The 131,121-nt window shown below is 42.7% G+C and overlaps 2 protein-coding genes across 3 annotated transcripts; one reads left to right on the forward strand and one right to left on the reverse strand.

Annotated features, from left to right (window-relative positions):
- The first annotated feature begins 2,435 nt into the window (after positions 1-2,435).
- Positions 2,436-116,095, forward strand: raver2 (ribonucleoprotein, PTB-binding 2). 2 transcript variants are annotated; one of them, XM_079575590.1, is made up of 16 exons: positions 2,436-2,801; positions 26,467-26,533; positions 56,917-57,224; positions 59,182-59,346; positions 75,456-75,647; positions 87,932-88,052; positions 90,804-90,886; positions 90,959-91,057; positions 91,685-91,796; positions 95,247-95,461; positions 97,046-97,154; positions 98,385-98,563; positions 100,793-100,900; positions 100,989-101,090; positions 102,562-102,780; positions 115,485-116,095. In XM_079575590.1, exons 1-16 carry the CDS (start codon positions 2,529-2,531, stop codon positions 115,623-115,625), a joined length of 2,493 nt encoding a protein of 830 aa, XP_079431716.1. In that variant the 5' UTR covers positions 2,436-2,528; the 3' UTR covers positions 115,626-116,095. The 2 variants fall into 2 exon arrangements, with proteins under 2 accessions (XP_079431716.1, XP_079431717.1); XM_079575591.1 differs by having other exon boundaries at positions 90,959-91,048.
- LOC306977259 (ciliary microtubule associated protein 1B-like) lies at positions 82,772-83,636 on the reverse strand (the record flags this gene model as incomplete). The annotated part of the gene is made up of 1 exon (XM_079575465.1): positions 82,772-83,636. The coding sequence occupies exon 1, from the start codon at positions 83,546-83,548 to the stop codon at positions 82,772-82,774; it is 777 nt and encodes a 258-aa protein (XP_079431591.1). The 5' UTR covers positions 83,549-83,636.
- Positions 116,096-131,121: the final 15,026 nt, after the last annotated feature.

A 131,121-nucleotide genomic window follows, 5' to 3' on the forward strand; every position in this document is an offset into this window, starting at 1 on the left:
CAATATTTACATGATGCCACAGAACAAACAAGCAATAGCCTTCAATCAAAAGCAGAATACTAGTAACTACAGTATGCTGTATAGTATTAAGTCCTTATTCAACTATGTAGCCATTCAAAGTGTTTTAAAGTGATGAATGCCTTGAAGGGGTGGGCCATATCGTATCGCACATCGTTATTGCGATATAATTTATTGATATCATTGTAATTTTTCGCTGTGGACTTGATAAAATTTCATCTCCATCAGAGGACACAGGTTTCAGGTGCTTGAGTAGATCATATATGTGAGGAAACAAGTATCGCGCGAAAAAAAGAATGAAATATCTTTGCATTAATCTTTCCAATAGGCTGGAATTTTGAAGTAATTTGACCGTTGTCAATTATATCGTGAAATATAACCTTTATCGTGATATTTCATTTTTATATCACGATAGAGATTTTAGGCCATATCGCCTTTTTAAGGATTCCACAGGTTTACTCCACATACCGATCCACAAAAGCTTTGAAAACTGCCTCCACTACAAACATTTTTTTTTGTAATGGAGGCAGTTTGAGAACGGAAATGATCAAATAAAGCCTGGTGCCTGTGCCGCTTTATGACATCAACATATGGGGACTGATGACGAGATGGACTAGATACGCAGACTGGACTTCTCAAACATTAATGAGTGTGTTTTTGTCTATTGAGAAACAGCACCATGTCTTAAGACTCAAAAAAGCCAGTTTAGCATAATAACAGGCCCATTACTAACAGGATGGTGTGTAGTTTGCACCAGAGGGACAGAAAGAACAAATTAATTGTTCTCTCATGGAAATGTTGTTTAGCACTTAAGCAGAGTGATTCATGCGTCTCCAAATTCAGCCTGTTCTGGTGACAAGCCAGTCCCAGTGTCGTCTCCGAGACCGCAGACCAGCCATTCATGTCTCCCATATGTCAGCACACGCACTAAGCACTTGGGCATGAAAGTCTTACTGTTTGCTAATTATCATCATCCGTTATTAGACTCAGAAATGGTTGCAGTGCATTTCTAATAAACAATACTCTCCACTTATTCAGACTTTGGAGGACCAGCACATTGTGGTCAAGGTTACCTGCTCTTCACCACATCCATGAAGGCAGTAAAACACCTTTGTCAAAAAGGTAAGATGAAAATATCCATCCACACCATTCATTTGGAATTCTCCTGTTGCAGTCGTACATGTTTTTATTTACGTTGTAAAAAACAATACGTTGTAGAATCAAGGAAGGTTATAAAGTCTTTGGTAAATTGGCAAGACTGAATCTATCAGGCCTAAGTATTTACCCTGGGGCAGATGGGACACTATCTTTAGACAATGAACATTTGAACAATTGTCATTACATTGCCTTACAGTTACACGGCTCCAGCCACTTGGCAATGGTAGTTCATCTTCACCCACTGACAACTGTGATTGTCAGGAAGGAATGCCAGGAAACGCTTCACGCAGATGGTGAGGGAAGGAACATGGCGCTTGGAGAGACGAGGCTGGTTTCTCTGTTTCCTTCAGGCCCAAATGTAATGTAATGGCACTCTAAACATTTCCTAAGTGGGATGATGCGCGCTTGTTGACATGCACCGCTGAGTGAATACATGCTAAATGTGAGTGTACGTAGTGTGTGTGCAGAAGAGCCTTATTGAAGCCTGCAGAAGCTTCCTCAGTATTGTGAAGACTCGGCAGGGAGCACTGTTCCTCTTGTGTTTGCCAGGAGCATCTTTCCACCCACGGCGAGCGGGCAGGCTGGGCTGGCTGCGAGGCTGGCATTCATTGGACCTCTTGGTAAAGAGAAAAAAAAGGCACGTTGCCATTCATGGCTACACTGAGCACAGAACAGAAAAGCTCTGGTTGTGACACACATTCTCTGTTGAATGCCTTTCTGTGTTTACCAAAGAAAGAAATAGCTGCCATTTTTAAATGAGTGAATTACTTCATTATACTAAAACTATATTTAATTCATTTGGTTGGCCATGCTAACAATCATCCATATGATTTATTGTGACTTAAGTCAAGTCAATTATGAAGCCTTCATACATCACGCCCGTCTCACGGTTCGTTGGTGTGATTGATAAATCACTGGCTTCTTTACAGGCAGCAGACAGCTGGGGTCGCCAAGAGTCCGAGGTGAAGCTGCGCACGAGCCAAACCAAACGTGCCCGTTTATGACTGGGCAATAGAGCTGCTTGCGACTGTATATCGACCCCTCAGTAGGTCTCACTTGGTCAGTAAATAAACGGAGCGCAGAGGAAACGGATTCAAAACAACTGATAGTTAAATTCCACGGCGCCAGTCTCAATTACTGCGCACTGGGTAAAAAAAAACACTTTCTTCACAGATCAAACAGATTGGCAAATAAGAACTGACGCCTATTGTGCGTTTTCCCCTGCCTTGACACGAATCATGAGTTTTGTCGATGATAGTTTACTCTTCGGCAGACTTCTTCTGAACAGACACCTCCTACCTGCTCGCTCTGCCTCTCTCTCCTCATCTCACACTTTCCCCTCAGATACCAAGATGGCGGCAGCCTCATCCATCCAGCCGCCGAGTGTACACTCCTCTGTAGCCCGGGAGAGCGCACTACTTACCCCGGGGATGGACAGCCCTGAGAGCCGGCGGCAGGACGATGAGGAAGCGCCGGCACAGCCCTCGGAGACCGGGGCGAGCCTCCGCGAGCTGCCGGACCTGGAGCCAGAGGAGATCGAGAAGAGACTGGCCAAAACGCGCCAAGAGCTGAGCAACAGGAGGAAAATTCTCATTAAGAACCTTCCACCTGACACCACCAACCAGGTACAACTCACTGATGGGCGCGAGACAAGTAGTGTCCGTGTGGGGAAAGAGTTTGAGCAACAACATCCGCGTCGCCGCACTTTTTACGCGTCTGGCGCGCAGCCGTGCACTTTACTCGGACTGTCCAGCAGCACTTTCCCCACACTTTATTTAACGGTTTGCTATTAGAGCGGGGGGTTATTTTGTATTTGCCTCGACTTACCAGTGGAACTATGGTTTACAGAGCAATTTACGGGCAGTGCGTGTTGTGACAGTCGGGTCGCTTGTGGAGTGCTGACAGGTCTCTTGATGCTCTTGAGGAATTGAAACCAAACACTCTCGACGCTATTGAATAAAGTTCAGCTGTGCAGGATGTGCAGTGTAAATCATAAATAAAATACTGTTAAATGTATTATTATATATTGCATCAAGCCCTTCACCCAGACCTACAGACTAAAATGATGCAATTGATTTTGTTTAGTTTAAAACCTTTTTGCTGTTGCCCAATGACACGATTGGTCCCTCTGCCTTTCTGAGAGTGCACCTGTTACTTTAGCATGTCTGTGTTTGTGATCACTCAGTTGGAAAAGCATGATTTTTATCTAGTTCAATCAGAGCGATCTCCTCTGACAGTGTTAAACTATAAGAAGAAGAAGAAGAAGAAGATCTTTATTTATATAGCGCCTTTCACAGAAATATAGTCACAAAGCGCTTCACATGAGACAGTTGTACATTCTCTCCATACTCGGTAAAGCCACAACCTTGAGTGTTGTTTCAACGGAAGAATACGATCCATTTCTGTCTCTTGTGTTTATTCTGCCGTGCGACCTCAAACTAGAGTGACTTCATTGTTTTACCATTAGGATCTATTTAATTCCTCCTCGTTAGTGCCATTCATCACTGCTGTCAGCTGTGAGCCTTTATGAAGCTGTGCGCGAAGAAGAAGAAGCAGGAGAAAGAAGGCGCTGGGTCCTCCAGGCTTGTAACACCAAATGCTCTTAGTCAGAGGCAGGCTGCCAAGGCGAACCAGCAGTCTGCATACCGCTCGTGGGTTATATGAGAAGCATAAAGCCAAATAGAGGCTGTGTGAAGTAGTGCGACTCTGTGGTGTGTGCAAGAGACTTATAGGGCAGAATATGATCAAAGTCACTTGAATCAGGGGGGAACAAAACAAATATGGGACATCTGCTCCTGGGTTTGTCGAGAGTGTGATCCGCGGAGTGCCCCTGGGCAGTTCACAGCCAGCCAGTCGTAAATCAGATCTCTGAAAAAGGGCACATTTCATTTGAAGCGCTTGTCTCTTGGATCCTTATCCCTGTTAGTGGAAGAGCAATGTTTACTTAGAGGCCAGATGTGGAGATCCTAGAGCCGGTTTCACAGAATGCAAAGAACTGCGAATTGTGTGGGTGGTACTTGTAATTTTGTGAAATTATTTTTTTTAAAGAGATGTTTGCAGCTTCTCTGGATGCCACATATATATATATGCAACGGAGACTACAAACAGTGATGCCCATTTCTACAGCAACTGTGGTGGATCTGGCACATCATTTCTTTCTAACAGCACATTTAGTCATTTTTGATGAAAACACAGATTGCTCAAATGTAATGTATAACTGTACTGATGAGGAGTAGCAAAATACTGGAATTGTTGTGATTGCAATATTCAAAATAGTCGTGTATCTCAAAGTCCTTCTATTGAGCATCCCTAATGCAAGTCGTCAGCTGGAAGTTAAATGCTTGAAAAACCACATTAAAGTCAGCTCTATAAACAGATCGATGAGCATTACAGCAAATGTTTTCCCGGTATCGGTGCGGGGCAGTGTGGACTTGGAGGCGGTGGAGCTTCTTGTTTTGAGCGCAGGATTCCAGTGTTATTCATAGAGCGGCTTGTTGACATTACAGCATCTTCTTCCCTCAGCTTATAGATTTATGGAGTTGGAAAGTCCTCATCACTGTCTTATATAACCCCCGGTGATGGAGCGAACAACACCCGGGCGACTCCTTCTCCCCATTCCCCTCATACCCAGTGGCCCATTAGCGACCGCTGTATGGCAGAGTGGATATGTGCCGGGTCCGCGGTGCACTGTGTCAGATATATGGCTCTGTTGACAGTCCTCATCTCAGGGACGGAGAAGGGGGGCGGGGAGAGCCACGCAGAACACTGCTGCCAAGAGGAACGCTGTGAGGAGAGGAGATGGGGAAAGTCATCAAGTTTAAGTCAAATTAGACACCATGTTTTATTTGTAAGAGAGCAGAAGAGGGAATTTCATTGTCCCGCTCGACCAAACAAAAGTGTGTGTTTTTTTTGGTCAAGCCTTTAGCTTTGATTACAGTTCATTGTGGCATTGTTTCAATTAGCCTCTGCAATTTCAAAAGACTCAGTGTTGCATTAATTTTTCAAAACTATCTTGTATCGTTGATGGGAGAGTTTGACCAATGCGCAAAGCCTCCTCCAGCACATACCAAAGATTCTCTGTGGGGACAAGATCTGGCCTCTTTGGCGGCTGATCCATTTGTGAAATATCATTTGATGTCTGATGCTCCCTGAACCACTCTTTTGACAGTGAGTTTATGAATCCTGACATTGTCATCTTGGAATATGCCCATGCCATCAGGGAAGAAGAAATCCATTGATCATGGATTAACATGGTCATTCAGCATGTTCAGGTAGTCAGCTGATCTCATTCTTAAGGCACGTAGAACAGAACACTTGTCAGCCAGTGTTGGCATAATTATCTTTAGCATGTTTAAAGCAGTACTAAATAGCTCATGCCCCTAGAGGCCATAAGCGCCACTGCAGGTGTCGTAGCATGTTGTTTTCTTACTAATTATCTGTGAGAGTAAATGCTACGCTGACAGAAAGACAAAGGGAGAGAGGGATATTGTACATCCAATGACACAAAGGAGATCTTTTTTTTCACTCAAACTTGGCTGCAAATACTGTTAAAATGGCGCTAGCCTGCAGTTAGCTTTACCCGTGTATTGGAGCCTCCGACCCGGTGCAGGGAAAATTGGAAAATTGCAATTGTGGCTATCTGGCCTGAGAAGAAGAAGAAGAAGATCTTTATTTATATAGCGCCTTTCACAGACATGGTCACAAAGCGCTTTACATGAGACAATTGTACATTCACTCCATACTCAGTGGTGGTAAACTACGTTTGTAGCTTCAGTTTCCCCTGGGGGAGACTGTCAGAAGCGCTTTCGCGACTACACACGTCTGCGCCAACGGACCCTCTGACACCACCATACATTCACACACATCATTCATCCTGGCCTATTGTGCATGTTTTTAGTGGTAGGGGAAACCGGAGTACCCGGAGGAAACCTACGCAGACACGGGGAGAACATGCAAACTCCACACAGAAAGGCCCCGTGCACGTGGGAATCGAACCCGGACCTTCTAGCTGTGAAGCGAGAGCACTAACCGCTGCGCTACCGTGCCGTGCTGTGCTGAGACACCAGGGGAAGGTGAAAGACCCCCCCCCAATCTCCCCTTTAACACATATTACCCCCAGAGGGACTACGGTAAGGATGTTTTAAGGTAAATAAGTAACTTAGTACTGCTTTAAATAATTACTGTTATGGCCCCATTATGCATTTTTCAGGCTTTTTAATGCACCTTTTGGAATATCAGTATTAAAACATAACATTTTAACACTGGATAGAAAAACAAAAATCCTCAAAATGGTTGCTAACTGATGACCATGAAGGTGTTGGAGTTTGGAAGTCTTTAGACTCTAAGAAGCTCCAAACCCATTGTCAATCAAAGGATCCATATCCTTTTAGGGATTTGCTGGACCTTATAGAATTGAAGGAGATATCCATAAGGATGCAGTCGGGGAAATATAATCCCATGTCAAAGATGTGACGGCCAGTATCTTCATGTGGTTGTTTTTTCATAGCCTTGAACATCTCAAGTGGAAGCATCAACTTCTTTTTATTGGTTCAGTTTATAAGATTTCACATTTCGAGCAAGAGGAGAGAATCTTTTCAGACACGTTACAATAGTATGTTGAAGGCCATGCACATTTTTTGCACACATTGCTACAGAAGATGGCACAGTGTCGTGGAGGTTTTCTCGGGTGCAATGTTTTTGAATAATTCATTTCCTTAAGACGACCCGGCATGTGTGAGGTGTGTACTACCTGGTGGTGTTTGCGTACCTGGAGTAAACACATTCAAATGCGAGCTCGGAGCGGTGTGTGCAGCAGCTGACAGCTCTCTTTTACATGCGGCGAGTTTGTCAGCAGCAGATGTTCAAGAAGTGCTCCTGACACTGGCCGAAGCGCTTTACCTCTCCCTCACCTCACCTTCACAACGCCAGGCCACATGCTATTGTTGTTGCGGCATAGTAACTGCGCCAGTTTCCCCCCGGGGCTTAAATGGCCCATGATACGCTACTCAAAATGATCCGTTTTAGCGCTTTCAGCCTTGTTATAACATTCACCCCTCATCGAAACCATATCTGGAATGATCTGCAGTTTCATTTGCACAATTTTGAGTAGTTGTGTTTCCATGCTTGAGTAAAAATACATCTTTAGTTTTTATCTTGTTCAAATGAGTTAGTTAGAGAAAGTTGTTTGTATAACTACAGTTCAAAACAAGTTCTGGGGGGAATTTTTTTATTGACACATACAGTATCATAATTTACACTACAAGAAATGCCAAGGCTGGGGCGTCCACAGGGGTTTAAAAGGCCTGAAGCCTGCTGCTTTCACCCACACTCGTCGAAACGCTGTCACATTATTTTTGCAATCCTCGGTTTATACTGTTATCAATTACCGCCTGTTATGGTCCTGCGGCCTAAATATCTAGTTATTTATCTTTCCTATGAAGCAATATTGTTGTATTGCTTTTCCATTTCCTTCTAATAATTGCAAGCTCACAAGTAGGAAGCAGTACTTTGCGCCTGACTGTGCCTTTACATAATCCTTATGGCAGAGTCAGTGTGAACAGCATGACTCCATCCATTTCCCCCTTAGTCACAGCTATATTTCCATAAATTATTTCCCCCCCCCACATATTACCTACAATGAACAATGGGATCTGTCTTTATGTCAGACTGTCAAATCTTAGAAACAAAAATGTCAACTCCCGCGCGTGTTACGGAGTGTCTATTCATCAGGTAAAGTGCACTGTCACTTTTCCTCCATTAACCTGCCATAAGTCTTCCAAGCGGAGCACACAGTAGTGTAGAGCTAAAGCAAAAACCATCTCGTATAATGCGTCTTTATGAAAATCCATTTCCGGGTGCGTTTGTCGTGCTAATATCCACTGCTAATACGGACGACTCCCAACATTTCCACAGCCTCTCGACTCAGCGCCACAAGAGTAGTCTTCGGTTCCATAATGTATGAGCAGAAACCATCCGGGGTCCATTTAGCCCCACCGTCGGAGAGCTACTTTGCCCACACATACATTAGCTGTGCCTGTGCTGCTTCGCCAACGTTAACACTGGTTGTATGACAAACACTCCTCCTTTTGTCTTGTTTTTCTCATGGGTAGTCCTGGCTCTCACGACAAATTGTATAGACCTATATAGGGCTGGGCGCCGGAAGAGTCCTTTTTTTCGATACCTATACTAAAATATTATTCATAAGACACTATCAAGTAGATTTATAATGTTAATTTATTCCTTTTCCTTTCATTTCATTTACATACATACATGTCATTTGTTTGAGGTGAAACAACCAAGAATCTCCCTTTAACGACAAAAGGGCGGGAAAACGCTTTTTTTTTACACATTTTTTTCCTAACTTTTCCATATTTTTTCCCCAAATTTTTCTATGCATTTTTTTCCCCAATTTCCCCAACATTTTTTTTATTTTTTTTTTATCCTCCCCCCAGTTTTTTTTTTTTCATTTTCCCCAAATTTCCACTATTTTTTCAACTTGTCTTTCACTTTTTTTTAATTTTTTTATTTGATGATACCTGCTTTCTATACCTTATGTTTTTCTATACCAGTAGGATCTAAATCTTTTCACTTACCACACTGGTATAGTTTAACCGTACCCAGCCCTAGAGCTATAAAACATGAACTCATTTTAGCTGCTATATTGGTTTGTGCAAGTGGGGGGGAAAATGTGACCTCCATTTTTGAGCTTTCAAACCGTGATCGACTCGGGAGCTACTTAAATTTTGAACAATTAGCTTTCTAAACGCTACTAAGGAATTCTGAGTGGCCCCGATTTTTCATGAGCACGTTTCACAACTTCACAACAAGTGGAGCTTTTCTGTCCCTCTAATGCTAACAACACCGACTGCTAAGTGCATCAGCTCTACCTCCCGATTTTTGATGAAATAAAAACAAAAAAAACAAAAATGCTTTTATTAGATGCAGAGTGCCCTGTTTTTTAACCAAAGTTTGATGATTTCACATTACACTCAGGACAGATTTCACTCCACTAATCGAGGAATGTCCAAGTGCAATCAATGCTTCATTCAAGAAAATTTGGAGCTTCAAAATAGACTTAAAAACATTATTTTGGTTGCCTCAGCATTTTTTACCTTTTATAATTTGAAAATCTGTAAAAAATAAATGGTAATGAGGAAATGCAGGCGAAAGAGCTGGTGAAAATCTTGACTCCCCCAGCTGGCAGCTCTAGGAACAATAATAATAACTTCTTAAGTAACTTCCAGGTTGGAAATGGCGTGGTTATCAATTTCAGCAGTGCAGGATAAACACACTTCGAAGAAGAAGAAGAAGAAGAAGAAGAAGAAGAAGAAGAAGAAGAAGAAGAAGAAGAAGAAGAAGAAGAAGAAGCGCCTTTCACAGACATGGTCACAAAGCGCTTTACGTGAGACAATTGTACATTCACTCCATACTCGGTGGTGGTAAACTACGTTTGCAGCTTCAGTTTCCCCTGGGGGAGACTGACACACATCTGCACACATCTGCGCCTACGAGGGAGAAACGTTAAAATGTGGTTTCGTAGTCCCTCTGGGGGTGATACAAGTGTTAATTTGATGATTGGGGGGTCTTTCATCTCCCCCTGGTGTCTCTGGCCAGAAAACCACAATTGCAACTTGACTGCCATCGGACCGGAGCCACCAATGCACACTAATAGAATCACGAAGAAGAAGCAAACAGGCTAACAGGCAAAGCTAACTGTGGGCTAGCGTCACTTTAAACAGTATTTACAGCCAAGTTTGAGTGACCATAAATATTTCCATTGTGTAATTGGATGTACAATATCCCTCTCTCCCTTTGTCTTTTCTGTCAGCGTAGTATCTACTCTCACAGACAATTAATGAGTAAAGAAATCGCAACTTGCTACAACACCTGCAGTTGCGCTTATTGCTGCTAGGGGCAAGAGTTCCTTAGTACTGCTTTAAATCTCAAAAAGGTTGATTTTGAATGATATGTACATTTTAAGGTTTAGCTACATCGCCCACCCCCACACGCATCTCCATTTATCTAGGCTTCAGACTGGCACAAAATATATTTATCGCGAGCCAGTATGCTGCACCGATTCTTTGTTTTTTAACCTTGTATTCCGGAGATTTCTGATTAATATTAATAAAAATGTAAATGCGTGATGTGTCTGACAGTGTGGGTAGGTCAGGAGGAGCGGCTGGCCCAGCGGGAGATCCTTGTCCAATCTGATCCTTATAGCTCGGGGGCTGTGTTCCCGGTCTGATGGAGGGAGAGCTGGTGGTGGGGGCGGCGCCATCAAAACAATGACAGCCAAACCAGGACTGACTTGGGGCTAGCCACCTGCTTCCTCCACTGACCACATCTATATTTTATCTTTGGCACCGTCCAGATAGATTTAAAAAAAAAAGAGAAGAAAAAAAAGAAGCTAAAGGTCGATTCGAAGTTTTGAGGTGACTCGGGCAGCGCTCAAATGTGTGCATTATTTGCTTTCATTTGTTATCTAGAAATGATTTGCTCCCACACATTTAAATTCGTTTTTTCAAGGTAAGTTAGGCAATATTTTTCGTCCCCTTTGGGAAATTTGTCCTCTGTATTTGACCTTTTCCTTCAGTGCTCCAGACCTTGAGATACGTTTAGCCGGGAATAAGAATGATTTGAAGATCATTGTTGCTATTTCGGAAATGTGTTCCTCTCAAACCCTTGGTGCAAATTAAATAAAACCTCAATATATTGTATAGGAGATGGAAAGATTAACAACTTTCCAATATTGTAGGCTGATTGCTGGGGAACGACTTAAAGTTAAAGAAATGTCCTCAAGATTTCATGCAATAAACACTTCCTACCAACTATTTGAGATTAAAAAGGGCAGCTTTATCAACTAAATGTAAAAGTACTTAACTTTATTCAATTCCTCGTTGCTGCTCGTGTGTTTGCTAATTTACGGGGATCAGACATCGCTCCCTGGAAAACACGCCCGTTCATCTCGAGTGGGTAATGGTTGTGTTAAAATGTCAGTACTTGAGCCTCACAGCCAGAGCGCCTTTGGAGACGCTGCGTGCTGATTGATGGGTTGCACAGATGTACTGATGATGACGGATTCTCACTTGTGGGTGTCACCCCGCTCCACGCATCACATCGTCCCATCTGCGTCCCGCCACAAAAACAAGAGCGGGGCGGACATTTCAGTAAGAGCACGTACTGGATACAGTTCCATAGCAACTAGTTTAATATCGGCATTTATGGAGGATTTGTGGAGATAACCCAGATGCATGAGTGCAAGAGTGAAAGGGAAGGAGAAAGAGAGGCTGAGGAGGCTGATGATTCTGCTGATGCGTTAGGGGATATGGGGCAAAGAGGGGAGAATGATGATTGGCTCTTTGGGTGATTGGTTGTAGCAGGCTGTGATTGGCTGGCTTGTTTGTAAATCATTCTCTTTTAGAAGTATGGAACATTTTCTCAAAGATTTGACATCAAGTACCACTTAATAACAAATTGAGCTCTTTGTGTTATCACGAGATCTAAACCAGGTCTATGTCAGACCAGAACCAGTTCTAAAATAGGGCAATACCATGTCAAAAGCATTTCTGAATCAGGACTAATCTAAATGAGAACAAGTCATAGAAAATGGTCTCATACAAAGTCCAGAAACGCAGAGGAGCCACGTATAGCAACACACACCCACAGATTAAGACATGCTCTATTCCAGGGGTGCTCAAACTTTTTGTCTCCGAGGGCCAAAATGAAGAAGTGCTTAAGGGTCGCGGGCCAAACACGGCGATGTCAGCGTGAGACACATATAACTGCAAATAATAGTAGTTACTGTATTTTCTTTTTTGGTATACATTTGCCTCTAATTCTATCTATGCAAATAGTATGTTACAAAAGCCAAGTTTTAGTATAACAAAATCAATTATTGTAGCAATATAGTGCAACAACACCACCTGTACCTGCACTACCTACAGTGACTTTACCTCATTCATTTCTTTAAGTCAAAGAAAATGCCATAGTGCCATAGTGAAAGTGTTAGTTGAGAATAAATTATTTTATGTCATACATGTCAACGACCTTTGCAATAAAATTTGGAAAAAGTTGGGTAGTAGCTCTATGACTGACAAATACCAAGACACCAGAACAGTGTTTCCTTAACTTTGCGAAAGGAGTGAAACAGCGCCCCCAATTTGACGCTGGTGGCTAAAAAGTGTACTGCATCTATATGTGCCATTGAGAATGAATGGGAGAGAGTTAGTATTAACCAGATGCAGCGCCAAAGTAGGCGCTGCATCTGGCGGGCCAACCTAATTGTTCCAGCGGGCCAAATTTGGCCCGCTGGAACAATTAGGTTGGCCTTTGGGAACCCCAGCTCTATTCCCTGGCATTTACATACCCCTAATCTAAAGATAGTTGTTTCACATACAGGTCTGTCTGTGAATTAAGTTTGGCAAATGAATCCCTTCTGTAGGTGTTCCCCTATGTCCGTTTCTCCCCACTAAATTAGTCATGTAACATTATGTCCTGCTTTTTCTGTTATGACTTTGTGCAGTCGTCGCTTGGAACCAGGGAGGCCATCACTAGTCGAGAAGCATTCAGAAAAAGGAATGACAGCACGGCCGCGATGTGCGCACTTCCCTGTGTTTATGCTGATCTGGTCGCTTTGGGAGAGAGGATGTTTTTTAAGAGGCCCCACTGGCAGGCATTTGATGGGCCAGTGATCCGTACAACGCCCGGTCTCAGCCACCTGTCACGAGCACGCACACAGCTCAGCGGCACACAAAGGGGTGTGACTGCACTGTGTAGAGGTATTACAAAAAGCAAAGTTCAGTAGCACAATGTCAGCGTGATATAAAGGCAGCATATAGAGTAAACGGCCACAACATGAACAGATTTTTTCAAAAGTACCTATTTAGAGGATTCATTCAGATGATATGACACACTAACCCAGCGCTGGCAAAGGGGAGCCATGGCCTTTTTGTAACTTTTTCACATTTTGTGTTGAGAAAAACAAACGTAAGACAAATAAGCCTCACATTGTTTGGAATTTGACATTATATACAGTAGTAGCATGCCGATTTAATCTTTTATTTAATCTCTTGAGCTTCTCACCGCATTCATGTAGATCGCTTAAATGCATACCTGGATTTGGGATTGGAAGGGGAGTTCGATGATCTTCTCAGCTGCTCTCACTAAATCACGTCCTGCCTAGAGAAGCATCCCCTTCTGAACAGTTAAAATGCTCGGACCGAGGGACTTCGGAATATGTACCTCGAAGCAACTGCCGACAAAACACCCCATAAAGAGCCTTTTCCATAGTGTCTCTTTTAATTAAACACCCGGCTAAATGCTAGAGATTCCTCAAACCGCCTGCTGTCCAGAACGGCACCTTTCTCAGCCGTGACATCCGGCTGAACTCGCATTGTTGTTAAGCTCCTCCACGCTCGTACGCTAATTCCCTCCTCACGCCGCGCCAGCGTCAGACCTCCAAAACCGTGATTGCGCAGTCTTATGTGCTATGCAAATGCCGTCAAAACAAGCAGAAAGCCGGATTCTCTCCTCGGCCTTTTCTGCCGCAAAGGTATCGGTCCATCAGTAGGTCAAGGGCGCAGTTAAGGCAGTAAGGAGGCCATGCGCGCCGTGCTCGTCCCCTAATCCCTCTTCCCTCCGCCTTGGCTTCAACAGGCTAAGACCAGAGTACGTCTCCCAAAGCGACTACGTGTGTTTGAGCCGCCGTGAAAGTAAAAATAACTTTGTGTGGCACAGATGAATGAGCAGGTGTTGGGGTAAACACTTCAGTCATTACACGTATATTAACATAATCAGCAGTTAAATAATGCATGCGCAATCATCTCACCCAGCAGTGGCTTTCCTATATAATTGTTTTAACGTGACATTTTTGCGTTACAAGTTTGCGCTGCGTTGTGCCGTCTAGAGTTGGAAGAATATGTGATGTTTGTGTGGTCGGTGGCGGCCATTGTTGCTGTTAGTCAAGTAGCTTAACTGCGCTGATTGTGGCTGAATGGTGGAATGTAAAAGTGCTCTGGTTGTCTTGAAGGTCACAATATAAATCCAGGACATAATTCTGTGCGTGCTTTTGTGGCCGGAGTTTGGAACTCACTCCTGCGCTTCAGGGCTGGAGCTTTGTGGATTTTTAGAACATATTTTTGTGGTGTTGCCCAATCCTTCGTGTCCAGATTGCTCTGATTTGTTTGAACCACGTCACACAAGTGGAGCCTGACACGTAGCAGTTTTTTGATATTTGCCGACAACATGCACTATTAGGAATACTTGTTAACAACAGGATGGTGGTGATGATGCAAAGTATGCTACAAGCTATACACAAAACAAAAATATAAGTTCATCAAGTTTATAATAGTAATTTATATTTATTATTTGGATTTTTTATTTATCTACCTTGTCTGTGTTTGGGCAAAGCTGATGGCTTCTTCAATCAGAGCCAAGTAGTCAGCTGTTCACAAACCATTCCAGATTGATAATACGGCGCTAATGCACTGTGAGGTCTTACTTTTGACAGGTTACTTAATACAGTAGCACTTTGTATTAACTACTGTAAATGTTCTAATATAGGCTGGGGCCTTTATTTACTCAAGGGCATCTAGGACCAGGCCTTTATTGGAACCAGGCAACAATTAGAGACAGGCCTTTATTTCTATTTGAGTCAAACGGACGACCAGGAAAATGAGGAAAAACGAGATTTGTGTCCATTTGCGCCTAAAATATTAGTTTCATTTATTAATTAACATTTCAAACCCTCTCCCAGCGGCTGGAACATTGACGCCTTTTATTTTGTCGGGACAACAGGAAGTGTTTCACAGCAACGAAACAAGAGGAGACTCTCGCGCTGATCGGAGGAGTTATTTTGAGGCTTGGGACTGACCTGCACACGGAGCAGCTGGACGTGCTTTGAAGACGCGATGGTGACTTTATTAAAACCCTGGAGGGTCACACAACATTTGTTGCCCTGTTTCCAAATAAAGTCACAGGAGGTTTGAAAAGTGGCTAAATCTGTGTCAAAGTTACGCTCGGCCTGGGTTCCCATTTGTTTACTTCCTGCACGTGAGTTTTCATTTACACGAGTATGAGACAAATTTCTAACATGGGGAATATTTCTACTGCTATAGTTTCTAATAAAAGCCCCGGCCTGTTTTAGAGACCGGCTTTAATTTGCCTCCGCCAGCCGCGAACCCGGCCTCTGTTAGAGACCCGGCCGCTAATGGAATACAGGCCAGTATTAGAGACTTTACGGTATACGTTATTTAGCCTTAATAAATGATGAGTGAACAGTTAATTCATCATGAACAATTCATTAGTTAAGTCTGACTGACACTTATTAACTACTTAACTACTCCAGTTAATGCCTAACTTATAAGGAATAGTTCTTCACATACTTGACTTATTCATTGTTATTCATTGTAAATAATTATTAAATGTGTTAGTCACACTTAACTAATGAATTAACTATTTACTCATCATTTATTAATAGGCTAAATAAGGTGTAGTTATTATAAAGTGTCACCCTAAATACCATCTTAATAGTTATTAGGTGTTTTATTCATGAACAAGTATAAATTAAGTTTAAGTAATTAAGTAAATTACAGAAATGAATTAAGTAAAGAATATTTTTTGTCCCTTTTATCTTACAATTGCAAACATTTCCTCTGTACCAGCAGTAGTCGCTTTCGCTTACAACAGCACCTGTCAGGTTTTGTGCTGTATCAGTGTTTGCCCTTAAACCTACACCAACCGAGCTTAATCTTAATCTGACACCGCTGCTGAAGTAAGTGACTGCTCTAACATGTTAAAAGTCACTAAAATCATCTTTTTGCAGACACTAAATCATTCACGGACGTTTGAAGCTGAATGTTTAGATATCGGTTTATATAATCTTTATTGTCATTGCAGCTAATGATACTTTTAAATCATTCATTTTAAACCACTGTTAACCATTCACCAAAAACCCATAGAAAATGTAAATGTGATGTTTTTGTTTTATTGCAAATTTGTCTTTGTAATCTGTCAGTCATCTATCAGCTGTTTGCATCCTGCATCTTATTGAGTAAATTCAACAAAAGTGTGGTTGAATTCAGTTCATTTATTCTCATAAATTTAAATTATGTAGGCGTAATCCACGTTTGAGGGAGTCAATGGTAAAACCACCTGCTCCGTTTCTTCTCCGGTTCTTGGCCCAAAGCGTTGACCATCTCGTGCAGCCGCTCATTCCTCTTCAGCGCTGTTTTGAGATCCAGAGTCTCCTTCAGCCTTCGCCTTCTCTTCCTGAAGCTCAGACATGGCTTGTTTGTGGGAGGCTTTTTGTTGCACTGCTTCATGCTCTACTTGTTCGATTTCCTTCATCAAGGTTTGTTTTTCAGATTCCTTTTCACAAAGTTTGTCTACAAAGTTTTTCAAGAGAGAGGTTTTCTCCACCTCCCAGTTTGTGGATGCCTGAACTGCCTCCTCTTTCAGTTCTTTCATCAGTTTCTTCAGCAGCTGAATCTGCTCAACCATTTGGGCTTTCTGCTCAGCCTCTTTTTTCAAGTGACAGCCAAGCACAATGGTTTTGTTTCTTACCGTGGCCAATTCCACCTCTCGTTTTGCAGGCTTGATTGTCTGTCTCATTCTTTTGTAGCGCACTTTTGAGCTCATCTATCTGCTTAAGAGTGTCTGTTTTTTCCCCACTCTTGTGAGTTTTGACCTGCAGTGACAGGCACCTTTCCTTTGAGAAACCTCATTCTTCAAGGCCTCTATTTCTGCAATCTTGTCCATAATCTGGGTTTCAAAATCAAACGTCTCTTTTGTGAATGACGCCTTCTCCTTTTCAGAGTCTTTGTTTCCTCCATTTCTTCTTGCAGCACTTTCATTTCTCTGCTCTGTTGGTCCATTTCATTGGTGTGCACTTCTTTAAAAGCATCAGTTTCACCCTGGAGACCACTCTTCACCATGCCATGCTCCTGGAGAAGCCGGTTTAGTTGTATATTGAACCATATGGATTGAAACTCCTGACAACTCTTGAGGTCCTCCATACCCTTCAGCAGGACTTCTTCTCTTGCTTTAGCTTGGGATGCCATGTCAAGCTTCTGCTCTCTGTCTTAGTAGTGAGACTGATTTGAGACTTGTTTTTTTTGTGTGTGTGTGTGTGTGTGTTTTGTTGCTGCAGCCTGGTACAGCATTTCAAGTTTCAGGTTTACCAGCATAATGCCCCGCTCATCATCGGCTTTCTGTCATAAGTTGGCTTCTGTTGGCTTCAAGGCAAGCTGAAAGACACTTGGTAGTTAGGATTCTAATGGGACTTCAAACCTCCCAAGAACGGCTTAAGAGGCTCCAAAGAGTTTTGTTTTTTCTAAATGTCGCTATGACCCATGTGACAACACTGGGGTAGGTGAAATATTTTTTAACCACCTATAGCTCCAGAGCCTGTCAATCAAGCTCTGGAGCTCTATGGAGGCCCCGCCCGCCCCGCGAGCGCAGGGCTTCCCGCCTTTTTGCCCTTTTTAAGCCGCTAGCAGCCATGTAATTTTCAGAGAGGATTCGGGACCATTACCATCAATCCCCATGGTCCCGAATCCTGGGTCCTCTGAGTGGGTCCTCTGAATGGGACCCACTCATCTGTATTATATTATATCTATGAATTATACATATATGGAAGTTGAAGGGTTGCTATGCCAACACAATTCAGAACAGCAATATAAATATTGTGTATTGCATTTTTGGCAACTTTTGACATTCAGTGATTAGGAGAAAGAGTTTTAAGGGGTTGAGTTATTTTAGTAATACTTTTATTTTTGAAGGGCTTCACAATTTGGTAAAATAAAATCACCTACATGTAGTTTTTCTGACAGTATTGTGATAAGATTAAGAAGGTCAGAGCCTTTCTGCTGGCAGTGCCCATAGCTCCTTTACAGGGCATCCTCCAGAAAGCATTGATGTGAGCTCCGACGTAGAAGTCAACCCTTCTGATCATGAGCCACATACCTCCAAGCACTCCTTTGCTGAAGCCAAAGGCACACATAAGATTGGATTGCACACAGAGAGCTTTGTGAAATCTGGTAATGCTGAACATTGAAGGTAGGTTCAGCCAAATGTTGCAAAATAATGTATTCCTGAATTACAAAAACTTCAAAAGGAAACAACAACCATCATGTTGACATAAGAATTATAATTATTATGATTATTATACTAATTGATTTACAAAAATATTATATTCAATAACGCTTACTCCCCAACTCCTCTGAAAGCATTCACTCTGATACGATCAGTACAGTGTCTGTGTTGTTATTAAAGAGTCCATCATTTTGTTTGTTTGTGTATGTGTAGCCGTTCATAGTTCAAGGCCTCTTGCTGGGAGTTACTATAGGTAGAACAGCACCACAGGGAGAATTTAATGCTTAGTGGCTCCATACATGCTTCAGTCTATAGCTGCGTTCAACACGCCTCACCTGACAGTGCTACGTGGCCTTTGGGCTGAATGGCTCTCACAGCCAGGTGCACTGTGTAGGAGCCAGGTGAAGGATCTGTGAGGACAGATAAACAAGTAAAATGTCCTGAATTACTGAATGCATACATGGAAGGAGAGGGAGACCATTTAACATATTGCTACAAATTCTGATGTATTGGTATAAAATTGCCGTGTAAATCAAGATAAAAAGATAAACGCGATACTATTGTAACTAAACTGTTTTATTGTCATTGTGAGTGTGTTGTATGCTTGTGTTCTGCTGCTGCAAATCAAATTGCCCTTCGGGATGATCAAGACTCTTTGAACCCTGAACACAGAGACATATGCAGTACACTGGTGTTCGTTCACTTAATGTGATTATGGAGTTCCCAAACACCTAAAACAGGCATGTCAGAACCTGCTAATGTCTGTCATTTTTGTGTAGAAAGGCTTAACTTCATCAACTACATCGCTTCATGATTATATTGATCTTTAAAATAAATACTTAATATACGCAGAAGGCATTGATTTAATTGCTTTGTTATTGCTTCACTATTGGTTAGTCCATTTTATTTGTCATTTGTTCAACACTAAGCTGGAAACAGGGTATTTCTTGTCAAGCACAGAATAAAAGTTTACAAACAACACATGGACACATGGTTTTAATAGGTTTTGTAGACGTTGTGCAAGTTGATGGCCACTGAAGTACAACTTTTTAAATAGAAATAGCTCACTCCAGTGACACGCAGCCACTGGTTTTGTCTGTGTCAGCAACAGCGTTTTGTCCAAAAATGCCTTTGTGCCTTATAAAAAATGGATAATGACTCATTCATAAAGAGTGCAACTAGAACCACGTGTGGCCTGTTTTGCATTCTGATCTGGCCCACAAAACAATTAAGCCTGTTTTTTGTAAAAACTGACTCCAAACTTCGGTGCATTGTGTGCCCAAACTTCACTGCTCTCAGTAATTTCTGTGTATTTACAGGGGTATGCAAGAGTTTGGGCTCCCCTGTAAATTATCATGATTTTCCTTTATAAGTCATTGTGTCTAGACAAACACAGTGATATTTGAGAAGTGAAATAAAGTTTATTTGATTTATGGAAAGTGTGCAAGAATTATTTCAACAAAATGAGGCATGTGCATAAATATAGGCACCCTGCTGGTCATTGCATTGATTTCAATACCTTTAGTACTAATTACTAGAACTCAAACTTGGCTTGGTAACCTCAGTGACCCTTGACCTCCATACATAGGTGAATCCAATCATGAGAAAGGGTTTTAAAGAGGCCAATTGTAAGTGTTTCTCCTCTTTGCATCTTCTCTGAAGAGTGGCAACATGGGAGCCTCTAAACAACTCTCAGATCACCTGAAAACAATGATTGTTCAACATCATGGTTTAGGGGAAGGATCCAGAAAGCCGTCTCAGAGATTTAAGCTCTCTGTTTCAACTGAGGAACATTGTGAGGAATTGGAAATTTCTTATCCAGACAACCAATGGTTTATAAAGGAAAATCATGAAAACTTTTACATACCACTGTATTTGTAAATAATATTCCAGTTTGTTCCCCCCTCCGGCAAGTGTACAATGTGGCCCTCGGTTTACCCATGCCAGAAATATTCTAATTTCATAACTTTAAGAGACTCCTGGCTCAGAAGAAACAAAAGTTTCCAAAAATACTACTGAAAAAACAACAACGCACTCTTTCCAGCTATTTTGCTTCCGATACCGATACGGAGGTTTGACTATCTGCTGATAACCATTAACCCACACCCAAAGACTTTCTTAAAGTGAAAGTGAATGGTCCTCTTTTCTCCAGTGTGAGATCAAGAAAGTCTTATCTTCTCTTGCAAATGAAATGTACAATAATTTATCAATTATATCTATTCATGAATTCATGTAGAAACATTAAACAAGGATCACTTTTATACACTAAATATCCTTGGGTATATGTTTGGCTATATCAGTTATTCTTTAACAGCTTTTTATAAACTAAAACACAAACACTTGACTGCTCCAGTGGCCAATTTTATTTGATTACTTTAGGTGATTCAGTCATAATCTTTGTCCCAGCCTTGATTAGTTTCCGCTAGCATTAGCACACTGTTGCTAGCCGTGATCAATAATACATTGCGGAGGTTAAAACTAATTTGGCGATTGAATCCTCCTGGTTGTTTTGGTACATTGAGAGCCAAAACGGGTATCGGTTCAGTGTATTTGTAGCCGATATCATCATTTTCTTTTCCAGTAGTCGCTCCAATGTCAGATCCCAGTATCAGGTCGTTGCATCCATATAAAAACACATGATGAAGGTGGATTATTCCAGACTTTTCATCCCATGTGTCAAAATGGCGTCTGTCACATTCCTTATCACATGAATTCTCCCAGGGCACGCTAACAGCGCACCAGAGTGTGCAGTATGTGCCCTTACATGAAAACACAGAGCTGGCCCTGGGCGGCCGTGTGGAGCAGTGAAACTGAGCAGACTTGCTGGAAATGTGAGCTTTGTGCTGCTTTTCAACATGGACTGGATCACAAGAGCTTGGCATAAAGACGGATAAATGCCTGTACTGTACCTCACACACTTTTTTTACCCCTTTGTCAAACACGTTAGAGTGTCCCTTCTTGTTTCTTTTGCTTCATGCATGTTCGAGTAATCCTGCATTCAGTTTATTCAGTCAGTGAAAAAAAACGTTAATCCCGCTCGCTGATGTCATGAGGTACATCTATGTTTGTCCAAATGCCTTTACTACACTTGTTCGGATCGTTTTAACACCCAAATTACCTTCACTGCAAATTGTTTCTTGCTAATAGTTGACAATTATTGTCTTTTTTTCTTTAATCTTTATCAAGCAATCTTCTCTCTCCTTCTGTCTTGCAGAAGGTGAGACCAGGTGCTCACCCCTAAATGACCTTACCTTTATCTGTTTCTCATTTGCATTATTTTAAGCTACAAATCAGCCTCTAACAGAAGAGACTGGTATTGAAAGCACATCTCTTTATGAAACATGCATCGGCTGTATTTGCTTTATCCAGTTTATAGTTCCGGGATCATGTCGGCATAAACAGACCCTTGTTGAATTAGATGTACCACCAACTTGTGCTCAGACAGCTCATATAAAAATGTGCTTGTTGCACTGCCATGCTCTAAGATTACTCTAAGCAGTGGTCAAATTATGATGAAATCTCCTGCAAACGTTGACAATTACCCAAAATATAGACTATTAGCTTTTGGAGGCTATTGTTTACCATTGCATCATGAGGCCTTGAGGCCATGAGGCCTTCAGGCTTCTGTGCTGGTTAGTAACTGAATATATGTATTTGGAATACTCATTTTGAGTAACAATATTTAGGTTCAGTTTCTCTTTAGTTTGAGGGCATTTATTTAGAATACAGTTTCTTAAAATCAAAGGAATACGTCACAGTACTCAATCATTTAATTTCAATTTCATGTTAATAACATTAAGAAGAAAGGAAAGGTGAAAAGTTACGCTCTGCCATTCTGGGCTGTGGGCTTTTGCAAAGTACTTTTTTGCATTCCTCGTTGGTAAAGAAGTTTGTAACAAGCGTCGTCTAAACATCTTCTTCTCTCCGCATTAATATTATCTAAATCAACAGGAAAGTATTTTAAGTATTCAGAATACAATACTGTGATTGGACAAAGTAATGGAATATGTTACTAAATACAGTATTTAGTACTTAGTTCCATAACTAAATTCAATTTCAAAGTATTCTCCCCAACACTGTCAGACCTTGAAATATTGTATAGAGTATATTATGCAACTTCTTGAGCTGCTAACCATGTTGTAATGTCGTATTATCACAAACCAAACTTGTTCTGAACCCGCCGTGCATGTGTTCAGGTACCTACCATTTTTTAAAGTTTCATTTTAACACTGCTTCCCATGAAGAAGTTCGAGACCTATAGGAATGATGCAGGCATAAATTATTGAAAGTTATTCTGCAAAAAATCTTCTCCCACATCTATACACATGTCGGTCACAGTGGCCAGGTCGGCACACGGACAAAACTCTCCATCTCACAGATAAAGCACTTTACCTATCCTTTACCTCTACAAGCCAAACGATCCTTGAAACGATTGTTGTTGAAGAAATGATCAACGGACTCAAGTTGAATCATGCGCCAAGGCCACAATGCAGAACATTCATCCTTTGTTTTGCTGTTGCGTCACTAAAGGAGCTTGAACTAAACTGTCAAAAAATGCAAATAAATCAGACAATGCTCTTTTTGCACGGATTATCGGAATAAAGCATTTGGACCTAACGTAACAGCCGATTTGGATTTGTTTCAAACTTCAATATTTGTGTAAACCCTGAGCGTTCTGCTTGGGGCCTGTGCAGTGTTCGGCCTGGCCCAGGGACCGTCTTGAAGGCTGTTGTGTAGCTATTAAAGCCATTGTTAATTAGAACAGTGCTAAAAAGCGTTGTGGGAATTTCCGTGAACACAGAGGAGCGTCGTACAACAGGAGTGTGACTGGATGTAGTCTGAGGAGAAGCAGAAGCGTGAAACAGACTATTATTTTAATTGCAACATGGTCCGCTCAACAGCTAAATTGTGAAACTATAAAAAGACACGGCGCTTTGGGAAGTAAGTCTAACAATTTACATATTTGGGAAAAAAAACAAACATGAGCTGAGGTAGCTCTTAAGAAATACAGCTTGATTCTCCGTGATTGAAATGGGTCTTCTTTTTGCAGGCAGCTAGCTTCAGATGGACGGCGTAATAATCCATGTAACGCCAGCAGTAGCTCTCTATCCAGTGATTTTTCGAGGGTGAGCGAGCTGACCCTGTGTGTGGGCAGCCGTGCATAGACTTCACCGATATGGAACATGCTCACTTTGTTCGCGAGTGGGCTGGTGCTGTTATGAGAAATCTAACTGGGAATGCACCGGAGAGAGAGGACTTTCGAAATCCACATTTTAGTCACTGCACGGCCATTTCAGCTGCTGTTTTCTGCGGAATCTGTGGCTCGAAAATTGTCGCTTTACTACGTTGTACTTACACTCAGAAAAGATTATTGTGAAATGACGTTATTTTACTTCTCATCTTCCACTTGCTCGTTAAATATGAGTAGGCGCACAGAGATGACCCCCAAGTTTATTTATTTCTTAGTAGTTTTAAATAGGCCATTCAGTGTTAACAAGCGCAGAATAAAAGCGGAAGGCATGCGGTAATTGGATGAAAACAGATTGTCTCCCTGTATAAAAATGCTGATAAACCGGCCAGCAGATTACAAGCGCTTATTTTTAGGCTTTGTAGATACTTTTGCAGAATCGATTTAATGCTGGGTGGTGGAAACGGGGATTTGGGGCAGCTTTAAATTAGGTCCCCGACAGTATAGTTTTGGACTTATAGTTTTGGCACATACACCTCAAATTAATCATGCCATAGAGAAGAATTTGTATTTTTATGAACATTTTCCCAGGAGCTCTGGAGTTGTGTTGTTTCACCACTGTATTTAAGCTCATTATCTCCAGTTACCACATTATTTTGAATGTCACCATGTTATTAACTCGGGTCTGGGAGGAGTTCGGAAAAAGCCATGGAGGAGGAATATCAGTCGGCCTCGAAGAGATTCTGGCAAACCGTCCGGCGCCTCAGGAGGGGGAATCAGCGCTTCACCAACAGTGTTTGCAGTGCGGGTGGGGGGCTGCTGACCTCGACTGGGGATGTGGTCGGTCAATGGAAGGAGTACTTCGAGGATCTCCTCAATCCCACCCTCACGTCTTCCGATGAGGAAGCAGAGGCGAGGGGGGGTCGGAGGGGGGCTCGCCCATCACCCGGGCTGAAGTCACCGAGGTGGTTGGAAAGCTCCATGGTGGCAAGGCTTTGTGGGTGGATGTGATTCGTCCTGAGTACCTTAAATCTCTGAAATGTTGTAGGACTCTCTGCAACATCATGTGGCGGTCGGGGACAGCGCCCCTGGATTGGCCGACCGGGGTGGTGGTCCCCCTCTTTAAGAAGATCGGAGGGTGTGCTCCAATTACAGTAGGGATCACACTCCTCAGTCTCCCCGGTAAGGTCTACTCCGGGGTGCTGGAGAGGAGGATCCGGCCGATAGTTGAACCTCGGTCCAGGAGGAACAATGCGGTTTTCGTCCCGGTTGTGGTACGCTGGACCAGCTCTATACCCTTCATCGGGTGCTCGATGGTTCGTGGGAGTTCGCCCAACTAGTCCACATGTGTTTTGTGGATCTGGAGAAAGCCTTTCGACCGTGTCCCTCGTGGTGCCCTGTGGGGGGTGCTCTGGGAGTATGGGGTCCGGGGCCCTCTGTTAAGGGCTGTCCGTTCCCTGTATGATCGCAGCAGGAGCTTGGTTCATTGCCGGCAGTAAGTCAGACCTGTTCCCGGTGCGTGTTGGTCTCCACAGGGCTGCCCTTTGTCACCGGTTCTGTTCATTACTTTTATGGACAGAATTTCTAGGCGCAGCCAGGGGCCGGAGGGTGTCCGGTTTGGGAGCCTCAGGATCTCATCTCTGCTGTTTGCAGACAATGTTATTCTGTTGGCTTCATCAAACCAGACTTTACTAGAACAATGATGAGAAAACAACAAAAAAGGTGTTATTGCTGAGGGTAGATGAAGCTGTTCTCGAAAGGGCTTATTTTCTGCTAATTTCTACTACTTATTTATTCTCCCACCCCTCTGTTATCTTGATGCCCCTATCCCATTTCCAACCTCAGCAGTAGAAACATCCGCCACCTCAGCCTCTTCATCACCATCAGCATCCCTTAAACGGAAAGACTGAGTATTTAGCCTAGTTGAAAATGGTCGACACTTTGTGGACTTGTGTTGGCATCTCACGGACGTTGCTAACAGCGTGTCATGTCCCTCAACTGCTGATCTTCATATGAAAAACGCTTCCCACAAATCAAATCCCTTCCGTCGTGTAGTGTCAGTGGTTATGTAACTGCGAAGAACCAACGCTAACGGCTTTAACACATTTGGAGTGAGTGAGAGAAAATCTGCTTTGTGATTTTTTGTCTCTGTCTCGGCTAACTTGGCACTTTTTAAAATCCACACCCGCAGCAGTGTTTTGATAAAAGACCTGATGCACTTCGCTTGGAATAAAAAGAATATCCTAATTGTCGTTTTTAATTGCTGTGCTGTGTGTTGACCTGTGATTATGATACATTAAGAGTTTCATCTGAAATGACAGGTTATTTTAAAGCATAATTCCTCATTTCAAGCAAATCACAGATGTAATTTCAGGATATCCATTATTTTGGCAGATGCCATTCGTTTCATTCTCTGTCCGGAGAAAAACATCTGGTGCTGTTGATAGACCAATACAGTTGACAGTGTACCCTACATCGCAAACACCACACACTTTTTATGGACTTCCAAAGATCCATAAAGATGATATTATATTATTATTATATATTATATTAATTATTACAAATAACACTCAAATTTAAAGCATCTGCCCAACAGCTTATAACCAGGATCTCTCCAGAACATTCTTGGACATTCACCCAAGGCACATTTTAGTTTCATGTTCTTCTTAAGGAAAAAATGAAAGCCATTTTAGTTGAAATATGATAATTAGACAAGCCTCTTTGATGCATTAGTAGCTCTCTGTTGCGTTTGTTCCAGAAAAGTACATCATCATGTGAAAAGGTTGGCGAGCCCAGCTTACAGTGTGTAGAAAATACAAGAGCTTTGTATTTCAGGTCGTGTGTGTGTCAGATACTGGAGTGTGTTTGGTTAAAACATACAGTATAATGTGATTAATTATATTTTAGATTAATCGTGAGTTTAATCTTTAATTTTGACAGACCTACTTGTTTGTTGATTAAATTCTCTTCCCCATTCACTGACATCCTTTTCTCTGTCTTTCCCCTTTCAGGAAGTCCATGAAATACTGAAGGAGTATGAGCTGAAGTACTGCTTTGTGGACCGCAACAAAGGCACAGGTACCTCTCCTCAGAACTACTATAATGAGTACACAAGTGCTTGTGTAAACGTTAGTATTGGAAGCGTTCACACACAGACATGACTTTTCTCTATTATTGTTGAGAAATGAATTCAATAAAGAAAGCGAGGCTTTGGACTCCTCTGTGCTTTGATTTTAGAGAGTTACGTTTATAAAGAAAGAGCCTTTTTTCTATACTTCAATACGTTAGATATTGATCAAGTGGACGATAAAAAGCGCTTTTCATTTCACAATACACACACAAAGCATTATCATAATTCAAGTCTTTTCAAAACTTTTCTAACCCTAACACATGTTTCCAATAGGCTACTTTACTCCTATACTAATTATGGAATGATAATACAGTCAGCTCCATTGAAGAATCGCAATATTTTATTGACAAAATTACTATTCTTCCACATATATATTTATTTTCAAGCTTTTTCCAGCAACTATGAGCTCTCGGTGGGGTACATGGTGAACAGTTTGCTATTATGCACTTTGTGGTGTCATTTATTGTGTGCTTTTTCATTATTGCTAAACAATAAGTTTGCCTCAGGCTTTCACATATTCCGCCGTCATTCGAATGTCGTATTATTGTTGTGTTTTTAGATAATTAGTTGATAGAGTAATTACGTGTGTTTTTATGCGCTGGATATACAGCGGCTTTGGAAAGTTTCAGAACTCTAATTTTTTATATTGTCTTGGAATGTGATACGTTTTCAAACAGTTTTTTAACATTCAATGGGTTTAAGTCGCCGCCTCCTAAAAATGCAACCTTCCGAGGGCCACCTCATAATATTTCCAAATACCACTGGGCCTGGGTCAATGTCAAATCAAGTATAAACATAAATGTTCATAAATTGGACTAAATTATGCCCAAACTGGGTGTAACTTAAATGCATACTAAACCATAAAATCCAAATACAAAAATATGATAAAAGCACAGTTTGAAAACCACTGGCCCATGATACCAAAAGGTGTAGCTTCTATTGTTCTTTAAGCCTGAGTGTTGGTTTTAAGCGTTATTTCAGCATCATAAGAGAATAACTTGTAGCATGCGCTTGTTTACAAGGGTCCCTCGAACTGTAAATCAAGAGCAGATTTACAAGATGACCAGAACGCACACAAACAAACGCGCTGCTTATCCCTGGAGCAGACCCCCTGGCCCCAAGTGTCTGTCCCATACCAAAGAAATCCTGCGTGGGCTCTATATTTAGTATGAGAGCGCAGCCAAGCACCTGTAACGTAACGCCTGTAAGCAGCTGAGATATCAAAGCAGCGTCGGCCCGTCCCAAAGGTTAATGGTGTTTCAGAGCAAGTGAGAGCCTGATGAAACACGGCCACTTGCTCTGCCAGCCTCTCCGTGCCACTAATGAGCTGCCACCGTGGCGCTGGGCACAGAGGTGGCCACAGTTAATGAACCCGGCTTTTATTAAATATCTCCATTTCATCGGACTTCATACAAGCTTTACCCTTCTGTCAACAGCGAAGGACACATCAAAGTGAAGTAAATATGCATGAGCCTGGACACTGGGGGTGAAATGGGAGTGTGGAGCAGGAAGTGCGACTGGAGAATTCGTGACGGGCAGAGGTCTTGATGGGGCGGAGGTGGGTTGCAGCACAGTTGGCGAGAGGAGATCAGTTGAGTGCAGAATTCTGGGTGATGACTGGCTGCGATGAAGGTGTGGCTGCGATGCAGATAGGCCGAAGGGAGGGTGCGATTTGCGATGAGGAGATGATTGGAGGAAAGCAGGTGACGCTGTAATGAGTCCACCAGGTTGAATTTACGTCTAGGCTCCATATGATAAACCGCTCGTCTTCAGAGTGAACTTTCAGGCATCGGGAGACGGAAGCAGGTGGTATTGATTCTCGACCCTCCTTTCTGTCTCCACTGATAAGAGCATTAGATCTTGTTGCAGTGCCTTCATTTGGAGAGCGTTGATTGATTCAATAGGATGTATGAGGGCAACAAAGGCAGACAGTACAGTTACGATGCCGGTTGCAGTAAACATAGAGAATTTGATCAGAAAAAAACAGATTCACAGGATTCATATTTGCACACAGCGTAGAGTTTTTCATTTTGGCTAAAAGAATTGTTCACAAATTCAATATAGTATTTTTCTATTGCAATTTGGACACTTTATTTCAGATAAACATGGTTATCTCCCAGTGTTGCATTTGGCGTAACAATCCGCCATGGAAATAAACAAAACCCACTTGGTGTGGATTCTATAATAAAAGTTAAACAGTGTAAAAATGGTTCTGTCCAGCTCTGGCTTTGGATGCACCAGATTGGAAACGTTTACTAGAGACCAAATAAATATTGCAATGAAATCGGACAAATTTCCTCCTGGGCTTCCTCACCCTTTAAATAAACGCCGTAAATGTCAATGTGACGACGGTGTTGAGTGAGTCCGTGGGGGGGTTGTGCTAGAGGAGACACCCCCCCCCCCCCCCCCCCTCTCCTTCATTTAAGAGGTGTGGAGGATTGATTTCCAGCCTCCCCCGGATTATCACCCAGTATCCCAGTGCCGTATGGGGGGCGCATGTCTGACTGTGGCCGGGGCTCTCGCTGGCTTGTCGTTTTGATATTCGAGTTATCGTGAGCGGGGATGGTCACGCCTGTGTTTATGAATCCAGCTGTTTGTCTGCACGCTTTATGAGGGGAGGCTCCGGTCGCATTTGTGTGTTTACACTCCGTGACACTGGACTTGAACTCAGCGGTCACTAGATCAGTTTACGTGACAGCTGGATAACATCAAGTGGCTGTTTACAGGCTGACTCACTCTTTGCACTTCGCCGTGTTAGTGTGTCCAGACAAGCTGCCCCAAAGCCCCATTAGACCTACAGTAGGAGGCTGCATATAGATTCCTTACGATCAAGCCAATCCATCGGGGAAGCTGAAGAGATGGAGAGAAGGTTTTGATGGAAGGTCTCCTCATAAAATGTCTTCACCTCCAAGCCATAATTTGAGTAACCAACCTATAACATTTAGGACCTTCCCTTGAGAAGATCAATTACAAACTGATTTTTAGTGTTGAACGTGGACATGTGAACTTTGTGCTTAAAGGGACTATACAGAGTTTAAAAATGTTTAAATAATGTATTTTCCTCCCCCTACATGTTCCAGCCACATCCTAATGTGTAGAATGAGCTCAGACCTGTTCACCACAACTGCCTCTAAAATCCTGCACTGTCACTCAAAAAGGTGTTAATTCGGGACCGAAGAAGGTGCAGTTACACCTATGACCTGAGATGGCAGTAGTGAGTATAAAATGGCAAACTTGCATCTAGCCCCTTGAAGTATGTACCTAAAACCCGCCATCACTCATTATGACATTTCACATCATTATGAAGCACAAAGGTGATTTGTTACTGCTAGCTGTTAGCATCAGATAGCTAATAGCGATGGTTGCACAGTGGTTTATTTACCACCTCAGATAATATTTGACTTTCCAAGTACATCGAGATTCAAGATCTAATCAGGTCTAAACTGGGTCTAAAATTAATCAGAAACAACAAACTGACATTCCTGTAGCGTAAATCTTTCTCTATCTAAAAATGTAGATGTATTGCCCGAAGAAGCGCAGGACCACAGTTTGAGAACCACTGCTTTAGATGAAGGAAAGAGAAGATCTCCAAACAGTATCTTGGAGCTTCGCAAGTAATGTGTTTTTATTTTCACACCCCTGTTTGAGAAACCCATTACACGGAGGCCCTTCGATTCAGAAAGCCTGGAAACGGATCCGAGTGTTGTATGCACAGATGTGAACCCAGAACGTGCTTTCCACTTTACAATACTACGAAGCTGTTGCTAAAAGTTTTGCAGCTTATTGAACATATTCACTACGCACCACCAATGAAATTAATCTCGAAATAATGTCTTTAATCAAACTTTTAAAGACCCTCTCATTGGTCATTATGTAAGACTGAATTGGTTACTCTAAATTACCCAAAGGAAGAGAATGTGCGAAGGGTCATGTCACATCCATGGAGACTTTTTATCTCATTATTTTAAAATTTAGCCTGCACCATTTCACATTCATTTGGCTGATTTAGATTTTCAGCAGCAGTTAAAGCAGTACTAAGTAACTCTTGCCCCTAGAGGCCATAAGCGCAGCTGCAGGTGGCGTAGCAAGTTGCGCTTTTTTAACTTATTAATTGTCTTGGAGAGTTAATACTACACTGACAGGAAAGGCGAAGGGAGAGAGGGATATTGTGCATCCAATTATACAATGGAAATATTTTTTTTCACTCAAACTTGGCTGTAAATGCTGTTTAAAGTGACGTTAGCCCGCAGTTAGCTTTGCCCGTTAGCATGTTAGCTTCTTCTTCGTGATTCTATTAGAGTGTATTGGTGGCTCCGGTCCGGTGGCAGTCAAGTTGCAAACATGGTTTTCTGGCCAGAGACACCAGGGGGAGATGAAAGACCCCCCAATCATCCCATAAACACTTGTATTACCCCCACAGGGACTACGGAAAGGATTTATTAAGGTAAACATGTTACTTAGTACTGCTTTAATGAAAAAAAAAAGATGCCTTTATACCTAAAGACTCCCCCCCTCTCCATAAGCACCAGCCTCCTGCAACCATCGATATTCAATGTCTCTGTCTGGGTCAACATTTGGAGCCTCACAGAAACCAACGTCTCCCAGGAGCTCATTGTGAACTTTCACCTTTTAGAAACAGGCTCTTAATGCCAGCAGTATCTGTACAGTCCGCTTGGAAACACTGGGAGGAGGAGACGGTCGTCATAATTGATTTGCTTTCGTTTTGTTCCACTGTTGTCTCCGCAGCGTGGCCTCTTTATCGGCGTTAGCGTGCGTCCGTGTCATTCATTCAGAATTACGAACAGGGCGACGTCAGAAACTCCACGCTCTTTTGACTAATGTGGAATCGTCTGCCCGGAGATCAAATTAAATTAAATAAAAACGGAAGCATTGCATTGTGTTTGTCGTGGGATACAGTGAGAAGTGTGTTTTGTGGAATTTTAAGCGGAATTAGGCAAAGCAGGATTTCTGAAATATGAGAGATTGGTTTGATATTGTCTGTCCCCGCCTTTGGGCTCTGTAATAGATTCGGAGTGAATTATTAATCACGTGAAGGAGAGTGATGAAAAGGGAAATGGAAGCAACGATGAGGCTGCTTGATGTTAGAACACGGTTAATGCCATCTGAGTGCCGCTGCAGTATCGGGGGATATTGTGGTTTCAACGTTTGAAATTGTTATCGAGGTGTCTTTTGTTGATTAACAAGCGGTACAAGCCAGTTTGCTCGCAAGTAACTAGGGCGGCAGGCACAAAGAAATCAAAATAGTAGCCGTTTTTATTAGGCCAGTGGTGACAAAACCTTTTGTTCCAAGAATAATCCCCCTGCTCGTGCTGGAGACAGGTCAGACCCTCCCAGTCCAGTCCCTCAAATGTACCGACACTTCAAGCAGAACTAAATAACTTGTTTACCTTAATAAATCCTTTTCATATTCCCTCTGGGGGTAATACAAGTGTTAATGGGATGATTGGGGGGTCTTTCATCTCCCCCTGGTGTCTCTGGCTAGAAAACCACAATTTCAACTTTCCCTGCAACGTGTCGGAGGCGCAATACACACTAATAGAATCACATAGAAGATGCTAACGGGCTAACGGGCAAAGCTAATTGCGGGCTAGCACCACTTAAACAATATTTACAGCTAAGTTAAAGTTAAAATTAATTGAATGTACAATATCCCTCTCTCCCTTTGTCTTTTCTGTCAGCGTAGTATTTACTCTCACGGACAATTAATGAGTAAAAAAAACAAACATGCTACGACACCTGTAGTGGCGCTTGTGGCCTGAGTTACTTAGTACTGCTTTAAATTAAATTGTTTTAAACAGAATTTGGAGTGTTTTCTGTAGATGTTGTCCTTTCTTAGACACATTTGATGACTTTTTTACCATTTCATTTTCTCCCTCTTCTTCACTTGTACAAAACAACCCAGAAAGAAAGAAAGAAAGAAAGAAAGAAAGAAAGAAAGAAAGAAAGAAAGAAAGAAAGAAAGAAAGAAAGAAAGAAAGAAAGAAAGAAAGAAAGAAAGAAAGATAATGGTGATAACAGAACACAATCCCATCATTATTGTTTTGTTTGTCCTAGCTAAAGAGTTCTATTCGACACAATATTATCTTAATATGCTGTATATCTTAAAGCGTTTGTGGATTGTGCCCGTGTCCCCTCTTGAGGTTTTACCCAGTCAATGGGTCATCCTCGGACCGAACATTTCTCATTGTTATCTTCCTAAAACATCAATGCTGGTATTTGAACTGTCCTATGGGGTCATCTCTTGTGTCGCTTTGCTATAAATCACAGATATACTCCAGCTCTCGGGAACCGCGAACCAACGGCATGCTTTTAAATGCACCGACACCTTTTTATAATTAGTGTGAAATGCGCACTTCTTCCCGGAGCCGCTTTCGTGCTTAGTCGGACACAAACATCATTCAGCAGTTTACTAATGTGTTTATTCTGATGCCGAGTTGCTCTTCTGGGAGGCTGCAGTTTGTTTTCATGCGGAGCTTTGTTGTAAATGATTGACTTAAGGGAGAAGTGTTGCAGCCTTTTCACACGCATCAGATTTACTGTACCAGTCAGGTGAACCGGGGTTTTTTCAGATGTGCGTATTGCATCAGTCCGAAACTGACTCAAGATTTGTGCAACTGATAAAGGTTACGCGCTTGACAATGCAATTAAAATAAGAGGAACAGGAGCGATGCAATTTTAGATGTTGCACTGTAATGTCGGAAATAATGTGCGTCTAAGCTTAATACTGTGTAAACTTAGATGTTTTAGTTCTAACTGGTGCCTAAGGGTTATACTGTAAATGCACTGACTGCAAAATGGAAATAATTGTAGCTCGACTTTGTGGGCCGGTCAGATCCGTCAGATCCGACCTGAGAGGGCGTGGTCGACCATGTCGCTGGCAACGTCGCAGCATAAACTCGAAACCTGAAAGTGATAGAGACGTGAAAGGTGATACAGAACTTTGAAACCGTTCTTGATAGACACTTAACCGTTAAAGCTTTCTAATCAGACTAACCTGATATTCCAAGGCCTTACAGAAGCAAAGGCAGGTAACGTGACATGAATGCCTGGATTTGCTTGTACTTTTTGTCAAAAATTAACATTTCTACTGTAGATACAACCTTTATTTTCCTTCCCCTTCTCACTAGGACCACTAAAACATTTTTCCAATGCCTGATACCTTCTCCTCTTCATATTTTACTTACTTTTATTTTGCAGAAAATGCATGTCTGCCTTATTTTGGACTTGTTTTCCTGGTTCTGTCATGTTCATTGCTGTCCTATGAGCCCACTACAGCATAAATATAATGCAAATATCAACTGTCCTCAATACAAAGATGTATAGCACTTTTTAAGGGGATGTTTAATAAGCAATAAAACAAAAATAAACCAGGCGAGACAGTTAAAATATACCCTAAGACCCACAAGTGAAGTCTACAATCATAAATCTTTGGTCTGTTTCAATAATCGGCAAAGATGTTTTGAAATGCAATACATTTTTAGAAAGGGCCACATGAGAAACCTGAATTGTCAGAGCGCCTCATCGATGATAACTTATCATAATTCTGCTCAACTTTCCCCCAAAATGTGAATCGCACTGAATTATATATTTTGAAAAGCTGGCCCAGTTAACGGTAGAATTATCATAATCTGTAAATATGTATAGAAATGTGAAATATGGTTTGTAGGTCAGAAAATAACAACATTGCCTCAGTGAACTTTATTTTAGCTTGTTAATCTCCACAAACACGGAAAAAAGTTGACACAAATGTTATAATACTTTATATTTTTATGGAGAATGAGCCGTGGACCGGATTAATTTGCTTGGCGGGCCGGATCTGGCTCGCGAGCCGTAGTTTTCCCACCTCTTCTATAGGCTATAAGTTACTCCATCTTGACGGGATACATGCTAATGAACTCCAGATAAACTCACACGTTTCATTTCAAATCTACATTTCAAAACCGCTGAAATGCCTGAAACTTGTTGCGCAGTTGGATGCAAATTAGTGGTGTCAGAATTTCTCATGTCTTTGCTCTTTTAATGGGGTCCCATTGTGCTTTTCAATCGGATATCTCATCAAATGATTAGCCTATTGAAAACTGCTGTAGCATAGAAGGATTTACTGTCAATATGAGATTTACTGTTCGTTCATCTGTGAAAGATAGCTATCGATAAAACAAGCTGGGTGTGTTTTACAGTATTATTCGCCTGCTGGTTTAGCGAAGTGTCAAGTAACTTACCTTATCATGACAATGAGACTATCCTTTCTTTTTGTTGCCATACAGATGTATTCGATACCCATCCTGACTCAAAATATCTGTATGCAGAATATATGCTTTTAATGATTTTCCTGTGTATGAAGACGGAAAGTCCATCAAGTAACTATGTACTATGTAAATATCGCCAAACTCGAGTGAAAGTATGTTAACCAAGAACTTCATGTGTATGGGTCTGTAATATCCAACAATGACAGTTTGTTTGCGTATCGAAGTGCCGCATTTCCTTGTAAGTGCATGAGCTGTAACAGATGCAGGTGAAAAAACACTGCATAATTGTGTGGAATCGCGATCGTTTTCTGTAGCATTCGCCATTTTTGTTTCCCTTCAAAATGTCGCGCGCTTGCATTTCTAGTCACGTGACTGGGAGACACGTGTACTGTATATACTGTATTAACGTGTATATAAATGACAATTACTGTCATTTATATGCATTGATTTCGATTGTTTAGTAATTTCAGGTGATTTTAATGTGCATGTGGATGTGACCAACGACAGGCATGCAATAGAACTCGGTGCTGTCCTTGAAATGTTTGGTTTAACTCAGCACGTGAGTGAGGCAACTCACAACAAAGGCCACACTCTAGATCTAGTTATTACAAAAGGTGTTAATATATCAAATGTGAATGTTGTTGATGTTGCTTTGTCTGATCATTTTTGTGTCTTCTTTGACCTGTGTGTTACACCGAAACCAGTGGTCGGGCCTGGAGTTATTCAAGGAAGACACATAAATGATACAACAGGGACACAGTTTATGGAGATGATCAGATTTGAAAATGCCCCATGTTCTAATGTTGATAATCTGTTGGACTCCTACACATCAAGGGTCTTAAATGTTTTGGATACTATTGCTCCTGTCAAGGTTAAAATGGTTAACAATAGGCAAAAGGCACCTTGGAGAAGTGAAGATTCGGTCAGGGCACAGAAAAGGGAGTGCCGAAAAGCCGAACGGAAATGGCGCAAGTCAAAGCTCCAGGTTCATTTTGAGGTTTACAAAGAAGTACTTTGTGTGTTCAACCATATTTTGCGTGGAGCAAGGGAGAAGTACTTCTCTAAAATCATCTCAAACTGCAGAAACAATTCTCGCGTTCTGTTTTCCACAGTAAACAGATTAACTAACCCTCCAGTTTCACTGCCCCTAGAACTAATCTCTACATCTAAGTGTAATGAGTTTGCAATATTTTTCTATGACAAAGTCCAAAGCATTAAAAATGCCATAATCTCCACAACACAAATAGAAACTCTGCCACCAGATAAACACCTTGAGCTGACACATTTCACACCTGTTACTGACAAAACAATCGAAGAGGTTATCTCCGGTCTGAGTTCATGTACATGCTGCCTTGATGAATTACCCACTAAATTTCTGAAGTCTGTGCTGACCAGCTTGTTACCACAACTTGCTCAGTTAGTTAACATCTCACTCGAGACTGGAGCATTTCCAAAGGCCTTGAAAACTGCAGTCATCAAGCCTCTTCTAAAGAAGAGCAGCCTTGATGCCAAGGTAATGAACAACTACCGGCCCATATCAAACCTGCCATTCTTAGGAAAAGTCCTAGAGAAAGTAGTATATCAGCAGCTCACTTACTTTCTCCTGTCTAACAATGTGTTTGATACTTTCCAGTCAGGCTTTAGGCCCCACCACAGCACTGAGACAGCTCTGATCAAGGTGACAAATGATATCCGTATGAACACCAACGCAGGTAAGGTCTCAGTTTTAGTTCTGCTGGACCTGAGCGCTGCCTTTGACACAGTGGACCACGGGATCTTACTTCACAGGTTAGAAAACTGGGTGGGAATCTCTGGTAATGCTCTAAACTGGTTTAAGTCCTATCTCGAGGACAGGACGTACTTTGTTGAAATTGGCAACTGTGTCTCAGACAAAATTGCCATGACCTGTGGAGTCCCCCAGGGGTCAATCTTGGGACCTCTCTTATTCAACATGTACATGCTTCCATTGGGTCAGCTAATAAACAGCAACAACGTGTCGTACCACAACTATGCAGATGACACTCAAATCTACGTGTCACTGACGGCTGGTGAACATGGGCCTGTAGATACACTCTGTCACTGCATCCAACAGATCAGTTTGTGGATGCAAAACAACTTTCTCCAACTAAACTCAGACAAAACTGAGATCATTGTTTTTGGCCCACAGGCACAAAGACAAAGTGTTGTCAGTCACCTTGAGTCTCTCTCTCTAAAACCAAAAAATCAGGTTAGAAATCTTGGAGTAATCATGGACTCAGACCTGAACTTAAACAGCCACATCAAAGCAATAACATCAGCAGCTTTTTACCATCTGAAAAACATTGCTAAGATCAGAGGAATAGTGTCAAAACCAGACTTAGAGAGACTTATCCATGCATTTGTCTCCAGCAGATTAGACTACTGTAACGGCCTACTCACTGGCCTCTCTAAACGAGCTATCAGACAGCTACAGTACATCCAGAACGCTGCTGCTCGAGTCCTGACAAGAACCAGGAAATACGACCATATTAGTCCAGTGCTCCGGTCTCTGCACTGGCTTCCTGTCACTCAGAGAATAGACTTTAAAACAGCTCTGCTTGTGTACAAGTCATTTCATGGTTTAGCTCCAAAGTACATCTCTGACATGTTAGAGCCGTATGAACCATCTCGGGCCCTGAGAACCTCAGGGAGGGGCCTCCTGGTGGTTCCCAGAGTCAATAATAAACACGGTGAGGCTGCGTTTCAGTTTCATGCAGCTAAAATCTGGAACAGTCTTCACGAGGATGTGAGACAGGCCTCAACTCTGACAATGTTCAAATCCAGGCTGAAAACAGTTCTGTTTGCCCGTGTATATAACTGAAAGTATTTTATCTGCACTCTCGTCTTTTACTGTAATTGATTAATTTTATATTGATGTCCAGAGGAGAAGGAGCGACAAAAACAGAGGTTAGGTAACTTACTTTTGAACGAGCAAGAAAAATAGTGCTCAAGACAGAGCGAAATAGTGCTCAAGACAGAGCGAAATAGTGCTCAAGACAGAGCGAAATAGTGCTCAAGACAGAGCGAGTCAAAACAAGACTTAAAAATGGTGCTCAAGACAGAGCGAGTCACAACAAGAATTAAAAATAGAGCTCAAGACAGAGCGAAATAGTGCTCAAGACAGAGCGAGTCCAAACACGACTTAAAAATAGTGCTCAAGACAGAGCGAAATAGTGCTCAAGACAGAGCAAGTCAAAACAAGACTTAAAAATACTGCTCAAGACAGAGCGAAATAGTGCTCAAGACAGAGCGAGTCAAAAAAAGACTTAAAAATAGTGCTCAAGACAGAGCGAATCAAAACAAGACTTAAAAATGCATATAACTGAAAGTATTTTATCTACACTCTTGCCTCTTACTGTAATTGATTAATTCTATGTTGATGTTTTATTGATTGTATTTGTTTTCTTATATTTATGCAACTGTGAAGCACTTTGAATTGCCTTGTGTATGAATTGTGCTCTACAAATAAACTTGCCTTGCCTTGCCTATTTGACCTTTCAGTGACCTAGACGGGTGGTAAACATAGGGCCTGTGCTTTCATCCCGGTGGCCTCTCGGACACTCAAAGACCAATTGTTTTTTGTCTCAAAGGTTATGTATACATTCCATCCAGAAAACCAACCAGAAACCCTAAAGAAACATGGAAAGCAAAGGCACATACAGCTGCTGGGTCACTGAAAGGTCAAATGTGCATGGAAAGTAGTATTAGTAAGTAAGCTGAGTATAGGACCACACATATGTTTATGAATAAAAAATGTAACTGAAACTGGATCAATATAAGGGAAAGGGATTTGATCTTTTGCCACATCGCCGCAGCGTCTTAGGTTTTGTGACGCTCACCCTTTCTACTGCTCTTCTCTGCAGTGGAAATGAGTGAAACCTCTTTCTGCTGGTTCCAAGCCATTGCTGGAACAGAAAGTGCGTCAGAGTGCTCCCTCCTCACGCTGGACTTATTCGGTCATACAGCCGGGGAGTGTTTATAGTATGTCCTTGTGTCTTCCTCTGCACAGACATCCCTGACAATGTCTCCATTTGTGGCTCTGCTTCAGGCTGTTGCTCTGTCTCCTTCAGTAATGATCACGTTCCCTATTATGTTCCTTGTGTAGATGCAACAGGGCCAATAACTGTTTTAATATCGTCCGCATAGTATAGCATGGTCCCCAAATTATACACAACCAAATACAAATCATTATTTTACAATGGTTGAAATTTTTAAACGACAAAGATAGATACAGACGGCATCTCGTCATAGAAGGGGCCGTGGCTTCGCCGAGGGGGAAAATAGAATCTTTAGAGAAACACAATTTTCCACCCTTTTTTGCCATTTTCTGGTGGAATATCAATTTATTTATCACACACAAATAAAGTCCAGTGTAAATCGGGCCCATGTGGATATTTTCTCACAGCAGATTGTTCAGTAGAAGTGAAAAAACGGCAGTTGTAGCAAGCACTAGCTAGCCGTTAGCATTAGCCCGATGCTAACATGTAGCATCAAGTTAGCATTCTCCGTTATTCATGTATTTATGGGCTGTTGAACCACTTTGCTCCTCCCCATGTCTTTGTATCATTATTTAGTAGAAACTATGTTCATATTTCAGCATTTGTTACAGTAGTTTTTGAATAATTAGATAAAATATAGGCCTACATTTTTTCCAAAATTGTTTTCCCCCTTAACTGTTTTCAAAAATGACCATATATGGGTGATTCCAGAGATGCCGTCTGTATCTATTGATGTTCGAGAATGTCGTGAAAGCAACAGGTAGGTGACATTGTTTTCGCCAAGTTATCGTTAATATTGAGGTGACGCAATATCCGTATTGCTCAATCCCACATGCTACAATATCTCAGGAAGTGACGGAGATTTACACTTTATTGTTCACAGAGCCAAAAACAAAAACACATGGCAATTTAAAAAATGTGCAAAAGTTTATAATTGCGTATAAAATGCTCACCACTGTCATAATAGTTATTTTTGAATCATAAATAGCAAATCTTATGGGTAACACATATTTCATCATTTTTCAGCTCTTCTATTCCACACAGCTTCACAAAACAAAGCCTCACCACTTTTTGATCTTTTAACTCCACTGCCTGCTTTCAACCCGCGTCTCCTTCCTTCCTTTCCTCGCCATTAGGACAGAGGAGGCGAGGTGTTTTACCCACAGCTTGTTAGCCTGCTCCGTGGCCCACATTCAAAAAGTTAAGCATCCATCATTATCCGTCTCCATCCGCACATTACTATCGGTGGGATCGCCAGCGCAGGGGAAAATCTCATTATCAAAGTGGATTACGGAGTTGGCCGCAAACCGTTCGTATTAATAACGCCGTTCTGGTGAGGTTTCATTTAAATTACAGGCTACAGTCCAATTTTGATTTGAGTCACCTGTTGACAAAATCTCTTGATAAACGGTGGGGAGGGGTTGGCTGCTCCGCTGCGCCCAGAATAAAATAAATATGCGGAAGGTGCCAAAGTAAGACTGATGGGGGGGCTTGATGTGCCAAAACACGATCAAGTTAGTTTAGAACGATGATGCAACTTTTATGTTGTATATCAATATATAGAAAACGCCAGTTAGTTGTTATAGGGCAAAACAATGGAAATAGAAAGTCATATTTCAAATTTCTATTTATTTTGAAATTGCTTGGAATTAGTATGCTGGAGGCCCCAATACACACTAATAGAATCCCGAAGAAGAAGCTAACAGGCTAACTGGCAAACAGTATTTACAGTATAAACAGTATTTACAGCCAAGTTTGAGTGAAAAAAATGATCTCCGTTGTGTAGTTGGATGTACAATATCCCTCTCTCTCTTTGTCTTTTCTGTCAGCGTAGTACTTACTGTCACAAACAATTAATGAGGAAAAAATGCAACATGCTATGACACCTGCAGTGGCGCTTATGGCCTCTAGGGGCATGAGTTGCTTAGTTCTGCTTTAAATGACAAGAGAGGGAGCTGCGTAAGTTTAAACTGTTTGTAGTGGTCAAAACCCGTTTCTAACATGTTTAACAGGGATAGCTTAAAGGGACTATACATAGTTTAAACATGTTTAAATTAAGTATTTTCCTCCCCCTACATGTTCCAGCCATGTCCTAATGTGTAGAATGAGCCCAGACCTGTTCACCACAACTGCCTCTAAAATCCTGCACTGTCACTCAGAAAGTTGTAACTTCGGGTCCGAAATGCTGTCATGCAAAAGCTTAATATAGAAGTTGCAGCTACACATATGACCTGAGGTGGCAGTAATGAGTATAAAATGGCCAACTTGCATCTAGCCCCTTTAAGAACCACCTTTTATAACTTTCAGGGAAAAAGTGGAGCCATCACTCCCAGCCAGCACTGTGATGTTATACAACACCAACGACAACAGCTAATTTAGCTAAAGACGTCAGCATAACTTCCGCGGTTTCTTTTTTTTCTTTTTCTTTAGCAAATCGCTGCGAGGTTGATGTAAGACATAATGTGCTTCAACTGTCAAAATCGGTATTTAGATTTTGTTTAAAAAAGAAAGAAAGAAAGAAAGAAAAAAAGAGAAAGAAAGAAAGAGAAAGAAAGAAAGAGAAAGAAAGAAAGAAAGAAAGAAAGAGAGAAAGAGAGAAAAAAGAAAAAAGAAAGAAAGAAAGAAAGAAAGAAAGAAAGAAAGAAAGAAAGAAAGAAAGAAAGAAAAAGTTAGATTTAGTGATGGCTTAGTGAGAATGTGCAAAACATGTACGACTGGAAAACAAAAGCCTTATTTGGGGCGAGAAGAAGCTTCTGGGGTTAGTATAGAAAACTGTGCTCAACTTAGCCCATCCATTTGACAATAGTTAAAATCTCTACTATGATGGATGATTCCTGGACGACTGAGAGCCTACATAAATAAAACAAGCAGTAAAAACTGTTGCCCCAACATGAAAAAACCCTTCACATTTAAATGGCCTATTTTCATACCAACTCAAAATGTATGAACCCCCCCCCCAAAAAAAAGTTTAATTTCGGTAAGTCCCATCTTTTTAATATGGGCTATCCCTTACCTCTTGAATATAAAACACATTTGAATACACCATTCATCTCTGAACCCCATCCTTTGCCAGTCATCCCCTTCCAAGGCTCTTCAGACCCACAGATGCACCCATTGCCCGTCCAGCCAGAATATCCCTCCCTCTCGCTCACACACACACACACACAAACGGAGCGGCGTGCCAGCCCGTTTGAAACGCCACCACCGCCATGTTTCAATCAAACCGGCGAAGCGTCGGGCCAAGCCTTGTTGGTTCAGAGGTATGTGTACTCACTCAGCAGCACTGCGGAACCGCGGATCTGCCGGCACAAAGCCCACGGGTTTATCCTGGGAATCCCGGCCCCTCAATGGTCCCCTTTGTGTCTGCGGCCCCCAATGCCCCGTACAGGAGACACAGCCAGGCATCAAGGCAGGCAGGCAGGCAGGCAGGCAGGCGGAGGGGGAGAGGAGCTCAGCCTGCCTGGTGCTTTGTGCGTTACAGTATGTGTGGAATAGACTGGATGGAGCTGAAAATGCCACGCTGCATTATGGGAGCTGTGTTTTGGGGATCAGAGATGTCTGCCTCGTACTTTAGCCTAGATTTACTGTTGGAAAATCTGAGTGGATCCTACACTACACACTTTTTTTTTCTCCACTTCTCTTTCTCTTAAGTGGGGCCATTTTAACGTGTTTATTATTGGTTTACTTCCAACCTATAGTGATCAGCCTTTTCTCCCCCGTGTGTTCTCTTAAGTGACAGCAGTGGGGTCCATGTCTGCTTTTTCTAATTGCTTCCCTGGACAGCAGCTTGTCACTTGTTTTGTTTAGTGTCTCCTGTCTCGTCTCACCCTCCCCGCTCTCTTCCTTTCGCCCTCTCTCGCTCGATCGTTCTCTCTCATCATCCGTCCATCTGTCTGCCTGTGAAATCGGCACCGGCTGCGCAAATGCGGTGCGGCTGTTAGCTGTGATCCCGCAAACACAGCACTCTCGTCGCCCCATTACTGAAGATCTCTCCTCGCGTTTTATTTATTCATATACCGCGCAGTGTCCATACGTTTCTATTGTGGTGCACATCACGCCACACCGAGGAGGAGAAACTTCCCATCCTGAACTTCGTGAGATGAGATTTTGTCTCTCTGCATAGCGGCCGCAATTTCTGTAATGCATTCCTTTTTTTTTTTTTATGATGAACTGCCAAAAATTCAAAATGCCTTGAAAAAGGACAAAGTATCTTACTAAATATCTTATTTGGGACGCTAAGAATTCAGCTCACAAATTGGTCTGCGGGGTTGAAAGAGACTCAGAAGGAGGAACGTGCTAGAAAGTTGCTGAAAGGCTGAAAATGGGAATGATAACACTTTTCTTTGATGGGCCCTCTGGTTATTACTGTAGAGGCGATTGGCAACAATTTGGGCAATTCAAGCAGCGCGACACAGTGGCGTAGTGATTAGCACTATTGCCTTAGCGAGGGTGCAGGGCCAGGTGAGGCCTTTTTATGTAGTTGTGTATGTTCTACAGTGTCTGCTGGACACTCTGGTTTGATCTACCACTAGAAACAAGTACAATAGGGTCCCCTCTGGAGCCAGGACTCTCTCTTCTTCACCCCGTTTTATTCTTAACGGTCGAGATGCTTTTGCGATCTGTGTGCTAAGACAGAACCATCCCTCCAGTTTGGAAACCTTTCACTGGGTCTCATCCAAGCACCGATCCGATACTGGTTATCGGATATCGGGACTGATACTGAAATAAATACGGTTTTGATGCCTAATATCTGATCCTGACTCAATGCCTGTTTGGACTATCACCGTTTTAAAAATACAACTTTCACCAACTTAATCGACATCAACATGGACATGCTGTACCTCACTCTGAAGCTCTGAACTTGGAGAATCACTGTGGTAGTTTTGCATCGCACATACACGTTTTGATTGATATTAATGATGACGGATAACTGATATGTAGCATCTCATTTGCAGGATAAGACAAGACTTTATTGATCTCACAAATTGATGAATTCACTTGACACTTTTTATACATACAACATGCTACTTTTAAGGAAGTCTTTTGGTATTTGTTGGTATCGGATGTCGGTTTATACTCAAACCTCCAGTATCGGTATTGATATCGGAAGCAATAAGTAGTCGCATAGTTTTATTACCCCCTTTGTCACTACCTTCAGTAGAAATCACAAGAATATTTCATTCATCACTTAGCGCTCCTCCATTCATTACGGCAACTGCTCTGCGTGTGTCCAATGAAGTTAATGGATCTCCAGGCACTTCGAGAAATAAACACTGACATCGACATTTAACGATCGCGACGGGTTTACAATTAATTTCCCAATCCTCCGAGCGCGATCATGAACGTTCCCTGTTCACTGCATTTCACCAGCTCCTCCTTTATCCCATGTCATCCATGTGGCCTTTGCGATGGCGATGTTGTTGGTGTTTTGTTTGGCATATAGCATGATACCATTATGTTTCTAATTTTATTTTGATTTATTGTAAGCTAGTAGAGTTTATGTTGTTTCCATGCGATTCCAATATGTTGACATTATTATGATTTTCAGGTTGAAAAATACCTGCTCATATTGGCTGCTGTGTCTTTTGACTACGTCACCTTGAGTCATTTAAGTTCATCGTGTTCTAAAATGAGCATTGGAAACATCTTCCAAATTATATAATGCCGCTGTTGTTTGATGCTACGAATCTTTGCAAAAAGAGGAGATTTCTTAGCGTTCCTTTGGGTCGGGAACAGTTAAATGTAGAGGGTGCCTCCTGTGCAAATGCATATTTTATCCCGTCTGCTTTCCCTGTTACAAAACAATTTCCTCGTAGGATCACAGCTGTGTAACAAAAACATATCAAATATATAACAGCTGAGGCTTGTTCCTGTAAATGGAATATTGGCAGCACATTTAACAGCTATTTAACGAGCTTGTGTTATACAAAATCAACTTTTATTTAGATAATCTAAGCTAGAATCTTATCAAAATTGTTGTTGGAATCCTGCCGTCTGTCTCCCTCGGCCACACTCAAAACGCCAGCCCACACCCTGATACACGTCATACTGGGCATATTTTTCAGTAGATCATTAACCAAATTTTATTTTTGCTCTGCTGCTTTAATCACCAAAGTAAAAGTGCACATTCTGCTGCCATTATGTATAACAAGCAACTGTTTTGTATAACTGAGGATATTTTCCGAGACTCTTACGTTATTTTGAGTCATACAACTTCTAAGGCTAAGCTGTCAAACATAACTGTAAAAGCCTGAATGATGCATAACACAGACTAAATGGAACACTAGGTCGACTAAACAGTAAATTCAAATGCAAAAAAAGCGGAACCGTTTTACTATCTGTTTCAAAAGAAGTGTAAACTCAAATATTTATACTTAAAGAACCCATCTGTGAGCTAGACGAGGCCCTCCCCGTTCACGTATTACCGCTCCGGTTTCTCTTTCCAGGAAGTTGTTGGTTGTGAGTTTATCAATATCCCACACCAGTGCACATCCGAACCACGCGGCAGCCGTCTATACCCTGGCCCTGCTCTTTCGCCGGAGAGCCTCCACCTCAACAATACGTCCGTGATACAAGTGGACATTATAACACCGTCACACAGACACACTGGCAACAAGCGCACTCGTGTCCGGAGGAGTGTGATATTAACGCTTTGAACCGAAACCACGAGATAAGCAGTGGGTTAGAACGGGGCAGCCACAGACGCAGCTGTTTGGTGTCCGCAGATAAAGAGGAAGAAAGAGGAAGCGGGTATTATTAGACGGGCCGCTCTGTTGTCGTTGAAGCCTTTGAGGCGTATTCTCAGCATGTATCGCACGGTTTTCGTTTGGCACGTAGAACCGCACTATATGAGTTTACCAGATTATTGACAACATATTGATGGTGATACAGTAGATGGAACTGTCTCTAATTTAACTTTTACCCGGTCACATGTCACATCACACTATCGCATCCCCCCCTTTGAACACTCGCCTCTCATTCTTCTCCTGGTTTCCCGGAGCAAAGACGTAATCCACGGCATTACATTTTGTGGATATGTTAAATGACGCATCCCATTTAGCGATCGCGCCTCTGAAGGAGCGGGGCACGGCAGCTGAGAGAACAATGCGCGTGTGGGAGTGGGGGAGTGGGCGGCGCGGCGAACACATGCCCAACCATAGATCCACTCTCCCCCTGCCTCTCATCTCCATCAGCGAGTCCCGCTCGCCTTCAAACGCCCACGGACGCATTATCCACGATTTACATTGACATCACTTCATAAACAAATAATGCGTTTGCTTGGTGCGGTGGAGTCTGTGGCAGCCATTGACCGTTTTTCGTCATTGAAATGATCAAAAGTTTGCTCCGGGGTCTTTGCAAGCAGATGACGTTACATAAGTCACAAAGTTCCTGCTTTATCATTCAAGAGATGGAGGATTGTTTATGTGATTTGTAAGTTTCTGCAGTTTCTATCCCCCCCTTAGCTGACAGCTTTAAGAACTCAGCCCGTTTTTATAGTGCAAAGGTCAGAGGATGTTTAGTTTTCTGCCTTTTTGGGCTTTTAACCATGTCATGCCGTCAAAAACATGCCTAGATTTGGCTTCAGTCTGTAAAGTCTGTCCATGAAGCAGCACATTTAAGTGTCTGGAATTAAGAAGCTTTCCATTACCTGACCCATTTTCAACAAATAAATGACTTTAAGATTAAGGTTGAAGATACTCAGTCTTACCCTTAAGTGTTTCCTATAGACGTATAGTTGGGCATTAATTTCGTGACTGGCCCATCGCCTCTTTCCTAATCCATTTTGAGTGTTTTCCTGTTTATTGTGGCTCATTTGCCTGGGAGCCATGCAATTTCACAAATGCAAGATAATGAAATAATGATAGCAGTTGCACCTCTTTCTCTTTGTAATTGTCTCGCTTTCATCCGATTGTATCGCAGAATATCCAGGTGCTGAGGCAACAACAAATCTAGTCCGGTTTGAATGAAGTTTTACCGCAAACAATGGGATTAAATGTCTTACTTATAAAGCTTATAGGTGAGAGTAAAAACCGACATGCTAGTTATTTACTGTCATGAGCGCTACTTTATCTTATCTTACCTGCTGTTGTTACATTTGGAATATTGTTGATATGAAGCAATACCTAGTAATACAAGCGAATTCACAGTAGATCAAGTGTGTCCAAACTATGGCATATACAGCATTTTCAAGTAGGGCTGAATGATATTGAAATAACTTGCAATACGTAATATTTTACAAAACCATTTCAACACGTTTTGTTCCATTCTAGCTGAACACACGTTTTTTTTTAGCAAATTGTGTCAAAACAAGACTTAAAGCAATACTAAGTAACTTGTTTACCTTAACAGATCCTTTTCGTAGTGCCTCTGGGGGTAATACGAGTGATAATGGGATGATTGGAGGGTCTTTCATCTCCCGCTGGTGTCTCTGGCCAGAAAACCACAATTGCAACTTTGCTGCCACCGGACCGGAGCCACCAATACACACTACTCACAGAATCGTGAAAAAGAAGCTAAGAGGCTAACGGGCAAAGCTAACTGCGGGCTAGCACCACTTAAACAGCATTTACAGCCAAGTTTCAGTGAAAATAATTATTTCCATTCCATTTCCCTTCGCCTTTTCCGTCAGCGTAGTATTTACTCTCATGGACAATTCATCACAAAATAGAAAAATGCTACACCTGCAGTTGCGCTTATGGCGTCTAGGGGCAAGAGTTACTTAGTACTGCTTTGAAACACACTACATGAACTGAAACTGAACTTTTACACATGCACAAGTTCAATGCATTGTTAGGTTTTTGTGAGGATGTCAGACTTTAGTGATGTTGGGATATATACTGTGGCATCTTGTGATATGGATATTGCATCACCTAATTTCGCGATACGATATGTTTTGCGATATATAGTGCCGCCCTATATTCAAGTATTTATTGTATTGTAACCCCAGCAACGACTATTCTGCCGTGAGACTGCGCAGACGTGAAGGCTCAGGCTGAATATGCGCTGCCACAGTCAAACATCTGCTAAATCCACTTCCATTTTAATCATTCAATTTGGCCCTTTTCCCAGTATGTGTTGCACTACATGGCCCTTGGTGAAAACCGTTCGGTCATCCCCTGGTATAGAGAGTCCAGGGTATAAAAACAACCAAGGAACATAGTTGGTCTATGTAAGAGATGAAGAAATTTATGTGGACGGTAACAATATCAAAACAGACTTGGTGCGCGATCCTTGGAGTCTAATTCAGAGAGGAGTAAGTGCTGGGTGAGGGAAGCAGAGATTCGATTTGTTACGTTTGGATAATAAACCTGTTGTGTCCTTGGCCTTTCTTTCAACACCACACAAACAAGGAAGGAATAGATTTTGAGATTTATTAGGACAAGGCTCTTTCCACCAGCCGCCAGCATAAACTGAACAACGTTTGGGAAAGACAGGGTAGACGCCTGACATGTACATCTTCAAGCTAAAATAACATATTGTGTTTTCTCCGCATCAGCGTTTTATCTTTGGAAAATTGTCAAACAGCCAAAGGCGCGATGAAGCTGTCAGACATAGTGCACTTTTTGCGGACAGCCTTTCAGATCAAAGCGTCCGAATTTCACGATGAGATCCCTTTCTGGATGTTGTAGTAGATTGTTTCTGTTGCTAGCTAAAGAAAATGAAGTGTTTTGTTTTCCACTATATGCATTTATTCCACAATTAAACTTCCTACCAATAGCAGAAAAAAAACCTTTCAAATATTGTCAAGCTTTATCCGAAAAGCACTCCAATAGAAGCCACACATGTACTGTATTTCTAACCTTTCGCTATTGCCCTATCCGGAACAGTTCACCTCCTCATCACCGACTTCCCCCGACAGAACGAGCGCTTCAGGGCAAAAACGAAACGCTCGCCCCCTGAGCACCATAAGGGCCACCATCCTGGGACAGTCGGGAACTCCCTCGCTTTTAATTAGCTCCTTCATCGGGGAACATTGCAGCCCGCTTGCACCCATACGGGGAATTTCAACACGCCTCTTTAGTTTTTTTTTTTATATCCGCACTTCCCTTTCTCCCAGGGACACAATCGGCACGAGCTAAGCCATAATTAATACACCTATGCCTAATTGCCTATTGTAATTTCTGCCCGCTTTTCTACAGCTCTGACAGAGTTCAAATACTTTATTGTCCATTGAATTGGACTAAATTCTATTCTTTCGAGTACCGCCGTCAGCGCTAGGTGTGGAAGGGAGTTTAAAACAAAAAGGTGTAGGTGCAAAGCCCTAACATTTACCCTGCTTTTAATGATTAAGGCGGCGTACTTAGCAGGTTAAGACCAGATAAGACTTTGGGCTTAGTTTGAGAGATCTATTACGGCGTGTGGGGGAAAGAGTGTTCGATGGTGTTTGTGATAAAAGGACCGAATCTAATTCGCATAAGCTCGGCAGCCTCAGAAAATGTAAACACGGTCATAAAACAAGCATGTTTTTGTTCTACTTCATTAGCTCTCCAATGTGCAGTGTGTATCATGCTCAGATGAAAAAGAATGTCGGTAGATGACCACTTTTTAGTGTTATTTGCTCATTTATTCATTTATGTTCTGCAGTGTGTATAGCGATCTGACGACCTAACTGGCAGTCAAATGTTACATTGTCTTTGCTCTGATATATTTTAAAGCAGCACTGCGGGACATTCCGTGTTATGGGTTTCAACGTCATAGAGCTCAGAACACAAGCAAACGTGCCGGCGTTTAAAGTGCACCTGTAATGATCAGCTAGATACCGATAATGCTGCTACTACTACTAATTACTGTTGGTTATATAAGTAGGTGTTTGGAAGAGAATGGAACGCGTTTTAACATAATCTTTGCCCAACTGTGTAAACAAAGCAAAGCAGCAACGTCTTCATGAGCAGTTTGCAGATCAAGGACGACCCAGGCCATGGGAACGCCTCCAGCTCTAAGCCAGGGGTGTCAAACATATGGCCCGCGGACCTGATCCGGCCCACGAGATGATTTAATCCGGCCCTGTAGAGTGTAAATTTCAGAGTATGTAAAAAAAAAAAAAAAATAAGTAAAAGCCCATTTCTGTGCGGAGTTATGAATTTATGAAGAATAACCTGAATGCTCATTCTAACCACTAAGGGGCATTAAAAAAAAGGAAGGGGAAAAATGTTCTCTATGCGGCCCGCTACTCGCCGTGGGAGCTGAATTTTCGGCCCGCGACCCAAAATGAGTTCGACACCCCTGCTCTTGGCCCAGGTGAAGAAGTGATATCAGTTTGAAACTTTAGCTGTAGATTACCGACATTAAAGGTGCATTACGTAACTTTTTATGTGAAAATATATATATGTATATATTTGTGTGTTTGGTCACCTTTCAGTGACCCAGCGTCTATGTTGTCATGGCACCTTTACTTTCCATCCCAGTGGTCTCTGTGATGCTCCAGGATCAATTGTTTTTAGAGTTTCTGGTGGGCTTTGACTGCTGACAGAAAACCAACCAAACAATTCATGAAAAATGGGAAACTTTTCTGATATTTTTAGGAACAAAATATAAATAGAAAAAGAGGAGACTGAGGATATCTTGTTTAGTTTTTGAATAAGCTAGTCAAAGGTGAAACAATGAGTAAAAAAAAATCACATTTTCTCCTAGTGTTTTGTGGTTCATAGCGCAATAAATCAGGCTAGGAATGAGATATTAAAAAATATCTGTAGGAGCTGCTGAAGTGGAGAAAGTTTTGTAACATCATGTGCATGTACATCTGCCATCTAGTTTGTTTTGTCGCTGCTGTCTCCCAGAAAGGAAATGACCATATTTGGATTACAGCGTTTTGTGGATACCAAACATGTCAATATTTGTGAAGGAACTTCCGTAGCGATGCTCAACAAAACGACCCAACATAAGCATCCGTAAAGCGTAAGTTTGGTCCATTTTTACTCTGAGATGAAAACTAATGATGTTAAAGCAGTACTAAGTAACGTGTTTAGCTTAATAAATCCTTTCCGTAGTCCCTGTGGGGGTAACACAAGTGTTTATGGGATGATTGGAGGGTCTTTCATCTCCCCCGGGTGTCTCTGGCCAGAAAACTTGACTGCCACCGGTCCGGAGAAAGCAATACACACTAATGAAATCACGAAGAAGAAGCTAACATGCTAACGGGCAAAGTTAACTGCGGGCTAACGTCACTTTAAACAGTATTTACAGCCAAGTTTGAGTGAAAAAAAATATTTCCATTGTATAATTGGATGCACAGTAACCCTCTCTCCCTTCGCCTTTCCTGTCGGCGTCGTATTTACTCTCCAAGACAATTAATAAGTTAAAAAATCGTAACTTGCTACGACACCTGCAGTTGTGCTTATGGCCTCTAGGGGGAAGAGTTACTTAGTACTGCTTTAAAGGAGAAAATTAACCAAAAATCTCAACATTGACCTCCGTGTGAAAAAGTTTTCAAATCAAAACAAATCTATTTTACAAGTATGAACTCTAGTAACATACTGCACCTCTGCCGTATCCTGGAGTGAGACCAATAATTAATAAAATGCTCCAAACAACCCATTCCGAACCCAGGCCTTGACAGAATGTCCAACTCCAGTTCTGTGATCTGAGCAGCTAGCAGCCCCAAAATCTACGCCAGCAAAACACAACCCCTGCACATTTCCTCAGGGCAGAGAAATCATAGTTGGATAAACGTCTCGAAATGCCAAAAAGACGGCTCCGTCCAATAAATAGGTGGGAGGCATACGAACACAATACACGGATCGATGGGGATACACAACAGTGGCGGGATGAAAACAATCGCACAAAGGCCGACAGATATAGAGACAGATAGAGGAATGTGCATGGGCATAGATTTCCACTGCTGACCTCAGATCTGCCTACAGACAAACCAAGAACACCTGTGGAGCAGATGCTAGCAACACAATCATTAAAAGCCCTATATTTTCCTCGTGGACACGGCGTATGGGATCAACACCACCGTATCTTTGCCATTTTCAAAAGTTGACCCACGTCGTCGCAGCCGCGGTTGAAGTTCCGGCCGGTCCAGACGCCCCCCCAGCGTAAAGCTTTGAAGTGGGATAAAAGCGTTTGCGAGCAGGTCAGCCAGCGTGGACAGTCCTGCGCCGCAGATGGGTTTGTGTGCCACCCTCTGATCCGCGTTCTGTTCGCCAAATGTTTTACAGCGGAGACGATTTCAGACGGCCAAGTTCATAGTTTTATAGGCTGCAGGAGTTTGAGAGGGAGAGAAAGTGAAAACACGGTCATGAATCTTTTAGCAGTAAAGTGCCCAGGCATTGTTGTTTTTCAGATTCAATGCTACTGTTGAGGGGTGAGCGATATGATGATTAAAAAAATCTGGAAGTTGCATGGCTACCTTCCTAGATAACCAAGGATAATGCACTCTGCAGCCTTCTTTTCATGTTGTTGCAATAAGAGATAAGATCAGACTTTATCAATCTCACAATGGAAAATTTCACTTTTACATCAGTGGTTAAGAAAAAATGTACAATCAAAGAACAGTATATTGTGCACACATGTAGTAGTAAAGAGCAGTATCTTCCATGCAGTGAATCAAAAGCTCAAAATACAGTGCAAAGGGTGGTAGTGCAAAGTTTACAAAGTGTCATAATGGAGATGATTGAAAATACTAACCAGTTACAAGTACTTTTACAGACATTAAAGGTGCACTATGCAACTTAATATGTGAAAAAAAAAGTTCATATTAGTCCGTATTTGACCTTTGGCTGTATGGGTGGTTAGCTTAGCGCCTTTACTTTCCATCCCGGTGACTCCAATGATGCTTCAGGATCAATTTTATTTCAGGTTTTGTAGGATTTCTGGGTAGGTTTTCGGAATGTAATGTGTAAGTAACCATGGATACGGTTCAATCAGCAGTGCTAACCTAAAAAAAAACAATTGATCTTGGAGCGAACCATCCGCTGGGTCACTGAAAGGCCAAATACGCACTTGTATCAACTTTATTTTTTTACATAATAAGCTACATTGTACACCTTTAATCTACCATGCCGTCATCTATTACAGGCAACATAAAGCGACGTGCACATGAGTCAAACTGAAAATCGTAATCTTTTAGGCTTTAAGATCCCCACCCTTAACTCAAGTGCAAGTTTCAGGTCTTTTGAAGAGCTTACATCTAATGTCTATTCATCTTATATCTATATCTATAGCTTCCAACAGTCCTACTATTTTATACTTGAACTTCTTGACAGTGGTTGCAGAGACTCCCAGAGAATAGTCGTGGGATACTACGAACATTTGTCACTTGATTTGATTGATATTTACTGCCTTCTGTGTACTCTGGAATGAAGCCTGACTCCAAATATTAATAAAGCGTGCTGCGGGCCAAGGATGCTGGGGGAGGTAACCAATTAAAACAAACCAAACGTCGATTTTTTGGTACTTCCTGGCAGCCGATGTTGCTTCGGAGTTCTTGCCTGAGTTTTCCGTCTCGTCTGAGTAATCAAGCTTTGGATGTGAAAGAGACACGTTTTTTTTTTTTTTTTTTTTGCACCAGAATCACTTGCCGTTCTGGGCTCCTGGCTGCGATGCTCCCTCTGATGAGCCGCGCAGACACCAGCTGCCAATGCTTTAGATTTCAATCATTTAACAATCACCCCGTAATGCAAGCTCCGGGAAACGCAACTTTTTTTTTTTTTTTTTTTCACATCCATTTCCCGTGAGCAGACTTTCTCTTTGACATTTAGCATTATGTGATGTGCACATGGACTATTAGCGCTCAGTGCAGCCTGGAGCGCTCACGTTGTCAGCAGATGCAGCAGGTCTCCACGGCCGCACACACCTGAGGAGGCTGCAGCTTATGAAGTCATGCACTTGGACCTGCTGTTGTTACCGACTAGGAAAGCTTTTATCATTACGCCTGGTGAAGGAACACTGTGAAGTCAAATTGAACTGCACTGGGATGTTCATTTACTGAAGTCACTCAGTAGTTATAATTAATTTTTGATGGTAATCCAGAGACAATCAATTTGCTGCTGTGTTGTTGGACTCACAATCCAAATTAAAATGCAATTTGACTGTTCCCTTTCAGCTACTTGCAAAGGCTGCAATTGATTAGGTAATATAAAGTCTCTCATCATGTTTAAATGTGCTAACTTGCTTGTTTTCTGAGTTTTCCAAAACCCGAGCAAACAGTCAGAAAGAGCTTCCTTCAAAAATAGATAAGCGGGAGAGTATGATGTGGCATTGAAGATTCTCATCTGCTATAATCCTATTACAAAAGCCTTTAAGTTAATTGAACATCGTTTCACAATTATGCAGGCAAACATTCGTTTTCAGTCTGGCTTCACGCTTTACCTCGGATTACCCTGAAGGAGCCTCTCGGCCTCAGCTCGGAAACAAGCGGAGCAGCTCCAAGCGATGCCGAACATCTGCCGTGTCACGGGTTCACCTCTGTTTCACATTCACTGACATCACGCAGATCACTTCTCATAAACACCCGCGAATCAAACAGAATTTATTTATTCAATAGAATTTATCCGTTCGGGGCCTGCTCTGTGGAAACTCTGCGCAGCCGATGGGAACTTTGATTCACTCCTCCTTCCACATAAATTTAGCACAGTGTAAATCAATGGCCAGTCTCAGGCTTGGCTCCCACCACTTAGCTAATTCGCAGGAAGCAGCGCTCGCCTCTGCAGTTTTTGCATAGCTTTTACTTTGCAACCACTTTGCGAGCAATATATTAAACTGCGCAAGGAAATCATTGTCAGTAATTAGAGTGGCCGGAGCTCCCACTTTCCAAAGAGTTACTGTATTCTGTACGTCGACCACAATGACGCCTGAACTTGCCCCCGATTGAACCAACAGGTCATAGAAGGTCATTGGAACGTAAACCTCATTTAGACACCAGAGGTTCAGAAAATGAAGACACACTGGAGGAGATGGAGAGGCTGAGGCGGTGGATGGTTCTGCTGCTGCTGTAGACAGGATTAAGAGGATTGAGAGGTGTGACCTAACACGACAGGAAGACAAGTTTACCACTAATTAAAGCAGTATTAAGTAACTCTTGCTCCTAGAGGCCATAAGTGCAACTGCAGGTGTCGTGGCAAGTTGTGATTTTTTTTACTTAGTAATTGTCCGTAAGAGTAAATACGCTGACAGAAAAGACAAAGGGACAGAGGGATGTTGGCTGTAAATGCTGTTTAAAGCCTGTTTAGCCCGCTAGCTTCTTCTTCCTGATTCTATTACAGTGTATTAGTTTCTCCAGTCCGGTGGCAGTTAAGTTGCAATTGTGGTTTTCTGGCCAGAGACACCAGGGGGAGATGAAAGACCCCCCAATCATCCCATTTACACTGTATTACCCCCCAGAGGGACTACAAAAAAGGATTTATTGAGGTAAACATTTATTTTGTATTGCTTTAAACATGTTCTTAAATATAACGTTACGTCACGAGACCTGCGTTATGCTTTCCGTGTGATCGACCGAAATCTTCTTCACTGTCTTTGGTGTTTTTGAACGCTGTCTTTTACTAGTTTCGGAAGTAGATGTTGATGCTTAAAGAGACTAGATGCAAGTCGGTCATTTTAGACTCACAACTGCCACCTCAGGTCTTACGCATAACTGCAATCTCTATATGAAGCATTTCGGACCTGAAGTAAATACTTTTTGAGCGACAGCGCAGGACTTTAGAGGCAGTTGTGGTGAACAGGTCATTCTGCACATTAGGACATGGCTGGAACATGCAGGGGGAGGAAAATACTACATTTAACATTTTAATATGTTATATATTCCCCTAATTTGTTTCTACGTGCCGTCTGTTGAAAGTGTTTTTGTCCCATTCCAAAGGTACATTGAAACGAAAGGCATATTTGTGTTGGCCTGTTCGAATTCTCCTATGATTGAAAATCTGAACCTAGTTGCTAATGAGTCTGTGTATTCCTTACGTTTTTGTGGAAAAAAACGACAAAGGTGACAGGAGGTGGCAACTACACTTCAACTTTCTTTTCTTTTTTTTTTTTTCACCTGAAACCGCACTAACTATTGTTCCATGTACCGCACCAAACATCTAAGCTCATAGTTGCTGAGATTTGTACCCATTTTCTTTGGTATGTGTATTATTATTTTTCAGTATAACGGTTTTGTTTTAAAAGACACCAACAAATATGTTTGAACTTCATGACAACCAATCACTTTGATCCACCTTCAACCATTCTAACTGGACTTTAAACCCATCTAACGTGCAGCTGTAATGCTTAATAACTATTTCCACTTGCAGCCGTGTCAGTAGCACCATATGATAGGCTAATAGTGAGTGCATGTGATCGATTGAATTAAAGCGAGGTGGAGGTCCAACACAAATAGATCATGTCAGCACTTACAGTAACCAGAGCGAGGGGTTTTATCACAACATCACATTAGGCCACATTACAGCGGTGCAGGAGACTCTTTGAGCTCACTAATGCTCTCCGCTTAGAGCCTCCGTTGACATAGCAGTGCAGGGCTTTTAGCAAACATTCAGTAAAGTGTGTGTTTACGGTTTGTAATGCCATCATTCAAAAATCGAATCACGTCTTTATTTGAATTTGTTACACAGTGTTATTTTTGGGGGAACTTTTTACAACGCACTCCTTTTCCTTCTAACATGTGATTCTTGTGCTTGAATTTGAACATAAGTTGTGTAAAAAAAAACATAGTTGCAACCCGACTGAGTTTTCTGCCGTGTTCCTACTGTAGTGTGTAGCTCTCCTCAGTGACATATAGTTTGTATATGTGTGTGTCACAGTGCACTCCCCGACGTGGTGCCTCCCTTTTGGCTTTTCTAGCTAATGTGTTGTCTTTCTCTCTGTGTATCTGTGTGTCTGTTCTTATGACTGTGATCTGTGTTGAGCATGCTCCCTCCCCCCTTTCACCCCCTTCACTTTGCCTGCCAATTATTCCTTTCTGTTGCTCATGTGCCACCACACACCACCCCCCCCTCCCCTGTCTCTCCCCCCTTTTTTCCTTTTCAATGTTTTGGATGTCTGTGCGGTTCTCCATTTGTCTTTACTTGTTTATGTCTGGTCCCTCGTCTCCATGAATGTCCCCTCCTCTAGCCTTTGTGACTTTGCTGAACGGGGACCAGGCTCAGGATGCCATCCGCTCCCTCCACCACAGCACTGTCCGGGGACGCCTGATAAACGTCACGCTGCAGCCGACCGACTCGCTGCTCTGCGTCACTAACCTGCCCCACACCTTCACCGCCCAGCAGTTCGAGGAGCTGGTGCGCGCCTACGGCAACATCGAGCGCTCCTTCCTGGTCTACAGCGAGCTCACGGGACACTCCAAGGGGTATGGATTTGTGGAGTACATGAAGAAGGACTCGGCCTCCCGGGCACGATCGGAGCTACTGGGGCGACCGCTGGTATGTAATAAGAAGAGGGAGGGACGATGGTGTCGGACACAAGTGCAAATGTGAGCGGTGTTGTAGAAACTTGCCCCATCAAGTGTGTTGCCAATCGGGTCAGCCACAATCAAAGTGTCATGGCTGGTTTCTTGTCACACCCACGCAGATTTAAGATTTGACACAATATAGATCCAAATACATGGCTAATATGTGATAGATGCCCATGTTAAAGGAACAGGTCACTGTTTTTCTATACCGAGATATGTTCTTACCTGAGCTTAGACGAGTTCTTTAGGACCTGTCTGATCTTCCCCCGTGCCTTCAATCACGTAAACACAAACTCTAACCAAGCTCTTCCACGTTTTCCCTATTTAAATATGGTTACGTGAAGTCTTCCACTACAAAGTATAATGAAACGTGGAAATTAAACGTGGAAGAGCTTGGTAGCTTCTATCTTGACCTGTTTTGGAGCTATAGTGGAGAGAGGGAGAGGCCAAATGCTAACGCCGTCTGCGCTGTGTTTACATGACTGAAGGCACGGGTGAAGACCAGACAGGTGTGTTTCAACTCGTCTAAGCTCAGGTAAGAACATATCTCAGTATGGAAAAGCGGAGGCCTGTACCACCTGTAAGTCACTTTAATTGGTGCCACTTTTTATTAACCTTTCACTACGTTGTCAAATTGGGCTAATTTTGGATGTAACAGATTTGAATTCCACTTAAACCCTCCTATTAGATGTGAATGGAAAACCATTTCTGTTGGTTCTAAAGTGAGATGAAGCCAGCATGACTCGCTGCGCCCTTAACATGTCCAAAAATAGTAATCCCAAACAATGTCAATAATTAAGTCCATGGAGACCAAAATGTGCAGTTAAAAACTCTTTAGTTAGTAAAAAACAGACATGACAAGACATACAGTGGATTACAAATAAGGGGTAGCAGAGGTAAAATTTGGCTCAAATTTGGCTGCGCTCCCCATGAATGCACCACAGTGTGTAACCAAGCAAAATATGACAAAACCAAATACCGAATACCAAAATTCTGAATATGAAAATGAATTACTTGACCAAATAATTTGAAAAGAAGTAAATTTGGCCAAAATGACCAATAACCAAAACCATAACGAAATTGGATTTGTGGCATAAACTCATCAGAACCAAATAAAAGAAATTCTGTAATAAATAAAATGAAATAAACTATTGACAAAACAAAAAAATGAATTTAGTCTTTTACATTTTCCTCTTTGTGAAGGAGTTGTTATTTATCATGTGAACATGCTTCTCTGAAACCGAGGATTTTTACAGGACTGATGCCAATCTAAAGTGTTATTATTATTCTCCCCAAAAATGTTATTTTATGTTTTTCTATTTCTAAAATTGAAAGTTCAGCAAGGGCAACTGTGGTTAAATATGGAGCTTACTACCAGAGTGGAAATTTAGGTGATTTGATTTTAAGAATTTCTTCCTCCTTGTCAAATCACATTATCACAAGTCCAGCTTTCTGCCAGTGTTTGTAAAGAGGTTAGTCCCCTAAACCTTTTGTCTGGCTCGAGTTGAATTCAAGTTCATCTAGTGTGAAGAACTCAATATCACCAGTTTGGCAACTCCTCAAAAGTTGAGAGCAGCTGAAATCTGTTATATCGTATTAACATGCCTCATAGTGGCACTATAAGCCCTCCTCGAAAGAAAATAATGGCATGAGATTCAGGTACTCGAAATTCACTGCATAATTCAGTCACCTTTATCAGGCGAAATGTTGGATTGATTTAATCTGTCCCTGTTCTATACCTCAAGGATGTGCGGTAAGGTGTGTGGCAGTCACTGGCACAGACTAACAGTAGGAATCGAGTAAAACACTCTTTGAATATTCAGTCGTTTTCCTGACCTTCGGAGTCTTGCTCAAAGACAAGATGATTGCTCACTTTTACCCCGGCTCTATTATCGAGTTCATTGAGTTAAATACAGTTTGTTCATCAGGGCGACCGCTCGCTGATGGTGCAGTGGATGGACGTGAACCAGCTGAGTCAGGAGGAGAACCTTCACTCTAAATGCCTGTGCGTGGACCGCCTGCCCCTGGACCTCTGTGACTCTGAAGAACTCACCCAGATCTTCTCCGAGACGTACAAACCTGTCTTCTGTCAGGTAAGCGCATTCATAGCTTATGCATTCAGTTCAGCGCACTGGTTTCACACGCAGCTTCTTTATTAGCCAGATACATTTGCTTTTCAAATAAAAGAAATCGTCCCCATTCCAATGTTGACAATGACAGTTAATCCATAATCCGGAAACACGAACGCCGCTCCCTCCTTGTCGTCACATGTAGGTTATGACGGCTTATTAATGTACAGAGCATTAAAAAGAACATGACAGGCAACTTGGAAGGCTTAATGGCAGCTCTGTCAATGCCGCAATTTATATTCAACTATGCAACTGGTTATAGCCCATTAAATATGTCAGCTCTGCGAGGCCATCTCTGAGATAAATCCTTTGTACTGTTATTAAGAGCCTGGCAATTAATTTCCAATGAATGGAAATTGACATGAAGCCAATACGTCCTAAATCTGTAGAGAATAGGGTTGCAAGATTAATCGCAATCTGATTGAAATTGCAATTTGAAATCACAATAAAATAGGCGTTTGGTGACACTTTCAAGCACAAATTGATGCCATCTTGCGTGTTTCTTGGTTTGAAAATCCTATACTGATCTAGAATGGCTTATTTAAAGAGTCCCTGTGGATTGGTTTCTGGTTGAACACGAGCTGTAAACAGATATATATCGTTTACACAGTAATATCAAACAAATTTGTTTGACTGTATTTTACTGGGCTAAGCAGTGCTACCGATTGCATTACAGCTATGAACCTGTGCTAGCTGTACGTCGCTCCTTACACGTTCAATGTTCACACTGCAGGTTGAAGCAGTAATTCAAAGAGAAAGAAAGCCGGTGTAATGTAGCCGATTAATAAAATAGCTCCTAGATGAGGCAGCGGTTCAGCGAGGACTGCAGGCTCTGCTCCTCGGTTCCTCTCACTCGCCTCGGCTTTGACTTCCAGCCTGTGTCCGAGTCTCATTTCTCTGCTACTGGATCCTTATTTTCAGACACATGTTTTAATCAGACGGATAGATGCTGCGAGTGCATTTGGATCGCTTCTTTTCCCTGTGACGCGGTGCGTGTTCGCGTGAGGAGCTTTTTCGTCGCTGCACAAACTTCAAGGTGTGTTGAAACGGAGGGAGAAGCTCAATAAATTAAATAATCAGAGCGTTCTTTTCCTTTGAGCCTCGTTTAGTTCTGTGTTTTATGAGATGTGTGGGCTCCGAGGCCTCACAGCGACAGGTGCCCGTCTGCTCCGCCCACTACAGCCGAGTGGAGGACAGAGGGGCACATGGCTCTGTTTAAAAAGGTGATACAATTGTTTAAAAACCTATTTCAGTCTTTTCTTATGTCCCCATCGCCTTTGGTTAAAGTAACAGGCCACCGTTTTTCCATACTGAGATATGTTCTTATCTGAGCATAGATGAGTTGATACGTACCTGTCTGGTCTTCTCCCAGGATATTCCTATAGCTCCAAACGGGGGTGAAGTTAGAAGCCACCATGCTCTTCCACGGGCACGCACACAGACCAGACAGAGCAGGGCTGGACTGGCCATCGGGAGATTCGGGAGTTTTCCCGGTGGGCCGACGTACTTTTGGGCCGGTTGGGCCAGTCTGACCGAGATAAGGCCCGTTATACCTTAACACCAGCCCACAATTAGCGGGAAAAGCCATTGGAGTATCTATCTTTACATAGATGCAATTATACAACTCCTCCAATAGAGGGATGTGACGCCTTTTATCCCCTCTGGTGGCGCTTTATTGAGTCATGGTTCCCAGATAATCTTGTACAATGAGCGATGGGCCTCTGGGACATAACACTCATGCCCCTCACATTGCGAATATAAGAGGAAATAGTTTATTGTAACTCCCTCCAGGACCCACAGAACCCTAGACCTCTATTTTTTATACATTTTAGACAAATGTTTGCAAAGAAGTGCATGCTGGGAGTTGTCAGGTTGTCAGCAGTTTGGAAATCTTCTAGTTTCCATTGAAAGGATTTACAATGTTTGGCCTTTTGGGGATTTCTATTCTCACTCCACACCTCTCTGACTCTGTGGTGAGTTTTACCATTTCATCTTCAATCTACAGTGGGATCATTTGGTTGGTTTTGAGAAGTTTATTTGTGTTGCAGTCATGAGTGAAACTTCATTAACGGAACGCACATGTTAAAATTGTTTAGAAGTTTTACAAAAGTTCCTTCAAGTTATAAGTGTTGAGTGCTATGAGGTGTTAGCTTGAATTCGGCAGAAACAAAATGCAACTATTGTCCTCGATTCGAAGCTTATACTGTTTTAGTTCAAGCCAAGGGCTTATTGTTTTGCTCATCACCTCGACTATTGCATTGAATATGACTGTTTTTTTTTAGAGGGCCGATCTTGACCCAAAAGTCCCGGGCCGATTTTTTCTGCCAGTCCAGCCCTGAGACAGAGTATAAACTTGTCTAAGCTCAAGTAAGAACATATCTCAGTATGTAAAACGGTGGCCTGTTCCTTTAAAACTAATAAATATCATTTTTTAATGTAAAAATATATTGTTAATACGGGGAACTGCAGAGTACAGTTAGCGATCGTCTGAATATCGATAAACACCCCTAGCTGTAAAGCGCTTCTGACCATCCACCCCTCGCTCCTCGGATGCAGCTGCTGTCTGACATCGGCGCTCGTGTCAGAAGGTGCAGCAGCGTGCTCAATAGAAGTGCCCAACATGCGTCAAGGGCTCAAAACACGCGTACGTTCGCGATAAGGGGAAATTTGCAAACTGATTCTTGCAAAAGGATAATGAGTGAATGAATGAATTGAGGTCAAATGTTTTGGCGGCGTGGCACATGAACAGCCGGCAAACCACCAGGTGAGAAGCCCTCATTCAAAATTCAGAGGTCTGCCATCCTTATTGGATAATCCCCCTCATCACCAGGCAACGGTTTCCATGGCGAGGTGTGGCCGCTGTGATCCTGACCACGCCCCGACCAGCTTCCTCGGGACGCCAGCTCCACTCCTCCCCCTTTATGCCCATTTACAAATCACTCTCCGGCAACGCTTGTGTGTGTGTGTCATCCTGTACGGCTCCGGTTTTAGCTCCACCCGTGCGCCCCGCTCCCACACAGAAATCAATACACCCACATCACTCAAGTCCCATGATGCTTTGTGGGAGTTTAGCTCATGTTGCTCGACTGTTGCAGCGCCAGCAGGCTTTGACCTATGGTTCAGCTCTTTTTTTTTTTTATGTGCGGTACAGTATGTCCTCGAGTGTGTGGGACTTAGCGGCAGGCGAAGACGGAAGAGCCTGTGAAACCCAGGAAGGCAGCTTCAATTTATTATGGAAGCAGTGTTGAAGGAAATATTAGCGGCTATAATGGGCAATATCACGTGTGGTTTGTTGTAATGCCTTGTTTTGGCAGAGGGCCAGTGTGATTCTCTTTTTAGAGCCGTCAGTCCACATAAAAAGAATAAGAAAAATACCAGTACCAGGACTGCTAATACTCAGAGCGAATAGATACAATTCATGGATTGAACAGCCTAAAATAAATCCATTTGCAGGTATTTAGTAATAATTTCAATCACAGCTTTATCACCATCTTTTACACTGTGTTGGTTATAAAATGCCCTGTTGATCTCAGAGGTGGGTAGAGTAAAAGTAAAAGTAAGAGTAACGTTCTCAAGTACAAGTAAAAAGTTGTGATCCAAACAATTAAAGCAGTACTAAGTAACTTATTTGCCTTAATAAATCCTTTTCGTAGTCCCTGTGGGGGTAATACAATTGTTTATGGGATGATTGGAGGGTTTTTCATCTCCCCCTGGTGTCTCTGACCAGAAAACTTGACTGCCACCGGTGCGGAGAAAGCAATACACACTAATGGAATCACGAAGAAGAAGCTAACATGCTAACGGGCAAAGCTAACTGCGGGCTAACGTCACTTTAAACAGTATTTACAGCCAAGTTTGAGTGAATTTTTTTTTTTTCCGTTGTATAATTGGATGCACAGTAACCCTCTCTCCCTTCACCTTTCCTGTCAGCGTAGTATTTACTCTCCAAGACAATTAATAAGTTAAAAAATCGTAACTTGCTACGACACCTGCAGTTGCGCTTATGGCCTCTAGGGGGAAGAGTTACTTAGTACTGCTTTAAGAATAAAAAAGTACTCGAGTACTGTGAGTAACTGATTTATTTAAAGTGGTGCCATAAAATGGGTGAAACAAAACATAAAATGATGTGGAAACCGTGGCATTAAAATGGAAAATTTCAAAAAAATGCTGTTAAGCGAATGCAGTGAGTGAGTGAGTGGTTGGTGGTGGTCGGAGGAGCTGATGGCGCCGACTGGTTGCTTTGCTTCTGTCAGTCTACCCCAGGGCAGCTGTGGCTACAATAGTATCTTACCACCACCGAGTACGGACTGAATGAATAATGCAATGTAAAGCGTCTTTGAGTGTCCAGAAAAGCGCTATATAAAACCGATGCATTATTTCAACCTGGATAGACTCAAACAGACGAAAGCAGTGATTAGGAAGATTTATTGACATGTATATTAGTTTTGGCGATCAGACCCCGGCGGTAACATCGATGTATGAAAGTCAGTATGGATGAACAGCTTGTAGTTAGGGATGCCTTCCCCGGAGCCTGGACACTGGTGGTGGTATGGCAGACCCTTGAAGCTGCAGCAGGTAGAAGCCGTGGATGGAAGAGGCGGAGATGGGGTGGAGGCGGGTCGCAGCGCAGCTGGGAAGCGAACGAACCATGATTGCTGGGGCTTAAAAGCGGGACCGAGGGCGATGATTGGCTGCTATGGAGCTGCGGCTCTTATGCTGATGGCTGAGGTGGAGGCGTGGCCCTCTCGGAAGCGATCATTGGCTGGAGGCATGTGATGCTGGAAATCGTCTCCCAGGTTGAATTAACGCCTAAGCTTCATTATTATTATTATTATTATTATTATTATGATTTTTATGATTATTATTATTATTGTGATTATTATTATTATTAAAATACAGAAGTGGTGAGTAGCGAGTGACTTCACATAACTCTAGGTATGTTTTTGATGAAAGAACAATCCTGTAGCATGGGTATAAAGCTCTACAAAGTGAACTTTGCGTAATACTCTAACAGTTCTTTATGTAGCTCCGTCATTTGTCATTGAAATGATACAAATCGATAAAACAAAAACAAAGCCTCTGAAAGATCAATAAAAGCCTAATAATCTAAACAGTAAAACAATAAGTACAACTAGAAAGTGTCAATAACAATGAAAAAAAACAAGCAAATCCTTGCCAGCTGCATTTTAAAGACGGACCGGACCATCTGGACTGGTGGAGGTGTTGCCAGTTTTGGTTGTGTTGGACTAGACTCAACGGAAGCGTTATTTTTGTGTAGGTATGTCATGAGTCAACAAACTAAAAAGGTGTCTTCTTATTTTACATGCGCAGCAAACAGAAGAAGAGCCAAGCCAACCTCTGAAGCCACGGGCAGGTTTTAGCACAGTGCTGTGTATTTGTACTATTATTTATGGCACTTCGTCCCAGCGTGTTTGTGCATGCGTCTGTTTTGCTCTGAGTGATGGGCCTATCGGATTGCGTGAGGATGCGATACGTCTGCTGGTGTCACATTTGCACCAGACACATGTACGCCTTGTTCTCGAGGACCACCAGGAAGTGAGAGCTGAGAGTGACCGAGACAGAATGTGCCGATAGATAAGACGCAAAGTGAGAACTGAGACTATACCGAGGCAGGTGGGCAGTTCAACACAAGTTATTAAAACGACTAAGACTAAGAGGGCCATGATTGTTGAAGACCTTTTTTTTGTGGTCATTTTTAATAAACATTACCGATCTTTGATGCCAGATAACCAGCTCGATTGCTTCTCTGACACTCTGACCTAAAATACCAAATTAGCTCCAGATGAAAATGATATTGTAGCTCATCTCTTGTGTTGTGCCATATATTTATCAAGCACTGGCACTGGCGCTCCCCAAACACTTCCTCCAGCAGATTCGAACGACCTGCCCATCTGATAAAGTCCTGTTGAGACATGCCAGGAACATCTGCCCAGGGATGCATCCTGGAGGCACCCACTGTTTCCTCCTCATGAATTAATAATTGATTTTATCGATGGAGTATTCGATTTGTGTTGAGCTGCACAAGCCCTAATTTGCACTGCGACCTTCAGTCCCAGAGAGGCTTCACTTGTGTTTGAGAGTTGAGTGCTTTCTGAGTGGTTTCAAAGTTTCACCAAAGTTTGTGGCACATCTTAAACTCTAGTCCTATCTGACTCATCTAACTCGACAGACCTTTCTGTGCTTACGTGCATTTATTTCTTGTATTGCTTGTATTGCTAATGCCACGGGCCACCGGCATCCTCTGTGCATTACATAAAGCGTCTCCCTCCTACATGGACGCAGGTAGAGCAGCCCTCCTGTCACTTCGCCTCCCCCCCCAGAGTGCACTTCACCCGTGGCCTCGGCCCTGAGCGCTATAATTCTGCTGCCTATGCGCCGCCCTCAAGGCAGCACTTTAGCCAGGAGGGACGGAGGGACGGAGGGAAGGGGACAGGGTTGAAGAATGTCAGCCGTATTAGACGGAAAGGGGACAGCAGGACTGAGACAGTCTGCAGCCACAGGAAGGAGGAGACTGGTGCTCAAATGCCAGACCTATTAGTGAGTGGGTGGAGAGGGAAGGGGAGGGTGATGTGGACGCTGTCAGACGAGACTGAGAGCTGGATGAGACAGAAATTAAATAAATGGCATTGGAAATCTTTGTGTCGACTGCAGATAAAAACACCAAAAAATTCTTTGCTCATAGTCATGTTGCATTAATGTAAGTTTAGCGAGCAAAACGGGCTACAAGGCAAAAGGGCATCATTAAAACATCATTTGTATAGTTTTACCAACCATCGTTTTACCAACCATCGTTTTGTGTTTGCGACCCCAGCAGTTCCGAATATTTTGACTTGACGTCTCATCCCTTCAACTCTGGTCCTCTCTATCTTGCACCTCTCATCATATATATATTTCTCTACGGCGCGTTCTGTGCCTCTGATAGGTCGTGTATCTTTGCGCGGAGACAGCCCAGACAGCCCTGTCACGACCTCATCACTCTGTTTATACCTCTGACGCAGCCACTTAACCACAATAACTGACAGGGGCTCCCGAGTCAGGGGGGTCAGGAGAGAGGGAGAGAGAGAGGAGACGGGCAGAGTGGTGGTCAGTCAGCATCGCTCAAACTGGCACCTCCACTGGGTCACGGGCTGTCACAGAGAGAGGCCTGACTTGGCATATCTGGCCCCTGCCCTCTCATAAACATGCAAACACTGCTGGTATAAGAGTACTTTTGTTTGGCCTATACCGTTTACTTGGTCATCAGGCGCTCATGGATTTTCAAGTGGTTGACTTTTTATGGTGGGTGTACACTGTACCATTTTGGACCACTAGTCGTGAGGAATATCGCAGGTCGTAGCTGAAAATCGCATGTCTCAGGTCGTACAGTGAGACAGGGACAAAGATTTAAAATAAATCCGTCGTGCGACCAAAGACAAGCTACAACTGACATATTTGGAACACTAGTCGTAGAGTGAGCCATCCTCTTGCTGCAGAAAGGATCTCCGTGAAGCGTCTCGACAACACATCAGCGCACACCGCACCTGGGGCAGAGTCACAGGCAACAGAGTCCAGGCATGAGCGCGGAAATAAACCCTGCTACCCTATCAAAAATACATTTTTAAAGTTAAAAATTAAGGTTAAAACTAACTCAGCGATTGAATTCTCAAGGTTCTTAGCTTCAAAATGATATACATCGTGCATTCACTTAGATTTATGTGGTAGAAGTTGAATACAAGTGAAAATCACAGAGGACTGAGAAACATCTACTGAATCAACAGATGAAGCGGCAAACACTGTGGGACGGACAAAGTTCACTCTGAATGATCCAGGCTCATTTGAGAAAAGTCCTCTGCCCTCGAGAGAAGTGCTCGAAATGGATGACTGTGATTGGATAGTCGTAATACAGTGAAAACCATTTGTTTCCATACACTTCATAAAAAGAGACATTTGCATTTTTGTCTCACTGTCTGACATGAAACCAGAATTTACTTTTATATTTCTTATGTCAATTAGAATTTTAAACATTATTTCTATTTGTCAAATTCCAGAAGAATGAGAGATAGAATTTTTCACAATTTTTTATTACTTTTTACATACACAAAGATTATTTTATCTTTAAACAATTTGGGAAAGCCCAGGTGACGATGTCATGACCTTGGAAGCACAAGTCTGGTTCATCCTTGGGTGTAATTTCAAGACACTTGAAGGTGCCAGGTTGTTGTTCAAACACTGATGGAAGTGACCAGCCATCATGAAGGCAGGTTCTGTGATGAACGTGCTGTGTCTGAAATGTGAATATCAACCCAAGAACAAATACAAAAGACATGGTCAAGATGCTGAACCTGGTAAGAGTTTGTCATTATCCACAGTGAAACAAGTCCTGTACCTACATGAGCTGAGAGGGAACTCTGCCAGGAAGAAGCTCTTACTCCAAAAGAAACATCAACAGCCAGTTTGCAAATAAAAAAAGGATGAAGATTTTAATTTTTGGAGACATATCTTGTGGTCTGATGGAAAAAAAAAAATATATATATTTGGCCATAATGACCATCATCACGTTTGGAGGAAAAAGGGACAATCTTGTAAGTCTGAGAACACCATCCCAAGTGTGAAATACGGGGGTGGCAGCATCATGCTGTGGGGTTGTTTTTCTGCGGGAGGGACTGGTGCACTTCAAAATAGATGACATCATTAGGAAAGAACTCTATGTGGAAATATTGCAACATCTCAAGAAAGACATCAGCCAGGAAGTTAAAGCTTGGGCGCAGAAGGGTCTTCCAAATGGACAATTCCCAAAGCAAAGTGCCAAACTGGTTACAAAGTGGCTTAAGGATAACAAAGTCAATGTTTTGAAGAGGTCATCACAAAGTCCTGGTCTCAATCCAGTTGAGAATGTATGGGCAGAGCTGAAAGGCATGTGCACGCAAGGTGGCCTTCAAATTTGGCTCAGTTACACCAGTTCTGGATGAATGGAACTCCTGCCAACTAATATGAGAAGCTTGTGGAAGGACATCAAAAACGTTTGACCCAAGTTATTGAATGTATTTTAATGCACTGTCATATATTGTTATTGTGTGAACCACAGCATGGCAAGTCCAAGACAAACTTCACTATGGGACAATAACGTTTATCTTGTCTTATCTTATAGAGTTTAAAGGCAATGCTACCAAATATTAATGAAATATATGAAAAAATAAAAGTTAAATCTGGTTTCAGTGAGAAAAAAAAAAAGTCTTTTTATGATGTGTATGTAGCCATCTGGTTCTCACTGTATCTGACAATAGTTTGCTGTGAGGAGGGTTCCAGACACTCCTCCTTAAGAAACAAAGGTCTCAATAGCTGCTCACCAAAGTAACAAAAGATATTTCTATACAACTCTTGGCAGTCTGCTACATTAGCCGTAAAAGATCATGAATTATAAGTATTTTTGCTAATGCCGTGGTTTCTGCTTCAGCAAAGCGAAGAATTGCCCTTTATATTTAAACACTGAATGCTTGAGCAGTGATTTAAAAATTTATATTGTATTTGATTTTGTGTCACGCATTATGCACACACTGAATACTTTTTCGGCAATCCAATTTAAACCCATTTTGATATATAAGGCTCCTCAGCTCGGCAGTTGTTGTTGCGGGCCGGAAATAAAAAATGATTTGAATGTTATAATTTGTTTTTTCAGGCTCATGTCGTCAGTCACTCTGTCTCCCGCTCCCTCTCTCCGTCAGTCAGCCTCTCCACTCACAGTCGCTTAATCAATCACTAATGTTTTTTACTTTCTGTCTTTCATCCTCCCATCCCTGAAGTGAAGTGCTCGAGTGGCGGAGGTCATTTCCATACAGTTTGCCTAATGTATGCTGATGATAATAGCCTATCGACCCACTCCCCCACGCAAAACATCTACTGTTCCCCCCACCCCACCCCGCCCTCCTCCCTCTACGTCGTCGTTCCAGCCGCCAACCACCCAGCGCTGCTCAAACCAGCGGCAGCGGGAGGCGAGTGAAGGCGGGTGCGGGGGAGGAAGAGGAGGAGAGGTTGGAGGGGGCCCACCTGATTGAGCAGTGAACAAATGAACGAAAAAAGAAAGTATCATTGCCCATATTTTAGACCCCTGAAGTGTCGAGCACATTTCCCTACTTCCACTTGACTTATTCTAATTGCATATTGCTGAATGTCCAAGCATCACATATAGCATTTAACTGTCGACTGTCCTTGACTAAACTTCCGCTGCGTCTTCGGCCAGTTCATAGCTTTAGCTTTGATCAATTCTTCTTCAACACATTCACAAATCAAACTCAATTTTTCTTTTTAAAATGACAAAGCAAGCCATCTCTTTTGCCTTTGCCTCTCATCATGACACTCTACATTTGAGCTTGAAAAGTAGTTTCCCATCTCATTTCGCACTCTTATTTCATCATCGGTTTATCAAAAGTGTCATGTTTACATAAATGCATGCCTAGAAACCTAGCAGGAGTCTGTCCATGACGATTGAACCCAGTGATTCAGTTGTTGGATTGTTTTTGGTCACTCAGTGTGTTTGCTGTTTACCAAACACACTGATATGGGAAAAATCTGATATGGGAGCCAAAACCAAACACTGGCCTTTAAAGACTGAAATACCCCATCATATGTTGACATTTACTCACGTTCCCCAGCCCTAAAGTACTTTTTTCTTCTTGTCTGAGGACATGATCTGGTGGGATATACCTGCTACAAGCAATTGTTGATCTTTCCCTTGTGCTTTCAGGCCTCGCCACATTCTGCCCTCTTCAACTCTATAAATATCATGACATCTATTACCCCTAACATTACGCGTTCCCTCTGACCCTCACACACACACACCCTCTCTCCTCTCCTGAGGGGTTTATTGTCTCCCTGAAGATTTTCCCCCTGCCTTCGAATTGGTCCAGGGAGCCCCTCTCGCAGCCGGCGAGCGCAGCACAAGGCCCAATTATTGGTAGAAACAAGCAGTTACGGCGGACTGTGAGCGGCTTATTAGCAACATGAATGGATGGGATTAGCATACAGACGGAGGAGACTTCTGCACTTAGTCCAACTCTGCTGAGAAGCTGCTTCCGGTGTCACTTTACTCATTATAACGCCGGGCAAATGAAATGTAATGGCTTTTATAGACCTTTTGAGCATACGCACAAAAGGCAAAAGGGAGCAGTGCCTAGAGCTGGAAATGATGCAAAGATTGGTCATTGGAGTGATGGAAGGAGGTGACTTGGAAAAGCCAAATGTAAGTGAGGCATAGGGCAAACACCTGGGTATCAATACATCATAAAAAGTAATGAATAGAAACAAATACAGGCTGTTAAGTTTTAGATGAAATGATGGGTAACTGTCACTCATTTGTAGGCAAAGGTAGCAGGAGAGATTCTGCAGCCTTTTCATAGGAAATCTATGAATATTTAAACGTTAGCAAACACCTTCCCAGAAACACACTTCATACACACCTTCCATTCCTTTTGAATGCAAAATAAATACACCTTAGGAAACCACAACAACGAAAGCTTTCAGGATGAAATTTCTCGCCAGGGATATTTCTGTTCATTCCTTATCGTGCAAAAACATCACCCCTTTTAGTTAGAACGGCCCATATGAACTAAAACAGTAACGCAAGTGAAGTCAAGTTTAAGGCAATGTCCAATAACGATACCTTGACATCTGCAACATCTATTTACATCGTCGTGGTTATTTCACCGTTTGTAACTACCCAATATAATGTACACTATGACAGCCCTGTAGCCTGGAATCCCACAGTGTGTTAGGTCACAGCTGCTGCGTTTAACAGAATCAAATACAAAACTCTGACGCACGGTGCTCGAAAACCATAACACTTCCTGCACATTGAGATAAGATACGCAGGAACTGCCCTGAAATGACCCACTTTTGGGGCCATTTTGGAACCAATGTGTTTCGCTATCAACAGAAGGCTACACCTTTTATGTTGTAATGTATATTATCATGCACTGTGGGGGAAAACAATGTTAAAGGGGGGGTATTATGCAAAATCGACTTTTTCAAGCTTTACATCATGTTATATGTCATTCCCTCATTAAAAACATGCCTGAAGTGTTGCCTTGGCACATTCACGTATTTTTGAGTCATCTGTAAAAACTCTGATGGCGGCCATTTTAGGGATAGGTTTGCCTGAGTCCTCCTAGGAACGCCCCCACCTCCTGGAGACGCCTCCGAGCTTTCGTCACCAGCCGAGTAACCAACCACTGCTCCTCAGCAGAACCCCCTCCCCACTGATGCCACAGACAGCGTGTGGAGGGGGCGTGTCGGAAAGGCTCAGAGGTTCTTAAAGAGACAGAGGCCTATTTCAAGACATTCACTACAGCCATTTTGAGAGAGACATTTTATACAAGGCAGTTATTCTAATTTACTGCATTTACAGACCAACAGAAGGTTTGGTCATCATTGTAGTGTGATCTAGACTGGTGCTATGTGATTGAAAAAAGCATAATACCCCCTCTTTAACATGTTTAATAAATGATCCCCCGTGATAAATCAAGATACTAGGCATGTGCCACAAAAGTTAGGAGCGGTTTAAAAACAGGGTAAGTGGGATACAGTACATTTAACTCCTCTTCGCTGTTTACATATTAACGTGAGGGAGGGGGGAAAAAAAGGGGGAAGCTGATATACATGAAGCGCCCTTAGATCATCATTTGCCGTGCTTTCAGTCCGTCCCCAGCATTAGCCGCTAGCCATTAGCCTCTCAGATGTTGTCATTATCCACTAACGTCCATTAGCGTTGAGCTTTTAGCCTCGCTGCATTATTTAGCTGCCTCTCGTGCGCCGGAGATGACTGAAGCTTCCAGCTGAAAGTCCGTCTTCTTTAGCCAATGCCGTTTTCCAGTCAGCGAGCTCCCGGATCATTCAAGAAAGCGGAATCCACCCAAACATTCCCGTTCTGTATTAGAGGACGGAAGTTGTCACTCACTTTGTCTAATCCATCCACTAACTTCCACGTGGGGGTAATTTGCCATCACAAACCTGGCAGCACAAGGTGTCTTTTCCCGTAATTTTGTGGATTTATCCGATGAATTTGATATGCGCTTTGGAAGGGAGGGGGGGCGGGAAACATTCAGGACACAACTTCAGATTCTTGCAACTTGTCATTTCAACACGGAATTGAGGTTGGCAGAAAAACGGAACGGCTGGCTTTGATCATTTATTAACACGCTCACTAAATACAGTGCTGTTTCCAGGCGTTTTGCCCGCCGCCGCACCTATTAGAGAGCATGCATCTTGTATGAGGTGATTAATATTACGAGGGAGATTTGCATACTAAAGAGCCTCAACTTTTGACTTACACGTTTGCTACAATTGGCAATTAATGTAACTACCAATTTACGGTAACAGCGGCGTGTCCAGGAAGAGGGCAGGTCGGGGAGTGGGAGTTTAGCTTCTTAGCGATTATTCTTTCCAAAATAGTCCATTCATGGCATTATATAGTTTTAAATATTCTGAATATGGATTTTAGGGATCCGATAACGATAACGATTTGAAGGGGGTTGGTATGGCCGATAGCCCATATACGTATAGGCCGATATTTTAAGTAATATAATTTTATGTACATTTTTTTAAACCCCAAATAGCGTATAGTTATATTTTTGGCCAAATTTGTAAAAATGTCTCGTCTATAATCCTGTGTATGAAGCTTCTAAATGTGTCAGAGTTGATTTGTGACAGCAGGGGGGGCTGTATGGGCTGATTTATTCAGGACATTCATGTTTAGTAGGTACTTCAGAGGGAGCTTGTTTGAAAGACAAAGATCAGTACACTACAAGATTTTCTAAATTGTCAATTCAAATGAGTGTCAGCATAATTTTCAAGTCTTTAACTGGTAGAGGATCATTTAAATTTGGTGGAAAAAATTTCCTAGTGATAACAGTATTTTTTTCAAAAATAAATATAGTAAAAACCTCAAAATCCACTGTTCCAAGTTATTATGCAACTCATCGTTTCAATACATTTTAAAGCTTGTAATTAACTGAAAATGGTCATTTGTTGTATTTGTAGCATTAGGAGGTCATATTTACTGAAATCAAAAGCTATTTCAATCAAAAAAATCTTAACAGGTCAAGTTATATTTTACCATAGGAGCCCTTGTGTGAAGCAGCTTCAAAATTCTTAAATCCATTAAACTTGTGAGTTTTTGGACAGTTTCTGCTTGGATGTCTTTGCAGGATGTTAGAATAATCTCCCAGAGCTGCCGTTTGGATGAAAACTGCCTCCCACCCTCATAGAGGTTTTTTTTGTTGAGGCTCCAAAGGTTCTCAATAGGGTTGAGGTCAGGGGAGGGGGGGGGTCCACATCATGAGTTTCTCTCCTTTTATGCCCATAGCAGCCAGTGATGCAGAGGTTTTCTTTACAGCAGGACATGGTGCGTTGTCATGTATGAAGAGGATTTTGTTAGGGAAACACAGCACTTCTTTTTGTAGCATAGAAGACAGTGGTCAGTCAGAAACTCCACATATTTTTCAAAGGTCATTTTCACACCTTCAGGGAGCCTAAAAGGGCCTAAAGGGGCCGACCAGCTCTCTCACCATGATTTTGGTCCAAAACATGACTCCGCCACCTCCTTGCTGACGTCGCAGCCTTGTTGGGACATTGCTGTCATTCACCAACCATCCACTACTCCATTGATTTGACCATCCAGGGTTACACGGCCTCATCAGTGAACAAGACTGTTTGAAAATGAGTCCTCATGTATTTCTGAGCCACTGCAGCCGTTTCTGTTCATCAGCATTCAATTAACAGTTTAGGGGAGGCCCGGATAGAAGGTTTTTGCACAACTGCAGCCTCTGGAGGGTCCTACACCTTGATGTTCGGGAGACTCCAGAGGCACCAGCAGCTTCAAATACCTGTATGCTGCTTTGTAGCATCTGTTCTCTTAATCTGATGTGTTTGTCTGGCAGAAACCGTCCATATTGTGCCTTTATCTGCACAAACTGGAGTGTGCTCTGAATCATCCACAAATCTCTTATCTGTACGATGATTATGCTTAATCTTTCATGAAATATTGAAGGTTTTCATACCTAGACCAAGGCATTCAACTATTTCACGCTTTTCATCAGCAGAAAGTCCCTTTTTCTTTCCCATATTGCTTGAAAATGATGATCTGCATAATAAAGTGGAACATCCTTTTTCAGTAGTTTTTCCCTTAACTGGGCTTAACCTGAAAACTAATCATCCCAGGTCTCTGAGATTAATGTCAGTGATTCATAGAGCCCCAAGACACGACACCATCCATGAGTTTCATTATTATTATTATTTTTTTTACCTTTTTGACACAAAAATCCAATTTGCATAATAATGTGTAGATTCCAAAACAAAAAGGCAAGGCAAGGCAACTTTATTTATACCGCGCATTTCGTACACAAGGCAACTCAATGCACCTTCTTGGCTCTATCTCTTATGGTTCCGAAATTATACGCAAAAGTCCACAATATAAAATATATAAAACAGGAGATAGCCGATATTACTAAATACCCAAATATCGGCCTGATGTATATTGGTCAGGCTTCTTATACAAGGCTACAGGGGACTATGCCATTGTCTGTGTGCCTTGAGTGAGGTACATTTAGGAAATGAAATAGCTAGTCTCAGAGCAGGGGCTTTGTCCTCCATGACCTAGTTTCAGATCAGGTCCCTTGATGGAGAAGCGCTTGACCATCTATCATTACATAGAGTCTGCTTATTGAATTGATCATTGTATTTGACGTTCAAGGTATCTTTTATAACTTATTAGAAAAGTTAAAATAGAGTCTGATAGATCATCTAAACTTGAAGCTCGGCTGATGTTCACCCTTTGAAATCTGTGCGTGTGAATAAAAGTTTGTGTCGCCCACAATGAACAGAAACAGTTTACAGTTTGTAATGGACCTTCACTCATGTTGCGTGCGGTTTTGCCATTTGTGTTGTATTACATAAAGATCCAGCTCTTTTCACGAGATCCAATTCGTTATGCAGTTCGTAAGGATCTTCAGTGAATGCCAAGCGTTTGTGCTGAAAAGGGTCCACTTACTGACCGTTTGCCATTATGCCTGTCCTTGTTTCAGCTGGCTCAGGACGAGGGCAGCCCGGTGCGGGGGTTTGGAGTGGTGGAGTATGAGAGTGCGGAGCAGGCCGAGGCTGTTCTGACAGAGATGGACCGGACAGTGGTGGCGGGACAAGTGGTTCGGCTGTCCCTCTGTTCCCCCGGGACGTCAGGCAGGAGCACTCTGGCCGCCCTGATCGCTGCGCAAGGAATGGTGAGTACCAAATGAGAACTTGTTCTGCTGATGCAACCGCACGCCAGTGTACGCAGATACTGGAAGCAAGGCCGGTGTCATGACCAATGACAAAAGGGCAGCAAATAAGTATAGCTAGTAAGTGTCACTGTATAACATTGCACTGGTCTGAACCTGATCACACTCATGAATGGAAAATAAGGCAAGGCAAATGTAAATGCTCTCTTTTTTGACCGTTTTGAGTATAGTAGATCTTGCACCTGCTATTTACTTATTTAGTCCAACAGATTTCTAAGACAACTGCATTATTACATGAGTGACATTTAACTGATACTAAATGATCAGAATGAACTCACATTGGCCTTGAACATCTCCTCACATCCTTTCGGCTGTAGCAGGATCATTAAAATGGCTGGGCAGTGAGGACTCTAGCTTCCTGTGGCACCTGTCAGTTTTACCCTTGAATTGGATGGGTCTGGAAAGTTTGCACTGGCAGTAAGATGGACAACTGGAGTTATTATAGGTACCTGTGGTTTTATTTTTACATTTTCTCAGCACAGTTTGATGTGCACATTAAAGCGTGTATATATGAAAACACTGGACTTGTCTAAGCTTATGATCATTATAAATTCTCTTTCCATCAGGATCATACCTTGAGTGGTCTGTTTTATGCACACATTGTTCGACGTCTTTCTCTTCCTTGGATGGCTTGTCCCATCCATGTCACTGTGTCATATCATGAAGCTTCTGGGCCCGATCTCGTGTTTCTAAACGCAGGCTGTAGACTAGACTTCAGCGCTGACGGGGGTCTCACTGTGAAAGCTTCAGCTTCATACCTGGCGCAGTAAGTGGGCCTGACAGGGGCTGGACAGACACCCATGGCGATGTTTTGTACAGCACTTCTGCAGCGTGGAGTTTGCCACACTCTAATACTAGAGCAGGACCATATATTCTCTCTCTCTCGGGACATGGACAGTATTTAACTCACAGTGGGAGAAACACTTTTTACTTTTTCCTGCGACAATTACACCACGCCTCAGTCCCTTTTTTCCCCTCAGGCGACCAACTGTTGTTTTTACACAAGACACCAACTTCGTTTTGTTGTTGCAACAGTGTAAGATCGGGCCCTATGTCTTACCCTTCATCATACTTCTTAACTAGGCCATTCTGCGCAGGTTAAGTTAAGTTATACTGTATTAATCTCTGTAGAGAAATTAGTTCTCTGCATTTGCATCTGCAGTGTCGCATGGACTGACCTGTAGGAGCAGTGAGCTGCCACCATGGGCTGGCACTCGGGGACCCATCTCCATGATGTGGAGCCAGGCTGGTGGTCAGAAACACCTGGCTGGAGGATTAACCTATTGCACATGTTTTTATAACCTACCACTAACCTACGCAGACACGGGGAGAACATGCAAACTCCACACAGAAAGGCCCCGTCCAGGTGGGAATCGAACCCGGGACCTTTGAGCTGTGAGGCACGAGCGCTCACTGCTACGCCACCGTGTTAGCATGTTTGACAGTATACTGTTAGCTCCTTTTCCTCAGGACCAGATGCCTTTACCTTGCCAGCAAGCTGAATTCTCGCTGTATTTGTGAGTTTACAAACACATGAGAATCCATCTTGAAGCGCTCTCAAGTCTCGCCTTCAAAAAAGACACTAATTAACAACACGGCGATCACAAATAAACACAAGGGGCTGCAACACAGAACACGAACACACATAACTATGTTCAATGGATTGTATCTAATGAGATTGATGGATTGTATTTTATTTAGTGTTTATAAATGTGAATAACTGTATGTTATACAGGCATTGTTCCAAGAACGGGTAAAAAGTGTGCTTTTTATTCTCCATTTTTTCATACCCTAAATCCCATTTTAGTTGTTATTATTCCAAGATTGAGTTAAGGTCAGCAGTTTGGACAGTCATAACAACAAATACCACAAATACACAAATATATCGAAGATACAAAATATATACTTTATTGATTTTGTGCTTTATAGTTATTGGTATTGTACAGTTTTATCGAGACACACAAAAATATATCTCCTTGTGTACTATATACTATACTACTGTACGATATACTAAATAGTATACTATCCAACTGTACTACACTATATTATGTGGTATTTATTTAGAACCCAGGCTAGTTTCGCTCTGCCTCTCAGCCACAACCACAGCGAGCCCTCCTCACCTTATCAGACACTACCCTGCGGCCGACGTGCGCTGGCCCCTTCTAATTGCGCACCCATGGGTGACTGGCTCCTCCACGCCCAGTTATGAGCAGCAGTGAGCGCGCTTTGACACGGCGCACATGCATGAACAGCCCGTGGCAGGAGCAGTCTTTGTAGCCGCGGTATCCCTCCCACTCACTTCTGTAGCGCTGACGTGATAATTATAGTTGTATGCTGCTGATTGGGCTCCTCCACAGTCGCCCCGCTGCTTGAAATAAACCTAAGCCCACAACGCGCTATGACAGTCGTACACATAGGCATGTACGTAGAGGACATGCGAGCGTACGGCCACATTGGAAATAAATTTGAGGCCCATTGAGGAAAGTGACAGCGCTTGACAGTCTATAGGGGAGCACGGGGTGTGCGTGTAAGCTTTTAGGATGCAGACAGACAAGTGGGTAGACAACAGGATCTATTTCTGTACAAGGATGTCTTTCTTTCATTCAGTTTCTTCTGTTAAGTCTTCGTTTAAGTTTGTGGGTGGTTGGAGCTCAACGGTCCCACTCGCTCGGGTTCTGCAAGTAAAAGGTCCTGTCATTATCCCGTAAATTCAAGTCATTAAAGTGCTTGGGCTTCAGTAACTTTTTGAAGGGACTGCACATCTTGGAGCAGTTTTCCCACACACTTCCACGTGAATAATATTATTTTTTCAAATAACAGTACTTCTAAAGTGTGAGTTTTATATTGTAATACCTTGAAAATAAAACAATCTCCTTTTTCAGAGGATTTTGTAAATAAATAAATCCCCCCAAATATCCTGAATTAGCTGCAGCCTGTCATGAATTAAATACAGTGACTCTTTGAATTTAAGACTATTATCATTTCTGTAAAGCACAACTTAATCTCAGAACAAGTAATTCCACAAAGTACAGTGGGATTACTCGGACAAGTCAGAAGAATAGAAAGCCCAAATGCCTGTTTTCTATGACCTGCAGCTACAACGAGACGGTCAGCGTTCTCTGATGCTGTGGGGGAGATTTCGGACAAAGCAGTTCTCTGGATGACCCAGACCAGACAGAGCATGAGGAACACGTTTCACTTCAGTTATGGCGGCCCATTTGTATTCTTTGCTTGTTATCTTCAAATACTGAACAGCCTTGCATTAGCATAAACACAGCCGGCAACGAGAATAGTAGAAGAAGAGAGAGAATCGACTCCGGCGGAGGCTGCAACATTGGAGCTGCGCAGAAAGCTTAAAAAGAAGTTAAAGTTACTCACAAGGTTACTACCACGAGGAATCCCCCGATAAAGTGCGCGTTTTGATTTATGGCCTTCCCTCAAGGAATTACTCCCCCATTCACGGCCGCATTCATGCACCAATGCACACAAGCACTGTAGGCACGGGGGGTTAAATGTTTTGCACAAAGGCACATCAACAGTGGAAGCTGAGGGCAACCCCATCTTCACAGTACTTGATTCTGGTCACTTCGGATTTGAATATCTAAAAAAAAAATAGTAATCGTCCATTTTCTTGCTTCTAACGCATTATCTTTGAGAAAACCATGTTCACTTGTAGCTCAACCACTGAGTTGGAAATGTTTTCAGTAGAGACACTTTACACGCAGCCTGTATTGTTTGTGTATTTATATCTTTATTGACCCTGTAGGGGATTTGTTCTCTGTGTTCAATCTATCCAAGCAGTACCACAGGGCAACCGGTCAGGAGCAGTGGGCGACCGCAAGTGCAGCGCCCGGGGAGCCATCTCCATATCCTGAGCCAGGATTTTGGACAGGATTAACTAGGAAACTAGAGGAAACTGGAGGAAACTGAAGGAAGCCAGAGCTCCTAGAGGAAACCAACACAGGCACTTAGCTTAGCAATACTAAACAGACACTTTAATGATGATAGGACGGACCATTGAAGGAGATCTTGCGGTTTTGGAAAAATAAACAAAATCACCATTATTTTCCCCATATTGATCTCGATTTTTGTTTAATCTTTTTGTTTGCCCTCGCATAGGAGCCCCAAAAAAGAGCAGCAAACAGAGCCATCTTCACGAAGTTTTCACGTGCTAACAGCCTAATATGTACATAAAGAAATACTAGTAAAGTGAATCCCTGGGTTTGATCTGAGAGGCACTGCAGCGTCCGGATTCTTTTCCCTCTCTCCGCATATGTCGAGAGTTTTTGCAAGCTTTGTTTGTGTTCAGAGGGATGATGGTTCTTGAAATGAATAAATAAGTTTGTTGTATTACCCAGTTTAGTTAAAGCGATCCACTGGCAGTTGTTACAGACGAACTCCCTGTAAACAAGTGTTTTTTTCTATGAAAGGATTGGCCAATAACCCTGTCTTTAAAACGCACCACTATTTAGATCGACTTTTCTTAAAATTGCGATAAGATAAAAAAAATTATGAATTGCCCAGCCCTAGTTGTTGATGCAAAGAACACGAAGCAGACGCATTTGAGCAGGTTGTATATAAACCAGAGCCAGATCAGGACCTCCACCTGGTACCCAGCACTTCTGCGCGCCACTTTTCTCCATTTTACAGTTATCATCTAATGTGAGCGTGAACACTAAGGACCAGATGGCTCCCTCGGCTCCTCTCCCTCCTCCACTCTCTCTCCGATACTTCGCGCCTTCCCTCTTCGCAGCTTACCTCCCTGGCATGTGTGTGCGTTGCAGTGTGGGGGTGTAGTCTCGATTTGGTGCCAGTGGCCAAACAGACTGATGCACGCTGACATTTTCTGGGGCGATAGAGCTCTCCATCGACTCTTTCCCCTGTCAGCTACGTCCGGCCTTGTTTCCGACACTGGGGCCCGGGGACACATGTGGGAGAAGACGCATACGTGCTGAGGACACCTACTCGCAGACCATGGCTGTCAGGAGCACTGTCGAAGTCGTTCTATCGCCGTCAAAAAACACTTTGGTAATGGAAAGTGACAGGGAGGAAGCACGTCCAGCTGGAGCTTCTGGATGTGGCTGTAGAAAGTCTGATGGAGATACAGGTGGTTGTTGTTTCATTGCTGTTGTATTGCTCTTGTTGAATATCTTGCAGTCATAGTGACATTGTAGACAACATCAATGGAGGTGGTTTTACATCATGTTTTTGTGTTTCTATTTTGGTGCTGCAGCTGGAGTAGTAGATTATTTTCAAATAGTACAGTAGATTTAAGTTGTCGACATAGGCCTTTGTAAAAGCAGCAATTTGCAAAAATGAAACATAAACAGACTACACATTAGTGTGTTAATATTAGGGATGCACCGATCCGATAATACTGGTATCGGATATTTGAGCTGGTACTGGAAAAATTACGATATCAGGTATTGGCTACAAATATCCGATGCTGAAATGATGCCTGTTTTGACGCTCAACATTTTAAAAATATAACTTTGACCAACTAAAGCCCAGTGACTATGGGTATGCGGTAGGGCTGAAAGATATATCGTTATCGTATTGATGGCGAGATATAAACATTCAAGATATTAAAATTACCAGGAGTAGTTTGGCATCCGCACAGTAAAGTGAAGATTACTGCGTGGATTTCAAACTACTCCTGGTATTATTACGCCTTACAATATAGTCCCTCCTTTTATCCGCTTAGAAAATCCACATTGTTTAATTTTGTGTAATTATACTTTGTAGTGTAACACTTCACGTAACCATATTTAAATAGGGAAAACGTGGAGGAGCTTGGTAGCTTCTATCTTGACCTGTTTTGGAGCTATAGAGGAGAGAGGGAGAGGCTAAATGCTAACGCCGTCTGCGCTGTGTTTACGTGACTGAAGGCACGGGTGAAGATCAGACAGGTCCTAAAGAACTCGTCAAAGCTAAGGTAAGAACATATCTCAGTGTGTAAAAACGGTGGCCTATTCCTTTAATATCGGATATCGGCAGATACTCAAACCGCCAGTATTGGCATCGGAAGCAAAAAAGCTCTAGTTAATATATCTCTCACCAAAAAGGATACTATCATGACTCAGTTACACAATATCCTTTCTGAAAATATAAGTTGCAATGAATCAATCAGCTTCCTCTGCATTACCCAGCACTAAAAATAAAACACAACTATAGCAGCAGTCACTGTGCACACTCGCTGTAGCGTACAGCTGTCAAGGCTGGCGTCTGACTCTCTCTCCTTCTCTCTCCTCATCAAAAACGCTCCGTCTCCGGGAAGTGACAGGGAGGAAGCGAGTCCGAGTCGCGCTAGCTGTAGCTCGCGGCGGGAGTGGCAGGACATATCACCATGCTGCTAATGCGTTTTATATAGCCATATCTTTGGGCCATTTGTGAAGCACCGCTCTGCCTTGTCGCCGCGCTGGAGAACCTCGCAGAGGGACAAGGAAAGACGCCACAAAGTTTTCAAACCACTTCATTACGGAATCAAATTTGTTCAGCGTAATGAGAGATACGTTTTTATGTGAGTGCGTGTGCCTTCAAGAGAGCGTTTAGCAGTTTGGAGGCATCTGTTCGCTACGTGTTGAAGGGTTTCCTCGAGTGCCTTGGAAAGTGCTGGATTCTACCATTCATTTGACATTACCCAACAGTGGCCGGGTTAATCACTAAAATAGCAATGAGTCAAAGCTAAAACACATCAAAGGCTGTGTCTAAAATTATATGATACATTTTCACAGGAACATGGGGTGTCTCTGAGGCTGTGCCAAGACATGCACCCCCTATGTGTCCCTGCTAAGTATAGCGCTTAACTCCCCAAAAAGCATTTGACTTCAAGGGTTTGTCTGTGGATTTGTTTTATTATTTTCTATGTGTTTTATAAAACCAATGAAAATGGTAAAAAAAAATATGAATGACTACAATTTAAAACAATGGAATAAACGACAGTCAAAGGGCCACAAAATTCTCTGGCCAGGTTAAACGCCAGTGAGTAAAAGTGCGTTATTAAACAAGACTTAAAAGCAACAACAGAGGGTGCAGTTTTGATGCCTTTACTTCTTTATTTATGTGCCTCAGTCATCTGGATCATCTGGGATATGTGGTGCAGTGAACTCAGAATGACGCAGGCCAAAGGAGTATCTGGGAGCATTGGATTTCGTGATGGTCACCATCTCTGGGCGGTAGGTCCCGGGCCCCGGTGTCTTGGTGCCCGCTGCGGGGGCAAAATTGCGGCCCGTTATACTGTACTGAGGAGGCCTCTTTTTGATGAAGCTCGTGTCCACAGGTCTGTAGGCAGCAGGACCTGGCGTCTTCTTGAGGTCTTCAGCGAAGCCGCCGGTCTTGCTGCGTCCACACAGGGAGTACGTGGGGGCGGATGAGAAGACCGAGGTTTTGGCTCCCAGGATCTCAGGCAGTCGGTAGGCAGCAGGGCCTGGTACTCGGTCAGTTGTAAGTTCCTTTTGTCGCCCTGACAGGGAAAACGCAGGAGCACAGTGGAATATAGACTTGGTGGCATTCTCAAGGGAGTACTGCCCTGGTGCCGGGACCTGGAAAACACTAGGATCCTTGTGCCGTCCATACAGGGAGAAGGCAGGTGTCCCGACACGGCCGACTCGTGTGACATTGGAAGGCACCATGTACTGCGGTCCAGGGGACCGATTTGAAGGAGGCTGCGCATGGCGTGTCCCAAAGCTGTAACTAGGTGCTTTTACTTTAGTCAAGCAGTGCTTCTTGTCCCCTGTAAGTCCGGACAGTGCATACTTTGGCCCAGGGCTTCCATACATGGCATTGATCGGACCCCTCGGTCTGTGGGGCCTCCAAGACCCAACCCATGGCTCAGTGCTGGACATCGCTGTAGAACACAGAGCAAGAGAGAAACTCAATCAAACGTTTCATTTACTTTGGGGGAAATGTCTATTTAGTGACACAACTACAACTTCTCAGAGGCAGGCAGTGTCCTACGTCTACTAAGTAGAAGTACCATGATTAAATCATCAAAGTCAGTGTTTCCCAACCAATGCCACTACTGTAAGCTAAAGTGCATATGACAGGTTTAATGCGTTTGAAATGATTTGAGTTATGAGTTATTTAGATGGATAACATCTGTTTTAAGTATTACCATTTTATTTTAGTGAAGCTGCAATTTAATGAAGAAATGTTGGGCAGAAAAAATTAAAATGTAATTTTTTTGTACACAATTGTTTTCATGTCCAACATTAATGCTAGCACAAAGAAAATGTACGTAATATTTTAGAAAATTAACAAACTAAAGTTTTTTTTTAAAGCTTTTGAGACGCTAAAGCCAAATTCAAATGGTTACCTTGGTTACGCGCTAATCAGTGATAAAAACAGTTTTTATTTGATGACATCAAAATCCCCTCTTTCCGACATAAAAAGCACATGAACACAAACCAACTGAGGACATCTCGGGAAAACAAGCCTCCAAGTTCACATGAAACTATAAACATCACTAAAAATGTCAAACTAATAATTTTTGCTAAATCATGTTAACTATGTTTGAGAAAAAATGGTGCCTAATGTGTCATATTCACTTTACGTGGCAAAAGCTCATTGACGACAAATAAAAATTAAAAAAAATAATGAAGTTGATGTTTTATCATTCAGATAAGGCTGACGTGCTTTTATTCAGCTCACGTCTAAACTCGGACCACTCTGATAGTCTGTGGGTTTGCAAGTTGTTAACTAGTTTAGCTAATTACGACGAGTGGTGTTCCAGGGCATTTCCTGTACCATGTAAGCCTGTTTAGATGCCGCTATAATCAGTCAGATCAATGATTAGAAGACAAAAGTGTTACCTTGAAAACCTGTGCTGTGTCCCTGTGTTCTCCAACTCGTGCCCTGAAGTCAAACCACAACATGTTTGGAGCTTTTCACCTTCAACATGACAAGCGTTGCCATGGAGATCCCTCAGTCATTGTGCGTGAAAGTGAAGGAATAGTGCATGTGACAAATCCTTTTGTAATTATGACTAGTTTGACGGATAATGTCTGTGGTAAATATTAATCATAGTTTTACTTCAGTCAAGCAGCAAATTAATGAAGAAACGGTGGGAGGAGAAAAAAAAGTTTTATTCGATTTCGGTTAATGACATTGGAATACTGTAGAAGGGAATTCTGACTCTGATTTCTCTGTTTAGTTCTACACCTAAGGAGAATCAATCAATCAGTCAATGGTTTAGTATAGCCCAATATCACAACAGGATTATACAGGACATTAAGACAATAAAACAAAACAGTAAATAAGACAATGTAAAGTTCAGGTAAATGAAGTATCCAGGCAGACATAATGTCCAAATAAGCGTCGGCAGCAGGTGGGTCCTTAGAGTCTCCGGCACGGTGAGGAAAAACTCAAAAACTCAGCGGGAGCAAGGCAAGGCAAGGCAAGTTTATTTGTAGAGCACAATTCATACACAAGGCAATTCAAAGTGCTTCACATTTGCATAAATACAAGAAAACAAATAGAATCAATAAAAACATCAACAAAAAATTAATCAATTACAGTAAAAGGCGAGAGTGCAGATAAAATACTTTCAGTCATATGCATCGGTAAAAAGAACTGTTTTCAGCCTGGATTTGAACATTGTCAGAGTTGAGGCCTGTCTCACATCCTCGTGAAGACTGTTCCAGATTTTCGCTGCATGAAACTGAAACGCAGCCTCACCGTGTTTATTATTGACTCTGGGAACCACCAGGAGGCCCCTCCCTGAAGTTCTCAGGGCCCGAGATGGTTCATACGGCTGTAACATGTCAGAGATGGACTTTGGAGCTAAACCATGAAAAGACTTGTAGACAAGCAGAGCTGTTTTAAAGTCTATTCTCTGAGTGACAGGAAGCCAGTGCAGAGACCGGAGCACTGGACTAATATGGTCGTATTTCCTGGTTCTTGTCAGGACTCGAGCAGCAGCGTTCTGGATGTACTGTAGCTGTCTGATAACTCGTTTAGAGAGGCCAGTGAGTAGGCCGTTACAGTAGTCTAGCCTGCTGGAGACAAATGCATGGATAAGTCTCTCTAGGTAAAGAGAAACCTCGGGGAGAACCACAGAAGGATACATCCACTCCCCCTGAGGAGCCGGCTATTCCGTTAGCCTCCTTTTGCCGTTAACTTTAGCTATCAAACATAGCCTATTATTTTTTTTAAATCCAGGTTTTTTCAGCTGTTGTAAAACCATGTACCACATTTAGGTGAAGCCAAAGCCTAGATAGAAATCATAAATCATTTACAGACCTTAAGAGATTTTACGTAAGATAAGATTTAGCGTGTGAAAGTTAAATGCTAAACCATTATATTCCTTTAGGTTTCCATTTTTTGTGAGCTCAGATACACATCCAATGGCCACTTAACATCGTCTTATAAGATCTTAAGTGACCACAGAAAATGTATAAATACCATGAAACGCCATTCTTTTATATAGGGCCTGGCTTCACCATTCATTTGTATGGGTATAGAAGGCATAATACAACACCATTGAGCGGCTAACAGAAGTGTACGCATTTTTAGAAACAGGCTCAGGCTTATAACATGTCTATGATTTCTATGCCTCCACCTAAGTCACTTCCTGCCCATGTCCAATTAATAAGGAAGCGAAATAAAGAAATCCACAGAAAATGTCAAACTAAGGAAGACTAGGTCACTTTTTAGTACAATTTTAAATAATTCATGTGTGAAAATTGTGTATAATGTGTCATATGCAGTATTTACGATGCACCACACACCAAAGAAACACAAGAAATATAAGGTTCTTTTGGTCACATTGTACGGCAGGTCATAACGTTTATGATGGTATTTTTCCAAAATGGTTCCCAATGATACCTGCAGTGTAAAAGTGTCGTCAAACCAAGACAGGAATATTTTTTTTAACTTCAGCCCATTACAAGTTTGTTACATTTTATCTCAGGACCCAAAAACCTGTTCTTTGGGACTATAAGAAGGTCTTAAAGCAGTACTAAGTAACTCTTCCCCCTAGATGCCATAAGCGCAACTGCAGGTGTAGTAGCAAGTTACGATTTTTTAATTTATTAATTGTCTTGGAGAGTAGACAGGAAAGGTGAAGGGAGAGAGGGTTACTGTGCATCCAATTATACAATAGAAATATTTTTTTTTCACTCAAACTTGGCTGTTAATACTGTTTAAAGTGACGTTAGCCCGCAGTTAGCTTTGCCCGTTAGCATGTTAGCTTCTTCTTCGTGATTACACTAGTGTGTATTGCTTTCTCCGCACCGGGGGCAGTCAAGTTGCAAACATGGTTTTTTGGCCAGAGACACCAGGGGGAGATGAAAGACCCTCCAATCATCCCATAAACACTTGTATTACCCCCACAGGGACTACGAAACGGATTTATTAAGGTAAATAAGTTACTTAGTACTGCTTTAAACACATACACTCAAATCTAATGAAAAGTTAATTTAACAGCATTATTGGGTCTAGTGGTTTTATGTTAACAAACATTTGACATTTTATAGGCAAAAAGAGGAAAAAAATTACCTTAATAATTCCAAACATTTACAAATTCAACAGATATTTTGACATGTAGATCAGACTATTTTGGGGGGCATCTTTCTCCAGCAACTGCAAAAACAAAGCCCATTCTCCCATTCCTTTTTTCATGTCTTTAAAACATTGAATTGAACCAGCCTGGTTTCGTCTTCTTAAAATTTAAGATGGCCAAATCCTTGCCCAGATGTTCTGCCTTGTGCCTGAAAAGCCAGTGAATGTTTTTTTTTCAAAAAATATTGGTGCCCTGCGACTGTCAAACAATGATGTTTTGTAATTCTGCTGTCGATATCATTTGATCATTTCATCTTCATTTTGTCACCCAGTAGTCCTACTGCAAAACATCAAAGCAGAGACCGGGTTCCTCTGGTGTTCTTTAGAGCTGAAATTGTATCTGAGACGAATGCTCTTTCCCGGTTCCTCCTCTGAGACTGCACTGCACTGGCGAACGGGTGTAACATTATTTATTCAATCTAATTTCACATCCACTTTTGCACATCCATTTTCCTGCTTGCCTTCCTATTTGTTTGGCCCCTGGCTCTGTCCCCTTCCCCTCCGCTGCGCCTCCTCTTTCCCCCCAACCTTCTTCTCTGCTGACACTGTAGACGTGTCCATGATGTAAACTGGTGTAATGCCTTCGTTGGTGAGATCTAAAGCAAACTCCATGGTATGTTTTGATTATTCATAATAGTATATTGTCTGTGGTTGCTTTTGTTTTCTAGATTTTGAGCAACAGAAAAGGACTGCTGCCAGAGCCCAACCTCGCCCAGCTGTTGACCAGCATGACCAACCCGGCTGCCCTGCAAATCCTTATGAGGCCGTACCACACTGGCAAAAGAGGAGGTAAAGACTGTGCATAGTGTTTGGAACGGCTCCTCACTCCCGAAAAACACGTGCCAGGTCAATGTTGAGGCGCGTAGGCACAAACATGGGAAGCAGACCAGAACTTGGGACCAGCATCAATCAAACATCAGAGTCAATTTACCAGAATTGTCGAAATATTTGCAGGACAGAGGAATCACAAATGCGCAACTCCACTCAACATTGGCCAAGCACATATTTTGGATGTGAGCAATCGTTTAGTTGCGCTGCACCGGATTCAGTTGATTTATTTTGAGACTGAAAATAAAGATAAAACTTGTGTCAAACTATTTATTCCTCATTACACATTTGAGAGGAGGTAATGTGTCGTTTAGACGCAGTGAGTAAATACAGATGGGGGGGGAAGTTCAGTGTGACAGGTGGATGCTTCATTGTTATTCCAGGATCTAAGTTTGATTGTTCAGAAATGATGCTTTATGAGCGTGAATTATTATGTCGCCAAACCTAGATGACTTTTCACAACTCATCTATATGGAGGATGTAAAAAAAAATCCCATCTGGTGAAGTTTCGGAAGTTTACAATTAGCAGAGAAAATATTGTGCTAGGGCTGCTCGATTATTGAAAAAATAATAATCACGATTATTCTTGTCATAATTGAAATCACGATTATTCAAACGATTATTTGTTGCCTTTGAAAAAAAGTCTTGATTTTATTGATATATTTAGTTATAAAAATAAAAAACGATGCTGAATATTGTCTGTTTTCTGAACGTACGCCTCGATTAAGGAGAGGTCTCTGTTTCACACCTGCCCCCTGCTGGCCAGCCCTCACACCTGCGCAAGCAAACTGAGCAGCGTGGCCTGATGACATCATCACACAGCGCCGTTTGTTTTTATGTCAGGCAAAAGCATGAGCCACGGCATGAGAAATGTGAAGGGAAAAGAATCCCAGCCCCATGAAATAATGCAAGTCTGCTTTGCCAGAAAAAAATGAAAAAGGGGGGGGAAATAAAAAAAATAAAAAAATAAAAAAACTTTTTTTCCCGATTATGCTAATTTTGTAATCGTTTAGTATAATAATCGACATCGTAATTGAATTCCGATTAATTGCACAGCCCTCTATTGTGCAGACTTAGTTTAACAGAGGCGCTTGTATGCATGATTGATTTGGTGCTACCATAGGAAGACATTTCCGAATGGGTTTACTTGTGACTGAAGGTACACTCAATGCTGCTTGACGTAACAAAACACAAAGTATTCTCATAAGACACAAACTCTTATTTAGTAGGTCTGCAGTGTACAGTGTAGCCCCTACCACTCCAATCTCTAGTTCTGTCTCCAGGTCCCTCGCTGATCCAGCCTTTGCTGCAATCACCTCGTCATTATTTGATGAATGGCTAATCAGGTATTAAAATGAAAGCCGGTGACATTAGCAGAACAAATGAGAAGAGGAAGCGGAGACGATGGAGGCTGAAAGGAGAGCTCTTAAAGAAGCGCACGCACAACTTAAAGTCTAAAATTAGGAGCTTGATTAAATGTTAAACTTTCTCTTACCTATTCTGGAAGCCAGCTACTATTAGCGGTGATGGTTGGCTACATTCATTATCATAGAGCTCACTTGCACGCACGCGAGCAATGGGGGGTGCAGTTGTGTATGCGGCTGGGGCTGCTCTCGTTCAAAGGCAGTACATACAGCCCAGAATATTAACTATCAGATCAGAATGGAACCACACTACTTTGTTTGTCTTTCTGTGGCAGTTCTAAAGAATGGCTTCTTGGAGACATTCTCCAGCTCTGGGCATTTTATTGATTATTAACTCGGCCAGCAAAGACAGATTTGGTGCAAAGTTCATTGGGCCGCCTGTCCGTGTGCCTCCTAGTGCAAAAATGTATGATTAATGGTTTGGTAGAACAACTCTGTATATACTCTCACGTATAGATCAGGAAAAATAATCACAATGATCTGGCCTCTGTAGGGATGTCCTGATCCAATATTTTGACACTTCATGTTGGCCAATACTGATCTGATACAATCTTTTTGTGTTATTAAAATGTTACATAATACATACCATTATCTATTATATATATTGATTATGTATTTTAGGCTATATGTTTACAGGTCTTTCTATACATATGCAAGGATTTGGATTTAGCTGTAAATGTTACATTGGAATGTTGAGTAATATTAAGGCTAAAATGTGCATTTCATATCAAATCAGCATTTTAAGCCCATTCACAAAACAACATTTAAGTAGTAGATATTATAGTTTCAGCTCTATCTGCCTCTAAAGGCCATTTAGGTCTATAGCATGATGTTTAGGGCCTGTAAAAGACATAAACACTAGTTGGACCACATGGCTTATTATTATGCACATATTATGCAGACAAAAGTACCAGAGCACCGTCATGCTGTTGAATGTGAAAGCTAATGTCAGCACTGCAAAGGTAACAAGGAACTTTTCTCATGTTTTAAGCGGCAGGTTAGCGATAGCATTGTGGGTGCTCCAGTGGCGCCGGCCTGCAGGTTTACCGTTCCGTTCCAATCCGATATTCTCAAAACGCCTGTATCGGCTACAGATCGGGACATCCCTAGTCTCTATTTAAACTGGGTTGGGCTAGTCACTGTTTTTCCCTAATAAAATGTACTATATCATGTATCTATATATGATCATCTCTGTGGTGTTCCTGCCTTCTTCTCAGTAAAGAAGGCAGTGTACAATGTGATATCATCTGCAACCCAGCACAAAATGGTCTCTGATTTTGTTTTTCAGGAAAGTTTGCTCAGCACAGCAGCCTGCCATTCCTCAGGCCTCCGCTCACCGCAGCGCTGCTCACTCTGGGAAAAGCCCACCAGGTTCACTATCAACAATTCCAAAGTATCTTTTCAATGTTTACAAAACTGACTCTGGCCGTCTTTGTTTCCCAGAGTGCCATGATCGGTAACGGCCTGGTCCTTCAGAACCTCTTGCACATGCAGCTGGCTCAACAGCAGTTACTTCACATCAAAGACAAGCGCGTGAGCTCTGTAGGCACCTGCATGTCTCTATAGTGCACTCCTTCATTTGCATAGGTTAGCCTTAAGGTTCCCCTACCCATGCCCCAACATTTTCATCGCCTGCATTTACCGCCTAATGAAGCCAAACAACCAGAAAAACATGCAAACTAATTACTTATTTCTGAGTAAGAGAAGACCTTGAGGTGAGAATCCCTCGCTCCTTCTCCATTTGCATATCTCCCTCTGAAATGTCTCTGCTGTTTTTATTTATTATAAATGTCAAAAGGAAAAGTCACCAGAGAGTGTTGTCTTTAAGTAGCAAACAAGTCCTTTATGCGATGCAAGTAGTGCAGTAGGTCACGGGACTAATGGGGGAAACTTCTTAACGATTACATCAAAATTTGAAGAGAAAAGTAAATAAATAAATCCCACCCCTCTCTCCACAAAAAAGCAAAAGGCTAAGAATAAATTTTTGTCCTTTTTAAAAACTATTAATAAAAAGAGCATTGCATTACAATCTCTGAACCGTTGCACATTTTCACAACATGATGCCCATTAGTAATTCATTATAGCACTGTAGTTACTCTTTCCACAAAGTAATCCCTTTAGCTGTCTTCTGTTGTAACCCCCCTCCTCTCGTTGTGCGTCTCCTCTCAGGTCTCCAGTCTTCTCGGGGACCCCTCCAAGCTGCTGGTGCAGAAAGCCCTGTCGCTGCGGCCTCCCGGGCTGCTGTCTCTGGGGAAGGGCCTGCTGGGAGACTCTCCCTCAGGTGAGCCGCAGAGGTTTCTTAAGCATGCGAAGTGCAATGTTGTTTCAAGAAGCTTTCACACGTGCGATGAACACAAACAGGCTATGGAAGAGCTGCAGCGAGGTTTCCAAAAGAAAAGAAAGGCAGCGTTCATCAGGGACAAACCAAAATGACATGGTTCCTTTTCTTTTGGACAACCTTTTGTCTTAACTGGCTTAATTTGCGTTTTTTTCAGAAACCTTTGCATTACATCTTACCAACTTAAAGCAGTACTAAGTAACTTGTTTACTTTAATAAATATTTTCGTAGTCCCTCTGGGGGTAATACAATTGTTAATGGGATGATTGGGGGGTCTTTCATCTAACCCTGGGGTCTCTGGCCAGAAAACCACTATTGCAACTTGACTGCCACCGGACCTGTGCAACTAACACGTTAAACAGTATTTATATATTGTTTAAAGTGGTGTTATATAATATTTAGTATGAGTGAAAATAATTATCTCCATTGTGTAATTGGATGTGCAATATCCCTCTCTCCCATCGCCTTTTCTATCAGCGTAGTATTTACTGTTATGGGCAATATATAAGTTAAAAATCACAACTTGCTACGACACCTGCAATTGCGCTTATGGCCTCTAGGGGCAAGAGTTACTTAGAACTTAGAACTAGAACTAAAAAAAGGTAAATAAGTTTAATTAAGTCAAAATGGTTGTGCAATGTGTATTCAGAACGCTACCAAACAAGATCAGGATTTGTAGTTAATTCCCAAATAAGCAAAAAGAATGGCCGACCCGACCCTATTGTATTTCTCACGCCACCTTTGAATCTGCGTGCTCATTTCTCTTACAGAAGCACACCCCCGTCACCTGCCCCGCACCATATGAGCACAGACACATGCAGAAGTCAGAAAAAGAAACGTGTTGCAGATATTTAAGGCGCAGATAACCATTGAGTCGTCTCGTTCTGAAAAGGTTTTATTTTGAGGTGTAAATGTGTCCAGAAGCACATCATCTCCCGTGCCTCTGCTGCGTTGCTAACTGAAGTCACGTTCAAAAGCACCAAGTACAATACATTGTGAGGCGTTTCGGGAGCAATCAGTAAGTCAGAGTGTTTACCTTAGAACATTGAACCATGTTACAAAATGAGACACAAAAATCTGAAAAAAACATTGTGGAGTGTCTTTGAACCATTTGTCAATATCTAATGTGTAATGATAAATCTGAAAGTGAAGAGAATTGTCCATCTCTCTCACAAGTGGACTGGTTTTGAAGCAGACGCAGCAACAGTTACACGGCACTAACACAGCCAGGATTTAGCATCATGACCTACCAGTTCAGTTGCATTTGAGATCCTCATGAAATGTGCATGAACCTTAAAAACACTAAGATGCTTTTTACCTCGTGGACATCAGGCAGGCACAGGTCTTTGCCGAAAGGTACTTGTCGAACACACTATCAAGGATATAATAACAGCAGATGTCTCACATGTTAGTCCCTAGTGTAAAATGCTATTTGCTCCCAGTCACATGGGACCAAGGCTGTAGAGATAGGAAGAAGGTCTCTCTCTCTCCATCTTAACAAAGACTTCTTTAAACATCAGCTTTCTTTGCTCGAAATGTGACTACAACACGCTGGCAGTTTTGTTACATGTTACATCAAACCCACTTCTTCAACACAGCACCATAGGGTGTCTTTCACAATGGATGAAATTACTCGGTGACGTGACGATCATTTACTGAACCTGATCTGATTGTCTCTTAAACGTGAATTTCATTTGTGGAAAAAGCTTTTTTTTGTAACCTGTTTTCTGTAATTGTTGCACACATTTATATTTATGGGTAAAATCCTGCCCAGTCGTAAACTTGGATGATTTGGAAACAGATGTGCCTCAGCGCTGAAAATGTGAGCTGGCATATTTAAAAAGGTGAAACTGCAGCATATAAAAACGAGCCGGGATTTGAATGGCTTAAACTGATCCCAAAGATTCAATCCCTTTTAAAGACCCTTCACGTTGGTTGATTTAATCTAACTGCAGTGGTAATGGAATGATATTACACCAATATTAGCATCACTTAATGCTGTTTTACTGTAATATTAATTCTAAGTATACTCATGGGTTGTTGGCCTTCAGAGCTCTTGAAGCCAGACTCTCGCTTTGCAAACAGAAGCGGTTGCTGCACATTTACAATTCAAATGTCCAGCCGCATTAGCTGTGTTTAAAATGGAAATGAGAGGCTATATTATAAACGATATAAACTCGTGCTCTTTGGCGCACACATTTATGTTCATTTGTGTGTCTCTAACGCATTGCTTTTGTAAAGTATCTACCGGGACTTTCGCTTAAGGCTTGTTAGAACTGATTCTCTTTATTGTGCTGCGGAGCCATTTATCACTGCAATATTGGATTTCACGTAAGTGCTGTTTATCAATGTGCACGCTCACTTCTGCTATGGCTTCTTGGCCTCACACATTCTCTCGTCTTTTGAACGTCACACCGTGTACGTCGGTGTGTACAAATGCGTGTTTATTAAACCCCGGAGTGAGTGAAATATTGTGAGATTGGAGAAAAGCGCCGGCTGTATGATAACTGATGATGTATGAGGGGAAGAGTCATTATGTGATATTACAATGTTGTACAGAGACAGTCGGCCCACACCGACTAAAACCAAGCCTGACTCTACGGTCAGTCTCATTATTGGCTTGGTGCTGTTTAATCAACAGTATTTTCTGGACTATAAGTCACACTTTTTTCATGTTTTTACTGGGGGTGCGACTTGTATATCAAAAGCCCTGACAGCCGCTAGAGGGCGCTCTAGGCTGGTGTACCAGTATCTGCTACTGCGAACACAAAGCCACCAAACAGAAAATCACGTTCTGCAGATTACAAGCTGCAAGTAGTGAAATATGCAGCTGTAAATGGTAATCGAGCAGCAGAAAGAAAGTTTGGCGTGAGCGAGAAACTTGTGAGGGACTGGCGAAAAGAGGAGATTCTTCTCACTGCAATGAAGAAAACAGAGGAAAGAGTTTGCAAATGGGTGCTTGAACAACGTGCTGCCGGGAGAGGCTTGTCAACGGCGCCTGGTGCGACTTATACTCCGGAGCGACTCATAGTCCGGAAAATACAGTACAGGTTTGGACTTGAGGGGAATAAAATAGAAACTGTTTTGGTTTTAAATTGGACTCAAGTTGAAAGCGTTTGATGTTTACACTACTTGTAAAAGCCCATTTTTATTTTATTGTTTTACTTTTTGAAGCTTTTAATCATGTGTTCTAGTCTCATCGAAAACATGTTACAAAACCAGTTGACTTTTGTCCATTAAATATATCCTTAACTCCTGGTAGGCATTTTGAACCCAATTCTCAGAGTTTGTAAAGGTAAATGGTTGCTTCATACCCCTTTGACCGTAATGTCTCTTGGCTTTTCCCTTTGCCTGTGTAATTCTTTGATTCCTCTCCCCTTTCCTCATCTGCAGAACTGGGCCAAGAGGCTGTCCCGGTGTCCAGCCACAATAGCCCAGTAGGAGTCATGTCTTACCTCCAGACGAGGGCCTCCACAGGGGAGCAGAACAGCTGCCTCTCCCTCTCCTCCACCCCCACGGCGCCCCCCACCACCACCCCCTGTTCCTCCGCATCCTCCTCTTCCTTGTCGGGCTGCACTGACCGACAGCCGGCGCCCCCCGGGACCATGGTGAGCTGACAGACATGACAGACAGCTCTTCGGTGACCCTTCAGCTGACCCCCAAAGGAGCGCATAGAATGATCAGAACAGCAGGGTGTGCGTTAACTGTATGTGTTTCTTCGTTCACCGGGGATAAGATATTTTCTCATAGTGCCAAAACAAGTTTCCAGATGAAAGACAACAAACTGAGCCACACCTGCATTGTCACACAAAGGAAACTGTGTGTGTATTTGTTGTATGTTGAAAACAGTTGCCTTCATGTTCATGTTCATTGCATATAATAAAATAGTCTCCAGGTCCTGCTTTTATCCCAAAGTTCAGAGCAAGGCAATGCAAGGCAACTTTATTTATACCGCGCATTTCGTACACAAGGCAACTCAACGCGCCGGTGCTGGCCCTTCTGAGGCCCTAAGCAAAAATACACTCGGGGGCCCTACAGTACGCATCCCATGGTTATTCAACGAAGATCGATTCCATTTACGGACAAAAACAGTTCCACTGTGCAGTAGAGCAGGGCAGAAGTGGAAAATAATGACCTTAATTCAGGCCCCGTCCCTCTGTGTGAGAACCACCAACCACTAAGCCACTGTGAGACTGGGATTTAGGACGACTACTAGTCTATTTCCCAACTTTTTAAAATGGTAAATGGCAAACAAACTGAAACCTGCACCTAACGGTTATTTCTGTCTGACCACTGAGGATTAGCCTGTGAGTCGCCCAATTTGTTTTAGCCTGTGCATATTCAGAGAACCAGAGTTACTGTAAGTAACTGCGTGCATGAGAACCGTGTGGATTCAACTCATCTTTGAGACAAATAGGCCCGTAATAATGAGACAATTAATCAAGGAAACAACTCCGTAGTTTGACTGAGATGTGGGGCCCTTGTGGCTGCAGGGGCCCTATGCAACTTGCATAGTTTGCCTATGGGAAAAACCGGCTCTGCCCAAGTTACATACGCTACAGCAACATAAAACCTATTAGTTTGATTCGATTATTTGCTTCAAAACAATTGGCCTGCGAGACCGGCTTTATATCTGATTTGCTAGCATGTATTTAGCTAACGGTGACAGCTCAGTCATCCAGTCCTTGCTGCTAATGTGTCTTTTCCATGCACTGATATTACCATCTTTGGGAAGTGCCCTCATGCCACATTTACGCAGGACACGACCACTTTCAACGTACCTAGACAGTGACAGACAGACAGACAGTCCTTCTGTGCGCAGTTGTTTACCATTTCCTTGTCTCCCCCGCGGAAGATGACATTCTTCACCTTGCCTTGTCTGTCTGCCCCGAGTGCTCCGCCGTCTGACTTGTGTCGGGTTTAAACACTGCACGCCTTTTCGAATACCATCATAATAAGTTAGTGTAGAGACATAATCACTTTGCCAGCCTTCTTTTGGGAGCACACTCCAGTCCCCAGCCTTTTTAATAGAGTCTCGGTGTAATTAAGGTGGCACACAGCAGTCCTCTCAGGTTACATCCACCGCTACTTCATTATAGCAGCATTACTAACCTTATGTTGCTATGGTGAAATGTTGCTTTTGTTGCTGCAGACAAAATGTGACTGGAAGATATCTTGTTTGTTTTTTTTAGGTTAACAATGGACAGAGTTCCTTATTGGGAGATCCGCCTAAAGAGGTCCGACTACCCTCCAATCCTTACCTGAACTTGGCCAGTGTGATGCCAAGTGTTGTCTTGCAAGGTAATAACATACACTATTTAGTTTGTACAGTATATTCAAGATATTATTGCATTTCAGTTTGAAGAAGAAAAAAATGAATGTAGCAACTAAAATGACCTCTAATCTAAAATACATTTGTTCTTTTGCGCTGAAGTCCTTATGTGTATACATATTAAGTAGCCATGTGCTTCTGGTGTGTTCGTCAGGCCTTCATAATAGAGCTGGAAAGGCCGTTGGACGCCAACAGGGCTGAAAAAAAACAGTGCCAGTCAACCAATCTGCTGCTATTTGATTGGTTAAAACATACAGAGTGACATTGTAGGAGAGTGTTGCATTTTGCATTTTTGAAGTCCATAAATCGTTTGTGGGATGTTCCTGAGCCATTCTGCACTCAAACTATGTTTATCACAGCGCCTTGAATTTGTTAGTAATCTATTGACAAAAATGTCGGCTTGTATCTTGTAATACCCCTGCTTCCATATTGGTCTTTTTGACGTCATCACTGATAAATTAAAAAAAATAGCTTTTCACTTCCTTATTAGACACTGACAGGAAGTAACGTAGATAAAGGACAGCAATTTTAAACTGTTGCCGTGTCAACCATGTCACATCAATGGGAAATGAGTCAAACTGCTATGGAATTTTACCTTCATCTATGTCACTTCTATGTAGCTTTAAAATCTATTAAAAATAACTTTTCTGCCCAACATTTCTTCATTAAAATTGCTGCTTCACTGAAATAAAGTCATAATTATTTACTTCCAACAGATGTCATTCATCTAAATAAGATTTTTTTTATAAGTCATATGCACTTGAAGGTTTGGGTTAGGTTTAAATGGTAAATGGTAAATGGTAAATGGTCTCGACTTATATAGTTCAGGGCAGACAAAAGAAACAGTAAGAGCCGTGAGCTTTTAGAAAGGTGGAAACCCAAACCCAAAGCTGTTACACTGATTTCTTGTCACAAAATTAGGTGCAAATACACAGTATATGCATGAATATAAGGTGTCATTTTTGACATCGGCTTTCTGGAAATTCTCAGTATCTGTCCCAATTTTCATTAACGTGCCCTAATTTATACCCATCGAATAGGTTTTTTCTAGTTTCTATGCTCAAACATTAGTAATTTAAATAATGTAAAATACCAATGTCTCAAAATCCACAATTGCACATCGGTCCTGTTAACGTGGCTGTTTCCTGATTCCAAGTCTTAAAATCTTCAAAGTCTCCGTATATGTGCTCTTTCCCCAGGTTCCATGGGAGCTAAGGCGGCGGGAGGGCCGCCCGGCTCGGCTGTGTACACTGGCCCCGTGGCTCCTGTGGTCTCCCAGACGCCCAGCTCCTTTTCCCACAGCGCCGTCACCACCACAGCCCCGTACAGCACCGATGCCGCCGCAGACTACAGCCAGTACAGCCAGGCATACACGCAGGTACTAGACACACTCTCTGACTTTCATTTAAAAAAAGAAAAGAAAAAAGACTAAACCAAGTCAACAATGATGCTATTTTTCCCCCCTCTTGTTAATGAAGTCAAAAGCTTATTACGGAAGAGATTTTTTTTTTTTTTTTTTTTTCACCTTCCCCTCTCCTAATAGTGTTAAAAGTTGTCACAGGGGCGGCGGTGGAGAGTTTTGACGGGCAGATAGATGGATTCCTAATGAGAGGAGGAAGCACTGACAGAGTGAGCTGTAACTCCGGGAGGCAGGAAGCCGAGTGGAGCGCCGATATTTGGACAGACATGAGCACGCAGGATTTGGCAGGGACTAGCGCATCTCCCGTCTGTCTCCTCCTCTCCCAAACGCTCCACTCAAGAACACCCATGCCGTCTTCCTCCAGCCAGTTTGTCTCCCTCACACCCCTCGTCTTTACTGTTTTTTTTTTGCCTCCTCCTTTCCCTGGCGTTTCCTCTTTCATCCGTGTCACTCTGGCTTCCCCCGGCAGTAAAGTGGCATATCTGATATTTGCAGCGGGATCCAAACCCAATTTTAAATGTTAATTGCAATCTAATGCTGCAAAACAAACGAGTCATGATTAGATAGGCAATAAAACAGCCGGTTTAATTTGTCGAGAAACAAGAAGGACGAGGGAAGGAGAGCCGTCAGCAAGAACAAAGGCTTTTGGAAAGAAGTGAGAGGCAACTTTAAGGGATATGGCAAAGTGGTGAGGGTTTAATATAGATTTTCCCTGTCCCTAAACTTTCTAATCCGATTTGCTGCTTTATTTTCAACAACAGCATAGTTTGTTTACCTGCAGTTTCAGATGCTTCCCGTAGTTCCTGTCTGTGAGAAAAGTGATGGGGTTGTAAGTGTCTTGTAGGCGGCTTACAGGGTTATGCCACACAGTAGGGGACACCACCTCCAGGACCCCATCTCAGAGTGCCTCTCTGATCCAGTAGGTAAAAAGAAACTTGGTAAACATTTTCAGTTAGGAAGACGAAGATTTTTTTTTTTTTCTTTACCCCAACACAGTATGTAAGCTGTTTGTTTTTGTCCAGCCAGTCACATCCCTCTAGATTTTTGCAAGCGACTGATCAAGCGACTGAACTATGTCCCCCCCTGTAAGCCTGTCCTATCTCCACAGCAGCAGGAGCACTACCACAGACTCTACCACAGTCCGCCCATGCTTTCACGTATCGCTTGGTCAATGTCTCTTTCTGCGTCTGCAAAAAAAAAAAAAAATAGTGATTGAAAGAAACCCGGGGCAAGAGTTACTTACTATTCCTTTAAAGCAGAACTAAGTGACTCATTACCCTAGAGGCCATAAGCGCCACTGCAGGTGTTATAGCATGTTGCGTTTTTTGTACTCATTAATCGTCTGTGAGAGTAAATACTACGCTGACAGAAAAGATCAGGGGAGAGAGGGATGTTGTACATTGTGCCACAACCCAATTACACATTGGAGATAATTTTTTTTCACTCAAACTTGGCTTTAAACACTGCTAAAGTGTCGCTAGCCCACAGATAGCTTTGCCCGTTAGCCTGTTAGCTTCTTCCTCATGATTCCATTAGTGTGTATTGCGTCTCCGGCTTGGTGCGGGGAAAGTTGCAAGAGTGGTTTACTGGACAGTGACACCAGGGAGAGATGGAAGACCCTCCAATGATCCCATTAACACTTGTATTACACCCAGAGCGACTACAGCAAGGATTTATTAAAGGTACACTGCGTAACATTTTGGACTACACTGTTGCGGCAAAACAAAACATGCTCCTAGTGACACAGAAAATGCTGTTGCTGCAGTGTGTAATAAAAGAATGGACTTGGATGAGAAACTAACCTGTTTAAATCTCAAAATCTACCGCCTCTCGTCACATCTCCATGGAGACGAGCTGGAGACGTACCCATCCCAGTAAAGTTTACAGTCATATCTTGGCAGGGGTGAGCCTCATAAATGTTTGTTTGTATATTTTTGAGGTATTTTTCAATGATGAAAATATCTGTCATAAAATAAATGCTTGTATTTCAATTGCATTTATTGGGTAAAATTCTACACGGTGTGGCTTTAAGGTAAACAACTTACTTAGTTCTCCTTTAATGGAACTTGTCGCATTTTCTCCCTCATAACATGCAGCCCTACTATAGTATAACTTCAAACGAACCCACAAAAGCTCCACAGTTTATCACAATCGATTTCCCCTAACAAGCTTTTCTGTGACTTGCAGGAAGCCATGCAGCAGTGGTACCAGCACTACCAGGCAGCGCAGGCCCACACCTACACCACTGCCCCGCCGGAGGTCACGGCCGCAGAGTACGCCAAGGACCACACGCAGGTAGCACTTTTTTTCTTTTCAGCTTTTTTGCGACTTCAATGTGAAAAAAAAAAGGTCCTCGAAATAACCTGTGCTTTATTTATCCCAGGCGACTCCGGTGTCCACTTATGCGGACTATAATTCCTACATGCAGGCGGTGACTCAGTACTACTCGCAGCCTGCTACTGCCACCCAGGCCTATGCCACCAAGGTACACACGGCTCATCCGACAAGACTGCTTTGGCCCTGCTAAAACAACTTGTGACATTATGAGCGCATTAAAAAAAAAGAAGGGTCAGGCTAAGTTGCTTGTGCAGGCGACTTCTCACATACCGCAGAGGCTGAAAGGTTATGAGGTCTCAAGTAGCGCCTTACGCCTGATCGTTTGGCATCCATACATATCAAATTAGACGAGCGAACCACAGTTAATGTCAGTCTAACGATGAGGAATTCGACGCTAATAAAGTGAAACCGCTTCGTGTATTTATTTATTTTGCTGCAGTGTAAAGAATATGAGCAGAGTGTCGGTATGTACTTGAAGGACCTGACCTCTCCGTAAGACACTGATACTGTGTTTAGAGCGGGCATGTCACTCCTCGCCCAGCAGCTGATGGAACTCATCTCCACGCGCCACAGACCTGGCCTCGTACTACTAATATACTAATACTGTATCTGGACCAGCCCATGTTTGAGGACTAGAAGAGATTGTAGTGGGCTTGCCTTGAGAAATACGTGTAGAGAGAGATTTGCTCATTTCGAATTGGTGGTTTGTCGCGGTTGAGTAGTGAACCAAGTGTTTATACCAGGGACACACATATTCACAGTTTTCAAACTTTTCAGGCCATGACCCACAAAATGTGGCATGTGAACTGTTAAAAAAAGGAGCGAAACATTTCAAATATGGTTTAATAATTATGGCATTACTGTATGACCTCCATTCACACATATTAAGAGTCAATATATGTATATGTTTTTATAGCGCTCTTCTGTACCAAAACACAATGTATTATACATTATTCTAAGTCGGGGGATCCTAGTAGTTCTCCAGCATTTTCCATGTCAAGTTTCATTCATGGATGTGTTTGCTCTTTGTGCACTGGATGATTTGCTTTTTGAACACAAAACACCACCTTGAGTCTAATAATTAACCAAGAGCAAACTGAATTAATTTTCTTCAAAAGTGGGGTGCAAAATTAACTTTTTAGAGCTGTTTTACCATGTTACAATGTTCTCTCATCAAAAACGTGCCTGGAGTTGTGTTCCGAGCCACTTGCGCATCTTTCAGTAATCTTTGTATCTTTACCAGTGGCTAATCTGTGGTGGCGGCTCCTCCTCAGTTTCTAACTACGTATCCAGGCAATGCCTTTTAAAGTCTTGCTAAACTTAATCCTCATCTACAGTCACACAGGCTGACCGGTGTATTTTTAAAAATCTTTTTTTATTTTATTGAAACAGCCGCGCTGCAAAGGGGAGCAAAAGATGGTGGGAGGGGCTTATGGTATCTGGATATTTTGTTTTGTAATATTGCAGAAGATAGTGAGAAAGATGTGTTGGAATTACTGCCAAATACCTACAATCTTCATAGATAGTAATGACAATAATGAGGTGGAGGTGGAGGTAAAGTGTATAGTCTGTCCCAACATGGCTGTCTAAAGTGAATCCTAAATTCTTGTGTGTTCCAGGAGGTGGATGTCTGCAAACCTCTCGGGGTGTCGCTCCATCCGGTCAGTAACGGGGCCGCTCCTCCCCCGGGCGTCCTCCCTGCTGCTGCCGTGCTTCCGGCCTACAGCGCCCTCCCCCTGGTGCCTGGGTTCCTGGGGCCACCCCACCCTGTGGCTGCTCCCCCCGGTCCCGTGGCCCACGCTCACACTGCCGCGCCCGACTGGAGCTCCTACTACTACGTGAGTTCATCAGGCACCACACAGAGAGACCGCTGCGCAACAGCTTCTTTTTTTAACCTTGGGAGAAGCTGAGGGTAGTTTGTTTGCAAAGTGCTGATCCAAACAGCGTGGGCTTGTGCAAAATATCTGTTTACTCCCGTAAACACATCTCTCCCAGGAGTTTTTGATCGTAGCAAAAGTTTTCAAAAGCTCTCTGATATATATGTTTCGTAAAAGTGGGGTAAAAAAGGTTGGAGACCACTGATGTGTCTGTAACATGTAAAGGCTAGGCGGTTGACTGCGAAAGCTAGAATGCACAGAAGATGGTTCGTCACGGAGCCTGGGTTGTGAATGATTATACCAGAGCCATGGAATTCAGTTTTAGTGTATTCTTCAAGCACATGAAGTAACAACAGGAGTACAGGAACACAAAACAGTTTGGACAGTTCGAGGGCGGAGCAACGCGCCGCCAACGAATGGGAGGGGAAAAACAACCCAAATAAAAGGGGAAAGGGGGAAAAAAAAACCCGTCCCGATATGTCCCACAACCGGAATAGAGTTCGAGTTGAGCGGTAATCCAGTTAGGGCAGAGTTCAAACGTATCGGATGGATGTGTGTTTTGCTTATCCTACCACATATAGGTCCGAGGGTTCGTAGCTCGCCATCTCGTTAGGAGTCCTCGAGTTGGGACGATCGAGAGTTCAAGAGTTCATGGGGTAGGATTGGACTTTGTTGGTTCCATACAAAAAACCTGACCTACAAGGCCAAAAACACAGGTTAAGTAACCTAGTTACTAAAGTAACCAACGAAATAAAGTAAATCAATATCAATAAATAAATAAATAAATATGCATAAACATACATGCTGAATGCAAATGCATATTACACTCATGTGTAATGATGTTACCCCACACTGTGAATTGTATCTGAAAGTTGTGTTCAGAATCAAAACAACTCAAATCACATTGAGAAAAAAAATAAACAAAGTGCACCTTTAAATTCAGTGGTCGAATAATCCAAACACAAATGCAGAGTTTGGTATTCGAATTGGTATTGCGCAATATTCAGGAAAGGATCTACGTAGCTACGTTAAAATCAATGGGCTTCAATGGCCACCAAACATGTAACCATTTCAGCGGTAGTCACGAAAGTGACAAAAAACGCTCAAAACGGCAATAATTCTTTAGATTAGCGAAGAAGCTAATAGTTTAAAGCAATGCCTACAATTCGGCTTTCACGATAGAACAAACAAACAATTTACCTTTGAGTTTTAGAATGTTTAGCGCGGAGTCTCCAGGCGCGGCCCGACGTCTAAACACAGCGGAACCAGACAGGGGCTCTGGTTGAGGAACGGCAGCAACTATAGTCAAAGTAACGCTTCCGTGAGCAATCACACGGCAAAACGAGACATAATATAGGTTGAGAAGCGGATGGCAAAAGACTTACCTAGGATTCAGAACTTGAATCGCTAAGCTTGGAGCGTGTCGTTCATTTGTTTGGGGACGCCGAAATATCATGCCACAGCCACAGTGGAGACGGAGAGGAAGTGAACCCGCGTGACCCGTAACTTGTAGGAAGTTGGAAGTTTGGGGTGGCGCAGGAAGTGGACCCGCAAAAATAAAAGGCTCTACTAAATGCGGGTTACAGGTTCCCCCCCTATACTCATGTACGGCCTCGGACATGCAGGAGGCTGACAGCACACAGCGACATCACAGGGAGCAGAGGTCGGAGGGGCCCCATCTAGTTGGAGAGCAGAGGCAAACGCAGTGCTGAGCCCATGGAACAGGGACTGAATGCTATGCAGAAGCGGATTCCCAAGCGTCGAATACCGCAGGCGACTAGGCGGCCGACGAACTCGAACAGAACGTTGTGCTTGGGGTTCAGAGCCTGGGCTAGACAGTTCAGGTACAGGGGATGAGTCGGAAGCACTTGAAAGGTTGACCGGCTCCTGAGCAGATACAGGTTCTGGATCAGAGGAGGTGCTTTCCTCTGAGGGCAGCTCAGGGCCATCAGCAGCATCAAAGCTAGAGTCATTCGAAAGTTCCGCATCCACACACTGCTCATGTAGTTCTGGGTCAGAGTCAATCGTAGGTTCAGGTCCAGACTCCACTACCCGTTCCACTCCAGCAGTTTCTTCAGAGGCAGGCTGTGAACGCTGGCCAGGCGGAATCACAGACAGGACGACGGGAGGAACTGCAAGCACTGGAACAGGGAAATCCACCACAGTGGTAATGCAGGTGGGAGAGGAGCTAGAGGTGTCAGGCAAGTAAGGTATGAACAGTTCTTGCAGATCATCCTCAGGGTCTGGAGAATCAAAGCTTTCAGGGATCACTGGAGGCGATAACTCAACTGAGGTGGTCTTTGCTGGTTCAGGCTTGGAAGCTGGCGACAAGTAGCCACAAGGCAGCAACAAATCTCGGTGGAGAGTTCTGATGGGGCGATCTTTGCTTTCGGGTTTGACTGTGTATACTGGAAGAGTGCCGGCTCTCTTCTGGACGATATACACATCTGGCTCCCATCGATCCGCGAGTTTGTGCTTGCCTCGGAGGTTGACATTTCTGACCAGAACTCTGTCTCCAACAAAGAGTTCTGAAGCCGTGACGTGCTTGTCGAATCGGAGCTTGTTCCTCCCCATAACCTTTTCAGAGTTCTCGACGGCAATCCTATAGCTGTCTTCCAGATGTGACTTGAGCTTTTCAATATACTGCGAGTGCGACGTAGACGGTTTTTCAGACACAGGCAGCCTAAAAGCCAAATCAACGGGAAGGCGGGGTTGTCGACCGAACATAAGTTCATATGGGGAGTATCCTGTGACGTCATTACGAGTACAGTTGTAAGCATGTACAAGCGGCTTGACGAAATCTTTCCAGTGTGCTTTATCCTGATCTGGTAGAGTGCCCAACATGTTCAGTAGAGTCCGATTGAATCGTTCCACAGGATTGCCACGAGGATGGTAAGGTGTGGTCCTGATTTTGTGGATTCCGGCCATTTGACAGAGCTCTTTGATAGTGTGAGATTCGAAATCGCGCCCTTGATCACTATGGAGTCGCTCCGGGATTCCGTAATGGACCAGGTAGTTGTCCCATAGGGCTTTCGCAACCGTCTTGGCTCGTTGATTCGGGGTGGGCACCGCTACAGCGTACTTTGTGAAATGGTCCGTTATGACGAGGACATCTTTTGTGTTACTCCGATCTGGTTCAATAGATAAAAAATCCATGCAAACAAGTTCTAGAGGCCTGGATGTTCTGATGTTGACAAGGGGTGCAGCTTTTTCTGGTTGTGCTTTCCGTCGAATGCATCGTTCACATCTTTTAATCCGGTCACAGATGTAGACAGACATGCGTGGCCAGAAGAAACGGGATCTGATAAGGTCCAGTGTTCTCTCTGTGCCCAAGTGACCCATTTGATCGTGAAGCTGGAAGAAGACATCAGGCCGACATTCCTCCGGAAGGACGAGTTGGTAACTGGGCTCCCCGCCGATAGTCCTCCTCCTGACGAGAACATTATTATGGAGCTCCAGACGTGGAAGCTCTCGCAGGAGTAATGGCAGATCGGGGAGCTGTTCCCTCAGAGATGGCGGCGGAGTCTCTCCTCTCTCCAACTGAGCCACAATGTGCTGAAGGACCGGATCAGCTCGTTGCTTGGCAGCAATCTCAACATCAGAGAGGGATGGCACAACGAGGGAAGAGAACTGCAGATCATTTACAAAACTGTCTGGCAGGCTGTCAGTGGTGGTGGAGAGCGTTTGCACAAGAGCAACAACTTGGTCTGGGTCAGGTGAGCTGTACACCAGGTGTCTGTCACATATGGCTTGGACGGAATGCTGGTCGATAGACACACAGAATGGGTCCTCTAGGTGTTGTTCTGTGAACTTCAGAATTCTCTCTCTCTCCTTCTGGGATAGGGCATCCTCTAATAGTTCAGCATGAGGTCGCCGAGAGAGTCCGTCAGCATCAGCATTCAACTTCCCAGCTCGATATACAATCTTGAATGCAAAGGTTGACAGGGCGGAGAGCCATCGGTAGCTGGTAGCATCCAATTTTGCAGAAGTCAGCAAATATGTTAAAGGATTACTATCAGTCACTACAGTGAACTCCGATCCGTACAAGTAGTCGGTGAATTTCTCCGTGACCGCCCATTTGAGTGCCAAAAACTCAAGTTTATGTGCGGAGTATCTGCTTTCACCGCGTGACAGGCCTCTGCTAGCATATGCCACCACCCGGTTTCGTCCATCATCCTCTTGATACAATACTGCACCAAGGCCAGTACAGCTTGCATCCGTGTGCAAGATGTAGGGTTTCCTCGGATCAGCAAAGGCGAGGACTGGTGCAGCCGTGAGCTTCTGGATTATCTCCTCGAAGGCTTGCTGGCAAGCAGGGGTCCATCGGTCAGCAAATAGTTCTTTTGGGTTCAGGTAATGTTGCAACTTCCCCATTTGTTTGGACTTTTTCTGGCTGGGCGGATATCCGGAAGTTAGCTCATTGAGGGGTCTGACAATGGAAGAATACCCCTGCACAAACCGCCGGTAGTACCCTGCAAAACCAAGGAATGATCTGAGTTCTTTGAGGTTTTGCGGGACAGGCCAGGTCGTTAAAGTTGCAATCTTGTCGGGGTCGGTCTTCACACCATCGGTTGAAACAACATGCCCAAGGTAGCGAACCGACGTCTGGAAGAAAACACATTTTTCGACGGATAACTTCAGTCCAAACTCCTTCAGGCGTTGGAGCACTTTCATCAAACGTCGCTCATGCTCTTCCAGTGTTGGTGCAAACACAAGCAGATCATCAATGAACACCAGCGCTTCTTTCAAATTCAAGTCTCCCATGCACCGCTCCATGAGACGTTGAAAGGTGCTTGGGGCATTAGTCACCCCTTGAGGCATACGGTTGAATTCATAAAATCCAAGTGGACATACGAACGCCGTCTTGCTCTTGTCGCTTTCCTCCATCTCTATCTGGTAGTACCCAGATTTCAAGTCCAGCGTAGAGAACCATGTGGAGCCAGCGAGTGCTGAGAATGTGTCTTCCAGCTTCGGCAGTGCGTACGCATCCCGGATCGTCTGTGCATTCAACCTGCGATAATCGATACAGAGTCGTACAGAACCATTTTTCTTTCGCACCACAACTATCGGGGAAGCAAAGGGTGAGTTAGATTCACGTATAACCCCAGATTGTAACAGTTCATGTATGTGATTTCGAACAGCATCCACATCTTGAGGGTGTATCGGTCTTGGTCGTTGCTTGAAAGCAGTTGGATCGGAAAGCTTGATGTCATGCTTGACTTTGTCCGTACAGCCAAAATCGAGTTCATGCTTTGCGAATACCTCAGGTATACTGTCGAGCATGGCTATTACACGTTGCTTCCATTCAGCTGAAAGCGATGACTCTCCGAAGTTGTAGTTCAGCTTGGTCGGAATTGGTTCTGTACAGTGGGAAGGTTGATGAACGCTTTGCTCTTTATGCAAGATGGTCTGGATGGCACTTAACTCCGCGATGGCTGCTCTGGCAGGAATCACAACGTCGTGGTCAGATTCGTTGGTGATTACCACTGGTAGATGGATAGGCTGGACTGGAGGTAGGTCGACAAGACTAGATTTCACCATCAAACCACCGGGCAACGAGAAAGAGGTCGGATGTTGGATTAGCACTTCTTTCTCACCTCGCAGGAACGGACAAACAGCATGCGCGTCCAGCACGACAGTCTTTCGGGCAGGAATGGTCTGTGGGATGGTGGACAGCAGCTTCAAAACACCATGATAGTCGTCGGTTGTTAGCTTGCGTCTTATTTCCAGAATCTTGTGCACCGCCTTGTATCCAAAAGGCACAGGATGAAACTCGGAGCGTGATAAACAGTGCTGGTCATAGAGGACATCTAGAGTGTTGGTGCCAATCAGAACAGGGGGCTGTGTCGTTCGCAGGTCCGGTACGACCAAAGCTAGGGTGTCGATGTCCATTTCTTCTCCCATGAACTCAGGTGGGAAGGTCAGACAGAGTTCCACATACCCGATGTAAGGCACACATTGTCCATTGGCACCCTCTACCTCCAACAGATTATTCAATGGCTTTATTTCATGGTCTGAGAGGTAAGTATTGTAGAAGGAATGTGAAACTGTGGTGACTTGGGACCCCGTGTCAAAAAGGCAATGAAAGTTGGTCCCTCCAATCTTGATCTCACCAGTACTTCTTGTGCCCACCAACCCCTTAGGCAATGGGCAATGGGGTGATGAATGGTTAACGTGGGGACAGTCATTGGTTGCAGCTCCCGCTTGTCCCTTGGCAGAAGCTGCTTCTAGTTTGATGGCTTCCCCTTTTCCCAGGATTGCTGCTTGCATTTAAGCTGGCGGCGTTTTTCTTCCACCAGACTGGGATTTGCCTGATTGGGACAGTTGGGGACTATGTGACCATCCTCTCCGCACTGGAAACAAAACCAAGGCTTTGGCCTTTGACCGTGACCAGGTTTAGAGTTCTTCTTGTTCGGCTGGGTGCCTGATTTAGCAGAGTTCTGAGCCAACAAGGCGGACATCTGGCTTTGAAGTTGAAGCATCTGTGTTTTCAGTTCCTCAATAGCACTCGAGGAATGGTCACATGTCCATGCACTAGTGCTATGAGTTTGCAAGTTTGCACGGTGCTTCACTGATGGAATGTGTTTCTTCATTAGTGTCTCTTTCGCCAACTGCCTGTCTTCTTCAGTTCTGAGCATAAACAACAGCTCTGAGAACGGAGGTGGTCGGTCTCTTTTCTGCTCCAGTTGCAACTTGTTTATCACGCCGTTGTCCCAGCACCCTCTACAAAATTGCTTCAGCAGGTATCTGTCGAATTCAGCGGCTGGGATACCACCACGCTTAATCACGGTTCCGAGGGTGAGCTGGAGTCTCTGCAGGTATGAAGATGGTTGTTCTCCTTGGTCTTGAAGAGTGTTCAAATATTTGGCAAATAGTTCTTCCCCATCTTCAACAGTGGCATAAGCGGAGTCAAGCACATGCAGAAACGTAGCAGGCAGGGCGTTGGGTCCTAAACCTTTCACCAGGTCTGCAGCTGGAGGGAGTAGGTTTTCCAGTATGCGTCTCGTAATATGTAGAGGTGCAAGACTTGGATCTGCATTCAAAAGTTCAATTTGAGACCTCCAGGACTCGTAATCCGCTTCATGCTGTGGTTTTGGAAGTTTTCCTGAGAAGGTGCGTAGTCGGAGTGAAGACATGGGCTGCAAGTTAACATCGTCTCTGCGCACAATGTGCTCGACTACCACCCGTTGGATCTCAGGAGGATTCAGGTCATGGCCAGAGAGGGAGATTCTGGGTCCAACATCCCTAGCCGGGGTTGAGCGGGGTCGAGGTCCTTGCTGCACAAACGAGGGACGACCTCCACGTGGTCCGGGAAAAGTGAATGACAGAGGTTGATTTGACTCCACAGCAGTTCCAGGTACCTCCGTGTCCTCTTCCACTCCTTCCTCCACCTCTTCTTCACCATCAGTCTCCTCCTGTCCCCCACCAGTGGCCGCTATTCCCAAATGTGCACTTATTTGGTCAAACATTCCTTTTAAAACGTTGTCGAATGGCTGGCCACTCTGTCGGGAGATACGTTTTAGCTCTTGTAGGTAATCAGGGAGAGGGGTGGCCTCCACTGTGGCTGTGGCGCCGCCCTCACTCGAGAGTAACTTAATATCAAAATCGGCAGTTGGGCCTGAAAATGTATACGGCAGTTTTGGTTTTAGCGGTGCCAAAGCTGCTGCATTAATAAACTCAACGGTCAGGTTTTTGTAAAATTGACTCTCACGTTCGGTAACGGTAAACGACTGTTTAATTTCACCGTAGCTACGTAAGTGATCAATAATCTCGTCATCTCCGTCAGCATTTGACACACCATCAACAATGACAGAATTAGCTATATTGATACCAGTTTTCTTAAAGAAATCCATGTTCCCACTCAATTGCGATTGTTCCTATGTCATAACCCGGTAATTACACAGATGACACACGTACAGACATTCACAATATCAGGCTCCTGGCTAGCTCGCCATAGATGTAACATGTAAAGGCTAGGCGGTTGACTGCGAAAGCTAGAATGCACAGAAGATGGTTCGTCACGGAGCCTGGGTTGTGAATGATTATACCAGAGCCATGGAATTCAGTTTTAGTGTATTCTTCAAGCACATGAAGTAACAACAGGAGTACAGGAACACAAAACAGTTTGGACAGTTCGAGGGCGGAGCAACGCGCCGCCAACGAATGGGAGGGGAAAAACAACCCAAATAAAAGGGGAAAGGGGGAAAAAAAAACCCGTCCCGATATGTCCCACAACCGGAATAGAGTTCGAGTTGAGCGGTAATCCAGTTAGGGCAGAGTTCAAACGTATCGGATGGATGTGTGTTTTGCTTATCCTACCACATATAGGTCCGAGGGTTCGTAGCTCGCCATCTCGTTAGGAGTCCTCGAGTTGGGACGATCGAGAGTTCAAGAGTTCATGGGGTAGGATTGGACTTTGTTGGTTCCATACAAAAAACCTGACCTACAAGGCCAAAAACACAGGTTAAGTAACCTAGTTACTAAAGTAACCAACGAAATAAAGTAAATCAATATCAATAAATAAATAAATAAATATGCATAAACATACATGCTGAATGCAAATGCATATTACACTCATGTGTAATGATGTTACCCCACACTGTGAATTGTATCTGAAAGTTGTGTTCAGAATCAAAACAACTCAAATCACATTGAGAAAAAAAATAAACAAAGTGCACCTTTAAATTCAGTGGTCGAATAATCCAAACACAAATGCAGAGTTTGGTATTCGAATTGGTATTGCGCAATATTCAGGAAAGGATCTACGTAGCTACGTTAAAGGAGCTATATCATGCTATTTTAGCCATTCCAAAGTTAAGTATAGGCATTTATATGATATATTGTACCTCTACCACTATGGAGCACTCATTTTTGTGATAAATATAAGTGTTTTCTGGAGGTATTTTTCGAACCCGGAAGACACAACGCTTCGATTCAGTTAACTCCGCCCCCTCTCTCCGCGCATACAACTTTACCGTAATATAAATAAACAACAATAAGTGAAGTCACTTCACGATGCAGTTATGCGGAGTTGACATCTGCAACACAGCTTCATAAATGGCTAACACACAAGCTAATATGCTAACACACAAGCTAACCCGCGTTTGGATTGACTCACCGCTCTGGTCCATCGCTGTTTACATTATGGGACTTGCGTTGGTTATAAAAGTTAATCCACTTTGATTCTGGCGAAGGTTCCCCAAACATCCATCAGAGACAGTCACAGAAAAACAATATTTTGGTGATAGTCGCTGAATCCAGGAGAAAAAAACCGCTGAGTGGCCTCTTCTTGAAAAAGGCTGAATAAACTCCTCGTCCTCGTAGCCAAGCGCGCTTCTTTTTCTCCGTGACATTATCGTTAGTTAAGAATGAAGAACATGTGTGTCTAGAGTAGGTAACGAGCTCCGTCTTCACAGCTGCAGCGCAAACATGACTGATCTGTTCAGACGCTCAGGGGTGTTTGTTTTGGCCACAGCTGACCTGGAAGCACTTCGGGCACATCCTTTTTATATATATATATATATTTTTTTTTTACTCTTTGTTTCTCTCTTACGACAGAAATAATGAAAACGCTGTTTTACAAATTAAAATCAGGCCGTAAGCATAGAATTAAGACATTACATTACAGACGTCGAGCACTTCCGTTCCGCTGTTACGACACAACTGAACACTCAGTCGTTCACCAGGAGAGGGAGGAGCAGCTGCTCAGAGAGCAGGATTCAGGAGGATTACTGAGAGCTGCGTGAATGAAGCCACAAACCACTCTGGGGGGTTTTTTGATAAGGAAATAGCATAACAACATGGCTAAAAGCAACAAAAAGTCGATTTTGCATGATATAGGACCTTTAAAATCAATGGGCTTCAATGGCCACCAAACATGTAACCATTTCAGCGGTAGTCACGAAAGTGACAAAAAACGCTCAAAACGGCAATAATTCTTTAGATTAGCGAAGAAGCTAATAGTTTAAAGCAATGCCTACAATTCGGCTTTCACGATAGAACAAACAAACAATTTACCTTTGAGTTTTAGAATGTTTAGCGCGGAGTCTCCAGGCGCGGCCCGACGTCTAAACACAGCGGAACCAGACAGGGGCTCTGGTTGAGGAACGGCAGCAACTATAGTCAAAGTAACGCTTCCGTGAGCAATCACACGGCAAAACGAGACATAATATAGGTTGAGAAGCGGATGGCAAAAGACTTACCTAGGATTCAGAACTTGAATCGCTAAGCTTGGAGCGTGTCGTTCATTTGTTTGGGGACGCCGAAATATCATGCCACAGCCACAGTGGAGACGGAGAGGAAGTGAACCCGCGTGACCCGTAACTTGTAGGAAGTTGGAAGTTTGGGGTGGCGCAGGAAGTGGACCCGCAAAAATAAAAGGCTCTACTAAATGCGGGTTACATGTCCATTCATATTTTATGCCTCTATCTGCTAGTGGTCATGTAGCTCAGGTTAGCCTTGATATACAGTGGTAGGAAAAAGTGAGTACACTGTGTGGAATTTCTTTTCTGCTTAAAGGGACTATAGGGAGTTTAAAAATGTTAAATTATGTATTTTCCACCCCCTACATGTTCCAGCCATGTCCTAATGTGTAGAATGAGCTCAGACCTGTTCACCACAACTGCCTCTAAAATCCTGCACTGTCACTTTAAAAGGTGTCACTTCGGGTCCGAATTGCCGTCATGCACAAGCTTAATATAGAAGGTGCATGAGCCTGAGGCGGCAGTAGTGAGTATAAAATGACCAACTTGCATCCAGCCCCTTTAAATTTGTCATAAAATGTGGTCTGATCTTTAATAAAATCACAAGAATGATTAAACAGTGTCTGCTTGAACTAATACCACCTAAACATTTACATTTTATCATATTTTTATTGGACATAACATGTAAACAAACAATCACAGTCCCCCCCTCCAAACTATTCGACTTCAGGTTCCTCAGTCCACTGAATATTTTTCCAGTAGTGCTGTGGAGCATCCGAGTGCTCTTTCACAAACCAAAGTTGAATATTTTGACAGGAACACCCAACGTCATGTGTGGAGGAAAAATGGAATAGCACCAACATCAAAAGCCTCTCCTCACTGTGAAGTCTGGTGCAGGAGAATCATGATGTGGGGCTGTTTTGTTGCCTCAGGGCCTGGACAACGTGATATCATCAACAGAAAAATAAATTCACAACTTTATCAAAATATTTTGTAGAAAAACCTGAGACATTCACAACTGCATGTGAATAAGTGAGTAAACGCCCGTATTAAATATCTGGCTGATCCTTCTTTTGCAGCAATAACTGCTTTTCTGCAGTTGCAGGTAAGACGCTCACAACGATCAGGATGAATCTTGGACCATTCCTCTTTACAAAACTGCTGCAGTTCAGTGAGATTCAGGCGGTGTACTTACTATTCCTCCCTGCCCTGTGAATGTTTAAAAATATGATCAGATGTAAATGTTTTGGTAGTACTAGTTCAAGCAAACACTGTTTAATCATTCCTGTGGCTTTAATGAAGGTCAGACCACATTTTATGACAAATTTAGGCAGAAATGTGAGAAATTCCACACGGTGTACTCACTTTTTCCTCCCACTGTAAACACGAGTTTACTTGGTGTGTCTGATTGGCAACTAGGATTTGTTCGCGGTCTCCTTTTTCACACCAAATGCCCTTCACGCTGTATTGGAGTGGATAATATGGTTGCCGTGTTTTACCCAAAGACACAAAGACCGTATGCTCTTCAGGCTAGACTTGAGTTGGCCTCTCTGGTCTCTCTCTGGTCCAATCATGGCATGCACCAATTGAGCTGCATACTTTATGATAAAGACTTTAAGTTGCCTCAGACTTGATTACTACACATGCAGCTGCAGCTCTGAAAATTCACTATGCTGAGAAGGTCTTATATTATCTTTCCTGTGATAGTATCTTCAGAATGAAGAGATGCCATACCTCACTGCCTCAGCTGCAGAGTGAGTGCTTTAATGAACTGAGAATATTTTATCATATTTTAGAAACATTTCTAAGAACATTTTATCTTTTCCATTTTAATTAGTTTCTGCAGTAATCATTCATAACCACTCCACTGTGCCCCGAGTTTCACTTGAGAAACACCACTCTAGTGGTTTGTCATTGATCATTGAGCAGTATTCGTCTATTCAGTGCATTTTCCATCTGAGGACCTTTTTTCTGCTGAGAGAGAGAGCGAGAGAGAGACAGCGGTGACACTGCACAGACGCCCAGGCTAAACCTCTGCTCAAAAACGATTTGCATGAGTTTGTTTATAGAAGCTGCTCCGTCCTTCTCCTCTCACTGCAGCCCTGAGCACACACAGACTGTGGATCCACAAGTGGGACCACGATCAATGCCACATCTTTTACCGTATTCTAAAATATGAATTATTATCTAAAATATTTTGTGTAGACCACATGACATCTTTTCCTAATAAGACTGATCTAAGCCACAGCAACCTGAAACATGCACAGTTCATTAATCCAGTTCAGCTCTCTTGACCACGGTTCGGTTTCCCTAAAGAGAAAAGGCTTTTTGTTCGGTTGAAGCTCTTGTTTCCTTGAGCTCAATAACTGAATTATTATTTTGTTTATCATTTTGTTTTGCTTCGAATTTCCATCCTCCTCCTTTAGAACTCCAACTGAACCTCATTCTCCTGTGCGTCCTCAGAACCAGGCTCGGGGACACAAGCGGGAGTACCCCCAGCTGGCCGTGCCCGAGGTGGCCCCGTCAGAAGGCGCCTACATCGGGCAGCACTCCCAGGGCCTGGGCGGGCAGTACGCCGACTACTTCAAGAGGAAGAGGCTCTAAAATAAAACCAAACCACCGCGAAGCCTAACGCTCAGAGGGGAGCCCCGTGTCACAGCTCCCTCTAGTGGCCTTTCTGTGGCGGCCGTGTTTGCATCCCAACAAGTAGGTGCGGATTTGGATTGGGTTGCCCATGGCTCAAGTGAAAACAAAGCCATAGTGCTCTTTAATATTGGCACTTATGTAAATCGTATCGTTGAACTTGTCCTGTTTAAGCCTTAAATCTTAAACTAAAATGTCGTCTTTTCGCCACTGTGTCAGCTGTATTTATTTATTTTTTTTCCTAATGTAGAGTAAACTGTTATAATGCTGTATCTATATGTACATAAGCTGCTGTCCTCTCTGTTTCCGTGGAGTCTGGTCTCTTTGTCCTGTCCGTCTTGTTTGTCTCATAGCTGTGTTCACACTGCAAACAAAACGTCACACTTTTCTCCCCTCGATTTCCAAATTTATATATAAAAATATAGTTATATAGTTAAAGGAATAGGCCACCGTTTTTACATACTAAGATATGTTCTTAGCTCACTTTAGCCGAGTTAATATATCCCCGTCTGGTCTTTGTCCGTGCGCTCTGTCAGGCAAACGGAGCACATACGCAGCTCCTAACTCCTAAAGGTTATTGACGGAAGTGAGCGGGGGGAGTCTTTAGGAGTTACTGCGCGGACGTTGTGCTCCTCGTATCATTACGCCTCACAATATAGTACCCCTTTTTATCTGCTTATAAAATCGACATGCTACATTTCTGTGTAAATATACTTCGCATGAAAACACTTCACGTAACTTTATTTAAATAGGGAACACGTGGAAGAGCTTGGTAGCTTCTATCGTGAGCTTTTTTGGAGCTATGTGACATGTGTGAGAGGCTGCGTATGTGCTCTGTTTGCGTGACAGAGCGCACGGACAAAGACCAGACGGGTATATATTAACTCGACTAAGGTTAGGTAAGAACATATCTCGGTATGTAAAAACGGTGGCCTATTCCTTTAAGGCTGACACTTAATTTAGTCATTTTTATTTTGAAAGCTTTTTTCCAACGTCGTTTTTTTTGTACCAGGGGTCCACACAGTATTTATTTTTCACATTGGCTGATCCAGCGTTTTGATGTGCGGCCTCCAAAAGAGATAATACCCCAAAGTTTACCTCGCCTCCACTCGCGAAACCTAAACAAATTCGATGTCCAACTCTGCGACATCAGGTGTGAGCGCAGCCCGGTGAGCTCCATTGAAAACCAAACGCGGCGTGTGTCTGTGTGTCTGTGTGTCTGTGCTGTGGGCTTTGATTCGCGGCTGTGACTGTTTTTGTCGTCTCTTTCATGTCCCCCGTGCGCCTCTGATTGCACACCTTGTCTTTTATATCCGTCGATCTGTGTCTACGAGCGTTTGTGTGTGTGTGTGCGTCCGTGGATATCTGTAGGAAGTGTCAGCCATTTCAATCCCAAGGTTGGGAGCACATCAGGAAAAAAGGGCCCTGAACCAATCAAAGCCCTTAATTGTGTTGAGTCACAATAGCTTCCCTCAGTGGAGAGTGCTTTTAACAGCGCCGCCAACGGGGGCATCGAGCGACTGCTGTACATAACAGTGTATCCCACAGTATTCTATAAAGCCATGCGTAACAGACAATACCATATCTAGCGGATTTTGAAGCTGCTCTTTTGTGAGCGCATTGTTCGACATGAATGTGCCGTCTGTTATTTTTGTTATATAATGTATTTGTAATGTAATACTATTTCAAGGCGATTCAGATCATTTATGAATACTGTGTAGATGTATTATCTCAAATGTAATTAGTTGGTTTGGCATTAATTATTGAAGCCAAATACTGGGGCACGGGGACTCTCATCTCCACAGAATTCAGAATGTAATGAAGGCTTTTCCTTTTTTAGATCTTTTTTATTAATAATAGACTCTGGGGTTTAATATCAGTCGAGAGGCTCGTTCATTTTGGATACTTCAGTGTTTGAACTTTAGCCTTTTTTATTTTATCGATTAAATTGTAATTGTGTTCAGGGTTTGCCAGACTGTGGTCTGTGTTTGAAGGAGAAGTAAGTGGTTTGTTTTATTTAGGCAAGCAAAAATAACTCTACTGGGGTTAGTTCCTCTGGAGCAACGATGGAGATCATCGATTCAACCTTTCCCTTAAAAGAAAATGGGAAACTGTCTGTTCTGATCATCTGTGGTGGTACATTTATAGGGCCCTTAAAGTGATAGTCTGTAAGTTTGCAAAGTGAGGAGAGATAGAGTGAAATTAGAGAGTAAACAATCAAATTCCTCCCCTTTTTAACCAGAAAGCCTTTCTTAGTTTGCAAAATAAGGAGAGCAGGAACAGGAAAAGCTCATCTCATTGGTCAGCGCGGGAGGATTCTAGACTCTGATTAGTTGATGAGATCCAGAAAGGAGGGACTTTACAAGTAATATATATATTATTATTATTATTTACTTTACATCAAAATGCCACATGGTCGATTTTGCATATTTTATAACAATTATAAAACATTTAGACTTCCAGACTATCACTTTAAGGTCATGTAAATATACTTTTAATGCATTTTTTCTTTTTCTTTTTTCAGAAATGAACTGCTTGATGATTATACACTGCTTGACCAAAAAAAAAGTTGCCTCCAAAAAAGGGTCACACGCTCTAATATTCCTCTAATATTATTCTATTAGACCGCCTTTAGCTTTGATTACATCCAGTGTTGCATTCATTTTCACCAAGCTCTTGTATTGATAATGGGAGAGTGTGACCACTGCGCAAAGCCTTGTCCAGCACATGCCAAGATAGTCAGCTGATCTCATTCTTTGGGCACAGAGAGTTGCTGGACCTTGACCTAGACCTGCAGCCCCAGATCAGAGCAGTTAGTTCAAATCAGTGGAACACTTTTATTTTGGTCGGGCAGTGTACATTTATTACATTGCTATGAACAAACTTCCACAGATATAATCACACTAGTTCTTATGTCGGCTTCCTGGTCTGTAAACTAGCAAATGTACGTCAAATTGACTTCCGGAAGCGGTGTGGTTATTACATTCACAATGGTACTGTGAATCACTTGTTAGCGCCTGAGAACCACAGTACATATAAATTAATCTCCTTCATGACTATTTCATTTTTTCAATGATTTATTCTCTAATGGGAGCAGCTGGTGAACAGTGGAAAGGCTGTGAGGTGACTAAGCGCTGATTTGTGGAGCGTTTACCAGGCATTTGGTTTGTGGTGTGTGTGCACGTCGTACGTCCAGAAGATGGCAATAACTCCAACTGGAGAATGTCAAAAGTGTGATTCAAATCTATTTTTAATGACTTCATATGGGATCTCTTACTCCTCTGTGTTGGCTGTCAGCTTTTGTAACGCTTATATTCCATTGTGCACATCATTATTTGCATTGCCATGGCAACCTAGCGCCGACACTGTGAAAACCATCAGCAGGTGAGATAAAGCGTGTTTGTAAACGCAGGTTTAGTCTGAAGTTGTTTAACTGTAGTGGTCTCCGGATGAGACATGTGAAGAACCAATATGGCAATATGACATTTTATATCATATATATGTTGAATGTTTATCTTATTACATGTTATGGAACTTTCTGTTGTGAGGCCCATGTGTCATAGAACAGCTCTTGGTGTGAGACTGGTCATATCTTGCAATGGTAAAGATCTTAAAATGATGCTTTGAAGGGCCATCACATTATCTGAATAGTTTGTTCATTTTCTGCCAAAGTTTTGCATCTCATCTTTGACTTTTCCTGAAATCAATACATGATGAATAATGTTGGCTGTGCCCAACACATTGTTTGTTTCTTTATTTTTATTTGGGCTGCAAGAGTCACAGATAGATCAATTAAATTAGTGACAGCAAAACAATATTCCCAAAGGGAGTAGGTGGAAGAACTCTCCTGTCTTGTCAAAAACAATAGCATTTGACATTCATTTCATTTCATTTCACAGTGCAAAAAGTAATCCAGGAATAAGTACAATTTTTTCTTGAAATCCTTGATTTGAGTAACTAATTTCAAGAAATCTGTCCTTGGGACATGTTGTTTTCACTTAAATTAAGAACAAACATCAACAATCATCTTATTCCAAGTAAATGTGGATCTATTTTTCGGGGCAATAATTGTTTTATAAGTGTAAAAAAAACTACTAGAATGAATTCCAAAAGTGCATGTTCAGGTTACTTTTTATGCAGTTCATAACACAATATGCTCATAGATAAAAAAAAATATATATATAATCATTTCTAGTTAGTGCCGTTTGGCGTATTGGGTTAATATCGCTGTTTTGCATTTCTGAGTTGATTTTCAAGCGACTGGAAACCTGTTCATATTCTCAGTGAACGATCTTTATTTTAAAACAATTGACTCGCTAGGCCCCAGCCCTGACAGAAGGTGCCATTAAAAATATATTAAAGGTGAGATGATGTGGAGGATGATGGTGTCGGGTGGGGGCTCGTCTTTTGCAATCCTTTCTCTAATTTGCCGAGGGTGTCTTCCTGTGATTCCGTAGCCGCTGGCACATGCGGGTTGTCGGTGTGAATCGTTGACACGCGGAGTCAGTTTGCATCGCACATTTGAGGTGTGTTCGCTGACACTGTACCCCTTGTTACCATCAGCTCACGGTTTTCAGCCTTTCTCAGCACAAACGCACAAGTACATCTTACTCTTCCTGGCAGTTTGTGACAACAGGTTGCTTATGAAATGATTCTTATGGCAGTGGTTGTTACGGGGCATGTAGGTCAGTCCAGAAGCCGTATTATTCTACAGCCTTTCAGAGTCTGTGAGAGCAAAAAACCTCAGACACAATTTGGGACTCGGAACAAACAGTAAAAAGGTGTGTCACAGGCCAGTATATCAACTTGTGCTCTGTGCTCTATGAGGGAGGATTATTAGGTTTGCCTACTGTAGCCACGGGCAACACTTCTACTTAAAACCAGTCACTTTGACCAACTTTGTGGCTGCGCATTTGAACATCTTTTATGTTCCACAGACGGCAGTATCTTAGTAGGTTGAAGATTTGCCTCCTGCTCCCATCAGCACATACTGTGTCAGTGTGGGAATATGTGAGTGGTTCCTTGATGTAACCTGCTTTTTACCTCGAGAGGTGGAAAAAAAAGTGCTGATAAATGAGACCATTTTCTGTCAAATCTTTGGTCTTGACCTCCATTTGAAACCTCACGTCAGATATATTCTAGGGCAGACTTTTATAAACAGCATTTGCGGCGTGTTGATTCTTCTGGTATTTGGACAGGAGTCGGGAGCCTAGCCTTAGGAGTAGTTTTTATCACACCCTGTTTTAGCTCTTTAGTTCTGAAAGCCTGGTTTAGTCCAAATTTTTCTGGAACTTGATGTAAACACTTTGTATTCATATACTCAAGTACAGTGTGCACAGAACTGTGGGTATTGGGAAATAAAGACCATGGAGTTCCCAATAAAGGGAACAATAGGACAATAAAACAAACATGGTTTAAAGCAGGGGTCACCAACGTGGTGCCCGCGGGCACCCAGGTGCCCATTGAGGCATGCCCAGTAGCCCTTGAGACTTTTTCTAAGGTGTAAAACACTTAATTGTCTTGAATCTGATTCTTAAAAATACAGTTATTTCGATCTTGTGTCTCACTTCAACTTTAAAACAAAGCTATTTTGATATAATATGGGGTCAATATCCTATAAGTAAACGGTGTACGTTTAAGTCTTTAGGTAGCTTTTTTAACTGGTTGCTCTCAAACAACTTAAAGTAGCCCTCAGCTGAAAAAGGGTTGGTGACCCTGGGTTTAAAGGAATACTTAGTAACTTGTTTACCTTAATAAATCCTTTTCGTAGTTCCTCTGGGGGTAATACAAGTGGTAATGGGATGATTGGAGGGTCTTTCATCTCCTCCTGGTGTCTCTGGCCAGAAAACCACACTTGCAACTTTGCTGCCACCGGACCGGAGCCACCACACTAAGGGAATCACGAAGAAGAAGCTAACAGGCTAGCGGGCAAAGCTAACTGCGGGCTAGCGCCACTTAAACAGCATTTACAGCCAAGTTTGAGTGAAAAAAAATATTTCCTTTGTGTAATTGGATGTACAATATTCCTCTCCCCCTTCGCCTTTTCTGTCAGCGTAGTATTTACTCTCACGGACAATTCATAAGTTAAAAAAATCGCAACTTGCTACGACACCTGCAGTTGCGCTTGTGGCCTCTAGGGGCAAGAATGACTTCGTACTGCTTTAATCTGAAATTAAATGAAAATGAAACGTGCCCCTCATGTGGCGTGTGACGTCAAACCCCGCCGTGCCCCATTGGGTGTCGTCTCTGTGGCTCTAATCCGCCCGTGTATCTGTCCCATCAGCGCGGCGGCTCTGCGGCTGCAGCCTGGTCGTGGCGCGGTGCCACTGTTGGATTAGCCGCTGGTCGGTGAGAGTGGATGAAAAAGTGTCCAGCTGGAGTCAGCGTTGGGCGTCTGCCAGGTGCCTGCTCTCACCTCCACTTTACAGGCAGCTCCGACCTCCGGCTGCAGCCTGGCGTGGAGGTGGAGAGAGCACTAATGAACTGTCGAGAAGCAGGCCTGGATGTAAACACGGTGCAGAAGGTTAAAGCGCCTCTATACGGTGTGCAGTTTGACTAGGATTGCAATTCAGTTATTAGTCTAGTGTTAGTTGAACAAAATTTCATGTACCGGTACTACCAACAATATCGGAAATGCATTTATTGAACTTTAAATGTATATTATCATATTCTCTGCCTCACGGAACTTCTCCCACATGGACAAAGCACAGACCTGTTCCCCTTTGGCGGTGAAATGAAATACTGACGTACAGATTCCTTTATTTTAGTTCCTTCTTTTCATTTTCATTTCACGCTCATGGACTACTTTTGATTTAGCGCCGTTTTCATCATCCAAAATATGACTTTGACTCAATTGATGACAGAATATTCTAGTTCTAGTTCCCTCCCCAACCCCAAAGTGTCTTGCCCAAGGACACAGCAACCAAATGCCCTTTTCCCTCCCCATGTAAGCCGGCGTGTTTGCAGCCCGTCTACCTGCCCATGTCTGCCATTCCCCATTTGGCTCTCCACGTCTGGCTCATTCCAGCACTGCTGTCTGCTCTCGTAATGCATTGCCATTGACTGTATGTGTTGCTCACAGTCTGCTGATGCGGCTGAGCGAGCACTAAACAGCTCCGCGCTGAGGTTTGATTAGAGGGCAACCCCGGCCGACCCCCCCACGTGAATGTAGCGATGAGAGGAGAAAAGAGAAAACGCAAAGAGCTGTAAAACCACACCGCTGCAAAGTTGTTTCCTCTGAGTTGTTCGATGTGAAGGACCGAGAGTGATTCTGCGCTGAGGAAAAACGGTCTGAAAATTCACGCTTTGCTTTTTTTCTTCTTCTATTCACCGCAACAGTTACAGGAGCAGACTCAGAGCTGTGATCTCGGCCAAAGCAAGCAACACAGAATACTAACTGCGGAGGTGCTAGAGGGAGAGAAAAAAAATCTGTTGTTCATTATTATTTATTTCAATGTGTTTGGTGCTAATTGTTCTTTGTGTTAGTGAGCAGAGTGTTTTTGTAAGTACTGTATCTACGGTCACAAGGAAAATACTCCCATCAGTCCTGGGTCTGTCTATGGCTTTGGTTTACAGTCAATCCAATGTTGCAGTTACAGCACCTTGTTGGGAATTGGAAGAACCTATGGGAATGTTTCTTGCTCTACATTTCCACGGAGGCTCCAAAGTAAAAAGAAAACAATGAAAAAAGGATGCAACTGTTTGATACGTTGTGCCTTTTTTACCCTCTTAACCCCCACCTTCACCGAGCACATTTTCTCCAGTTCCGCATTACCCAAAATCTACAAGCTTCTTGACCGGAGAGTGTGTAGCCTATAGTGTGACACCCCATTTGAAAGCTAAGACCAACAAAACTGATCCGAGCTCTTTCCTCGTTCTTCTTTTTTTGCGTTTTGTTGCAAATTCGACGCGTTTTTGTTGCTTTTTTTTTCTTTCTTTTTTTTTAGGTTTTGGTCACATTTTTGTGGCTTCATCACAGATGCACCAAAAAAAACGAAATGCGGCCAAAACGCTACCAAAAAAAACGATGAAAACTTGACAAAACGTGTCAAAAATGCGACAAAACAATGAAAACGTGATAAAAATGTGGGGAAAAAACGCGTCTAAATCTTGACAACATGAACTAGGAAGAAGCATAGATGAGTTTTGTGGGTCTTAGCTTTCAAATGAGGCATTACTCTGGCCAGTCAAGAAGCTTTTAGATTCGGGTAAAGCTGAAGTGGAGAAAATGCGCTCAGTGAAAGTGGTTTAAAAGCCTTAATATTTGCGGAATGTGGCGGATTATGTGTAAGCTTTTGGCAGTATATTCGCCCCAAAGGTTTCTTCATGTTTTTGAAGCCACAAAGTTATTGTCTAAATCGCTGTTTATGAACCACATTAGCACACTGTCATTTTTAAGACGACTGCCCAATATGACGGGAACAAAATCATGCACGCCTCAAACGAACCGTAAGACACATCCCTGTTCGGACTGCTCGGAGTCCCCCGTTTTGCGTCTCCTCCCCTCCCTTATACTCCCTCGCTCCTGTGACATGTGGGGAGAGGGGAGCTTGGTGAATAAAAACTTCCCGGAGCTGTGAGCTGCAGAGGATTTCTCGGCGCAGTCTGCCCCTGTCAGCCTCCTGCGCTGTCGCTCGCGCCGCACACTCACAAGCTGGCATTTATTTAAGTCCCACTGTGCCTCCCCTGCTGGGATTCAAATCCTGTTGAATACGTCGAATACATTATCATCCCCCTCCTCGGCCCACTAGACGCCTTTCCCGCTCCGTCCACTAGGATTCATTTGGGCACTTGTCAATCTCACCTGTCCCACGTCTTCCCCCCAGTGTTCAGAAGACGCCACAAAGCCCCTCATTGCTTTTACGTTTTCTCGTGTTGTCTAGAAACAGCAGAAACAGCGGGATGCTTTTTCTATTATTTAAAGAAGGAGAATTGTTTGAGCTGTAGCCTCCTAGCATATAAAGTAACAGTATATTTCCAGCATTCTGTTGATGACCTATTCCTCTGTAAGCATTGAGTAGCTAAAATATCGACAAAAAGGAAAAGCTCACGTCCAATTGCTACTACAACCTTGTCCAACTTTTCAAAAAGAAAGCATTTTAATTTGGCATGTCATGTTTTCATTAAGCTTTCACCACTGACTATCGTTCCCCGCTCCTTTTGGACAACACTAGATTAGCTTTAGCTGTTTATGCATGCATTATTAACAGTGGCGCCGTGTTCCAATCAAGTCTGCATTTTAAATCAGGTCATAACAGTCTCTGCGTCGCTAATAGCTAAGATGTGCCATGCCGTTTTGGAAAAATTGGGTGGGGGGGTTAACATTATCGTAGTCTGCCCTTCTTTGATTTGCCCTTGGTGTTTTTGGGGATTGATGTTTGCCGCGGTTTATCAGATGCATTTTGAATCAGGAGAAGTTTTGGAATTGATGCAGGATGTGTTGGCTGGGGTTTACGGCAAACACCATAAGTCATTGCGTGTTTTGTCTGAGGTGTAGGAGTGTCCTGCCGAGGGACACAACAACCGTATGAGTTTAACGAAGGCGATCCACTGGTTTGGTAGTTCATAAACATAACCCTCAGCTCCAATGCAGCGTAACATTCTACTGGGAGCTTTTAGCTGACAGATATTTAGATTTAGGCTATAACAGTGCTTCCCAAAGTGGTGTCCGGGTCCCCTGTTGTGCCTCTGAGGCTGATCTACAAAACAAGTACGTTAAAAATATATACATTTTGAAGGAAAAATACATTTATTTGAAACCATGTACAACTATAAGCCAGTATTTAGCCTACTGTAATTGCTAGATGTTGCTTTTTATGTGACTTTAGCTGTAAAATCATCACATTCTATTGAATAGAGTAAATAATGGGCCGCGATGACCCGGACTTTGGGAATGGCTGGTGTAGAAGTTCATGCAATTTGTGATCTCAGGACGAAGACAGAGGGGCCAACAACAAATGGTCTGATAGGAGGCCCTGTTGTGGATACTGTCCAAATATCAGATTAATCACATTTTTGAAAGGGATAAATTATGATTCATTTGCAACATTTTTTTTTATTGGTTTATTTGGTCGGGACTGTGCATGTTAATGAACATACATGGGTCTCACGCATGTAAACACGCCACACCCGATTGTAGCCAGGGGCTTATTTCCATCCATCGTCCCCCATGCGCACTCTCAAACACACTCTCATTCATCCTTACCTATTGTGCATGTTTTAGTGGTAGGGGAAACCAGAGTACCTGGAGGAAACCTACACAGACACGGGGAGAACATGCAAACTTCACACAGAAAGGCTCCGTCCAGGTGGGAATCGAACCCGGGACCTTCTAGCTGTGAAGCGAGAGCACTAACCGCTGTGGCTACTACGCTTATTAAATTGTGTTTGTTATGGCATTACCATGAAAAGACAAGGAACTAAATGAAAACATGAAAAATGTTCTGATTTAAAGAAATCACTCACATTTCATTAACAAAGCAATAACTGTTTCATAATCATTCATAATTCCTAATGCACGTCTCAGTTCCTGTGATTCAAATGGTATCGTGTATAGGCCGGCGATGACTGAAGGGTTTTATGTTCCTGAGCTGCCATTCAGGTAATATGTGCTTCAGATGTATGAGATCAAAACATATGATATATTACTCGTGAGCTGACACGTGAGCTTATATTTACTTATGTTACCTAATCTTGAAACATGCTTTACAAATATGCCTGTTCATTGTTAACTACAGCTTTACATGAGTTCACTGCTTCTCAAACTCTTATTTCCACCTCACGAACGATCTTATGGCCCGAAAGACCACTTCTTTACCATTGCAAGACAGAGCCAGTACCACGGCAGAGTAAGGTGCGAGTGCCACCACATCCAAAGTCATTGTGCATTATTTTCCCCTCCAAAAGTGATGTTCAGCGTAACAGCCGTACGTCCCATCATTTAGGATCGACCCTCGTTGCAATAAGACAGGTATCGGCATGCTGTGTGTTGGTGTTCTCTCAATAGGAAAAGTCTTTACTCCTTTCTGTGCCTCTTTGTGCCGCCAACTGGATGTGACGGTGTGTCCCAATGATTGTACTTTTTTTTTTCCTCGGGATCCCGCTCCCTGAAACTGAACATATATAATATATACGGCACAACTCGCGTTTCCGGTTGTGGCAAACCACTGCTGTTTACTTCGTACGACTTCACTTCTGTAAAGGCTTTCTTAGTGTTGTTAGGATGCGTTCACGACGGTCCAGAACTTGATGTCATTTGATTTCAGGTGGACGACAGGAGCCTGTATGATTAGCTCAGTCTTTGAGATGAATCCTGGCAATCGTAAAGTACCCTGGAGATTATTGAGATTGACCGAATTAGGGATTGTGATTCATTGCACAGCCCTAGATGGATCACATGACTGCCCCTCCACATTTTTCAAAGCCCATAATCCACCGCACCCATTCGGAGCAGTTCTATACGCTCAAAGTGTGTTCATCACGGTGCCATACATTTGCTCGAATGCTTTTAGCTCGAAGTGAAAGCTTGTTTTCCCTCTTTTATCGCCTGCCATTCTCGCTGCCGCCTTCAGGGGGTGCTGCAGTCCAATTTGAAATGTTCTCTTCCACACATTCAACACTTACAGGCCAGTATCCGGGCCTGTCCTCCACCTGAACATTGCGTGCCCGACCGACATGACGAACTTTTGACTGACTTCAGGTATCATTCACTGCACTGTTTCTGTTTCTCGTTGCCATGGCACCGGTTTGTACAGCTCGCCAGTGAAGACCGGCGATCGTGTGTGTGACTGTCCGAGTGACAATATTTAAGCTTTGCAATACGGAAAAAATTATATCTGGATTTTTATTTTGGGGGTTTTGAAGAAGCTCGTAGATTAGATTTTTGCTGTGCTTTAACGCTTTGCTTTGAAAACCATGTGCATATATTTTTTTTTTTCTTCCTGACCTGAAATATACTGTAGACTTTGCTAAATTTTATATAAATTGATATTGTTCTATGTGAATAAAGTATTTCTAGAGCAATTTTAGCATGCTTATTGTAACATATAGACTGTAATGTTTTGCAGTTGTTGCATTGGGGCTGACACATAACACAGCGAACACTGATTTATTTATTTTTCCAATGTGTATTTATGGATACTTCTGTAAGTCATACTTTCTTCTTATATTTTGAAAAATATATATTTCTTTTGGCTTTTGAGCAGAAGGAATTGTCTTTTACATTCCTTAATAAAAATGTGGACTGAAGCAAAAAAAAAAAAAAGTTTCTTGGCTCTTTTTGGTGGGAAAACTATTTCAGTACAATCTGATCAAAACTTTTAATGTGTTGTTTTTAAAATGTTCTATGCAAATGATTAGAGGTATGTGTATTACGATCATAGTACCGTGTTACCACATGTAATGCAGAGGATCATACATACTCAGGCCTGCTGAAAAAGATGAAAGTTCTCCATTTCTCCCAGATTTTGTCAAAACTTGTCCACTTGAAGTCTGTTCTGAAATATAGTTCGTTCTAAAACACATATTAAGAGATATTAATAGACCTGCTGCAAAAACAAAACCCATAAGAGCTAAGGAAACACAGTAAATTATTGTATGTTTGCATAATCGTAGTAGGTACTGAGTAAAGCTAGGGAATAGTGGCTGAAAAGTGAATCTCTGCTGCCCCCAAGTGTCCATCATAAGTGCTGCCCTCAATGGTTCTACTGCTACACTATGAGGATTATAAACATTGGATTATTTTGTAGTACACAGGTTGTTAGTTATCTGTAATCCAGAGGTCTCACTCTCTTATAGACACAGTCTGTGACCTGTCGATCAGCATGTGTAGCTCAGCACACTTGGGATGAAAACCCTGTGATCTGAAGGTTGTGAGTTTGAATCTCGGTCAGGGACTTTCTCTCTGAGGAGTTTTGAATTTAAATGTTTACTCATTACTGTTAAATTTCAATTGCAAAGACATAGTGCAGCATAAAGAACTGAATCAAACCCCGAGACAATGACACAGTTCAAGTACTACCTGTAGTACTTGAACCTACAAGCTCAGCACACAAAGGGGAATGTGTGAATATCCTGCGACTTAACCACACGATCGTGTCATGATGAGTCATTTTGACTTAGATGTGTGGCTGTGCACAGGTCAGTAGTGTTTAGGAAAAGTGTGTCCTCTGTAATTCAAAGATTGTCTCTCACTGACACTGGTTTGTGACTAAATCTGAAACATCTAAGGGATGTTTGATGTAAATAAAGAAGAGCGAGCTTTATACTGCAGAAATGTGTTCAGTAATTAGAAAGATACTGTGACCTACTGTGTGAGGTTTCTTTCGGAGGTAAATTTGATCTACAAGGTCCTGGTTGGAGGTGGCCTTAGCTCAACATGTAGAGCGCTCGGTAAGAAGACCAGGGTTATCTATGACCCAAAGGATCTGAGTTTGAATCTCAGCCGTGCACATGAGCACAGACCAAGGCCTGTACAGATACAGTGGAATGTTTGGACAATGACGCTGAACCAGGCAGAGAGTGCAGGTAAGTCCTCCAGGTGCCAATGTCTGTACTGTCTGAATACAGAGTACATTTGCTAGTAAGTTTTATTAATAAATTGCAATTTCATGAAAATACGGCAGCTCACAGAACAAACACATGAGTAGAAGTCAAGATGACGGGCCGGACTGGAACCCACGACATCAGTGCACAAGAAACGTTTAAAACCCCGGCAACTTACTTGACCACATCGGCACAAAGACATCAACTATAACTATAATACACCTTTACTTAAAGGTGTATTAGCTTATGCAACTTTTTTTTGCAAACAACAAAAATGCTAATCCCTCATACAGCCACAAAAAAGTTGCCACATAAAAAGTTGCACAATGCACCTTTAACTTACTAATGTGCAAAATTAATTTAGAACTGAGATTTAAAAGGTCCTGAATGAAGATTGCAGTAGCTCAGAAGAAGGTGTTTGATTAAAAATGTGCCATCTGTAATCTAAAGGTTCTGGAATCATGTTCACTATTTATTTGAAATGAAATGAGCTCTTGCGCTTGGTAAGAAGGCCTGTGTCACCTGTAATCTCAAGGATGCCAGTTCAAATGGCACTCATATAAGACCAGTGAAATTACAGAATGACAGATAGCATGACACTGGAAGCTCCACCTGGTCACCCAGTTTCATTATTATAAAATGCAATTTAAAAATAAAAATACAGGTAGAAAGGTATAGAAATCTGACTGACAGGACTGGAACCCACGCTCCGCCCACCCAGGACAGAAGAGGCTTCCTCATGCCCGACCACTTTATGGATGTCCACAATTCATTTGCCATTTTAAATCTGATTTTTCTCAAAACTAGAATATTAAACTATTGCACCAATAGTGTAACATCTGTTTAGTCAGCAACACGGTACAGTTGAAACACTTCACATGGTAGTGTGTTTAAAGAAACCTTTTATGCAAAGTATGGCATGAAGGATGTATGATTAATATCATTTCCTTCTAAAAACTTAGAAAACTAAGAAATTTAGTGAACCTAATTGAAATTGAACAGAAGGCGCTGTCGAGCCCCTTTTCTCACTGACTTTTGTCAAATTCAATGCAGAGTGAACTCGACAAAAGCCAGATGAGGATAGAGGACAAAGGGTCAACTCAGCTTCATGACTTCTTTTTATTTTGTCCAGCTTTGTTGCAAAGGTTGGGGTCTACGATTGGTCAGCAGTGTCAGATGGAACAGCGACAGCAGCAGCGGCGGCGGGCTGAACCCTTGGAGAAACAAAACACAACAGAACCATTCAAATCAAACTAGCTTCTGGACGCCCTTTAAAACAACTGTATAATTTCTTAGCACCTGAATTTGTATTTGAATTCTATGTTTTGAATCATAGTTTTAGTAATAAATCAAAGCTAGTATCGATTTTAACAAATATATCGTTTGAATGACAAATAGATTTTTTTTTGAAACAGATCAACCAAACAACACCATCTCCACACTCTTCCTTACACGCCTGTCTTGGTGGTACCTGAAAGCTGCAGACGGTTTGCTGGAGTGCCCTCTGCTGATCAACTTGACAATCGTAAGACAATTTACAAAGACGTGTATTATGGTTGGCCATCTGTGTGGGAGCTTGTTTCTCTCTCAGTAAAGTCCTGCTGGATTCAACATCTGAACACATTTTCCCGGGTTGCCAGCAGCATCGAAGCAGCAGATAAAGTGCACTTATCATACACACAAACACAACAAACTGCTACCCAATGTCATTCTGTACTCGCGAGATTTTACCTTTGGATTCACAGTCAACACAGATGTTTACTCACTGAGCTGCAGAGATTATACTTTAATATGAATGAAAATACAAAATTATACCTTTAATGTATTTTCTCTTCGCTAAACTCCCATTCCCAGTCACGTTTGAGTCCACACGCACAACACCAAGACGGAAATGACACCACTCCGGGTCACAATC

This window comes from Gobius niger, assembly GCF_951799975.1.
Source record: "Gobius niger genome assembly, chromosome: 17".
Classification (NCBI taxonomy): Eukaryota; Metazoa; Chordata; class Actinopteri; order Gobiiformes; family Gobiidae; genus Gobius; species Gobius niger.

Bases quoted from the DNA above. Each gene is read 5' to 3' on its own strand.
- raver2 (XM_079575590.1), top strand. From the start codon at position 2,529: ATGGCGGCAGCCTCATCCATCCAGCCGCCGAGTGTACACTCCTCTGTA. The intron at 26,534-56,916 runs GTACCTCTCCTC...CCCCTCCTCTAG, and splicing joins GGACCGCAACAAAGGCACAG to CCTTTGTGACTTTGCTGAAC. The intron at 91,058-91,684 runs GTAGGCACCTGC...GTCTCCTCTCAG, and splicing joins AAGACAAGCGCGTGAGCTCT to GTCTCCAGTCTTCTCGGGGA.